This window comes from Mustela lutreola, chromosome 11, assembly GCF_030435805.1.
Source record: "Mustela lutreola isolate mMusLut2 chromosome 11, mMusLut2.pri, whole genome shotgun sequence".
In the NCBI taxonomy this organism is placed as follows: Eukaryota; Metazoa; Chordata; class Mammalia; order Carnivora; family Mustelidae; genus Mustela; species Mustela lutreola.
Window position 1 is genome coordinate 83,658,260 of NC_081300.1, and position 101,074 is coordinate 83,759,333.

Consider the following 101,074-nt stretch of genomic DNA (forward strand, 5'->3'; position numbering starts at 1 on the left):
TAAATAACTGAGCCACACAGGCTCCCCTATTTTTCCATTTTTAAATTACACTGTCTTTTTATTATTGAGTTGTAAGAGTGCTTTAAATTATTTGAAGTAAGTCTCTTATCAGGTACATAATTTGCAAATATTTTTCCCATGCCATGGGTTGTCTTTTCACTTTCTTGACAGCGTCCTTTGAGACAGAAAAGCTTTTAACTTTGATCCAGCCCAATGTACCTAATTTTTTCTGTTGTCACTTGTGTTTTTGATGTCGTGTCTAAGAAACCACTGCCTAATTTAAGGTCATGAAGATCTATTCCTATGGTTTCTTCTAAGAGTTTCATAGTTTTAAATCTTTACACTTAAAAGTATTCTTGTTGACCCTTCAGGCTACTCAAAACACATCTCTCTGTGAATCTGGCTTATGACTGTCGAATAACCAACTGTCAGGCTTGCCTGGAACTCAGGGCTTCCTGAGGACTTGGAACTTTCAGGGCAAAGACTCACGTTCCTCGGCAAACCAGGATGAATTGGACACACTACCAATAGACCTCCAACCTGTCAGCTCTAATAGAAATCATTACCCTTCCTCTCCATAGCTTAAAATAGATAATGAACCCCTACTCACCTGGAGTGAAAGATCAGTTTGCTTTCAGTTTAACAAGCATGTATTGAGTGTACACAATGCAAAGCCCTGGGGTTGCATTTAGTGGGGAATATTAAATTCCAATTTCAGTGTCCATAAATAAAGCTTTATGGTTCTAGGCCCTTGGGGTACATCAGCAAGCCTTTACCTAGCTTCAGTTCTAAGACGGCAGAGATTCTAGCTGGAGGAGGATGGGAAAAACAGATAGGGAGGATTTTGAAGGTGGGGATTTGGTTTTATTAATCTTTGGTCTTATTAATCTTTGGTTTTATTTTTTTTTTTTTTTTTTTTTTTTTTTTAAGATTTTATTTATTTGCCAGAGACAGAGGGAGAGAGAGCGAGCGAGCACAGGCAGACAAAGAGGCAGGCAGAGGCAGAGGGAGAAGCAGGCTCCCTGCCGAGCAAGGAGCCCGATGTGGGACTCGATCCCAGGACGCTGGGATCATGACCTGAGCCGAAGGCAGCTGCTTAACCAACTGAGCCACCCAGGCGTCCCAATCTTTGGTTTTATTAATCTTTGATTCCCCAGTGTGGCTGGGGAATCACAACCCCTCAATAACGCTTGTTTGTGGAATGAGTGAATGAATGAATGAGTGGCCTTTGGCTTTCTCATACTTAACTTATATCTTTTTTTTCTTGATTCATTTCACTAGACAGCTCCATGATGACAATGACATGTCTAACTTGTCTTGCATATGCCTGGTGCCTATTACAGTGCCTGGCACAGTAGGTGCTCAATAAACGGTGTTTTAATGCATGCCCACGTCTTTGAATTTTTCATTCCCTTCATTTGCTATACCAGCCTGGGTTTCAAGAATATTACACCGGTAACAACATTAATGAATCCCCACAAATAAACATTTAGAGAGGCGTTGTCAACCAAAGAGTGCTCATTGGTACCTCGACAGCCATTTCACAGACTGTTGTGCCCTATAGGCACCCAGTAAAACATCGCCAATCACAGAAAGCCTGTAAATTCCTCTAACCAGAAGGGCTCTTCCCCGCCCCCTCTCCCCGGGCCGCTCGCTCTGCCCTCCGCCTCCTCCTCTCCGCCCACTCTCCTGGCGGCGGCGGCTTTGTCTCGTGGGCTGGTCCCTGGCGGCTCCCTCCCCCGAACAGCTGCCGCCGAGGGAGGAAGCGGCGCGGGAGCTATCCAGCACCCCGGTGCTGAAACCCCGACCGCCCGTCATCCACCAACACCATGTAAGGGCCATGAAAAGGGCTCGTCCTGGCTCAGCGCGGACATGGAGGAGGACTTATTCCAGCTAAGGCAGCTGCCGTGAGTATCATGGGGGCGAGGGAGAGGAAGGCAGGCTTTCCTTTAAAAAATGAAAACCTGCAGGGGGGCATCTCTGCATGGTTTCTTGAATGTACAAGGAACTGTTGGAGAGGAAAGAATTAGGCCCCGAGGAGACAAGCCATTTTCCTATTCCAGCAGTCCAGCCTCTGTATCTCTGACTCAGTTCTATTTTTCAGATCCGTCAAAATCTTATGGGGAGCTAGGGGTATTGTGTTTTCCCTTGTAATTGCTCTCAGTCCTAAAGGGATTTTTGAGGTCTGTGTTTTAAGAAAGCATTAGCTGCTGTTTTGAAATGTGGACTGAATTGATGAGTCCATGCAATGACATCGGTTTTTCCCAGCCTTTTCTCCTATGCCGTGAAATTCCCAATTTTTCTGCAAGGTCTTATGGAAGGGAATGGTACTGCTCTTGCAAAGTGGTTTCTAAAAGGCTGGAATGCCTTCCTAGATGGGAGGCTTGGACAAAGTCTTGTTTATGAAGTGTGTGAATGAGAGGGCTGAAACCTCTTGCCTTCTTCTGAATGAAAGGTTTTTGTAAGAGCTAGCTAGAGTGAGACTCTGTCTATGGCTATCCTTGAGAACATCAGGAATACAAAGCTAGAGGATGGGAATTTTTAGGGTATATCAGATTTGCTCTGAGAATCTTGGAGAAATACAACCAAGCAATGGAAAGGACAGGGGCTTTGTGGACGGGTTTACGGATTTCTCCTACAAGCCAGTGGTGATTTGTTAAGCAAATCCCAAGACTATGAGATGGGGCATTAATGCGGATTTTTGTTTTAATTTTCAGACGCACTAGCCATTTGGATGGTAAAAGTAGACACTGTTTGGAGTTGTTGTAAAAGATACATCATTGTTAGTGTGTGTATTTTCTTGACTTAAATTTTTCCCCCCTCTCTAAGCCACGGAGAAATTCTCCCAAGTGACTTTTAGTGTGATTGATACAGCTCTCTGAGGCTCTGAATACTGAAGGGTATTGTAAATGTTTACTTCTCAATTGGTGTAAAAATTAATTTTCATTTTAAAATTTTAATTAAATTTTACTCTCAAGTTTTTATTAATTGATCCACAAATAGCATATCTTATGTAATCAGCATTATTTCACAAATGCCAAAAGATGCTCAGTTATAATATCCAGAGGTCGATGTATGAATACATAAAAATACACATATCTGAGTGTAAATCTCTCGAGGAAAACATACCACTTTCAATGAAAATAATATCATGTTAAAAAAAACCAGCCCATTATCTCAAAATAAAAAAAATAATTCAGAAAATGAAATATGAAATCTCGTACTCAGAAGAAGAATACAATACATATTGGAACTGTAGCTAATGAGATGAATTTTCAAATAATGTCAGAGCATGTGAACTTTGCAGATTTCTCAGAGCCCATGTATATTTAATCTATTCAGCTATAGACATGACACTATTGTGACAAGTCCTTCCTTAATTAAAAAGAAATTAAAAATGATGACAGTTTTATTAACTTAAATTTTAAAAATCATTTAGTTTTTATACTAATGTATATAATATAATGTACTAATATAATCTCTGCATAGAGTAAATAAAGTTAAAAAAGAAGTACAAGAATAAAAACTAGTCTCTCTCTTCCCAAACCACAGGTTAAGTTTCTTGGTTATTCTCATTGATACTTTAACACAAAAATACATGTAATATCTATTAGCGAGGTGAAACTGTGTATTGGCTAAGAGCATTAGCTCTTGAGTAAGACAGACTTGAGTTCAGATCCTGGCTTTGCCACTTTCTGGTTATTGGACTTTGAGCAAGTGATTTAACCTTTCTGAGATTGAGTTTCCCTCGCCATAAAATGGGGCTCACAATCATCCTTGATTCACAGAGTTATTGTAATGACCAAGTGAGAAAATGTATGCTGAATGCCCGGTAGACATAAAGCATTTGACATACATTAACTAATATTATTATTATCTTTAAAAATCATTTAGAAAAATCTTTAAAAATCATTTAGAAAAATAGATATAGACTCCCTATGTTGAAGTCTTCAAAACTGTAATCTGCAATTTGAATGAAGTCAAAATTAGCCCTGAAACGTGTTGACGTCTATTTATAAAAAGGGAATGAAGTAAAAGGAACAGCCACGTGAATCTGAGTGGGTTACAAATCACGACTTAGAAGTTTTTTTAAACCACACCCTCTGTATACTGTGCACAGACTGCACGCAACAGATTTCCTGAGAGCAATATGGTTTTTTAAAAAAATCAGAATGCTTTGGAGAGGGTTGGCAAGAGTGGACTTCGGAACAGCCTCAGTCCTATGGGAAGCGAAGTGTTAATAGATTATAAGCCACTAAGTAGTTTACAGGGTTTGGGGAGGGGAAAAGGAGTTGAAGGTGCCTAAGGAAACAGTCCCTCCTTGCACTTGGAAGCTCCTTCACACAACTCAAGGATGGTTCATTTTAAGCCCCAAACAACCTCTGTCTTTTACCTGTTGTCCTTTCAGGCACAGTACCATGTACAGAAGACTCCAGAGGCTAAGATTTTGTGCCTAATTCTGCCTTTTGTGTGACCTTGTACAAGGCAGACTTCTCTGGGTCTTTCCTTTCTAGGATGATTTTTTTTTAAGATTTTATTTATTTATTTGACAGATGGAGATCACAAGTAGGCAGAGAAGCAGGCAGAGAGAGAGGGAGGCAGGCTCCCTGCTGAGCAGAGAGCCCGATATGGGCTCCATCCCAGGGCCCTGAGATCATGACCTGAGCTGAAGGCAGAGGTTTAACCCACTGAGCCACCCAGGTGCCCCTAGGATGATTTCTTGAAAGCAACTTTTGCAGACGGCATTGGTTAATTGGTTGATTGATTCATTCATTATATTCATTTGGGCACATAGTACAAGGGATTCTGCAACTGAATAATATAGACACGGTCCTTGCCCTCAAGGTAGTCACAGTCTGGAGCTGCAATGTCCAATATGGTCGTCACTAGCTTTATGTGGTTATTTAAATTTATTTTTTTTTAAAGATTTTATTTATTTATTTGACAGTCAGAGATCACAAGTAGGCAGAGATGCAGGCAGAGAGAGAGAGGAGGAAGCAAGCTCCATGCTGAGCAGAGAGCCCAATGCGGGGCTTGATCCCAGGACCCTGAGATCATGACCTGAGCCGAAGGCAGAGGCTTTAACCCACTGAGCCACCCAAGTGCCCCTGGTTATTTAAATTTAAACTTAAATTATATAATTTGGATATGAAATCATTTCTATAGTATAATATACAACATAAAATGTAATTTATTTTTTAAAATATGTGAAATTTTAAAAAATCATCTTTCTCAATTGCACTAACTACATTTCGGGTGCTCAATAGCCACATGTGGTTACTGGCTACCATATTGGACCACGCAGGCCTGAAACATTTCCATAATGGCAGAAAATTCTATTGGACAGCGCTGAACTGGTGCTGGGAGAGGCAGACATCAAACACATATCATTGCCCAATAATTATGAAGATTGTTTTAAGGCTGCAAAGGACAAGTGCAGGGTACGGTGAGACTAGTACTAGGTGGGGAAGGAGGGGAGGATCAGTGAAAGTTTCCTTGAGAAAGTGACATTGCTGTTGAGCCCCCAGAGATGTGTAGGAGTCATCCAAGGAAAGAGATGGGATGAGGAGTATTATGGACAAAGGGAACTGTGTAGATAAAAGCACTGAAGTAGGAAAAAAGTGTTGCGTCTCAAAATCAGGCCAGTGGAGGGAGCATACAAAATGAGGAACTTAAGGGAGGCTGCAGAGGATGACCTAGACCAGGCCATACAAGACCCTGTAGTCTGTGACAATGAGCTGGAACTTTATCCTCTGTTTGCCCAGATTTCTCTCTCCCTCCTTTCTTACAAACTTTGTCTTCAAGATTAAACTTAAGCCCATTGTCTCAGTGAATCTCCCACTGACTTCTCCTGGGCTTAATCAACAGTAGGGATAAAAGTGTGGGCTCCGAGGCAGGCAGACCTGGGTTCAAACATCTGAGTGGCCTTGGGCCAGTTACTTCACCTCCTGAAGGCTGGGTGTTCCTCCTTAAAGTCAAGATGATGGCAGTCTCTGCATGACCGGTCTGTTGTGAAGGTCAAGAGAGTCATCATTGGGGTCTACGGCCATACCACCCTGAACGCGCCCGATCTCGTCTGATCTCGGAAGCTAAGCAGGGTCGGGCCTGGTTAGTACTTGGATGGAAGATAGTCATCATTGGGAAGTTCTTAGCACAGTACCTCCACACTAGCTTAGTTTCCCTTAACCTCCAACATTACCTAGAAGCCATGGCCTCCTTCTCCAAACACTAAGAAAATGTTCCCCAAAGGGGAAGATTTCTTGCCAAGGAGGAGAAAGGGGTTTCAGTATCACTCACTTCACAGACAAAAAAGAAAAGGAAAGGAAAGAAGAGTTATTTCAATAGCTTAGATCTGGATCCTCAAGGTCAACCCACCAGAACCTCTTAAAACTTCAAGCTCAAAGCTGCTCACACCCCATCATTTCCAACACATGCCACCCAGCCTCACCTCTAGGGGATATGTGTTTTAGTGACTTAAGGGGAACAATCAATCTGGAGTCCAAATAAAGAAGCTCCCTGGCAAAGAAGCCATTGCTTGGGTGATTTTAGGTTTCTGGGAGGATCATCCAAGGGTTTGCTGGCCCAGAGAGTAGCTTTACTGCCCCAGTCAAACTCCTCTCTGGCTGTCTAAAAGAATTATGCAGATCTGTATGCAAGTCACTGTGTGATCTTAGGCAATGTATTTGCTTTCCTGAGACATAAGGGGTGCCTGGGCCAACTTTAAGGGCATTTTTAACTTTATGATTCTAAGCTGTCTAGATGGGTGTGCCTGGTACCATCCTGCTTCAGGGAAATTTTCCTGCTGTAATTATTAATTACATCTCTTTTACCTTGTAGTACCCGGTTTCTCGACTTTGACACTCTTCCCATTGTAGACCAGATAATACTTAGCGGTGGGGGCTGTGCTGTGTTTTATGGGATGTCTAGCACCGTCCCTGGATGCTTTACCCACTAGATATCACAGCCGTCCCTCCAAGTTGTGACAATCAAACATGTCTCCTGACATTGCCAATGTTCCCTAGGAGAAAAAAATCACGCCCCATTGGGAACCACAGCTCTAAAGTATTTTAGCAGAGGCAATGAATTATTCAGTCTCTCTATTTCTAGAGCATCCTTGGGTCTCTCTTTCAACCTCATTTCTCTGACCTTAGTCATGTCAGGACCCTAGTATGTGTTCCACCAGCAATTTGTGCACTTCCCTCCATCCTCAGTTTACCTTTGGTAAAAGATTGTCAGATCCATGAGGACAAGAGTTTGGTCTCACACACACAAGGTCCTCATGGCATGCTTACTGAATGAATAAGTTACAAACTTCCCAGAAAGTTGTCACAAAGACCTCTGTCCCCATCCCCCTCCCCACTGAAGCCATGGCATAGAATGATCACGTGTAGAGGCCTCTCTACTCAGGCAGACCTGGATTCAAATCCTGCCTTTTCTGCTAAATTGGAAGGTAATCTTTTCTTCTCCAAGCCTCAGGTTCAAGTGCTTAGTGGAGCTAGCAGCACATGTTAAGGGATTAATAAATGTTAACTATTATTTACTTGTGATTGTTACCTTTTGTCCAGAATATAAACCAGTGGTCCACTACCCAGGGAACAAGATCGATGCTATTCAGGTCGATGGGGGTGGCAGGAAAGTACAAACAAATAAAATCCACAGAAAATTAAAATCCCCTTTAATGATGGCCTTCTAGACATTCAGGAATGGAAGAGACCTTAAATGTCACTGTATCCAAACCCTCACACCTTATCTCCCCAAATTCAGAGCAGGAGGGCATCAAGAGGTGCCTTTCAAACATCTGAGGCCACCATTAATAGCTTATTAAAATTCAGATCCCTGGGCTCTACTCTTCAGAGATGCAGTAGCATTAGATCAGGGCAATGACCCAGGAATTGGCATTTTAATCAGTTCCCTAGGGATATTCTTGGCCTCAGAGAAGCATCAGCTAATTGGTTGAGACCACAGGCTGTGGGACTACCCAGACCAGTGACTGTAGTACCTTATTTACTATCTGGGGAACCCGGGCCAATTGATGTAATATCTGAGCTTCTATTTACTTGTTTATAATTTGGGGATTTTAATAACATGTCTCTCTCAGGGTTGAGGAGATCATATAAGAAAGTAAGTAAATATAGCATGTAGGCATATCAAAGTGCTACATGTTAAATATCTTCATCCCCGGGTCCATCCAGATGGATACCCTCCTGCCCTAAGACCATCTCTCAGGAAGGGGAGCTCGCTGCCTCTGAAAGCTGCCTTTTCCACCTCTGGACTTCTCTGCCCAAGAAGGCTCTCCAGACTGTGTTGAAATCTGCTCCCCTCTTCTCTAAACCCAGAAGCTCAAGCTCTGGTCTCGGGGTCCAAGTTGAATAAGCACCATTCTTCACTTGCCCAGACCTCAAGTACTTGAAGACAGAGGTCCAGCCCCCGAAAAGGCACTTTCCAAATCACACAGATCAGGGAGTGCCCACGTCTTGTCTTGAAGGAAACAAAAAGCAAGTCCTATTTTAAGGGACCTTGGCAATTCCCACTGCTTCGGGTCCACAGCCTCTAATCCCATTTGTCAATAGGCCTCAGATTCCAAAGAAGCCCCTGTGTGACACAGCTGAGCTCCTGGGACAAGACAGAGGGGCGCTGGTCATCAGCATTGCTGATTGTGCTCCCCAGATAAGTGGGCACTTGTCATGCCCTGCAGAAGGGTCTCCCAGGAAAGGTGTCTTCTGCCACTAATGGGGGTCAGTGGGGAGGGAGGACAAATGACAAAAGCTTCAGTTTCCTCCATCCTTCCCTCACTCTAGTCCCTCTACCAAGCCACTGTCCCCTCTCACACAGCTGACCACAGAGCCTCCTCTCTAGCCTCCCTGCTTCCTTTCTTGCCATCCTTCTATGTTAAGCATGCCTTTTATTTCCCGTCCTCTAGTGTTTTGACATCTTGGGGCCTTGCTGACCCTGAAGGGATTGACCCTCCCTGAGTTAACTGTAATGATTGACCTGCCAGTGTCCTTGCACAAAGTAACCAATCCAGAGCCACTCTCCACCTGTTCTCAACACCCCAGGGCCAAGTACCAGACAGCCCCTGTGCCCCAGAACCCACTGACATTCAAACTGGCCAGTTCCTCAGCCTGGTTACCCTGCCTCGCCTCTTTCTTCCTGTGGAAACCAGGATAAGGGTTCTTACCTGCCTTTCCCCTTCCACTTCCTCTGCCTTTTTACCAACTCAGGTTCTTCCCCATAGGGTGCCTGAGGTGTGACAGGCTATTGCATTTGTGATCTAGGAGTATTACAGGGTATAGTTTTCCCCCTGGCAGTCATCTCCTGATCTTTTGGCCTCGCTATACCCAAATAATAATAAAACCTGCATTTTATTTTATTTTTTTAAAGATTTTATTTATTTATTTAACAGAGAGAGACACAGAGAGAGAGGAAGCACATGCAGGTGGAGTAAGAGAGGGAGAAGCAGGCTTCCTGCCGAGCAGGAATCCTGAGGCAGAGCTCGATCCCAGGACTTTGGGATCATGACCCGAGCAGAAGGCAGACACTTAATGACTCATTCAGGTGCGCCGAAAACCTGCATTTTAAAACACTCTCTACAATCTAGTTCCTCCTCTTGTGGACACATGTGTCTGATGAGTGATCTTCTCAAACTCAACCCTGATCATCTTCCGTCCTCTCTCGCCTACTTGAAAACTTTCAGTGGTGTCTCCCTGGTCTCAGGAGAATATGGAAAATCCTCACTGTGGTGTCCAGAGCTCTGCATGATACGGCCTGTCTCTCCGACCTCCACACCTTGGTCCTGCCTCTGAGCCTTTGCACCGGCCATTTTCCCGACTGTCTCCCTACCATCTGTGCACCACCCTCCTTGCCTTGCCATCTTTATCTCAGCCTCTGTAGGAAAGCCTATGCTGACTCCTCCTTCCTCCAATTGTTCTTTATCTTGGCACCCCTTTTTTTCCTTCTCAAAATCAAAGTGTGTTCAAATCTATTATAATTTCTTCATTTACCATCTCCCCAACTAGAGCACTGGCCCCAAGAGGGCAGGGACCACATATATTATTTTTGTTTCCTTTGGTATCTATCCCAGCAGTCAGCACATAGTCAGCACTCACTCGGTAAACATTGAAATACTGAACGATTATGCCATGCTCTGGACACAATCTGTCAATATCAACTCCTTTTGTCTCCATGGCAAACCTGTGAGGTGGGCATTATCATCTCCAACCAATCAGGGATGAAATGAAGACTCAGAGAAGTAAAGTAACCCACCCAGGGTCACACAGCAATGGAGGGGCATGAGAAGGGATCCAAACCCCGATCAGTCCCTGATCTTCTCCTTTGGGGCAGACCACCTCCCTTCATGATAGGACACTGAACACCACCCTGTGAAAATCAGTTAGGAGTAAGCTTCCTTTTCTGTCTGGTAGATTCATCAACTCAGAGGATCAAAGTCCAGAAGCTCAGATGAAAAGAGAAGAAGCTTCCTTATCTAAAATACCCTAACCAAGCCTCAGACCCTAATTTAAGGTACCGGAGAGAATTACATGATGGTACAAATAAGACCTTTAAGTTGACAGCCATCTCCTCGAGCTCTTCCCTTCTTTAAATAGCAAAATTATGTGAAATAAGTGTTCTCTGCTATTTTGGTAAATTACATGCTGTATATACACAACAAATGCCAAGAAATTGTGAGCCAACTTGTTTCAGAGCCCTCATACACTTAACGGATGGCCCTTCGATTTTTATCTTTTGTATCACATTCCCCATCCCCCGTCTTGGGAAACCTTGGCTCTGGTGGTTGATAGATACTTTCAGGAACCCGACCAAATCAAAATGTAGTCTGGCCAATTTCCGAGTATAAGTTAGTGTCAAAGGCCTCTTTGTACCTCTGTCTTCTTCTTCTTCTTCTTCTTCTTTTTTTTTTTTTTTTTTTTTTTTTTTTTTTACAGAGAGAGATCACAAGTAGGCAGAGAGGCAAGCAGAGAGAGAGAGAGGAGGAAGCAGGCCCCCCAGCGAGCAGAGAGCCCAATGCGGGGCCTGATCCCAGATCCCCGGAGTCATGACCTGAGCCAAAGGCAGAGGCTTTAACCCACTGAGCCACCCAGGCACCCCTGCACCTCTGTCTCAAAACAAGTTTTCCTAAATACAGGTGCCCTGGCTTCTAGTGATATACCAGAGTAGGAATATGAACAGATCCTGGTTTACAACTGCAGGGAGGTAAGCTGCCTTCTCAGAGTCACAGAGCACAAAGGTCTGTATACTCCCAGCTCAGGCAGGAAGGTGACTTGAGTTGGGCCAGGTCAAGGGAAGCTCAACGCCCACCGTCTTCCCTTTAACCTTCATAGCAGTCTTGCAATCCCACTGTCATTCTCATTCCATGGATGAAAGCATCCCCACATGCTTAGCAGATGCCACATGATCAACAAGAGCTCTGTAAATAGTTGTTATCATTATTTATACGGATTACTAAAGGAATAGATGCGCAGGTTAAAAATCCCAAACATGGCAGAAAGCAAAAAAAACAAAAAAAATTTCCTTCCCATGCAAAAAGTTCCCATTCCCAATGCAGACCTTCTCCTCCCCAGAAGCAACTAGTCTTTGGTTTCTTAGGAATCCTTCCAGATCACCCAAGACTGTGGAAACATAAGTACTCAGCAGCTGCGCTTCTCAGACTTGAACATGCACACAAATTGTCTAGGGACTGCGTTAAAATGCAGATGCTGTCTCCGAAGGTCTGGGTCAAGGCCCGGGACTCTGAATTTCTAACAGACCTCTGGGGGATGCTGGGGCCCCGATTCTAGACCACACTTAAATCTTAGTAACAAAGGACTTAGATCATGGGACCATATTCTAGCATATTTAATAATAAGCCCCAGGACACCTGAGTGGCTCAGTTGGTTAAGTGTCGACTCTTGATTTCAGCTCAGGTCAAGATCTCAGGGTCATGAGATCAATCCCCACATCAGGCTCTGTACTGAGTGTGAAACCTGCTTAAAATTCTCTTCTTCTCCCTCGGCCCCTCTTCACGTCCCCGCTTGCACTCTCTCTCTCTCTAAAAAATAAAATAATAAGCCCAACAATCTTTTCCTGTTGGCTCTTACAGATCAGATCCTGTGTGTCTGTGTGTGTGCGTGTGTGTGCATGCGTGTGCCTGTGTCTGTGTTTATTGTGGTAAAATATACATAAGAAAAAAATTGCCATTTCGACAATTCTAAGCATAATTGTCAAAATGATAAATTTTCTATAGGTACATTCACACTGTCCACGTTCTTGTGCAACCAGCACCACAATCCATCCCCAAAACTTTTCGTCTTCCCCAGCTGAATCTCTGTCCCCATTAAACACCAACTCTCCCTTTCCCGAGCCCCTGACAACTTGCCCTTCTTCTTTCTATCCCTGTGAATTTGACTATTTTATTCCCCCTCACATAGGTGGACTCCCACAGTATTTGTCTTTTCAGGTCAGAAAAGACCTGCTTTCATTCTGCTTATTTCATTAAGCAGAATATCTTCAAAATTCATCACGTTGTGGCATGTGTGAGATTCTCCTCTTTTTTCAAGGCTGTTTAATATTCCATTGTATGTATACACCGCACTTTACCCATTCATCTATCGATGGACACTTGGGCTGTTGTGATACTGTGACATGGATCAAGAGACAAAATTTTTTTCCCCACATTTTCCTATGTGGATGTGTCATAATCTATATACTCATTCCTCTTCTGATGATTGTTTCTGGTTTGGCTGCAAACAGCACCAGAAGGGACTATAGCAAAATGGCTGGGCATGGGGACTCAGCAGGCAGGTGGCTTTGCCAGCGTCTAGGTTAGACACGTCCTGTGTGACCTTGCGTCACTCTGGGCATGACTGTCCTCATCTGTAAAATGGGGTTAGCAACAGCAAAGGTGATATAAGGTAATCAATGCAGAGCACAAACATGGCACTTGGCACACGGCCAGCTAACAATGCCTATCAGCCATTGTTCAAATGGTAAGTCATTGCCTACTCATGTCTGTCCCTGCAATGAACTGCCAGCTGCACAATTCTGAGTGAGAGCACAGAGGACTTAACATTTTGAAAGCTATCACATAGTACCTTCTCCAGAGTCGCAGTGGTCACTGTTCCGTCACGGGGAAGAGGTGTGGAGCTCCAGACATTCCTTGAGGAGAGGATGTGATGCAAACAGAATTCAGGGAAGATTATCAGGCTGCAGAGTCATTTCCTTCCGTGAGGTTCCCCTCAGAGTCAAGGGTGATCCATCGACCTTCCCTTCATCCCTGAAAGTGAGAGGATAATGCCCATAAATGTCCCTTTCCCTCCATCCTCTGATACTCCTCTGTATTCCCATCTCCCATGAATACTTTGGGGGCTGTTCATGTTTCTGATTGGGGGGTTGGTTCTTGAGGTTAGAGAGTCCCACTTATTTGCAATTCCTTCTAATTGAATACCACCCTTTATTCAGTGGAGAGCGGAGTGGACATGTCACCCTCCCACCCCCAGCTAGCCTTTCATGACATTTGTTATTTGTAGCATTTCTCATTATGTGCAAGATAGCTATGTTACACACACACACACGTGTGTGTGTGTGTGTGTGTGTGTGTGTGCACGCCTTTTTAAATGTCGGCCCCTCTGGGGCACCTGGGTATCTCAGTGGGTTAAGCCTCTGCTCAGGTCATGATCTCAGGGTCCTGGGATTGAGCCCTGCATCGGGCTCTCTGTTCAGCAGGGAGCCTGCTTCCCCCCCCCCCACCGCCTGCCTCTCTGCCTACTTGTGATCTCTCTCTCTCTCTGTCAAATAAATAAATAAATAAATAAATGTCTGACACACACACCACACACCCCCCCCCCCCACTTTCCAGCAGACTATGAGCACCACGGGAAGGAGCCTTAGTCTGCTTGGCTCACCTTAGAAATCCCAGCAGTACCTTGGACTTGCTATGTGAGGCAGGAACTCAATATGTATTTGTTGAATAAATGAAACAGAGGGTTCCAGTAACATCGGTGGCAGTATTAAAGGTGGAGTTGTTTTTGTTTTTTTTTTTTTTGGATGGTGAAATACACCTAACATAAATTTATCATCCTAATCATTTGCAAGCGTGCAATTCTGTTGTATGAAATACGTTCACAGTTGTGAACCAGCACCACCATCCTTCTCCAGGACCGTTTCATCTTCTCACACTGAAGCCCTGGCCCCATTAAACCCTAATCCCCTGTTCCTCCTTCCCCAGGCCCTGGCCACCGCTGTTCTATTTTGTGCCTATGAAATTGACAACTCCAAGCATCTCAAACGTGGAATCATACAGTATTTGTCATTCTGGCGTATTTCACTTAGCATGACGTTTTCAAGGTTCGTCCCTGTTGTAGCTCACATTGGTACTTCCTTCTTGTCTAAGACTACAGAGTGTCCCCTCGTGTGGATGGACCACTTTTTTTATTATCTTTCCATTCAGCTACTGATAAGTGGGACTCTCTAACCTCAAGAACCATTGCTCCCATCTTTGGGGCTATCATGAGTAACACTGCAGTGAACAGGGGTGTACATTCACAAGGGTGTGTGACCATCACCTCTCTCCCTGGTTCCAGAGAATTTTCATCACTCCTAAAGGAAACCCTGCACCATTAGGAAGACACTTTCCACCCCCACCCCCACCCCCCCGCCCCAGGCCCTGGCAACCACAACTCTGCTTTCTGTCTTGTCTCTGTGCATTTGCTTGTTCTGGAAACTTCACCTAAATGGAATCCTACAACATGCAACCTTTTGTGTCTGGCTTCTTTCACTCAATATCAAGGGCCTTCTGTGTTGTAGCAGGTGTCAGCGGCTAGAGGACTCCCATGCAGTGGTGTGCTCCAGACCATTCATACCAGCTCTAAGAGCAGATTGATTGATTGTTAAATGTTTGGAATTTTTGGAGCCCATTATTTAACCATTGGCAGGTTGAAATTGGTCACATATACACTCTGGATATTGTCCTATGTTATACACCTTCATGGTTTGGGGGGTTTTCACTGAGATTCCATTTATAGGCATACCACTGGCTTGGGAACATGCCCATGATCTCCATCAGCAGGCCCCCTAAAGCTGCCTCGGATAAATATATGATCAACATGGGGCAGGACGACAGCAGAATGGTCCGTCTGATGCCCTAAATCAGTCCCCAGATGAACAAAAGTGGCACCACCTGGGAATGTGTCAGAAATGCAAAATCTCAGTTCCTGGCTAGGACCTTCTGAATCAGACCTTCTGGGAGTGGGGCCCAGACACCGGTGCTGTGACCAGCCTTGTGGGGGTTCTAAGGCTGCAACCAGATCAAAACCCCTGCACCAATGTGATGACCTGCAGAGCTGTCAGCCAGGCTGGGATGAAGCTGTGCCTTTTGATTCCTGCTCGAGAACACACCGTTTCCCACTGTCTGGCAAAGTCTCCTACCTCAGCCAGCTCAGTTCAGGCCTCACATTCATTCCCCAGACACAGGTGAATTCTGGGTAGAGAAAGTGATGCCCAGTGATTAGGACCAGGGCTCTAATAGGAAAGCCAACCAGGTTGGTCCTCAGTCCCTTCAAGCTGTGTGACCTTGGATGAGTGCATTAACCTCTCTAAGCACTTGTTTCCTCATCTATAAAATGAGGACAAATAACAATATCTAGTTCATAGGTGACTTGTCTGGGTAACAGGAGAGAACATGAAAGGCTTATAGCATAGCTCTGTGCATATAACAAGTGCTCAATTAAAATTGATGTATGGTTTGAGAGCTATTAACTTGGGACTTTGAGGAAGGGGAATTCAATGTTTGTATGCTGCTTAAGATTTGTCTGCCTAATCACTCTGGAGGGGCTGGTTTGTAGCAGATGTCATTGATGTCTGTCCCAGATCCCCTTTACTGGGCTGGTGCATCTCCCAGGGGCCTCCAGGGTTGGCTGCTAATAGCTCACAGCTGCCATTGGCTTTAGAAAATTGTCCTTAGCCCAGAGGAGCTGCCTTACCTGGGGACAACCTGGGAGGTTAAGCCCTCCACACCTGGGGCAGACATACCAAGGCCTGACCCAGACTGTGGGTTCTGGGCTCCCAGACCTCTGGGTAGGACCTTCTCAGTGGCATAACTCACATTCCAGAGCTCCACATCAGATCAGATTCTCCCAGAAACCATCTCCCTATTTAGCTTGCCCCCGACCTTGTCCCCGCCTGGCCCAGCCACCCTCACTTCCCAAGGGAAGTACATCCTTAACGAATCATTGCACAAGAATCCCCAACCCATTTTTGCCAAAAGGGAAGACTTTATCCTAAAATTCATTTGGAATCTCAAGGGACCCAGAATAGCCAAAGCAGTCTTGAGAAAGAAGAACAAAACTAGAGGCCTCACACTTTGTGACTTCAAACCTGTGATTAGAACTGACTACAGTGGCCACAAGAAAGACAGAGACCAATGGAGAGAATGGAGAGCTCAGAAATAAATGCTCACATATGCTGCCAAGTGATTTTTGACAAGCATGCCAAGACCATTCGATGGGGGTGAAGGACAGTCTTTTCAACAACTGGTGCCGGGAAATCTGGAATATCCACCTGCAAAATAATGAAGTTGGACCCTCACCTTATACCATATACAAAAGTCAACTCAAAATAGAAAGACCTAACCCTATGAAAAGCTCTTAGAAGAAAATACAAGGAAAAAGACTCATGGTATTGGAGTTGTCTGGACTACATCACAATAAAAAACTTGTGTGCATCAAAGGACACAGTCAACAGGGTTGAAAGGTCACCGGCAGAATGGGAGAAAATATTTGTAAGTCAATTCTCAGATAAGGGATTGATATCCAGAATAAACCAACAACAGAAATCCCCAAACATCCTGATTTAAAAATGGATATAAGACTTGAACAGACATTTAGTTCAAAGAAGATATACAAATGACCAGTAAACACATGAAAAGATGCTCAGTTTTAGGGAAATTCAAATCAATACCACAATGAGATCCTTTTCCATACCCATTAGAGTGGATTTTTTAAAATAAACATATATTTTTTATCCCCAGGGGTACAGGTCTGTGAATCACCAGGTTTACACACTTCACAGCACTCACCATAACACATACCCTCCCCAATTTCCATAACCCCACCCCCCTCATTAGAGTGGATTTTATCCAAAAAATGAAACATAGTAATATCGGCAAGGATGTAGAAGCATTGGGACCTTCCTTCACTGGTGATGGAAATGTAAACTGGTGCAGCTGCCTAGGAAAAGAATATGCAGGCTCCTCAAAAAATTAAACACAGAATTATCATATGATCCAGCAATTCCAACTCTGGGTATAGAACCAGAAGAAGTGGAAGCAGGGATTCAATAGATACTCGCACACCCACACTCATAACATTATTCACAACAGCCAAAATGCAGAAGCATCCCAGGTGTCCACCGGTGCATAAATGGTTTAAAAATTATGGCATATCCATACAATGGAATATTATTTAATCTTAAAAAGGGAAGGACATTCTGACGCTTGCTACAACATGAATTAGCCTTGAGGATATTATTCTAAGTGAAAGAAACCAGTCACAAAAGCACCAGTACTGTATGATTCCACTTACACTGAGGAACCTAGAATAGGTAAATTCATAAACAGAAGGTCGAATGGTGATTAGCAGGGCCTGGAGGGAGAGGGGAATGGGGAGTTAGTGCTGGGTGTGTAGGGTTTCAGCTAGGGACAATGCCTTAAATATCTCAAAATAAAATATTTCTTTCTTTTTTTCCCCCATTTTTTCCATTTTTCAAAAATTAACATATACTGTAGTATTTGTTTCAGGGGTACCAGTTTGTGAATCATCTGTCTTACACAATACACAACACTCACCATAGCACATACCCTCCCCAATGTCCATAACCCAGCCACCCCATCCTTCCCACCTCCTTCTCCTCCAGAAACCCTCAGTTTGCTTCCTGAGGTTAAGAGTCTCTTATGGTTGTGGTGCAAAAAACAATGAATACTGTTATGCTGAAAATAAATAAATTAATTTTTTTTAAAAAAAGAGTCTCTTATGGTTTGTCTCCCTCTGTTTTCATCTTGTTTAATTTTTCCCTCCCTTCCCCAATGATCCTCTGTCTTGTTTCTCAAATTCCTCAAATTGGTGAGATCATATGATAATTGTATTTCTCTGATTGACAAAATAAGATATTTTTATGGAATAAAAATTAGAGTATGTAGGGAGTGACAGAAGGTTTTGGAGGAGGAGTATCCTGACTTTGGCTGGGAATATAAGGGTTTGATCTGACAGGCATCAGGTGGAACCCTGGATCCATGTCCCTTGAGCTGCGTGACTGGGGGTGAGTTATGAGACGTCTAGGGCCTCAGTTTTCTTGTCTGAAAAGGGGTGGTCATAATCCCAACCTCAGCAGATCAAGTGCATGGAAAACAGCAGCTAGCACAGAGCTGGAACATGAGCTCGATGCTTCTGGACCGTGTTGCTGATGCTCGAGGGGATGGAGTGTTAGCTCTAGGCTTCAGTGGGACCCCACCACCTACAAACTCCGGGCTCTGTGCTCTGTGCTATGTTCTAGCCCAAGGTGAGCTTGATGGCTCTAGTTTTCCAGACACAGGCTTGTTAGTGAGTGGGGGTACAGGTATTTACAAAATGGCTGTGATTTCTTCTGTTTTTCTCCTCTCCAAGTGCACCAGCAAGCTATGTTTCCCATGCTTCTGCAATTTGGTTTACTCTTTCTATGTCAGAACCCCAGTTATTCTTTGGTGAAATACATGGAAGAATGCAAGTTAATTAATAATAATAATAGTAATAATAATAATACTTCAACAGATAAATGGATAAAGAAGATGTGGTCCATATATATAATGGAATATTACTCAGCCATCAGAAAGGATGAATACCCAACTTTTGCATCAACATGGGTGGGACTGAAGGAGATTATGCTGAGTGAATTAAGTTAAGCAGAGAAAGTCAATTACCATATGGTTTCACTTACTTGTGGAATTAAGGAATAACATGAAGGACATTAGGAGAAGGAAAAGAAAAGTGAAGTGGGTGGACGTCGGACGGGGAGACAAACCATGGGAGGCTTGTTTCTCAGACTCCGAGAAACAAACTGAGGATTTTAGAGGGGATGGGGGGGGATGGGTGATCCTGGTGATGGGTATTAAGGACATGTATTGCATGGAGCACTGGGTGATATACGTAAACAATGAATCTTGGAACACTACATCAAAAACTAATGACGTATTGTATGGTGACTAACATAACACAATTAATTTGGTGAGTGCTGTGAAGTGTGTAAACCTGGTGATTCACAGACCTGTACCCCTGGGGATAAAAATATATGTTTATAAAAAATAAAAATATAAAAAAAATAAATTAATTAATTAATTTTAAAAATAAAAAATAATAGCACTATGTTTTACTTAGACATTTCTCCTCTTTTACTTTGTTTTATTTTATTAACATATAATGCATTATTTGCTTCAGGGATACAGGTCTGTGAATCATCAGTCTTACACAATTCATAGCACTCGCCATAGCACATACCCTCCCCAATGTCCGTCATCCAACCACTCTATCCCTCACCCCCTCCTCCCAGCAACCCTCAGTTTGTTTCCTCAGATTAAAAGTCTCTTATGGTTTGTCTTCCTCCCCAGTCCCATCTTGTTTCATTTTTTTCCCTCCCTTCCCCCAACTATTGCCCACCCTGCCTCTCAAATCCCTCATTATTGGAGATATCATATGATAGTTGGCTTTCTCTGACCAACTTTTTTCGCTTAGTATAATACCCTTTAGTGCCACCCACATCATTGCAAATGGCAAGATTTCAGTTTTTTGATGGCTGCATAGTATTCCATCTTCTTTACCCGTTCATCTGTTGATGGACATCTAGGTTCTTTCCATAGTTTGGCTATTGTGGACATTGCTACTATAAACATTTGGGTCCATGTGTCCCTTCGGATCAGTACATTTGTATCTTTAGGGTAAATATCCAGTAATGTGATTGCTGGGTCATAGGGTAGCTCTATTTTCAACTTTTTGAGGACCCTCCATACTGTTTTTGAGAATGATTGCATCAGCTTGCATTCCCACCAACAGTGCAGGAGGGTTCCCCTTTTTCTGCATCCTCGCCAACATCTGTCATTGCCTGACTTGTTAATTTTGGCCATTCTGACTGGTGTGAGGTGGTATCTCACTGTGGTTTTGGTCTGTATATCCCTGATGCTGAGTGATGTAGAGCACTTTTTCACGTGTCTATTGGCCATTTGGATGTCTTCTTTGCAAAAATGTGTGTTCATGTCTTCTGCCCATTTCTTGATTGGATTATTTGTTCTTTGGATGTTGAGTTTGATAAGTTCTTTACAGATTTTGGATACTATGTCATTTCTGAATATCTTCTCCCATTCTGTTGGTTGTCTTTGGTTTTGTTTGCTTTGCTGTGCAAAAGTTTTTGATCTTGATTAAGTCCCAATAGTTTATTTTTGCCTTTTTTTGCTGTCTTCTGCTCCTCTCTCTCTTTCTTCTTCTGAGATCCCAATTATTCTAATATTGTTTCATCTTATGGTATCACTTATCTTTCAAATTCTCCCCTCATGGTCCAGTAGTTGTTTGTCTGTCTTATTCTCAGCTTCTTTATTTTCCATAATTTGGCCTTCTATATCACTAATTCTTTCTTCTGCCTCATTTATCCTAGCAGTAGGAGCCTCCATTTTATATTGCACCTTATTAATAGGTTTTTAAATTTCAACTTGGTTAGATTTTAGTTCTTTTATTTCTCCAGGAAGGGATTTTATTTCTCCAGAAAAGGATTCTCTAGTATCTTCCATGCTTTTTTTGAGCCCAGCTAGCACCTTGATAATCGTCATTCTGAAATATGGTTCTGACATATTACCAATGTCCGTATTGATTAGGTCCCTAGCCATTGGTACTGCCTCTTGTTCTTTTTTCTTTCTTTTTTTTTTTTTGAGGTGAGTTTTTCCACTGTGTCGTTTTATCCAGCTAAGAATAGATGAATGAGAGAACAAAATACTAAAAAGGTAGCAACGACCCCAGAAAAATATACACTAACCAAATTGGAAGAGCTCTGAAACCAGGGAGAAAAGGAAAGAGAAAGAAGGAAGGAAGGAAGGAAGGAAGGAAAGAAAGAAATATACACATATATACATATGTATATATATTAGACTGGTGAATAGAACATAGCTACACACTTGATTCTGGGTGTATTCTGGTCTGTTAGAAGAAACTGCCTCCCAAAATTTTAAAGAAAGAAAAAATTTTATATATATATATATATATATATATATATATATATATATATTTTATATATATATATATATAAAATAAGGGTAAACATGATGAAGGGATGGAATATGACTGTAAAGATGAAGATTAAAAAAGATTATAAACAAATTGATTAGATAAGTAGTTGGTTGAAAAAAGAAACAAAGAAGAAGAAAGAATGTGATCAGTCTGGAGACTAGAACACAGCCATGCACTAGAGTTAGGGTATATTTTGAAATGTTAGAAGAAACTGTATCCCAAAATTTTAAAGAAAGAAAAACCTACATGTATACAAAAAACAAGGTTAAGTATAATGAAGAGATAGAATATAACTATAACAATGAAAATTTTAAAAGATTTTTTAAAGGTATCAATAAGATAAAATACTTTAAAAAGGTTAAAATAGGAAAGAGGAAAAAATTTTAAAATAGAATAAGAAAAAACATTTTTATTTTTTAAAGATTTTTTTTGTTTATTTGACAGACAGAAATCACAAGTAGGCACAGAGGCAGGCAGAGAGAGTGGGGCGGGGGGGCGGAATGCAAGCTCCTTTCCGAGCAGAGAGCACGATGAGGGGCTCGATCTTAAAACCCTGGGATCATGACCTGAGCTGAAGGCAGAGGTTTTAACCCACTGAGCCCACCCAGGTGCCCCAAGGAAAAAAAAAAATTTTTAAACTTAACTTTGAAAGACTAAATGATCATGGGAGGAAAAGCCATGGATTCTGTATGTTGCTTTCCCCTAACTCTGGAGTTCCGCAGTTCTTCTTGATCCGTGAACTTGGTCTTGGCTGGATGTTCTTGCTGATCTTCTGGGGAAGGGTCTGTTGCAGGAATTCTCAAATGTCTTTGTCCGCTGGCGGAATTGTACCACCCTTGCTAGGGGCCAGGCTAAGCAATGCGCTGAGTTCACTCTCTCGGGAGGTTTTGTTCCCTGAATGTTTTTCATTCCGCTTTGGAGGACGGAAATGAAGATGGCGGCCTCCCAATATCAGGCCTGGAGTAGGGGAGAGCTCAGGGTGCCACTTCTCAGTGCACTCTCAGAGAAAAGCCGTCAATCCTTCCCATCTCCCTGGTTTCTGGCCACACTCCGAGCTCACCTGGCCTGTGACTGAGCTTTTCTATTGCCCACGGTCCCGTTTAGAGTCTCCAAAACCAGCAGATAACTGCCATGCGCTCCCACACCACTCCTCCCAGAGAAGGAAGGTGAGTCTCCTCAGATCTGCCTTTTGCGGGGTCACTGCTCAAAGAGCAGCTGCCCGACTGTGCCTTGGGTCATGGTTTAAGTTAACCCGGATCTGAGAGCTCCTCCTCAGCTCCGTCTCTACAGCCAGCTACCCCGCTCCGATACCTGGGGGCTCTGCCACACTCAGGCAACCCTAGTCTTTCTGTGACCCCACAAATCCTGATACCACATTGTCCCTGCAAGGGCTCCACTCCCCTAACCCCCCTCCCCCCTCCCACCCCCCATCCCCCCTTAGCCTCTGGAGTGACGTTCCTCAGGGGAGAAGACTTCTAGAAGTTCCAGTTTTGTGGTCAGCTGCTCCGCTGCTTGCCGGGAGCTGGCCCCTCCCCCCGCTCTCTATTTTCCCGTGTATTGCCTCACTTCTTCATATGTCCTATCTTCCAGAAAGCAGTTGCTTTTCTGCTCCTAGAATTGCTGCTCTTCTTCTCTTCCAGCTCCTGTTGAGTTTATAGGTGCTCAGAATGGTTCCATAACTGTCTAGCTGAATTCCTGGGACCCAACAATACCCAGGTCACCTACTCCTCAGCCATCTTGCCCCTCCCATCCTCTCACCTTGTTAAAACATTGCCCAAATTTGCCTCCTAGCCATTCATGCCTGTGACCTCCCAGATTTCTTTTGTCAAAGCCTTGATAGGAATGGGCATTACTCATTTGATATCACTCTCTGGAGGTGTTTAGTGGCTCAGTCAGTTAAGTGTCTGCCTTTGGCTCAGGTCATGATCTCAGGGTCCTGGGATCAAGCCCTGCATGGGGCTCCTGGCTCAGTGGGGAGCCTGCTTCTCCCTCTCCTTCTGTGTGTGTGCTCTCTTGCTCTCTCTCTAGCACTTACTCTCTCTCAAGTAAATAAATAAAATGTATTTTTAAAAAATATCACTCACTCCTGTGATGGGAGGAACAGGTCTATCTTGTCTCTGTTTTAGCCCCAAAACCCAGCACGGGGATGGCAGGCAGCAGGGGTTCTGTGTTTGAGAGTGAGGGAGTTGGAAGGAACACAGGTACTTTCACTGTTGAGCCCTAGATGAAGAGATTGCTGCTCAGAGAAACCAAGGTTTGTCCAGAGTAACAGCATAATTTGAAGTAATGTATTGCAAAGTGGAGTCTATGGGTCTCAAACTCAAAAGCCTACAAGGTCAGACAAATGGCTAAGTGCCAAGTAAGAGGAAAAAGGAGCACACATCAGGCTAAGTGTCAAGAGACCCTCAGGGCTAGAGATAATTTGGATAGGAAGAGACTGATCAACCACGGTACATCCTGTCTATAGGGAGGACAGATCTAGCCACATGGCTCCCTTATAGGAATGTGGGCCCCTGATGACAAGATACTCTACTCTTTTTTTTTTTTTAAAGTATACTCTACTCTTTTTTTTTTTTTTTAAAGTAATCTCTCCACACAATGTGGGGCTTGAACTCACAACCTTGAGATCAAGAGTCACATGCTCTACCAACTGAGCCAGCCTGGTGTTCCAGATACTCTACCTTTTAAAGAGACATGAGAAATCTGGCTTTTTACATTAGTTTTCTCAATTTAAAAATATGGGTATCCACTTTAAGTTAAAAAAAAAAATTTTTTTTGTGGGCATACTGTAACCCCTAGGTGACCAAATTTTTACCTTTGTTCCATACAGAGAGATAAATCTAAATTCTGAAAATGTGATTCCTAACAGTATTTACATCTAGAACAATTATGTCCTCTTTCATATTGCCTAAAATGTAAGTAGGGTCCCCCTGGAATTGTGCAGTGCCCAACTTACGCAAACGTATGTGGCAGCCCTGATATGTAACTCTTGAAGCTGTCACACCCCCCACCAGTCCAACTCAATAGAAATGCCAACACCTCTTGCCCCATGTCCACTCTATTCTCTGGACCGTGAGAAAAACCTTTCACCTGTCTTGGGCTCAAGAGCTGTGCAGCAGGGCCATCGAAGGGAAGTTCTAGTTATCATGACCAGATTTTCTCTGTCCTCTAGGGTGGTGAAATTCCGTCGCACAGGCGAGAGTGCAAGGTCAGAGGATGACGCGGCTTCAGGAGAGCACGAGGTCCAGATTGAAGGGGTCCGCGTGGGCCTAGAGGCTGTCGAGCTGGACGATGGGGCAGCTGTGCCCAAGGAGTTTGCCAATCCCACTGACGGTGAGAGCGCTCTGCAATTGGGACATCAGCCTGGACCACTGTCAGGGGCTCTGAGGTGCCAGGGTTACCACCCCAGATCGTGCTCCCAGAAGCATCTAGGGAAGGGACAGGTAGGAGGGGCCAGAGGGCTCAGAGGTGATGCTGGAAGTATGGGCTGACCCTACATGGCTTCCTCCAGCAGATAAGGTTACATCACAATCCCCACCAGTCAGCTTCATTGCATAACACACAGCTGAGGACCACAGCAAAAATGATGGTGATGGTGGTGATGGTGATGATGGTGATAATGTTGATAATGTTGGTGATGGTGATGATGGTGGTAATGGTGATGGTGGTGATGATGATGGTAATGATGGTGGTAGTGGTGGTGCGATGACAGTGATGATGAAGATAATGTTGATGGTGATGGTGCTGATGGTGGTGGTAGTGGTGGTGGTGATGATGGTGATGATGAGGATGGTGGTGATGATGGTGGTGGTGATGGTGATGGTGGTGCTGATGGTGATGATGGTGGTAGTGGTGGTGTGATGACAGTGATGATAATGTTGGTGGTGATGGTGCTGATGGTGGTGCTGGTGGTAGTGGTGGTGGTGATGACAGTGATGATGATGTTAATGTTGATGGTGATGGTGCTGATGGTGGTGGTAGTGGTGGTGGTGATGATGGTGATGATGATGAGGATGGTGGTGATGGTGATGGTGGTGCTGATGGTGATGATGGTGGTGGTGTGATGACAGTGATGATGATAATGTTGGTGGTGATGGTGCTGATGGTGGTGCTGGTGGTAGTGGTGGTGGTGATGACAGTGATGATGATGAGGATGGTGGTGATGGTGATGATGGTGGTGGTGGTGGTGGTGGTGATGATGGTGATGACGATGAAAATGTTGATGCCACTAATGGTGGTGGTGGTGGTGGTGATGATGAGGAAGAGGATGATAGTGAGGATGATGATGGTAGTGGTGATGATGCTGATGATGGCAAGGCTGATGACGACTCTGGTGGTGGTGATGATAGTGTAATGATAATGGTGATGATGACCATGGTGACAGGAACAGCTGACATTGGCTGAGGATTTACTCTGGGCCAGGCACTGTGTGAAGCACTTTACATATAGGACCCATTTAATCTTCACACCAGTTCCAGTTGGAATTAGTACGCTCATCTTCCCCATTTTGCAGAAGAGCAAACTAAAGCACAGAAAGACTCAGCATCTTGTCCAGGGATATATAGATAAAAATGAGTGAAGCTGAGTCTCTATCCAGGCCATCCAACCTCCGAGTGCGTATGCTAACCCATGACCTTGGGTTACTCCGAGTAGAACTAGTCAAACAAGAGACCGGAGGTGGGGCCGTCGGACCTGGTCTGCCCTCACACATGCTGCTGGTTGATGGAAACTTTCCATGCAATTCCAAAAGGTTCCAGATTCCCACCATGAGAAAGAATTAATGTCTTCAACCCAAAGCCTGGTTGGGGTGGGAGGGAGTTCTAAGGAGGCAGTGGCCAGGGAGAGGGCAGACAGTGGGTGGGTGCAGCAGCTTTACTCTCAGGTTTATCTGGACTTAGGTCCTAGAGCCACAGTGTGGCCTCTGGGTGATGCTGGGCAAGTCCATGTCCTCCTCTGCAACCCAGAGCTGGGACTGGTCCTGAAGTAATAGCTGAGACAGGGACTAAATGGGATAGGGTACATCAACGTCTTTGTGCAGTGCCTGGCCCACAGTCAGCAATTAGACACACACCATTAGTTTACGTATTCCCCTTCTTATTACTGATGATTCTCCAGGACTCACTCTGCTTTCTCCTCAGTATTTTTTTGCTGGAGGAAACCAGCCCCTGCTGATATGATAAACACCAGCTCACACTTCGGGAGAAAATGATGATTGATGTGAGAGGCCCATGATTGAAATTCTGCAAAGATGACAGCTCCCAGCAGGGGCTGATGAGAGCCTCAGAAGCAGCTCACAGAAGGGCCATACAGTGTGCCCTTTTAGTATTTTTATTTTGTAATTAAGTTTTTTTGGAAACCCTTATAGATTTCAGAAAGGTTGTAGACATAGCTCCCGCACACCCTCCATGCAGCTTTCCCTGCTGGTACCCCTCACCCGGCCACCACGCGTTTGTCGAAATGGGGGAAAGAACACTGGTACCATGCTGTTGACTAAACCCCAGAATTCATTCAGAATTCACCAGTTTTTTCCAGCAGCGCTGTTGCCGGACACCATCCCGCCTACTAGATTGTGTTCGGTCTTTCCATATTTTCCCAAAACACTTCGTGTATTAATTATATCCTACTTTTTCTGAACACACAAATAACAAATGTTCCTTTGGAAAGCATTGCAACATGAAAGAAAGTTACCCGGTGGGAAAGTGAGTGCCAGCCTCAAAGATGACTCTGTTAACAGTTTGTGGACATTCAATCTTACTTCCCCTGCATGCACATGCACACACATCTCATTTTATCAAGAAGACCGTTTTTTTTTTAATGTTTAGATTCAAGTTTTGTGTGTTTTTTTTAAAGATTTTACCCATTTATTTGGCAGACAGAGATCACAAGTAGGCAGAGAAGCAGGCAGAGAGAGAGAGAGAGGAGGAAGCAGGCTCCTTGATGAGCAGAGAGCCTGATGCGGGGCTCAATCCCAGGACTCTGGGATCATGACCTGAGCCGAAGGCAGAGGCTTTAACCCACTGAGCCACCCAGGTGCCCCTCATGAAGACCGTTCTTAATGACGCCTACCTCTTCCCAGTTACCTTTCGACTTAACGTGGATAGCTTTCCATCTGAGTGCAGGGGCATTTAGCTTTTAAAAAGTCTCTTTCTTTCCCAACTAAGGAAGCAATACACTGTTGAAGAGAGTTGAAATCTCACAGGAGCTCTCCCTTCCTCTCTCCAAAGACAACAAAAATGAAACTGTAAGGTGAAGTTTGGTATACATTCCATGCATCAGCACATACATATATCCATATGCATACATATACACGTAGGCGTGTACATTTCTGAGAAGAGAGTCATACCATACAGGCTGCACAGATTGCTTCGTTTTTAAAAATTAATTAACAATACGTTGGGTACATCTTCCTATATCTGCACATTCCTTTTAACAGGCAGGTCATATTTCGTAATGTGCACATATACATGTGTATATATGATGATGAGACATATAATAATTTATCTAACCAACCCCTGTTGACAGTCTGGGTTTTCCTGTTTTCCCTTTTATAAACAATGTTGCCGTGGACTTTGTAAGCAAGGCATCTCTTCGCATTTGCGGGAATGTTTCTTTAGGATGACATTTCTAGAAATAGCGTGTGCTGCCTTTACTAAGCTTGGCTGTAGACTGCCCCGCCCCAGGCCCCTTCACATGCAGAGAGTTGCGGGATGCCCTCATTCCTTCCTCTGGTCTCCCTCTCTCTTTTCCAGATACTTTCATGGTGGAAGATGCGGTGGAAGCCATTGGGTTTGGAAAATTTCAATGGAAGCTGTCTGTTCTCACCGGCTTGGCTTGGGCAAGTATTCCCAGGAACGGTGACCTCATATTCAGTCCCCGGGAAACCTCATGCTGCTTGAATGACTTCTGGGGGCCACAAGGAAGGACATAGTTCCCTCCACATGGAGGCTTTGCTTGAATCAACAAAAGTTTATGTTGAATGATCCTTGGCGACCATGAAGATCTGCCCTTGGTGGGAGTTTGCGGGTAATTGGCGATTGCCCTCAAGGTGGATTTGAAGCTTCTGGCTAAATTAAGGGGTTCTCAACCATTTGGGACTCAGGGCTGCCATAGGATGATGATGTCATCTTTGGAGCTCCCCCTTGATAAACATGCACCAATAAAAATGTGCCTCCTGCCTCAAGAGGTTCATGATGTCTTGTTAAAATCCCCTAATCTACCTCTAGCAAGGAACACAGCTAGACCTTTAATACAACTGAAACTGACTTTTATGAAAGCTGTAAGATAGTGACCAGATGACCCACTTTTTTTCAACTGGATCTCCAGTTTCCCCACGTCACTGAGCAACCCCCTAATTTTTTTAAATAAATTTTATTTATTTTATATAATTTATTATATAATATAGATAATATAATATTTAAATATATTATATATATTATTTTATATAATAAAATAAATTTTACTTATTTATTAGAGAGAGAGGAGGTGAGAGAGAGCATGAGCGAGGAGAAGGTCAGAGGGGGAAGCAGACTCCCCATGGAGCTGGGAGCCCAATGCGGGACTCGATCCGGGGACTCCAGGATCATGACCTGAGCTGAAAGCAGTCGTCCAACAGACTGAGCCACCCAGGCGTCCTGAGCACCTCCTTAATTTAAAAAGCCACCAGCATTATCCATCACATTCCCACGGCCGTGCGGGTCTACTTTTGGTCTCTCATTTCTGTCTCGTCTCATAAAGATACCATGATATATAATTACTGGGACTTCCTGGTATGTGCTAATATAGTAAAAGGTTGTACTTATTAAATTCACTGACAGTTCTGCCTGAGGTTTATAAACCAAAGATAAACTTGTCTTCCATTGAGTTAAAGAGAAAAGATCATTTTCTCTCTACCTCTACAAAAAGTTTTTCTCAGATTTTAGAAATAGAATGTCTCCCCCACTTCATTTGGGGAATGCCCCTATTGCTTTATTTTTTTTTTAAGATTATTTATTTTATTTATTTATTTGAGAGAGAGAGAGTGTGTGTGTGTGTGTGTGATCATGAACTGGGGGAAGTCTCCTTGCTGAGCAAGGAGCACAACTCAGGGCTCCATCCCAGGACCCTTGGGATCATGACTTGAGCTGAAAGCAGAGGCTTAACTCACTGAGCCACCCAGGCATCCCTGCCCCTATGGTTTGAAAAACAGAAACACACACAGAACATTAACTGCCTATTTGTCCGTTCCCGCATGGTACTCATACTGTTCGAACCTTTCAGTGTTTCGATGTGCAGCAGGGCACTCAGCAGCCAGTAGAAGAGGGGCTTCTGTATGCCCTCTCAGGGGCTGTGGACTTGGTCACAGCCTGCCCCAGCCCTGGGCAGACTCTGGCCTTACGACGTTTGCTTCCTCCCTGCAGATGGCCGATGCCATGGAAATGATGATCCTCAGCATCCTTGCCCCACAGCTGCACTGCGAGTGGAGACTCCCCAGTTGGCAGGTGGCGTTGTTGACCTCGGTAGGCAGCCCTGCAGCTCTCTCCTGGCTTGCGCACACAGTCAGGACCTCCCCCCGGGGCGTTCTGTGGGGGTGTCTCCCTCTTTTTCTGCTGCCAAGGGCTCAGCAGGAAAGAATGAAGCCCTCGTTGGAAATCATGCAATCCCCCCCCCCGTGGGGCCCCACAACCTGGGGTCCCAGACCTTCTGCGCAGTTGCTGGGAAGTTGGAATCCACCTGCTCATAAATCTCATAACCTCACCTGACAGCAAAATGGAGACACCAGCACGAGTGTGATCTGAGGATTGAAACCACTCCATTCCTGACCCATAGTAGATGTTGAATAAATGGTGGGGAGCGCTGCTCCCTGAATGAAGACTCGATGGAAAGTGACGGAGAACCCTCAATATTTGTTAGGGGAGTCCAGTGGCAACCCTCTAAAAGGGTGAGGAATGGCCAGGCTGGAGAAGAGGGTAATAATAATGGTACAAAAGCTAATATTTCTTCAGCTCTTTCTGTGCAAAGGGCTTTACATATATTGCATGCAATCTATGCATAATATGTCTTGTGCTCTTTAATCCTTACAACCCTAGGAAGTAGGTACTATTATTAAATGAGGAAAATGAGGCACAGAGAGGTTAAGTCACTCACGAAGGTCACACAGCCTAGCTACTGGCAGAGTACAGTAATTGTTAGTCAGGAGCTCCTCCCAGGATGCTGTAACTGTTCTAAAATGGGCTTCAGTAACCAGGCCTGCTATTATCAGTAAAACTGTGCAGCCCCATGGGACGAGTTTTATAAACACATACTGCTGCCTTTTGTGGTTTAGTCATCTGGATGTGTGTGTGACCTTGAGCAAGGTGCTTTACGGCACTATTTCATCTCCTGCAAAATGGGTGTGATGACGGCTGTTTCTCTGCAAATGAGCAATGAAAATATACAGTGCCTAGCATGTGGTAGGGTTGTGTGCTTGATACTTCTCTCTGTGTTCCTGATTCTCACTGATACCCCCAAAGCTGTGTTTTTGCAATGTGGAACCTTTCTTGGCTCTGAGAACCATTTTATTTGTAACAAACAAACCATTTACTGAGCACTTACTATGTTCCAGACTCTGCGCTAAGGGTTTGGCATACAAATCTTTTTAGCCTTCTCAACCCTGTGAAAGAGGTGCTCTTATCACTCCCATTTTCGGAGAGGGTGATGACTTGCCCAAACTCACACAGCCCATAAGAGGCAGAGGCAGAATTGAAATCCAGGTCTGTAAGACTCAAGAGTCCCCATTCCCAGCCACTGCCCTGGACTACTTCCTTATGGCATAAAATTTAGACTCATGGGCTGGGTAAAGTTATGAAGTTTCATGGCCAAGCTTCTATGGAAAAGTTAGAGCACGGCAGGAGTTGCTTTACCTCTATAAGGTACATACAGAGGATAAGAGAGACCAACACTATTGTCATAAGAAATACGGTGCACGATTACCGTAATGACTGTGGAATAAAGTAGTGCTCTGCTGTGCCTAGATCTCTCCCTCCAGGGAGGGAAAATGGGACTGCGTGCTGACGGGGAATGCTTAATTCTTCCAGGGTGCAGGGATATCCCTTAGTACATGATTAAGACAAAACTGCACCCAAGACACCAGCCTTCAAACATTTTTGTTCTAGGTTATCTAGAAAAGAATTTTATGAAAACTATGCATGTGCCAGGACTCTCATAGAATTCAAAATTGACATTAACTGTCTTTATTTTATTTTTATAACTTTTTTGACATTACTTCTTCTTATTTTTTTATTTTTTTTAACTTTTATTTATTTAAGTCCTCTCAACACCCAAAGTGGGGCTCAAACTCACAATCCCGAGATCAAGAGTCACACACTCCTCTGACTGACCCACCTGGGTGCCCCAATGTTAAATGTTTTAAATTATACATTGCAGATTCAAAGGTTTCTGGCATATTGACATATTTTAAAAATTGAGTAAACTTTCATGTCACTTTTTAAAATGTACCAAATGGAATTGAAATATTTATCTGATACCCACTGTCCCATTTTAAAATAACATGAATAAGGTCTTCAGAAGTATTTGGAAATTTTGCCTTGTCTTGTTTTCTTCTTGGACTGGCATTTCCATTCCATATCTCTGTGTTTCATCATAGCAATGTTTTACTCTATTCGAAAGCACGCCATTTATCACCTGTCAGAATTTTCCGGGGCAGAATACATAAATTTTAAATTATTGCTTTTAATTTTCTGAGCTCATAAGGCTCTCCAGTGTTGACATTTTTCTCTTGCATTGAGTTATCATGATAGTTTTTAGTAATATGCAATAGATCAAAATGAGAAAGAATTACTTTGATAGATAATGGTTAAACACAAGTGAGTTTTTATCAGGAATCTACCTTGTAATGAGTGGCGTGCAGCATCCAATTACATCCCATATTCTTGGATGAGGACTTTCTATTAAAGTGAGATGGGGCTTAGCATCAATTCCTTCCTATTTTTCATTTTTACTTCATTTCATGTAAAAAATGAGGGGGAACTGAAGGAGTTTTGTAATAGCTCAAAAAAATAGTGCCACTTATTATTTTTTCACCAACTTCCAAGTTATATGCTGAAGAGCACACAGCAACTGCTTATGAAAGATTATTTTTAGGGATCTAATTTGCTGACAGCTTGATTAAGCTCTCTTTCAATTCAGTTAAAAATACTAAAAAGGAATTGGAAGCATGATGACTTGCACAATGATTTGTGACTTGTCATTGGTGTCCCTTTGGAGGTGTCCTAGAAGGTTTAACCTCGAAGCATTGCCCTGAGAGGTGGAGGCACTGAGAAGCAGGAGGGGGTAATTGAGAAAGGAAGAGGGCAGGAAATAGGCATGACCTTTAGCTTGTCCTCAGGAAAGAGTTTATATGGAAGTTGAGGACTTGGAAATTAATTCCTTTAAAATTAGCCATGTCTGGTTGGAGCACCTGCCTCTGCGTCACCCCGGTTTACAGCCAGCTGCCCCACGATATGCCTGTGGTTTGGGGAGACAGCACCAGGCAGTGCCTTCACCTCTTTGAGCCTCAGTTGCCTTATCTGAAAAATGGGGATGATGATAATGGCACTTAGCTCATAGGGCCACCGTGAACATTAGGTAGGATGTGAGTACAAAACATTTAGCGCACTGTCCTGCACTTGGAGAGGACAAGAAGAGGACACAGGGATGAAAGCTCCACTCAGTCTTCCTGGGTTTCAGACCTGGCTCTTCCCCAGCCCCCCTGGGGTACTGAACAGATTTCTTAACCCTTTGAGCCTCAGGCTCCCCATCTATAAAATGGGTATGACAATTCAAACCTCATTGACTCTGATCTATAATTAAGAAGTTAACAGTGAATTGCGGGGCACACCGTGAGTATTTTTTCTCTTAGAAATAACTTACGGTTCTCATCCCAACCTTTCTGTCTTCTGTTTCTCGCACCCTCCAAACTCTGACTTTGATCTTGTCTTAGCAACAGGGCAAGACCTTTCTTCGGTATGGTGAGAAATTGGCAAGAGTCTAGTTCTATGGTTATCCTGCCTGATTCCAGCCCAGGTTTTACTGTTTACACCTGTGTGACCCTGGCCAGGGGACATCCCCTCTGTGAGTCTCCATTTCCTTGTCAGTCCTGGGGGCTTAATGATATCACCCACCCCCACAGGATCTTTGTGAGGCTTATCCAATAACAGGAAGCACACAGAACAGCATTTGCACCTTCATGGGATCCCAGCCAGTGTCAGCTCTGTGGTGTTCCTGGGCTGTGATAGCACAGTTTCACGTCATTGTTCTTTTTTCTGCGATGCTCCGTGTCACTGTCTAACACACCCTGTCTTTCCATCCACAGGTAGTCTTTGTGGGCATGATGTCCAGCTCCACGCTCTGGGGAAACATCTCAGACCAGTACGGCAGGAAAACGGTAAGGTGACCTCACCTAAGTGCATGTCCTCTGGGTTCTCTTCATGCGGCAAAATGGTGCTGCTTAGCATTTGGGAGCCCCGATTAGCTCTGTCAAAATGCAATGAGAAGACATTGCTCTGAGGCTGTGGACTCTTGAAATCACACGTGCCTAGTGGGGCCCAAGCATGTATGTTTCAGAATGCAGAAGATTCTATCGGCCCTTCCTGGTCCCCTTGGCACTCACCATTCCCTTACATGAGACTGGGGGCAGTCAGGAGGGCCCACTGTGGGAACCTGTCTGCCTTCCCCAGCCCTCCTGGGATCACCACCTAAATAAACTGTTTGTACTAGAATTCTTGTGTCAGGGTCTGCTTTGGGGGAAGCCCAGCCTCAGAGACGACATGAAATGGATTTTTAAAGAAGGAAGAAGGAGGAAACTTACAGGTCTGGCATCACATTGAGCTCTTACTGTTTTCTTTGTCACTTCGTGGTCCCCTTTGTATTTTATGCTGCTCTTGCTTTGCTAGGCTGCCCCTGGGTTTTTTGAATGCTTCAGCAGGTGAAGCTACAGTCCTCCAAACTATAAACTTGGGCCTTATGGGAGAAAAGATCTCTGGAGATCTAGGCAAGCTCTACTTGGTTAAGTACCCTGCTCAGGACTAATTGTGCAATACTGGGTGATCACATGCCCTGACTGCTTTATCGTTCTCTTTTCTGGACTCCCCTCCTCTGTCTGCAGTTTCTCTGAGGCAGGATGGTGTAGCTGTTTACATGCTGGGGCTCTGGAATCAGGTGGGTCTGGGTACAGTTGTGACCCTGCCACCTCTGGCTGTGTGACCTCGGACAAGTGAATTGACCTCTCTGAGCGTCAGTTTCCTCTTCTGTATAAAGAAAAAAATAAGAGAGTCTACAGTGGAGGGTTCACTGAGAGCCTAGGTGTGAACAGCTTTGCACAATGTGAGGCACAGCTTAGACACAGGACACATGTGAGCTGGCATTGCGATGATAGCATTTCTGACAAGTTCCTAGGGAATGCTGATGCTGTTGGTCTGGGGCCATACTTTGAGAACTGACTTAGTCTAGTGTAGAGATCTAAACAAACTTGGAATTTTGTTAGGAAGGAAGAAAGGAGGTATGGATGCTGAGGGGTAACAGGTGGGGCCCACTGTAACCAGCATGCCATGGACTGATAATAACACAGTGCCTTGTATGGCAGGCCCTGTACCAAGCATGATACATGCATTAGCTCACCCAAACCACGGTACTGTTGTCAATCTGGTTCTACAGAAGGGGAAACTGAGGCACGGGGTGTGGGCACCTTGCCCAAGTCACACGGTTTTTATGTCACAGAGCCAGGTCTCACTCCTTCTAAGTCTAAACTCTTGCCTTAACCATGATGCTACTGGCTTGAATCCATAGATGCTCAACCAATGTATGTTGGTTCAATGGATGGATGGATGGATGGATGGATAGTTGAACAGTGCAGTCCTGCTGCAGCCCCTCCCACTGTGGCTGGACAGGAAACACATGGGCCAGCAGGCACCTGGGTGCCGTTGTCTTATACAACCACCAAGAAGTACCTGGGGCCAGGATCAGAGGTGACCAGGCTGGGAAACCAGCTACAGCCATTGTAGCACAGGGGCTCTCGGTTGGTTTTAGAGGCTGGGGAGGTCAGTTGGGAAGACCTCTCCAGGCCTCCCAAGGAGACTAGAACCTGGATGACTCTGGTTTTCAGGCCACAGTTCTCTAAACTCTGCCCATACATCTCTTCCTACCCACTTCCTTTTTCTGGAGGGTGTAAGTCATTGCTTCAGCCACTTTCTGGTTGGAAGATAGAGCAGAGCCAAGGCTGGAGGGAGGGAGGGAGGAGAGCAGGAAAGGCAGAAGACAGAAAGGAAGGAAAGAAGGAAAGAAGGGAGGGAGGGAGGGAAAACCCCTCTTAAAATGAAGCAGAGCGATTCTTGGGTGGCTTGAGCATTGAAAACTATAAATATGTGACTGAGGCTGGAACTAACATTAGCCTTCGCAGTTTTAAAATAATCGAAGGAGAAAGCTCTTCTGAAGTCTTCACGTGGTCTCTTCCTGTTCAGACTGGGCACGGGGTGGACGACTTGTCCCTCCGTCTCTGGCTAAAAACAATTTTTATTTACTTATTCTTGAGGCAAACATCCATCTGCACACACAAAATATTCAGGAGTCCGTAACAAGGAACTTTACTGTGCCCCAAATCCTCTTACCCCATTGCCGAATCACGAAGCCATGAAGAATACAGGGGGGATTCAGTGAAAACACCTGCATTTGGAGCCTGGGTCTGCCACTGGGAGAGTAAAGCAAGTCACTCTCCCCTCTTGGGGCCTCAGTTATGTCGGGGGAGATTGGATTAGTAATAGTGATAGTAACAGCTACCATTTATTGAGTTCCCGAAACTAAAGGGCAAATGGGTTTGTCCTCCATTGTGTCAGTTCTAATCATTCCATAGGGGATGCCAGACACATGGATTGGAGGAGTGGGAAGGCTCAGTGGGATGGTGCCGTGATCGATCAGTGATGTCTGCCAGGGGCAGGAGGGCGGCCAGGTAAACCCCATAGGGAAGGTGGCTGTGCCTGTTTTGCTCCCTGAAGTGGCCCTGGGCTCCTGGCAGAGGACCTGCCTTATAGCAGACACTCCATAACTACCTCTCGAGTGGCTGAGCTCAATAGATGAAAATCAGACCTCCTTGTTGCCACTTTCTGCTGCTCTCTCATCCTCTCCAGACCAGCAAGGGACTTTACTGCTGAGTGTTTTCTGTTTGCCAAGAAGCCCCAAAAGGTTGCTAGCTTATGATTCTGGCATCCCTCAGAAGAGTGTGCTCATTCTGCCACTAAGGTCAGTCATGCATGCCTACCCTGTTCCCAGGAGGGAGCCCTATAGAATGTAGATGTCTTCGTTTTATGAGAAGGAGGAGAAAACTATAGCTCAGATTTTAAAAAGATTCCTAGACGGGTTTTCAGTAACGCCATTTACTGAATTTTGTGAGTTCTGAACACATTTTGGCAACTTCTAGAACAGTAGTTCTCACCGGAGGAGGGAGTGGGCAGATTTTTGTCTCCCCATTCCTCCAAGGGAACACTCAGCAATGTCTGGAGATGTTTTTTGGTTGTCACAATGGAGGGGAGGCATGCTCCTGGCATCTAGTGAGTCAGATTCTGCTCGATTTCCAAAAAGTCCACAGGACTGTCCAAACTGTGAAGGGCACCAGGGTTGAGAAACCAGGCTGCAGAGTGAAGGCACAGGTGATGCCAATTTGCACTATAGTGGAGAGTTTATTCTGTAGCATCTGATTGTGTCACCTGGGACCACTCTACCCTGATTTCCTATTTACCTCCCGGTGCTCATCAGGACAAATACTAACATGCCATCCTTGTGAAAGCAGGAGCTCTGGGGTCAGACTGTTAAGGTTCCTCTGCAGACAGGCTGCATGACCCTGAACAAGTTACTCCACCTCCCTGTCCCTCAGTTCCCTCATCTGTTAGTAGGATAATAATATTCTCCCTTCCACAGGGGTATTCTGGAGTCAAGGGGCCTTGGCACAGAAAGCTCTTGGCCCAGAGGAAGTGATTCATAAATGCCCATTATTGTTTCTATCATTGACCAAGCTCATGACAATAATTGGAAATGCCAGTGTTGAAATGCAGGTGTGCACCTGTGGCTGTTGAGAGACGTAACTGAATGTCCCCCCCGAACTCAGCTGAGCAGTTCGACATTCATCCATTCCCAACAGAGGAAGCCTGAGAGGATGCCTCTGGAGTGGTCCTCTAGCTCTCCCGACGGGAGAGAGGAGAAAGCGCCCCCAGACTGCAGGGCCCCCTCCTCCTTGCATGGAGTTCTGGCCCAACCGCAGGGAGGATGGATCAGGTTCTAATTATATGGCTTCTGTAGAACTCCTCCAGAAACAGAGGGTGAGCTGGGCAGCTGGCGAGCTTTAGCAAGTGCCAAGAATCTCCTCCTAGCTCCTTGATCTACCTCCGCCCAGCTGGGAGGCTTCTGGGAGGGTGTCCGCTGCATGACTTTGCAAGGGACTCACCTAAGAGGTTAGAACGCTGTGGGCCACTTTGATTCCTACAGAAGTTTCTGCACCCTGAAGGCTTATGGCAACCTCACAAAGGAAGGGCAGCTGTGGGTGTGTGGCCTTGCTGGGATGAAAATTCTCCATCCCCTCTGTCGAGTGAGGGAAACTTAAGCAAGTTGTTTCACTGCTCTGAGCCTCAGTTTCTCCATGTGTAAAACTGGGTTGACGAGAGCAATAATAGTTCAGGGGGTTGCAGGGAGGGTTATATGAGAAATGGAGGTAACGTGCTTAGAACAGTATTTACTGATGCGTGGTTAGCCCGTGATCAATGGTAACTATTATTGGCTGCGACTCAAAGAAGAAACATTTCAGAATATGATCAGGTCACTAGCTAGTCCAAAGGCTATAGGTCCCTGTTATCTTTTGCGAGGGAAAAGGAGGTGGCTGGCAGGCAACAGCCTTTTCTCTCAATATTTTGAAGATCCCCAGACCTCCTTGTCCCATGACTGTTTTCCTTGCCCTGGGCATTCCTGGAGGACACCAGGCATGAGTCTTCAGCCTTCCAGAACTGAGCGATGCTTATGATGATGACATCATCAGCTCCTTTTCAAGGCTGCATACCTGGTGCCCAAGAGGTGGCAAGACCCTCAGCTTCTTGGAGCAGAAACTTGAAGTCCTTCCAGGCTACAGGTTGTGAACCAGTGAGCCATGAACTGAACATGGTCTACAGATGTGTTTTATTTAACCCATGCTATGCTGTACAGGATTTTGAATCAACTGCCTCTGCTTCAGAAATGTATTTTGCATAAAAATAAACATTTGTGGCTTTTTTTTTTTTTTTAATTCGGCTATCTGGCAACCCAGGGTCCACATTCTGTGATGGCAACTTTTGGCTAGAGCTGAGTAGAGACTGACAAGACAGGCCGAGTTCTCTTGCAGTCACCTGTACCCACCTGTCCTTGCTGCACGACACTGTCATGTATGTTCTCTGTCAGAGGCAACTGGAGCCATCAAAGCCCCAGGAGGAAGGGAGTGGCTCATTCAGAGTACGGCATTCAGGGTTGGAAGTTCTGACTTCCGGTTTGACTCTGCTGATCCTGGACAAATCACTCAACTATTTTGACCCTCACTGTGCTGATTTGTGAAGTAGGAGTGGAAATAGAAGCTTCTTTCCACAGGAGGCTGTGAGGACCCAGTATAATGATGGGGCAGTGATTTATAAAACAGGAATGAAAGGTCCCTGAAGTCAGAGACTATGGCTGTCATCTTCCCTGCTATAGTCCAAGACAAAGTGCAGTGTTTAGCAAACAGCAGGCACTCAATGTATGCATGGCCAAGGGACGAATGAATGAATGATAGCATCTTGACTGCCAGGCTCAATACATGCATATTGAACAAATGGTTGAATGAGTGATGCATATCATTTGTTTAAGCAGGTGTCTGATACATGCGTATTGAATGAATGAGTAATACATGATTTTATTTCCAGTGTCTGACATACAGCAGGGACTTGATATATGTTTACTATTAAGTGAATAATGGAGTGAGCAATTTTTAATGAGTGTACAATGTCTAGAGCCTGGCATACAGGGAATGCTCGTAAATGAATATGGAAGGAAGAAAAGGAGAAAGGAAGAGAAGGTAGGAGGGAGAAGGGACCAACAGTCTGAAAGGTAGGACTGATGTTAGGCAGAATGACAAGTGTGGTTAATGAAAATCTCAAAAGCCCAGGAGACATTTCTGCAGGGTCCCAAGCAGTGCTTGGATGGGGTTTGCTGTAGTACCCATGCCTTTGCAGTAGCCATGATGATACTCACCAATGGTTGCTGAGTCCACATTCCCTGGCCAACTGGAAAGCCCCAGCATCAGCAGACAAATGCCAAGCCAGCTGCAGCCTGCACTGACCCTACAGAACAGGCGACAAGCAGGTCTTTGCTGCCTGGTGTGAGAACCCCAATGGGATACCGCAGCTCCCAGGCAGTCCCTGGAGGGAGGCTTAGCTCTCAGGCACCGGTCTGGAGGCCCTCTTCTCTAGCCTCTCCTCTCCTGCTCTGTTTTCCCTCTCTTCATTTTCTCTACTGCTAATGATGTCTTTTTTTTTTTTTTTAAGATTGTGTTTATTTATTTGAAAGAGAGATGAGTGAGTGAGAGAAGGAGCAGGGGGAGGGGCAGAGAGAGAAGCAGACTCTTCACTGAGCAGAGAGCCTGACCTGGGGCTCCATACTGGGACGCCAGGATCATGATGGGAGCCAAAGGCAGACGCTTAACTGACTGAGCCCCCCAGGTGCCACCCCAATGATATCCGATTTCTGATTCAAGGCTCCTTGGGTTCCAAGGAAGCAAACCCCTCTAAGTTAGCTTAAGCCAAAAGAAGAGAAATAAGTATATGTGTGGGTGGCAAGTTACTAATTTCATAGTTATGTGTTTTAGGGTTGCAGAAATGTTGCTTTATTATTGTTGCAATAGATCCAGAGCTCCCTAGCCTTTAATAATTCCTATCCTACCTGTTTTGTTATATAATTAATATCTATCTTTATACCCATTTCATTAAAAAAAAAACAACAACAGAGCACCTGCGGGGGGCTCAGTTGGTTGAGTGGCCAACTCTTGATTTCAGTTCAGGTCATGATCTCAGAGTCCTGAGATCAAGTCCCACGACTGACAAGTGGAGTCTGCTTGAGATCCTCTCTCTTCCTCTCCCTCTGCCCCTTCCCCCATGCCCTCTCTCTGAAATAAATAAATTGAATCTTTAAAAAAAAGAGAGAGAGAGAGAGAGAGAGAGAGACCTTAAATGCTTGTTTTTGAAAAAGGAAACTTTATAGAGCCTTAAATAGGAAATCAGTAGCAATTGCCCTAATTAGAAAATATTTGCAAAAATAAATACAATGAAAATAAGACAATGTTGCTAATTCTAGTTGGTCACGGTTGCTCCCCTGCCCTGTTTGTTTAAAAGAGAGATCAGTGGGTGTTTAAAAAGGTGTTAAAGACAGACTAGCTCCACATGGATACTTTCTTGGAGATAACTAGAATAATGATTGAAATAAAAAAGAAATCACTTTCTTGCAAGCTAATGCAAGTTATTTAAAATATTCCCTCTCCCACTTAAAAAACACTTTCCAGAAGGCTGGGGACCTCCATATTTCCTCTCTAGTCCCTTTTAATTCATTTTAATTTTTTAAAAAGCTTTCTTAAGTAATCTCTACACCCAGCATGGGGCTTGAACTCATAACCCTGAGATGAAGAGTTGCATGCTCTTCCAACTGAGCCAGCCAGGTGCCCCAGTTCATTTTAATTTTAAAGCTAAAATCAGGGTGCTTCACATTTTCCTTCTGAATTGTCCCCAGGGGGACAGGAGAGTGAACTCAAGGTTGGATCTGGGAGAATTATTGCAGATAGAGATCTGCCCAGACACCATGTTGCTGGTCTAAAATCCATGAAAGTTGGTCTCTACTCCATAATATGTTTGGTGTTGGCTTTGATACAAAATTTACATTTTAAATTGCATTCATCCTTAATTTTTTCTCAGTCTCTAGATGAACACTGCAGGAATATGTGTGTTTTGTCTTACAGCATTGTGTCCCCGGTGGTTCTCAACCCATCAAATGCAATGTTCCTTTTACTTAGATATTGTAATGAAAACTCTTAATAATGCCCCTTAACTATCCAGGAGTAATTTCAAAACTAAACTGAAGTAGCCACTCACATAATCTCCAAAAGAATCCAGGTATAAAAAATAATGATAATAATAATAATAATAAAATAAATCAGGTAGAATGCCCCACGTATGATATGATGGGTGATTTTTTTGAAGGAGTCAATTAATTAAATAAGGGTTATTTTCAATATGCAAATAGGCATGCACAATTGCCTAGATAATCAAAGGAAGTGGTTAATGTTTGTCCCTGATTATAAATAAGCTTGTATTTAACTGAATTTTATTGATTTTTTTTCTTTATATTTGACATTTTGAAATAGGATTAGTTCAGTCTGTTCATAGATAACACATGGAAACCCAGTGACTGTGTACAGATACTCCGTGACTCAAATACCACATGTAGTGTTGAATTTCACAGTATGGATTTCTGGAATAATGATAAAACCACCACAACAGACTTCCTTTGATTTACCTACAAGTTGTACCCCTGCAAAATTAAGTGTATATTCAAACTATGTCCCTCCCCCCAAATCTTATTTCTATATAAAACAGAGTGAAAGTCAAGGTGCAGATAATCCTGGTTTCCACCTGCATGACAGTCAAGTAGAACATTCCATTTGAGATGGTACAGGATGCAAGACAAGTCTTTGTTGAATCTCGTGCTCTGCCAGGCAACTAACATCTCAGGGTCCTAGGTACTAAATGCCGGTCAGTGGGGATGACCAAGATTGTCCCATAATTCTCCCACATCACCAGCCCCAGGGGTTGATACCATCACATAGAGAATCCCTGGTATTCCCTTGGCAGGGTGGACCGCTGTTGAGCATGACCCCATTGATGGCTTTCAACAGGTTTAGGGCCATGTGGTCTGGAGGTGCTGAGAAGACCTGTGACTCGGTATCTTCCTCCTCTGCAGGGGTTGAAGATCAGCGTGCTCTGGACTCTCTACTACGGCATCCTCAGTGCTTTCGCGCCTGTGTACAGCTGGATCCTGGTGCTCCGAGGCCTGGTGGGCTTCGGGATCGGCGGGGTCCCCCAGTCGTAAGTAAACACCCAGCTCTGGCCATCTAGCAAGACAGCCAGTCAGCTATGTTCATGACCTTGGGCCAGATGTGGAGATGGTGCACTAGGACTTCTGGGGTCAAGGAGGTAGCCAGAGAGGAGTACCATTATCAGTATTGTAATGATTGAAGATGCAAAAGCCACACAGTAGGGGCATGTGGCTGGCTCAGTCAGTGGAGCGTGGGACTCTCCATCTCGGTGTTGTAAGTTTGAGCCCCATGTTGGGTGTAGAGATTACTTAAACATAAAATCCTAAGAGGCACCTGGGTGGCTCAGTCTGTTAGGCATCTGACTCTTGGTTTTGGCTAGGGTTGTGATCTCAGGGGCCTAGAATAGAGCCCTGTATTGGACTCCACGTTTGGTATAGATTCTGTTTGGGATTCTTTCTCATTCTGTTCCTCCTGCTCCTGCTCTCTCTCTCCATCCCCCCTCAAATAACTACATAAATCTTTAAACACACACACACACACACACAAAATCTTTTAAAAAATGCATTGTAATAGCTGGAAGGTCATAAATGTGAAATAATCATAAAAATGATAGATTTGCATTGACTAGGCATTTCTCTGGGACACATCGCAGCAGCTCTGGGAGGTACATGTTTATCAAGTGATTGCCATCTCCATTTTATAGTTGAAGCCAAGACGCAGTGGGGTGCGTAGTGGAACTAAGAACCCTAGTCTATCTTCCTACAGCATCCACGCTCTTAACCATCATGAGGGGCACAAGACGCCTTCCCCCCACTTTAATCTAAGCTCAAGGTGGGGTGGGCCAAACCATATGCAAACTGAGTGTTAGTTTGTTGGTGCTGTTCTTAAGGTACTGAGAGAAGTCACTGTTGCAGGAAGAAGTTACCCTGTCCTGGGAGATGGGCAGACATTGTCATGTGGGCTGTATCCAACCTGCTGAGTCATTTTATAAAGTTTTATTGGAATAACCACATCCTTCATTATCATGTGAACTATGCTCATTATCATGTACAGAAACAGAGTTGAATAGTCTCAACAATATTTACTATCCAGCCCCTTGTAGAAAAGGTGCATTGACCCCAACCTAGAGGATGATGATAGCCAACATTTGGTGTTTACTAAGAAGCAGGTACTTTTCTAAGCAGTTTACCAGACTATTTCCTTTAATCCCCCCCCAAAATTTCCTAGGTAAATTCTATTGTTCATCCCATTTCACAGATACAGAAACTGAAGCACAGAAAGGTAAAGTGACTTGGCCCAGGTGACACAGCCAGGAAGAGGCAGAGTCAGAATCTTAACTCAGACCCTCTAACTCCAGAGCCTAGGCTCTAACCATTGCACTGTACTGCCTTTCTATTAAGGACTGGGAAAGAGTCAAAGGCATTGGGAATGATATAGGATATTTCATAGGAAGTGATCTGAATGAAAAGAGGGATCCATAGCTGAGTCCAAGGAAGGCTAAGTGTCCATTCTGGTTAGTTTGTTGGGGTGAGATATGTGAGAACTGAAAGCTGAGGTTGGATAGGTAGACCAGGGCAAGCTTCCTAGAATGTCAGGCCCAAGGGATTGCCCACAGGCACTGAGGAGCCACTGAGAGTTCTTGAGCAAGGGAAGTACTTTAGAAGTAGTCATCCAGCAATGGTGGGTAGGATGGATTGAAGGTAAGGAATAATACTTCCTCTTGCAATAATTTAGAGAAATTTCCCATAAGGACTAGTTTATTCATTTATTCAGCCAATATTTCTTGAGTGCCTACTATGGCACTGGCCTAGTACTTCATGCTGGGGATATAGCAAGCAGTGAGCAAGACCGACATGGTCCTGTTATAGGTGGGGACCTTGCAAAACAGAATGTGGGTTGGAGATGAGTGTGCAAGTGGTTATCGAGATCAGCACTGGCAAGGGAGTGAGTAAAGCTGGAATGGGCAGAGGAAGGTGTTGAGCACAGCTGATTCTGTAGGAGTTCCAGAGCTAGGATGCCTTTTTAGAGTTGTTCCAAAATGAGCCATGGAGGCTGGACTTTTGTACCTTCACATCAACCCCATTGGACATGGGCTGCCCTTAAGGAGCGAGCATGACCTTGGGCAAGGCAGCTGCTTTTGGTCAAGGCCAGGAACTCAATTCTGAGCTCTTAGCAGGTAACATTCCTCGTCATTCCGGAGGGACTGTGTGCTTCAGTCCTCAAGGGTGAGTCCAGGTGGTATATCACAGGACCCTCCACAGTCTACCCTCTGCACCTCTTGGATTCCCTTTCTTCATCCCATCTGGGAACAGTTTCTCCAGGATTCCCCTTGATCTTTTCCCTAAAAAGATTTAGAAGAGGGTGGCTAGTGGAATAAACTAAAGTCCCTGTTATTGCTGCTGGCCTCCAGGCTACCCCTGAGGCCCAGTATCTTCCACCCTTGCTACTCATTCTATGTTCCCATCACCTCTGGCCAGCACTTATGCAGTCAACATGGTTTACCTGGTGGGATGATCCAGACCCCATGCCTGAGTCACTGTGTCCTTCCCAGGCTGTAGCTGCTGCTTGTCCATTTTAACACCAAAATTGGGCAGGGGGTTGCCGAGAGATGTCCATTGCATCACCTGGGTGTCCCATTAGATGACAGCAGCCCCACCGCTTCCTGATTCTCAAGGTCAACTCTTCAGACCGAATGCTGACTCTCTTTCTTGAGAAGAACCCAAAGTTACTAAGTGGGAAACTTTGCCTAAAGTCTAATGGGATTTTTTTTTTTTAGATTTTATTTATTTATTTGACTGACAGAGATCACAAGTAGGCAGAGAGACAGGCAGAGAGAGAGGAGGAAGCAGACTCCCTGCTGAGCAGAGAGCCCGATGTGGGACTCAATCCCAGGAACCTGGGATCATGACTTGAGCTGAAGGCAGAGGCTTTAACCCACTGAGCCACCCAAGCACCCCATCTAATGGAATTCTTGCAAGGGAAGCATGCCCTGAGGGAAGCATGCCCTCTCTGGAAACCAGGACCTCTAAGCCCACAGGTGGTAGAAGTACAAATTCCTCCTTCAACCCTTTGACTTCTGAACGATGTATTCCTTCTACATTGCATAATATGATAGGCATTGATTTAAGGGTGTGTTATGTCCTGCAAGACAGTATCCCATCCTCACACAGCATCATCTCCAAGCTGATGCCTCAGTGCCACCTCCAAGAGTCTGTTCCATTCCCCTGTCTGGCCAGCAGCTGCAAGGTACCATAAGATATGATAGGACCAGTGGATTCCATGGTCCTATACCCACTGCTGCATCTCCTTTGTTATGTATCAGCTCCCTTGGTCCCAAGCACTGAAATGTGGATTCTGTGTCAGTGAGTCAAACATCGAAAAACCCTCAGATAGTGGTGCTGGGTGAAGCCCCAGGGGCAGGAAAGGCAAACCGATACCCAGGATATGTGCCAGTTCCTTCAAGATGAGTCACTGTTCCTTCCACAATGGAAGGATGTTCAGTATAAATAATTCGCCACCACGTGACATGGGATGGCTCCATCCTGGGGGGTCTGCATTGGCCTCTGCTGGTGGAAGATGGGCTTTGGTGCATGAGAATCTGGCCCAATTGCCTCTCGAGGGTTAAGAGTTCACTGGCTGGCTTCTTGAGCCTGTTGAGTGTCATGGGTGGGGAAGACCAGGAAAGGGCATCCAGAAGGGTAAGGCTAACACTGAAGTAATGTGACTTGGTCATGACCACCAGATTCAAATCCTGACTCTGTCACGTAACAGCTGTATGCCCTTAGGCAAGTCCCTAAACCTTTCTGTGCCTCAGTTTCTTCATCTCTAAAATGGAGATAATAGCATACCTACGTCATGGGGTCACTTAGGATATTACATGGCAACACATGTGAAGTGTCCACAACAGTGCCCGGCAGAGTGCTCAGGGAGCGTTAGCACGTGTCGGGTCTGCCAAAGGCCTTGAAACTCAGGTGTCAGTGTGATGGATGTTGGACTCCGTGGGTAATTATGGAAAGAGTAAATGGGAATGGGAGATGTAACCACATGGAGTGAACACAACAAATCCCCAGACTCTTTCTGCCACTTAGAGGCTGGAAGGGCACTGAGTAGCTCTCAGTTCTCCCCAGTCCTTCCTTCCCTATTCATTATCGATCCCTCCAGGGCTCTATGGAGTAGACATCTGACATACACTCCTGGACCTAGGATGGGCTTAAAAACCACTGGAGCTTGAGACAGAAGCCATTAAGCCAAGCCCATAAATCTGGGCTGGCAGGAGCTTGGGGCCAATGTCCTCCACATCTGGACCAACTCCAGGAATTCCTGCGGACACAGCCACTGTCCCATTCATGAGCCACTCATTGACTAGAGAACAGTTTTCCTCTAGGGGCTGGAAGGAAGGCACTCACAGAAGAACCCATTAAATTCCTTTCCCAGGGAAATGACAGCAGAACCAGCCTCCAAAGAGCTACCTGGATTTTCCTCCCACAAGAGGGAAGAGAAAGGAACTACAAATCCAGAATGTCCAGCGATTCTTGTCTGAAATGGGGGGAATGAGAAGAGCTACTTTCCATTTCTTCTTCTCCACATTGTCTGAAAATGTCATCAAAGGTCTAAGAATTAGAATAGATCTATGACAGTGCTGGGAAACAAGAAAATGGCACCATCGGCCAACCAGAAATTTTGAGGAGCCTCTGGAAGATTGTAGGCAGATGGGATTCCAAAGGCAGAGTAACCGGAAGAGAGAACACCCACCTTCTAAACCTGCAAACGGGAGAGATCATCGGGGAGAGAGGACAGGACACCAGGGGAATAAAATTAAGAACACAGAGCAGCTGGGAGGGCCTTTGCCCCTTACTCATCTGTCATGAGGGTCCTCAGCTTACCTGCCTGCTCCCTACCCCCACCTCCCAAACACCGTGCCTCCCCCCTTAGCTGTTCCTTTACTTAACCCTAGCCCAGCCCTTCTTCTTGTTTATATAACTATTGTCCACATGACCATTTAAAAACTCTCCAAACCTCAAAGCACAGGTTTTATCACCCCCATTTTACAGATAAGAAAACTGGGGTTTTGAAGATTATGTAACATGCCCAAGTCTGCACAGCTAACAAAGGACAGAGCTAAGTTTCAAACATCATTTGACCCTACAAATATTTTCTCTTGAATACTCCACTCTATAGCTCTTTTGTCCATGAAGAGAGCAAGTAAAAACAAACAAAATTACAGAAGAAATATTTAGCCACCCAAGAGAGCCATTGGCTTCCCAGAACTTCCACTCCAGCCATTTATGTAAAAATAATCATGGTTTAATTATGCAATGTTCTTAACTAGTTATAAAAATGGCTCCCTTAAGTTCATTATTTGGAAACATTGAGTTGAAGATTTTTTTTTTAGTTGAAGATATTTTTATGTAATTAAATGCAACCAAGAGTTTCCATTCATTTAGGCTTTGCACCACCTCAAAAAACCAAATGAGTAAGACTTTGCTGTGTAATTTTTTAAAGTGAAACAAGCAAGAAGTTCTTATAATGAATTTTTAGTATAAATACAAATTATATTACTTAAAATTGAAAATTGTTAAAATTAAATTAAAAACTGTCTTTATTTCAGTTTTATCCATGTGTAACTGACATCCAGAATTCAAGGTATAGAGCATAATGACTTACCTATCTTGCAAAATGATCAGCTCAATAAGTTTAGTTAATGCACATCATCTTGTCTATAAACTATATTATTAATAAAGAGCCCATCCCTCAGCCCTGATCTGTGCTTTTCTATGTGCTTCCTTCTATCCCTCTTTTTGTAATTTTTTAAAAGATTTTCCTTTAAGTCATCTCTACACCCAATATGGGGCTTGAACTCACAACCCCAAGATCAGGAGTCATGTACTCTACTGACTGAGCCAGTCAGATGCCCCATTCCTCTTTTTCTTCTTTCCTTTATTTCTTCCCCTGAAGTGGGAATATTGGTCCTTGGTGATAACCACTGTAACATTTTTTTTAAAAGATTTTATTTATTTATTTGACAGAGAGAGAGATCACAAGTAGGCAGAGAGGCAGGCAGAGAGAGAGAGAGAAGCAGGCTCCCCGCCGAGCAAAGAGCCCAATGTGGGGCTCGATCCCAGGACACTGAGATCATGACCTGAGCTGAAGGCAGCAGCTTAATCCACTGAGCCACCCAGGCGCCCCACCACTGTAACATTAATAGTGATGATGATCATGTCCATTGAGTGCTTACCAAGTGGCAGGCACTATGCTAAGTGCTCTCTTCCCACTACCTCATCTTGTTCACTGACAACCCTATCATCCCCAGTTTACAGAAGATAAAACTGAGGCTCAACGATCATTAAATGGCTTGCTTAAGGCCAGATGGTTATAAAATGGAGCATGGAATTACCTCTTGCTTTGTAATAAACCATCCTGGCATTTATGGCTTAACAACAATTTATTGAACTCCTGGTTCTGCAGTTGGGTAGTTTGGTTATTCTGGGCTCAGCAGGGCTTGCTTGTGTGTCTCCAGTCAACTGGCAAATTGGATGGGGGCTGGCTGGGCTAGCATGGCCACAGCTGACTCATCTATGCTCCATAAGCCTTTCAAACTCCAGCTGGCTAGCCCAGGCACCTGGTCACCTGGGCAGAGGGTCCAAGTGAGCAAGCAAAAGCCAAGAACATATTGAGACCCAAGCTTGGAACGGGCACGATATCATGTCTGCAACATTCTGTTGAACAAGGACAAGTCGCAAGGCCCAGATTCAAGGGATACGGACATAGACTTTGTATGGAGTGACCTGCAAGGAAGCAAGACACAGGGAGGGAAAATAGTGGGGCATCTGGTGCAAACCACCTACCACGTGGAGAAACCAGATTCAAATCCACACCCATCTAATGCCAAAGCTCTTACATTTGAACAGATGTCATGAAAAGATTCTGAGCTTATGTAGTCAGAAAGTCCTGGTAAATTGGTAATGTCCACTGGGTCCCTGGTACTGATTGGAAGATGATTCTGGGGATGTAAAACTGGAGGTTCTGAGTGGTTTCCATTCCCTTTAATTAAGACAGGAAAGAGGAGCGTGTTTAGGATGCCAAGTAATTACTTTTTCTGTCTATGAAGGAGCATCAAGAGGGAAGAGACTTTAACTCGAGCAAAAAAAATAGAAGTAATTTAATTTTTATCATTATAAGTAATACATTTTTGTTTTAGAAAATATAGAGGGGTGCCTGGGTGGCTCAGTGGGTGAAACCTCTGCCTTCAGCTCAGATCATGATCTGGGTCCTGGGATTGAGCCCCTCATTGGGCTCTCTGCTCAGCAGGGAACCTGCTTCCTCCTCTCTCTGCCTGTCTCTCTGCCTACTTGTGATCTCTCTCTCCGTGTGTCAGATAAATAAATAAAATACTTTTATAAAAAAGAAAGAAAATATAGAAAATGCAGATGAGCATCAAAAAATGATCATTGCCTCTAGTTGCAAAATATACACAAAATACGTGTAAAGAGACATGGTGGCACCAAGGCATTTTGTTTATTGTTCCGGATAGAGTGTACTGAGTATTTCAGCAAAAATGCCCCCTGGCTAAGTGATGAGCTGGAACCCCACCTTAACTGGCACCCTGCCTGTGTGCTAGCCACACTTCAAGACTAAGACTCCAGGTAGCTGCCCACCTGTTCCACCTTGAAACCTCCTCCGAAGATTCTCCTGATTGGCGTCTAGGTAGATCTTGCCGCCCTTGGCACTGCTCTTTCCCCTCCAGACCAAGCAGAAATGCCAAATGGAGATCGCAGGTCACTTTTTTCCAAGCATGTGATCCAGATGGCAAATCTCTAATTGCCAAGTGCTGTAAATGTGATTATCTTCAGAGGGAATTTATTGATGCCAGTATCAACGGCTTCCTGGCATTGCTACTTTCAGTGCTGATTCTTTTATTCTTCAGTGTGATTGTCATAATCACCATACTTTGGATGAAGATCAAACAGCTCGTTTTCATAATGAACTGCTATAAATAATGGCCAAGTGGGGGGCACAACAGCAACAACAAGGAAAGGTTTCTTGTGGCAGAGGTGGCAAAAATAAGAAATTGAAAACAATCTAAGTATTAATCAACCGGGTGGCAGGAGTTTTAAAATAATGCCGCTGGTCTACATATATTAATATGGAAAGATCTCTAAACGGCCTTATTGAAAGCAGATCCTGACACAGAGATGCTAGTGCAAGTAGTTTAATCTGGGAGATCCTGTAGTTCGCATCTCCAGATTGTCCTGGAAATGTCATTTGTTGAGAGCTGCTCCTGGGAAGTTTAAATTCCTTGGCATTCCCTGGTCTGCCGCAGAGGATGGCAGAGTAACCTTTAATAACCAGAGAATGCATTCAGGGGAGAGTTGCAGGTACTGACAATTGGAAACTGGACAGGCATGCATGCAAGTGGCAAGAATTGGAGCATTTGTATGGGTAGAACATGAACAGTGTGCTGCACCTGTTAGGAAGGAGGAAAGGAAGGGAGGGAGGGACTAGGGAGGAAGGAAAAAAAGAGGGAAAGAAGGGAAGGAGGGAGGGAGGGAGGGAGGAAGAGGGAAGGAAGGAGGAAGGAAAGAGCGGAGGGAGGCAGGAGGGAGAGATGAAAGGAAGGAGAGAAAAGGAAAGGGAAGGGAATAAAAAGGAAAGATCTGCTGCTTAAATTTATTTATTTATATAGAGAAAGGCCTGGAAGTTTGCAAAGCAAACTCCTGGTTGGTATGGCTTTGGGGGAGTGGAATGGAAGTAGGGGCAATGGAGAAGAGGAAGAATTATCAGATACTCTGTATACTTGTGTACTGCTTAATTGTTTTGCCGTGCAAATGTATTCACGTACGACTTCTGTAACTAAAAAAGAAAAAAGAAAAGAAGACTGCATGTTATAGCTTCATTATAAAAAGAAATCCTTGCTGTCTAAGGACAGGCATAACTTTGTCCTTAGAATATGCTGCTGCATGTTTTTGCATGGCTAGTAGTTTAATTCGGTGGAGGAAAGGTAAACATGCTTCTCATTTTATTATTATTATTATTATTGACTTTTTAAATACTATAAGCACACCATTTGGAGAATAGCATAACAATGTCAAAGAAGTCCTCCATGGTAATTGCTGTAATCTCTGTAACCACTATTATCTTGATGCCTCTTCTCAGAGCCGAGTTAGTGACATTCCTAATGTTTTTTGTTGAGAGAGCTACTTGTAGGCATATGAACTAGAACAAGTTTTTTTGGGAACAACTATGGTATTATATATATCAAAAGCCTTAAAACTGTGCATGCTCTTTGATATAAATTCTGCTTAACAGGAAACCACATGAAGCAAAAATGTCTTTAGCCTAAAGATGTTTGTTTATTTATAAATAAATATCTATTTATAATATAATAGATAAAAATATCTATTTATAATTGTGAAACTATCCAAATAGGGAAGTGGTTGGTGGTCTACAAAATGTAGACAGATATGGGTTAGAATTTTGGCTCTTCTAATACTAACTTACTAGCTGAAGGTTCCTGGTCAACTAACAATTTATCTGACATAGATCTAGAGATGAAAATGAGAATCAAACACACACACATGCACACACACACAGAGGATTATAAATAAGTATCTATTCCCCTTGATTTGAAATGTTTGAGTGAGGGGAACCTGGGTGGCTCAGTGGGTTAAGTCTCTGCCTTCAGCTCAGGTCATGATCTCAGGGTCCTGAGATCGAGCCCTGCATAGGGCTCTCTGCGCAGTGGGATGCCTGCTTCCCCCTCTCTGCCTGTTTGCCTCTCTGACTACTTGTGATCTCTGTCTGTCAAACAAATAAATCAAATCTTTTTTTAAAAAAGAAATATTTGAGTGAGATAATTCATGTAAAACATCTCAAAGAATGTTTGGCACATAGTAGGTCCTCAATAAAAAGTAGCTATTATTAAGAAAAGTATGGTTCATTCATAGGATAGAATATATGTGTGAAAAAAATATGTGTGTTAGAGGATTTTAAATGGCATGGAAATGCTATTTATAAATCAAAAAGTAGGGTTCAAAATTCTTGAGTATGAGCTCAGCTACAGAGAGAGATTGAGAAAGAGAAAGGGGGAAAGATAAAGACAAAACATCCAGATAGGAAGAGAGAATATATTAAAATACTTATCCCATGAATTAAACTAGGTGATATCGACTTTCTGTTCATGTTTTTCTCTAAATAGAATATATCCAAACTACTAAAGTCCTGGCCTTTTCACTGAGGCTCCTAAGAAGTCTTCCTTCTTTGCACAGAGATATCTTTTATCATAACCCTGAGAAGGACTTCTAATGGAGATAGAATGCTTCCTAAATCTCAGTGGTATTACTAAGACCAACTTTTCAAATGTCAGATGTTATGGAGGGAAAGACATCTTTCTGGTGAGGCAGCTCCAATTGTTCAAAAGAAATGCTAGGAGAAGGTTGTGGGTATGAGCCATTAGTAGCAGCAGCTGGGAGTCAGGCAAACTGAACTAGTAAAATGATCCCAAGAGATCTAGATAGGTCATCAGCAACATCTGCCTCAAAATGGTCAATGGAAATGAACCTCTCTCTATCCCGTCTCCCTTATGAGGAGCCAGGAGAGTAACATGAAGCCATCTAGTTGCTCAGATGCTTCACTTAGGTGGGAGATGTGGGAAAAAAGAAGCCCTCTTCCTAGAAAATGGGAGGCAGCATGGAGAAGAAGTGTAGAGGTTTCCTTCACTTTCTGGCATGGCCAGTGGCTGAGGAAGTGAAAGAGAGGGGAGGGGGCATGAATGTAGTAGATGGAAGAGGCAGCCAGTATAGTTAGGTAGTTAGGGCATCGGTTACATTCAGCAAGCTAATAAATGGATTAGGCAAATAAGAAATATACAGAGAATAATGAGGCCTGGGTGTCTCAATGTTGGAGAAGGGAATTACGATCATGGAAACTGGAGCAGGCTAGAAAGAACCCTAAACTTGGAGTGCCTGGCTGGCTTGGTCAGTGGTGCATGCAACTCTTGATCTCAGGGTTGTATGTTTAAGCCCACATTGAGTATAGAGATTACTTAGAAAGAAAGGGCCCTAACATTCTGGTTGTACTAGAATTGAAAGTATCAGTGTGAACTCAATGTTTTTTTAAATACATATACACAGATAGACAGAGAAACAGACATAGATGTATGGTGTGCATGTGGAGAGAAAGAAAGAAAAGGACAGAACAAGATCAATAGATAGCTAGATCTCTTAGCTGTGTCCTCTGCGAAGGCCTAGAAACAATGGCAGACCAGTAGTAATGAACACACTGAGTGCTCAGATCTTGGTTTCTAAATACCAAATACCGCAAGGAACCAGGACCTCTTAGACAAATGGCTGACTTCATTGTTGGGGCAAGAAAAGTACACCATGAGCCTGGACATACTGGTGTGCCAGAATGTAAAGAACAATGGAGGCATATAGAAAAGAAACAGGGGCTGGATTGAAAGATCTTCCAATGGCCAGACTGGGACAGTCTGAGCATTGAAAGAATAATGGCAGTAGTGGCTTACAAGCCACTGAAGGAAACAGGAATCCATAGCTCCATAATGATTAAATGAATGAATAGGTAGATAGATAGATTGAAAGAGAGACAGACAGAGGTCTGGGATAGGGTCTGGGGATCTAAGCACTCAGCCATTGTACCAGGAAATTCTGAAGTTAAGTGGTCCACAGACCATCCTCAGAAATTCAGAAAGTGGGGTGCCTGGGTGTCTCAGTTGGTTAAGTGTTAGACTCTTGATTTCAGCTCCAGTCGTGATCTCAAAGTTGTAAGATTGAGCCCCATGTCCAGGCTTCATGCTCAGTGTGGAGTCTGCTTGTCTCTCTCCCCCTATGCACTCACATGTTCTCACTCTCTCTCAAATAAATAAATAAATGAAATGTTTAAAAAAAAAAAAAGAAAGAAAGAAAAGAAAAAGAAAAGGAAGTCAGAAAGCTGTGGCAATCTTCTCAGTCCTGACCTTAACTCCTTTCCTATCTCTCTGCTTTCCCAGGGTGACACTGTATGCTGAGTTCCTTCCCATGAAGGCCAGAGCTAAGTGCATTTTGCTGATTGAGGTAAGGAAGGTGGTCTGGGTTCCCCCAAGAGAGCTCAGTCTCTGGGCAAGAGATCCTCAGTCATCCTGAGCCTCAGGATAAGGAAATGGGATTTTGTCGGGTTTGTTAATTTGAACTTTGTTGTTGTTGTTTTGGGTCTGTGGGGTTTATTTGCTATATGGATAAATTCTTCAACTTACCAAAACAATCCAGTCCCTTAAACTGGTGGCAGGCAGGTGGTATGTCATTCTTGGACTGGACATGGCTTTTATCTGAGAGTTGCAGCCAAACAACAGAGACTAGGGGACCAAAACTCCTGCTCCTTGTCGATAGCATCCCCCTCCGCCCCTATGTGTATCTGGACTCACCTGCGTCTTGTGTGAGTGGTCACCTCTGTAGCTGCCTTAAAAGACCCTTGGTCCACCTAGTCCCTCTCAAGCCCTCTTTCTGCCAGGGTCTGATGACCCATTTTCTAATCATGATCTTGGATTCTCTCGGGGCGAGTATGTAACTGCCTCCATGACACCATGCAGTAGCAGTAGTGTTTACTTGTCCTTTCTGGACACCAATGTCCACAGTGATGACTATGATGCCACTCTCTAGTCACCATGACCATACTGACAATATTCATTACATTAACCCAACAGCCCAATTTACCACTCTGATTGCATCTATCCTTGACCAGTAAGGATGGTAGTCAGCTGGTCCACACTGGTATGGATGAACCAACTGTTTAAATATTGAGACTTTATCTGCGCCAGCAGAGCCTGGCCGCTGATTACCCCTCATCACCTGACACACCCTGTCCTCTCAGAGGACCCCCTAGAACTTCCCATGATCTAGCAACTAAAGAGTTAACTCCTGGCACAGTCATGGAGTGTGTGTGTGTGTGTGTGTGTGTGTGTGTTGGGAGCAGGGTGTGTATGACCAGTGTCTGGTATCTGTTCTGGTTGGTCGGTACTGTATCAATTTGTTAGACATCTTAGCCATCATCCCTGGTTGTAGGCAACAGAAATAGACTGATTAATTTAAGCAAAAGGGGATTTAGGAAGGCTCTTACAGGCTCCCAGAACTGATGGGCAAGTTGAAGGACCAGGTTTGCCAATGGTTGTAGGGTCCCAGCAGGAACCAGCATACTCAAATTAGAGTAATCTGAAGAGGGTTTGGTAAAGGGACTACTTCTAAGTAGCCCCAGGGTGGCAGTTCCGGTTGCCAGGCAAAGGCAGGAAGTAGTTAGCAGTCCAGAGAGAGAGTTATATAACAAGGGCTGTTGGACAGGAGCTGTGCCCTTCTGCTGAGTGATGCAGCAAGCCCATGAGCATGCTGCAGAGAAGGAGCCAGAGTCCCACCTCTCTTACCTTCCTCCCCCCCCCTTTCCTGTAGGGCTCCCCACTGGCTGAGCCCAATGGGAAGCCAGAAGACAGAGAACCTATGGAAGCAGTGCACACAAAGAGCAAGGTAGGGAAAGATGGGGAGTGACTGGGAGAGGCACAGAAGATACTCAGCTCTGCAGGGAAGAAGCAATTGTGACAAGGATACTAGGGCCCTAGTGGGCAAGAGAGGTGGATGTCAGTAGATAAAAACCAATGTGTCCATCACCATATTGACCTTACACAAGGTGGTATTGGTCTCCTTAACCGGAGCTACCACACTGTACACTCCAGTGGGTACCACGCCAATATTAGACCGTGTGTATGGCATCCTCGGGAGATGGACAACATAGTGGCCCTGGCCGAACCATATGGACCACAGGAAAAATGGTGGTCATTCCAACTTTGCAGACCCCAAGGACCTCTTACCCAATTGAGAGTATCGTCTATCATGTCGCTGACATTGCTCATGCGTTGACCATGCTGCTCCCATCACTGATCCCATTTTCCTATCCCAGGTCTTCTGGGCCATCGGGACAGTGTTCGAGGTCATCCTGGCTGTGTTTGTGATGCCCAGCCTGGGCTGGCGCTGGCTACTCATCCTCTCGGCTGTCCCGCTGCTCCTCTTTGCAGTCTTGTGTTTTGTAGGTATCCTTTAAGACATCTCAAACTTTGCCCTCTTGGCCTCCTGCTGTTCACTATATTTTGGTGGGGAGAGGGTGGAGGAGGACACCGTCCCATAAGGAGTATTTTTAAGATTTTTTTTTTGGGGGGGTGGGCTTTGACAGCAACACCAATTAATAATAATTATAACAACAGCAGCAATCATAACTACAAGAACCCATCCCATTCCATTCCTCTGGGTCCAGAGACCCCACCCTTAAAGACTCCACACCTAGATGAGAGTATGTGGCTGGGACCCAGTGTTCTGTGCCACCCTAACCTGTCACTCCTGTCCCCACAGTGGCTGCCAGAGAGCGCAAGGTATGATGTGTTGTCCGGGAATCAGGAAAAGGCCATCGCCACCTTAAAGAGGATAGCAACTGAAAATGGAGCCCCCATGCCACTGGGGAAACTGATCATCTCCAGACAGGTCCGTGCCTGGCCCACTGTCTGTAGCGTGTGTGTTCGTGCGCCTGCATGGGAGTGTGTACATGGGTGGAGTGGGGTAAATCCTGAGACACACCAAAAGAGCAGAAGCAGAAAGCAGACCAATTCTCCAAAAGCCAATTTTCCTGAATTTACTTGGGAATATATCTTTTTACCAAAAACATGTTTCAGGGATCCTTCTTTTTGAATATATGTAGTAAATAGGAATATATTTTTCCTAATATACATTAATATATTTATTTCCTCAATATGTCCTCTTTATAAATATATTAATGAGCCTATTTTAAAATATATTCAACAAAAACAAACATTCTCAAATATATTCAATTACCATTTGAAGAGTGTTATCTTTTCATTCAAGAATATACTAAAAAATAGGGGCGCCTGGGTGGCTCAGTGGATTAAAGCCACTGCCTTCGTCTCAGGTCATGATCTCAGGGTCCTGGGATCGAGCCCCGCATCGGGCCCTCTGCTCAGCAGGGAGCCTGCTTCCCCCTCTGTCTCTGCCTGCTTCTCTGCCTACTTGTGATTTCTCTCTCTGTCAAATAAAATAAATAAAATCTTTTAAAAAAAAAAGAAGAATATACTAAAAAATACATTTTTATTCATGAAAGCAATATTCACAGGTAGACTAAACCACCTATAGTCCATAATCTGTTTTTATATGTTTAAATAAGCAAGCATTTCTCAAACTAAGAAAAATATATTTGTTAAATATATCTAAGGAGAATATAATCACAGTCAAAGAATACACTTTAAAAAAAGTATATGCTTTTATTAAAGATTTTATTTATTTATTTGTCAGAGAGAGAGAGAGCAGGGGGAGCAGCAGGCAGAAGGAGAAGCAGGTTCCCCGCTGAGCAGGAAACCCGATGTAGGACTTGATCCCAGAACCCTAGGATTATGACTGGAGTCAAAGGTAGATGCTTAACCAATAAGCCACCCAGGCTCTATGAGGCATCCCCCATAAAGTATACTCTTAAAAAGAATATTGTAGCATAGCTCAGTCTGTTAAGTGTCTGCCTTCAGCTCAACTCAGTGGGGAGCCTACCTCACCCTCTTCCTCCCTCCCATTGTCCCTCCCCCTGTTCAGGCTCTCTCGCTGTCTCTCAAATAAAGAAATAAAATCTTAAAAAAAATTATAGAGCAAAAATTTGATAAATTAGCAAATTATATGAAATTGGCAAGTGGGACATTCAACTAATCAATCTTTCGGCACATTGGCTTCTGGTGAATTGATTTTCAGCACATGAGTGTTTGCCATCTTAACCTAGAGCTGGCTTAGGCAGGGCATGAAATGGTTAGACACAGCTTGGACAGACTGTGTCTGCTCCCCAGGTCCATGGGACTACCTGAGAGTCCTCAGGGCAGGGAGTCTGCTTCCTGGCTCCAGGATTTCAGGCTGGGGTTGGGGGTTGCAGGATGTCTCCCTCCTTGGGGAACCAAGCCTGCAGACGTTGCTGGGTCCTGGCTAGAGGGCCTCACTGGGCTGGGGGACTTGGTGCTATGGGATTGAGTGCTGGGTTCTTGGATCCTGAGCGTGCAGCCCACCAGCAGCCTCCCTCCCAGCCGTGGGTGTTCACCAGTCCCAGGCCATGGTCAGCGCTGCTGGTGGAGACGAGAGCAAACAGCATGTCCTTGTCTTGAAACAGGAAGACCGAGGCAGAATGAGGGACCTTTTCACGCCCCATTTTAGATGGACAACCTTGTTGCTGTGGTTTATATGGTAAGAGCTGCTTCTTGACCTCTTGACACTTTGATCCCCTTCACCCGGGCCCTGTTTTGGGTTCTGTTTTTATGCAATGCACAGAGAACTCTTTGAACTTAGGCAACATTTACAAAATTCGGTGGTTTGAACATCACTTTCCTGATCTCTGCCTTACCCAGGTATAACCTGTACTACTATTTTCTTAGTCTTTTTCTTTAATAGGACTCACTTCCGACTCAGATAAATGTCTTATTTTTTATTAAGTTATTAATTTTATTTCCAATATAGATCACATACAATGTTACGTTAGTTTCAGGTATACAATACAGTGATTCAGCAAGTTTATCCAGTACTCGGTGCTCGTCATGATCAGTGTATCCTTAATCCCCATCACCTGTGTAATCCATCCCCCGACCCAGCTCTCCTCTGGCAACCATCAGTTTGCTCTAATAGTTAACGGCCTGTTTTTTGGTTTGTCCCTTTTTCTTTTCCTTCGTTTTTTTCCTTAAATTCCACATATGAGTGAAATCATACGGTATTTGTCTTTCTCTGACTTCTTTCACTTAGCTCCATCCATGTCATTACAAATGGCAAGATTTCATTCTTTTTATGGAAGAATAATATTCCATTGTATATCTATGTGTGTATATAAATGTGTGTGTGTGTGTATCACATCTTCTTTTCCATTCATCTGTCAATGGACATGGGCTGCTTCCATAATTTGGCTATTATAAATAATGCTGTAATAAACATAGGGGCACATATATCCTTTTGAATTAGTGTTTTTGTACCCTTTGGGTAAATAGCCAGTAATGCACTTACTGGATCATAGGGTAGTTGTATTTTTAAGTTTTTGAGGACCCTACATACTGTTTTCCAGAGCGGCTGTACCACTCTGCATTCCCACCATTAGTGAACAAGGGTTCAGATAAATGTCTATCAAGAGGCAATTTTATATGTCTGCTTTAAAGGGAAAAAACCTTAACTGCAGGCCATATATTTTTAAGAGATATACAATAAAACGTAGCTAGATTTATGATCTGCCGAGGGAGGAGACAAGATGGCAGAGAAGTAGGAGGCGCTGTTTCAACCTGTCCCCTAAAGTGAGCTGATTACCTCCCAAAGAACTCTGATCACCCATGAAATCAGCCTGAGATTAGAATTATAGATTGATGATCTGTCAAGGCACTGAGCTGCTGTATTTAATAGAGAGACGCAGAGAGAACGTAGGTGTCAAGGACACATTCATTAGCAAGTAAGTGAGAGGAAACTGTCAAAATACAGTTGACCTTGAACAGTGCAGAAAGGGGGTTAAAGGCACAGACTCTTGAGTAGTCGAAAATCTTTTGACTCCCCCCAAACTGAACTAATAGCCTCCTATTGACCAGAAGCCTTGCTGGCAATATAAACAGTCAACGAACACATATTTTATATGCTGTATGTATTATATATTATATCTTAAAGTAGGCTAGAGAAAAAGAAAATATTATTAAAATCACCTGGAAGAGAAAATGCACTTGCAGTGGTGTACTGTATTTGTTGGAAAAAATCCCTTTATAAGTGGCCTGTGTGGTTCAAAGCCATGCTGTCCCAGGGTTGACTGTGATTGAAAGGAAACGTAAAATGGGATTTTTGTCACAACTGAGATTTAATAGTGCCATATTGCCTTGGGTACCAGCAGCGGCATGGAGCCTGCCATATTTGGGGAACCATTGATTTGGTCAACACAGGCATCCTTAGAACTTTCAGTCCTGATCCTGGTCCGTCTTCCTTAAATAACAGCCATTGGCGATGTGTGGATGTGGGCAGGATGGAAGGGAGGGATTTGTACTGGGTAATCCCCTGAAAATCCACAACTAGTTAAATCTCAGCTATTCTTTGAACCTTCTTCTACCAAATCGTGTACACAGCATGAACAGTGTGCAGAAGGGGCCTGGCTAACACTCCGCATTCTGGTTTAACCTGTGCTCACTTTTTCCCATGCACCTTTGAGTAGAGGGGCTACATAGCAGGGGATTGTCCTGAAAAGTGGTCAGTTGCAGGGAAGTGGAAGGGAAAGCTTTGATAATATATAGAACTGGGCTTTAGCTCTGTCCCTGCATTCCTACGACCTGAACCAGGCATTTATTAAACACCTGCTGTGTGCCCAACACAAGCGTAGAGTCTGTAGGGTTTTTTAAAAAGGGAGTGGGGATGAGAGTTGAGGGTATCTGTCTTTGCAGGCAAGTGATTCAGTTGGGCCAACACTACCCAAATAATGAAGTGGTTAATTGGAGACTAATTTTTGCACACTATAGACATTGCTAAACTTGCTAGCCCATATTGCAATGCAAGGAAATTAATCACTGCTATCTGGTTATGACAGTTCCCACATAACTGTACTACAGGATAAGGATGTTCTGGTCCAAAAAAAAAAAAAAATGTTCTGGTCCTACACACTTGAGTGTTCTAGTTCCTCGGACAATCAGGAATTAATCAACTGTTTCATTCTGATCTGAAATTTTAGGGAAGTCTGCAGAATCTGCACTTATACAGGCCACACAGCAAGTGTTTAGTAAATGCTTGGTGAGTTGATTCAGCTCTCAGGAGTTCAAGGGAAGAGCTGGAGCCCACTTCTTAATATTATCAAAGCTTTCCCCTCTTCTTCTCTCTTCATGTTGACCAAATTGGCCCAGAAGTCCTGATTGATGTCATTCATGACTGTGTTCTTCCAAATATTGGTACCCCAAAGTTGTTTTCCCTATTGCCAGTTGAATAAACAGCCTTGGGTGTTTTCTGTGATACAATACAGTTCTTAGTCTTTCAAAGGACACAAGATCATGTCCCTTCATCACATTGCTATGCTTTGTACCTGCCACTTTCCTTCTCAAGGGCCCCAAGAAAGCCCCCAAATGTCCACTGTCGCCCATGCCCAAAGACTGGTCCTCACTGCTATAGAAGCAAGTCCCTCCTGAGGGGTTGGGAAGAGGGGACTTGCATGTCTCCCATCATTTCTTGATATCTTCTTGCTTCCTTCCTGGCAGGTTTTCCAATGCATTTTCTTACTACGGATTAGTTCTGCTCACCACTGAGCTCTTTCAGGCAGGAGATGTCTGCAGCAGTGAGTATCAGACCACCCTCCTCCCCTCTACACAGTTAGATACGCATGCCCACCCCAGATTCCACCGCTCCTGAGCTTGGCCATGCACAGATGACCATGACTTTACCCTGCTGACTCCCGGGAGAAATTCTCTGCCAAATCTGAGCATAGAAGACCTGGACTGTGGTCCCCAAGAAACTCTGTGGAAAACCAAATAATCCTGAAGTGACATTGCAGCAGAGTCATATCTTATGTCACCTAAAGGACACAGTGAAGTACAGCACTGTGTTTGATGGCCATGCCCCTATGCAGTTGTTCTCACGTGCATATGAAGTCTGAGAACCAGGTTGGATCTCAACCCTAGCCACACAACAGGATCACCTGGAGCAGTTTTACTTTTTTATTTTTTAAAGATTTTATTTATTTATTTGAGAGCATAAGCATGCATGTGAGGGAGCACATGAGCAAGGGAGGAGGGGGGCAGAGAGAGAGGAAGAAGCAGACTCCCTGCTGAGCAGGGAACCCCATGCGGGGCTGGATCCCAGAAATCCAGAATCATGACCTGAGCTGAAGGCAGATTCTCTTGTACAGCCAGAGTTGGGAACCGCTGGACAAAAGGAACAAAAACAGAAAGCAAAGTCTCTATGCAGATGTCTGGGCTTTCAAACCATTCTATCTCCAAGAACAGGTTCTTAGCATTGAACCTGGGGTGGAAGATAAAGGGATCAAGTTCCTGCTTATGTTCGGGATTTTCCCAGTTATCTTTTTCATAAGCCTCTGTAATCTAAGTTAATAGTTCGGTTTATTGGTATAAAGATTTAATGAGCTAGTGACTCAGCTGCAGATTTGGGGTTTGGTATTGAAAGAGTATAAATTGCATGCCCCTATCAGGGGACCCACTGAAGCAAAGCAGAGGATCCAGGGGAATGTTACAAAGCAGGGATTGGCAAACTTTTTCTATAAAGGGCCGGATAGTTAATATTTTAGGCTTTGGGAGCTATACCCCTCTGCCGTTGGAGCAGGAAAGTAGCCGTGGATAACAGGTTAGTGAATAAACATTGCTGGTGTTCTGACAAAACCTTTTTTGTGAATACAAATCTGGACGGCATATCATTTCCGTGTCATGAAGCAGTATTCCTCTTTGATTTTTTTTTTAAGTTTTTAAAATTTATTTGACAGAAAGACACAGCGAGAGAGGAAACACAAGCAGACAAGCAGGGAGAGCGGGAGGGGGAGAAGCAGGCTATCTGCTGAGCAGGGAGCCCGAAGCGGGGCTCGATCCCAGGACCCTGAGATCTTGACCTGAGCTGAAGGCAGACACTTAATGACTGAGCCACCCCGGCTCTCCTCCTCTTTGATTGTGAAAAATCATTTTAAAATGTAAAACCCACTCTTAGCATGCAAGCCAGGAAGAAACAGGCAGGAGACCAGATGTCAAATCTGCAGGTGATAGTTTACCAACTCGTGTTTAAAGCTCTCTCTTATACCTGAGTGAGAAAATGAATGAGCTCGTAGTTGAAAATCAGAGCCTCGGTTCTAGCACCAGTAGTTATGAGACCTTGGACAAGTCATTCATTTGATATTTTCTATATGCTGATCTAGGTGTTGGGCTATATCAGTGAACACAAAGGACACATGTCCCTACCGTGTAAGCTCATGTTTTGGTGGGGAAACAGAAAAAGAGGGAAAGTAACATAATAAGTAAGTAAATAACATAGTGTGTTGGAAGGTGATAGGTGCATCAAAGAAAAAAATTAAGAAAAGGTAAACTCCTGCCTCTCCTTCAAATATGCAATGAACAGATGTCAAAGATTTTATTTAACTCCTCAATTACTGAATGAACCAGTTAAGAACTGTGAAAAGCCCAAGGATTTATCTCTTTATAAGCTAATGATTTAGCCTTCCATAGCTTCCACAGATGCCTGCAAAAGACACACAACACTCCTGGGTCAGAGACAAAGGACTTTGTTACTCATAATAATAGCAGTGGCTGAAGTATCAGTACTTCCTTACACCAGCAAGGAGCTCCTGTTCCCAGAGGGTGATGTGAAGAGGGGAGACCACAGCTGCAGAAGCTGAATTATGTTATAAGAGAGCATCTCAGACCTTAGGGCACCTCGCTCTCTTCTACTGGATGGTAAAGGTTTAAAGCAGGTCAAGCCTGTTCTTGCCTTGTGGGGAGACACTATGTCATCGAAGGCTATAAGCAAACCTGCCCCTTGCTCCAAAGGTAGACACTTCCTGTCAAAGTTGTTGGTTGAACCAAGATCCTTGAAAAGATAGTTCAGAACAAAGACCTTTAGTGTCTTTGCTTATAAAACATGCAGAAATGTGAGCAACTCATGGAGAATTGTCTCCTAATGGCTGGAAGAGGTTTCAACTAGTTCAAAGGAGAATACAAAAGAATACATGTATGTAGGCAATCAGAAATCCTGAAAAGCCTTTACAATGAGGGCAAAACTGGTTAGAATGCAATTTTCATTTTGATGGACAAGAATCATTTGCATTAATGTCAATATTCTATAATGTGCATAGCTTACAGATAATGAAAGTTGATACAACTTGTAAGGGTGCACCAGACAAAGCATTTTGCCCATTTCAAAGTCTTTCATGCTATTTCTTAACAAATGTATGGGGAAAAAAGATAGTGAAGCAGGATAAGGGAGGTCAGAAATGTGAGGCAGAATAAGGGGCAGTGATTAAGTTGAATTTTTAAATGGAGTGGTCAGAATGGCTTCCATGAAGTGAGATTTAAAGAAAGACATGAAAAAAAAAAAAAAAAGACATGAACAATGTGAGATTAGTCATAGGGATATATAACGAGCAATCCAGGAAGAGGCAGCAGCCAGTGCAAAGGTCCTGAGGCAGGGGTGTTGAAGGAACAGCAAGAAGACCAGTGTAGCTGGTCAAGGGAGAGAGATGGAGAGAGCAGAGCAAAGGAGAGAGATTGAAGGTGGGATAAAGGAATGGCCAGATAATATAGGTGGGGATCATAGAGGCCTCCCTGGAGTTTGTCTGCCACCTAGAGTCTGTCTGCCACAAAAACACCTGGTATGTGCCAGCTTTGGGCTAAGTACATTCATATGCACAGGTTGAGTTCAGGCTCCCAACTACTTTACCCAGTGGTTTTATTAGCTCCAGGTTTATGAAGAAACTGAGACTCAGAGAGATTAAAGCTGAGCTCTGCTGGTTGGGGTTCAGACCTGAATCTGTCTGACTCCAGAGCCTGGGATCTTTCCATGGTATCCCGTGGAAACATACCCAGGGAAGGAGGTGCAGGAGCAGGAGGGTATGATTCAAGGTTCTATACATGGCTCTTCTTTCTCCCATCTCCCACCTCCCAGTCTCCAGCCAGAAGAAGGCAGTGGAAGCAAAATGCAGCCTGGCCTGTGAGTACCTGAGTGAGGAGGATTACATGGACCTGCTGTGGACGACCCTCTCTGAGTTCCCAGGTGAGGAACCTGTGCAAGGTGGGGCCGGGGCAGCCAAGCCTGTGAACGCGGCAGCTGGTCCTGTGGTGGTTCCAGCTGGTGCTGTCTGGAAGCAAATCCCCTTTCCAGGGGAGCTGGAGATTGTTTTTTTTCAACACTTAGCTACAAGTTGACAAGAACTCTGAAGGCTCCTCTTCTTGAAGGCTAGCAAATTAAGCCGTCCATTGTCACATCCATTGGCAGAAGACACAAGACTCCTGGGTCAGAAACAAAGGCTACTATGCATGGCACAGCAAGCAACAGGAATAGTATATTAGTGTCAGCTCCCCTTGCTCCCAAATCTCACAGGGATGATGACAAAGGGTCCAGGTGGATGCTGCACATGCAATGAAGTAGTGGGTACAGCTATTGGGCTCTAACTCTTGTCCTACGACAAGAACTAGCTCACCCAAATGCATGCAAATGCTGATAATGGATGATGGTCGCTCCCTGAGGAATTACCTGAGTATTCCCTTCCAGGTATCTGATTGATCTACTACTCCCTATATTTTTGACCCTGTATTCCAGTTTTCCTTGCCTTCCCAACATATTTCTCAATCCCCTTTTCACTTTGCTTCCCTGAGGCATCCCAGGCTTGGGGAAATCAAATCTTCTGTAGTGGGTTCCCAGAAATCTGCCCAGCTTTTGTCCAGAGAGAGGCATCATCTTTATTATATTGGACAGTAAACAGACCTGCCCTTTGCTCTGGAAGGAGACAGTATCTCTCTCTTCCAAGGTTGTTGACTATCCAAATGAAAGGACAGCCTGGAACAAAGGCTTCCTGGAACAAATTGCTTCTGCATGCAAGAAATACAAGAGACCCATGGAGAATTGTCCCCCATCAGCACTCACACTGGAAGGATCAGTGGGGCATAAAAAAATCCAAAGTTGCACATAGAGTGAAGGTGATCTATGTTTTCCCTTTAAGAAACCGAGTAATTATTACAACAAGGGTAGTATTTAGTATTTATTGAGTGCTTACTCAACAAATGAGTGTATATTTGGTTCTATTCTCTATACAATGAGTGTATGTTTGGTTCTATGCTCAGTGTTTTATAGATATATCTCATTTTGTCCTGTGAAGTACATGATTATCCCCCATTTTACAACTGAAAAAACTAAGGCATAGAAAGGGGTAGCAAAAACTGTTCCTAAACTTTCAGGTGCCAGTCTCTGTATCTTTGTGCCTGAGGGCTAAATCAAGAGGAATGGAAAGCCTCGGAATCTAAAAGCACCCCAGGGAGTTGAGAGTGCCAAGGAGTTAAAACCTGGGAGCTGCCTTTGAATAATAAATGCAGGAGTTAGTGGTGTACAAATACCCCAGCTTCCTCACTCCTTAGGCAGGAGAATGCTAAGACACATTTTCCACACTGGGTCCCAGAACTCCCCAGTGGAATCTGAGAGTAACTGCCCACAGTGGTAACTGTCTTGACAGGCTCTCTTGCCTTCCCTTCCCTATCTTGCTCTCCTACCCTCCCACTGGTGCTTCTTTGGGTTACCTCTCAAGTAAACACTTGTACTTGGACCCTTGTCCACGGTCTGCTTCTGGAAGACTTGTCCACGGTCTGCTTCTGGGAGAGCTCAGCTAAAACACTCAGTGTCCTTCACCTGGCAGAGCTAAGAGTTGGGGTCCCACCCCAGAGCCCAGAGTCTTCATTCCTGTATGATCCTGTCTATCTTTTTCTTAAAACCCTTCCCCTATATGGCTCAGTGGGTAAGACTAGGGACATGGAATTAGACACCACGTTGCCAATAACCATTTCCATGACTTTGGGCACTCACCATGATTTTCCAACAATTTTCATGATGTTGTCTTTCTGCAACTCAGATATTCTTATTTATTACATTTATGATTTGTTGTGTCTGTTCCCTGACACATTCCGAGGCTCCTAGAATAGTTCCTTTTTAATTTATTAAAAAGTTTAATTTAATTTAAAAATTAGTTCCACTTAATTTTTTGACTGAAGAAGTGTGGGAAATTAACAGCATTTATTTTAGGGGGTTGCTTTTGATGATTAAGCAAGATAATAGATGCAAAAGTGTTGAGCCCAGAGTTAATTATTATTAATAAAAACCATCATACTATACTGCCTCTACTGAAGTAGGGAGTCTTATTTTATTGAGCCCCATTTTACCAGTGAAGTAACTAAGGCTCTGAAAAGGCAAGGGACAAACCCAAGACCACAGGAGAAGTCAGAGACAGGTCTGATTCCCATCCCTGGTGTCCCGTGCCTGGATCCAATGAACCCTACATCCCTTCACGCCTATTTCATTATCTGTTGCTATGCAACAAATTATCCCATATTTTAGTGGCTTCAAATAACATATTTATTACTCACAGTTTCTGTGGATCAGGAAGCTGGGCATAGCCTACCTGGGTCCTCTGCTTTGGCGTAACCGACAAGATGACAATGGCGGTGTTGGCCCAACATTCGTAGTCACATCTGGAAGTTCAGCGGGAGCAGGGTCTGTTTCCACGCTCACTCACGTGCTTGCTGGCAAGATTCAATGCCTCCAAGGGCTGTTGGCCTGAGGACCTCAGTTCCTCACTGGCTGTTGGCCAGAGGCCACTTATAGGCCACTGCCTAAGAAGAGTCAGGGGGACAGAGAATGCTAGGAAAACAGAAGCCACATTCTTTTATAACTTCATCTCAGAAGTGACCTCTAGTGTTTTTCTGTATTCTAGTCTTTAGAAGAGACTCCCTAGGTCCAGCCTGCTCTCAGGGGCAGGGAATTCTTTTAGGATTTTATTTATTTATTTTACAGAGAGAGATTACAAGTAGGCAGAGAGGCAGGCAGAGAGAAGGGGGGAAGCAGGCTCCCTGCTAAGCAGAGAGCCTGATTGCAGGGCTTGATCCCAGGACCCTGAGATCATGACCTGAGCCGAAGGCAGAGGCTTCACCAACAGTGAACCAGCCAGGTGCTCAAGGGGCAGGGAATTCTATGGGGTGTGAATACCAGGAGGTGGGGGGTGCTGGGCGCCATATTGGAAGCTGCCTGCTATAGTGTCCCTGCTCTCTCCCAGGTGTCCTTGTGACTCTGTGGATCATCGATCGCCTGGGCCGCAAGAAGACCATGGCCCTGTGCTTTGTCATCTTCTCCCTCTGCAGCCTCCTGCTGTTCATCTGTGTTGGAAGGTGGGTCAAGAGACCGGCTCTCTCCGACCAGCAGGCTCACGTCTCAGGTCATAGTCAGTGGCTCTTTGGGCCTGTAAGCTGTGGGCTGCACTCCTGTCAGTGATCTGAGAGATCACCCCCTGCCCCAGCCCCTCACTGGGACTGAGACTCTTGACCACAAGATCAGACTCAATTTGGGGCCTCTGAAGGGGGTAGGGCTGGGAGGTTTTGCTCCAACACCGTCACATTTAGACTTTTGACATTGTCTCCCAGTGAGATCATGGGTACAACTATTTATGTATGGTTTAAAAGCATTCCTTTGTTTAAGGGAAATACTTCAAGGTCCTGTTGTATAATCCCTTTTCTGGCATTTCTTTATTTTTCCATCTATCAAGGACTTCAAAATATGGAAGGGGCTTGTGTCTCTCTTGACCTCAGAGAGGCCCCAGACCAAAGCTGATGAGGACTGTGCGGAAGGTCTGGAGAGGAAGCTTAGACCCTGACATGTTGGTGTTCTTAGGCATTTTGGGGAACCACGGAACAGGGGGTCGGGGACCAGGATTATCCTAAAAATACTGCATAGAAGTTTACTGTCCCTGGCTCAGCTGGCTCCTGACTCTATCAGGTCCCGTCTAGGTTTTCAATGATTTGTATCACTTCTCTCTGACCTTGCAACCAACCTGGGCACCACAGATGTTTGCAGCTCTTAGCCCGGAACTTCAGAGAACAATAAACTTATAAAGGCAGACTTTCGAGAAGGCACCAGGATTGTGTGTCTGTGTGGATGTGTTGGGTGGGGCTGGGCTGTACCAATTTCTAGGTTATAAATTCTGCCTGGGCAGATAGGACTTTGCTGAAACAAGCTGACAGGGAAAAAAAAAAAAAAAGTGCTCATCTTTTTTATTTCTCTCCCTAGAAACATGCTCACTCTGTTACTCTTCATTGCAAGAGCGTTTATTTCTGGAGGCTTTCAGGCAGCCTATGTTTACACACCTGAGGTAAGAGGGGTGCCTGGGAACAGCTGGGAAGGGGAAGGAGTGAGCTCTGCCTCCAGAAACACCCAGCCTGGGCTCCTCAGAATGGGATTTGTCCAGGAGTCTGTCTGAGTAGTGACTGTGAAGCTCTTCATTCCTGCAGGCTATCTTCCAATTGTTTTGTTTTTTGTTTTTTTCTTTCTTTTTTTTTTTTTTTTGCTTCTTATAAAAGCTGATGTCCAATGTAAAAGTTCCAAATGGTATCGAACTGCATAAAACCAAAAATTAAAGGGCCCCATGGTCCCCCTTCCTAGACACCACCTTTCTGAATAGTTCAGTGTTTTCTAGGCACATACTGATTTATGTTAGTGCAGGTACCGAACTGGGGAAATGAACAACTATTTCTTTTTTTTTTTTTTTTTTTTTTTAAAGATTTTTTATTTTTATTATTTATTTGACAGAGAGAGATCACAAGTAGGCAGAGAGGCAGGCAGAGAAAGAGGAGAAAGCAGGCCCCCGCTGAGCAGAGAGCCCGATGCGGGACTCGATCCCAGGACCCTGAGATCATGACCCGAGCCGAAGGCAGCGGCTCAACCCACCGAGCCACCCAGGCGCCCTGAACAACTATTTCTTAATAAAGAAACTAATTACAATGGTGTGGGACAAGACTTAGGGAAACAAAAAAACAATAAAGCAGTGCCCCAGAGCTTGCAATGGGGGTGGAGGTGGCTGGGGACACAGCTGTCACCCGAGGCCAGTGGGATGAGGAGAGGGGAGTGTTCCAGAGTTCCAGGAGAGAGATGTAGAGAGAAGTTGTGGTCCTTAGTTGAGGGACACATGTGGCCTGAGGCAACCTGAAAGGGAAGGAGCAGGAGAATAAATACCCAGACCTCTCTCTCTTCTACCTCCTTCCCATCTCCCACTGGGGCTCCCATCTTCCCAACCAGAAGCCAGAGGGCCAGGAGCCCTTAACGATCCACATAGGCCAGGCCCAGGGCAGGGAATGAGGTAGGGAATTTGGAGGAGAAGATTGAAGACAGTGCGCACAAGACACGTGGATCTACTTTGTTGTTTCCAACCCTTGCTCTACTATGCTGTGAAGTAAACAGTATATACTATATATGGTATATCCTACATATAATATACTAATGTATACTACATACTATACAGTACACTATATAGTATATACATATATATTATATGCTATCCCTTTACTCCTATACAGTATATAAGTGTATATTATATACTCTTTTATTATGCTATATTTTATATATACTATGTTTATATACTTCACTATATATATGTATATATGTTACACATAGTATATACCCGTGGTATATACTATGGGTATATACTTTATATATATTATATATATATACTTCACTAAACAGTATATATACTTTATATTGTATACTATATTATACTATATGGTACATATATGCATATATATTTTACATTTTACCATACTATATAGTATTGTGTGGGCAAATCATAATTTTATAATAATTCTCATACTAACAGATATTTGGATTTTTTTTACAACTTTTCACTATCACAAACAATACCAAGGTGAACAGCTTTATATAGTCATGTGCATGTGTGTGCTTCCCTTAGAATAAATGTCAAGGTGGAGTTGCTGAGTTTAAAGCCTATAAACATTAAGTGGAATTGAAAGCTCACCCCCTAAAATGTGGCACGAATTTACACTTCACACAGCAGAGCCTGAGAAGTTCTAATTTCCCACAGTCAGGGATTATGGGTTAATTTTTTTATACCTATTATATTTTATTTCACCTTATTTTAGAGAGGAGCAAAAGAAGGAGGAGAATATTGTGTAACAGATGCTGTGCCAGGGGAAGGAGGGTGTCTAGATTATCCCTCATCCCCACAACACTCCAGAGCCCTCACTCTGAGTCATCATCCTGAACCCTGCTCCCTCCACCCCACCTCAGGCCTATCACCAATCCTGCCTCCTCCAAGGAGGCCTCCCAGATCTCCCCCTCCCCTGACTTGCTTTTGCTGGTCAGTGCCTGTGTCCCTCATTTAATCCAACGTCTATCAATCTGTATTATCCATCACGGAATATAATTGCAGCAGTGAAAGAAAATGAGGTAAACGTCTATATACTGCTGTCCATAGGACTTTAAGACATAATGCTGAATGGATAAAGCAAGTTGGACTGTGAGTATGATATGACACCATTTATATTTTGAAAATAATGCTATATTTTGTATACACATATGTTTAATGCATCTGGATGGATACCATCCAAACTTCATAATAGTCGGGACCCCTGAAGAATATAGGAAAACCTGGACAGGTTCTGGGTCAAAGGGAGTTCAGGTGTCTTAATTTCTGATAAGGAGAATTTATTTCTATATTGCTGTATCATTGGGTGAATTAAAATATCATATGGTATGCACTCAAAAGTATTTGTTGAGTGAATAAATAAATGAATGAATGTCAATGTATCTACAGTCATAGAAAAATCTAGAAGGATATACAGGGAAATGTGACAATGGTTACTTCTGAGTGTTGGGATCCTGCATGAGCTTTGCTTTTCCCTGTATATTCATTCTTCCTGAGCTTCCAACACTGAGGACTGTACTTGTTAGAGGTGTGCTAGCTGCTGTAACAAAAGATACCCCAAGTGCAATGTACTGACACAACAGAAGTTTCTCACTAATGAAACAGGCCAATATGGGTGTGCTTTCACTTCCACAGTATGATTCAGGGACCCAAGCTCTTTGCATCTTGCCAATTCCTCATCCAGTAATTGTTAATCAAGGGTGATTTTGCCCCTCCCCCAGGGGACATTTACAATGCCTGTGGGTATTTTGGGTTGTCACAACTCGGGAGAGCAGTGCAGAAGGTGCTACAGGCATCTAGTGGGTAGAGGTCAGGGGTGTGTCAAACATCCTGCAATGTATAGGATAGCCCCCACCATGAAGAAGGACCCATCCCCAAATGTCCCTAGCACTAAGGTTGAGAAATCTTACCACAGGGCCTCGGAGGCCTTGAGTCCTCCTTCAAGCCAGCAGACTGGGAAAGGGAGTGGAGAAGACGTGCCTACTTTTTAGTTCCCTTGGCCTGGAAGATGTGCAGTGACATCTCACTTTGCCCAAGGGAGAGCTAGGCACGGGGGCCCCTCGGTGACAAACTGAGACACCGTGTAAACATTTCTACCTCTGTCTTTATGAAATGCAGCTCACAACCCTTCAGAGTGAATGAACGAAAAGAGGCAGGTGGGGTAGGGTCTGGATTCTGAATGTGCGCCAGTTCCTGGTGGAGCTTTGGGGGAAATTCCCAGGGCAGGGAGGACCCCCTCACTGGGTTCCCATCCACAGCTTGGTCTCTTGCCTTCTTTCTCAGTTGAACTTCCTATCCCCCTTGAGATGAGACTCCCCACCTGGTCTCCCACCCCTTGAAGTGGTTACCAACACCTATGTGGTTCACGCTAACTTCAGGCCTGCCCACGGGGGGCAGTCCCATCACTCCTGAGCTAGAGAGGAGGGAGGATCCTACATTTTCTCAACAGCACATGGATGCCTGTGTTTCAGGTCTATCCCACGGCGACTCGAGCGCTGGGCCTGGGCACCTGCAGCGGCATGGCAAGAGTGGGTGCTCTCATTACTCCTTTCATTGCTCAGGTGGGTGTCACCCTCAAATACCAGGGGGTGAGGCATGACAAAAGCCAAAGCATGGTAAGCAGCTCCTCTACGCTGAGCCTTCTGCAGAGCCCACAGTGGTGTGCACCACCTTCTCTTACCTAACAACCATCCTATGAAAGGAGTCATATCGCTTGCAAATGAGAAAATAGGCTCAAAAAGGTAAAGAGACTAGTCCAAGGTCAAACAGCTAGGAAGCAGAGAAGCTGGGACTTAGATCCGAGACCCCAGAAGACCCTGGGGGTGCCATAGGATTTGGCCAAAAACTAATTGGATTAGAACAAGTAAGATGAAAACAAACTATTGAAAACAACATGATTTGGTGGGAAACATGTCTCAGGCCCTGGTTTCTGAGTTGCATGATCGTGTGTATTTGCAGAATTTTGTAGCCCCTGGTAGGTCTTGGAACATTTCTCTCTACTTCCAGGGATCTTATTTTGAAGTCATTTTGCTTTTTTGATAGCCAATTCATTTTTTTCCCTGTCTTTATCATTTTTTTTTTTACCAAGGTAAAAGTCACAGAATGTAAAATTAACCATGTTAAAGTGAACAATCCAGTGGCATTTAGCACATTTCATAGTCTAGTTTTGAAACATTCCCATCAAATAAAACTCCATGTCCGTGAGGTAGCCACTCCCCGTGTCTCCTCTCCCACAGCTCACCAATGTGAGTTTTTTTTAAAAAATAAGCTCTACACCCAACGTGAGGCTCGAACTCACAACCCTGAGATCCAGAGTCCCGTGCCATACTGACCAAGCCAGATGGGCGCCCCCTGTGCATTCCGTTTGCATGAATTTACCTGTTCTGGATATTTCACATAAACAGAATTCCACCACAAGTTTTAGCCAAGTGTCTCTGTTTTGGGCCACTGTGTGTGGCCATTGTGAGACACTATTACCCGCAGCAGAGGGCCGGCCACATGCCTGTATCGTGCCAAGTCCTCTCAGGTATCCTATCCTCAGGAGGTAGATACTGCTCTACCCATTTGGCAGGTGAGAAAATGGGGTTTGGCTCTGCTGTTAAGCTAGAAAGTAAACAGAGGTACTGCTCTGAGAGAGTGTAGTTGAAGGAATATAGACTCTTGAGCCTGATGGGGTGTGAGCTCAAACCCCAGGCCCATCCTTCATGTCTGTGTGAGTGGAGTATTCTGCTTGGCCCTCTCTGAGGCTCAGTTTTTCTGTCTGAAAAATGGGGACAATTCCCTTGCTCTTAGTCGTGGGGACTGAACTGAATGGGGTAATCCCACAGAGGGCTTATAAGATGGCCTGGCATTATCCATACTTCCTGAATATCCCCTCTCATGGGCCCATGTCTCCCTCCCCCAGGTCATGCTGGAATCTTCCGTGTACCTGACCCTGGCGGTATACAGCAGCTGCTGCCTCCTGGCCGCCCTGGCCTCCTGCTTCTTGCCCATCGAGACCAAAGGCCGCGGACTACAGGAGTCCAGCCACCGGGAGTGGGGCCAGGAGATGGTCGGCCGAGGGACGCATGGCACAGGCGTCACCAGGTCGAACTCTGGCTCTCAGGAGTAGTGACTGATGCAGGGCTGAGTTGGTCTTTGAGGCCATAGAGCGCAGGGAGCTTGTGGAGCCCTGCTGGGGCGCTGACCCTCACAGCCCACGTCAAGAACTCACCCCAAAGGACAACCTGGACCTACAGGGTTTTGTGTCTTGACTCCGTTTGCTCATATTCACTGAGATCCCCCTGGGGCTGGGGAGGCATTTGCTCCGGGGGGTTCTCTGGAGGTGTGGGGGGAGGTTTGTTAATAACCTGTGGACCTGCATGGGGAAAACTGCCACATTAGGAGTGGCCGGTTTCACCGGTCGCCAACCAGATGCCGCCCAGAGTCAGCCAGTCACACCCTTGGTGAACAACCCCACACACATCTCTGTAGATACAGTCCAGGCCCAGGGCCCGGTAGAGACCCACCTCGAGGGACTCAACACCTGCCAACGGGATCTGTTCAGGAGGTTTCTTCTCCATCCCCAGCCCCGGAGTCTTCTTCTTTGAAGAAGGTGACCCGGCTGTGGCCTGAACAGCTTCTTCCTGGGTCTGAGAGATGCTGTCTCCGAAGAGGTCCCTTGGTCTGCCTCCCCAGGGCCTGATTAGCGGAGACTCTGACATATAGACATGTGTTTGAACTTGAGCCACGTGTCCCCTCCTGGTCCCCTCTGGAGTTGCTCTCTCTGGATCCAGCAGATCTACAGGTCTGTGGGGATGGCTGGGCTTCTACCAGATGACCACCTCAGAGAGCTGTCGTCCTCCCCCTCCCCCAGGAATTGGGGACTGAGGCCAGAGGAGGTGAGGATAAAGTCCAAAGCCAAAGCCGGGGCCTCCCGTTTGGAAACAACAAAGGCCAATGCCAGGGGCTTCTTTTCTGACCCCCTCGTTGGTCAGGCTGGTTGGTGACTCTTGGAGAAAGAAAATAGTTAACTCAGGTTTCAGTGCTGTGGATGTTGGGGGTGGGTAACTGGCTACTCGGGCAGAGAAATGGAAAAAATTCTATACCAACCACCCCCTCCCAGCAAGGTCAGGGAACCAGGAATCCTTGCCCGCCCCTTGGTTTCTTGTTTCCCCCTGCTGTCAAGGGCCGGCTTGGTCTTTGCATAGAGGCAGCTCCCGGGGGTCCAGCAATAGTTCTCTGCCATCAGTGGGGAGGACCGGGAGGGCCCACATGTGTGACATGTGTACATTTGCAAAGGAAAAGAGGGCAGTTAGTTGGTTTTGGGGTTGGCCTCGGGAGGAAGGGCTGATGCCATTGTCTCAGCAGACAATATGCACCTCCAGGATCTGGTTTCCATGAGCCCTTTCCCCATCCTGAAGGCAGGGAACCTAGAACAGGAGGGTGGAAGCTGCTGGATCCCATCAAAGGCCAGAGAAGACTGACCTTCTGCGTGGAGACGCCTGCTTGAAGTCAACATTTTGAGGAAGCCAAATGTGTACGTTCATCTCTTATTAAAACATGTTGGTGATGGACATTGTAAAGTTTGAAGTTTGTCTGTGTGTCACGATGTCTTAGTGATGGTTCAAATTGCCAACTTTATCTATTCAAGGTAATCTCAATGCCTTAATATGATACTCTTTCCAATAAGCTGGGCAAGTCACACCATTGGCTGTCAATTTTGTGACCTTGAGCCTGTCGGAGATACTTTCTTCCAATGGCATGGGTGGATAACTCTTCCAGGTTCAGGTCCTGGGTCAATGGCAAACAATCCCACATTCCCAAAATATAGACTATAGTCCCCTCAGCCCAGGCAGCCAGAGAGGAAGCAGCTTAGCAGATCTACCTCTCCCCAACACCCCCATTTCCTTGAGCCATGGTGGCTATGGCTCTAATTCTTTCTGGCCTGTTGAGCTCTTCTGGGTAATAGAAACTTAGCTTGCCTTCCTTCCTTCCTTCTTTCACCTTCTAGCTAGTCAGACAATGCTGGATGAGTATGTCCACTCCCTTCCCCCTCAAATAACCTAGCAGAGCTGGGGGCTGGAGTGGAACAGAAATGCTTGGTGGGAAGGAATGTTTTCCAGGCCCCAGGGTAAAGAGGCTTGCAGTTGAGGACTTTCTCTTCTCAGAAAATGAAAGAAAAGAAAATGAAAGTCTTTGCCCTCTAGATTGCCTACCCTTAGAAAAAAATTAGTATTATTGAATGATACAAGAGCTGCCACCAAAACTGTCCAAGCTCTGAATTACACAAGGTCTTTAGCTGAAGACATTCGTATCTAATTTCGAACTTTTCAAAAGCTTCTGTTTCCATTAATGGAAATGTCGGCAGTTTCTCTCAGTGTTAGGAAAGATTTCAGAAAACATAGAAGATGGTCATGTAGCTAAGACTATGTGGTTTATTTCTTTCCCTTATTGTGAGTATTCTTACAACACAGAAGTGAGAAGTGTTGGCAATGACATTAGAGTACCTTGGGTACAGACTTTGAAATGAATATGGATATTCATTATTTGGGGCAAATGTTAAGTAACAGAGAGCCTTGAAGGGTGAGATCGAGAGTCTCCCTTGGTTGCTACTAGTAAATTAGTTTGGGATAACAGGGAGATGAAAATGACAATAAAAGCAGTCAATAATAATAGTTTACCCATTTGAATATTAATTTCTCATTTAACAACAAGCACTGGGTCAGGCCGTTCTAAGGAAGGTTCAGCAGCTCAAGAAAGTCATCAAGAACCCAGCTTCTTTTTGTTTTTCTTCTCCGCCCTCCTCTGCCTGTTGGCCATTTGACCCTATGCATGAAACCTCATGACTCCAGGATGGCTTCCAGGGTACCAGGTATCCGATTTTTTCAAAGGAGGCAGAAAGGGTAAAGAACAGTCACAAAAAGTTTTCTTTGCTAAAAGATCTGAGTCTAAAAGCATGAGTCTTCCCCCAGAGCTGGAGAAGGAAGGACCTCCTTCCCACAGGATCAAAGGATACCCACAACTTCTTGACAATGAAATTGGGATTCTGTTAGCATGAAGATAGAAGGATGGTGATGGGACATGGTCGAGAGGAGCCTTGCTACAGAGCTCTCATCAAGGCTGCTTTAATTGCAAGGAATCAAAATTGGACTCGTGTTCATTCAAATGAAGAAGTACAGCTTTATTATAAGGCTGGGATCAATAGTGAATTTCCTCCTGGGGACAGCCAGGGAACATAAGTGAGTGGAACAGGTGTAAGGAACAACAGGGAAAGGGAAGAATTGTGGCAGAGTGAGAAGCACAGACCCCCTCCAAAGGGGACATCTATTGCTCACCTCTACCTGATTTTGTTGCATGGTGGGAGCTTCCAATTTCCAAGACTGGAATCTGGTTTTTTATATGAACTTTCCCAATTTTAGTATGTTGGATCAAAAACATTTATGCGATGTGTGAGCCCATCAATTCACCTGCGGGCCAAGTTTCACTGATGGGTTGCCAGTTTGCACCTCTGAGAAGTTAGAAAAATCTCATAAATAAAGTTCAGTCTGGCTTCAAAAATGAAACCAGAGTGAGGGAACCACCAGAGCCCAAGGCAGCCCCCTCTCTGGAGCTGTGGCCTGGTTCCACCCTCCTCTACAGACTGGCTTCCTTCTGCCTCCTTATGGCTGCTGTACATGCTTAATCATGCGTATGGTTTCCCTTCACCCTGACTCAGCTCTGCAAACATATCTGACTCAGTTGTTCAGGGCACCACTTCCAAATTCTCAAGAGAGGCAGCTGATGGGACCAGATGAATGTTGGTTCCAGTCTTGATCCAACGAAGTTGAGTCAGGAATGGGTGGATTCAAGAAGTGGCTTTGGCCGGCCCTTTCTGGAATCCACAACAACATGTATGTCAACTCTTGTGTCTGTTCATTATAACTTCATCATGGATCAGGGCATGTGGTCATGGCATGTGGTCAGTATGCATGGAGCATCTACCACATGTGTATCAGGCATGCTACTCAATCCTGAGGATCCAGAAAAAGAAGAAGACATGGTCCTTATCTTCATGCACTCATGGTGCAGTGGGGAGAACAGGCATAAACTGATCACTGTGATACAGGACAATGTGAGCCCTAACGGAAGTATACAGAGAGTTGTGGGAGGCGTACAGAGCACCAATCCGAAAGCCCTTTCTCACTCTTTAAAGATTCAGTGGTTTCAATCAGACTTTAGTCATTGGTGGTACAATGCCGTATTCTGCTTCCGTGACATTTAAACATATAGATATGTCACATACTCACGATTAATCAAGATACTCAATGATGAACCACTTCAAATCCCCTTCCCCCCACCATGCCAGAGAACAGAACACTTTCTAAATTCATCAGAAAGAAATTCCACTCACAATACTGTCTGAAAGAGTAAAATTCTTAGGGATAAGTTTAACAAAAGGAGGGCAAACCTTTTACAAACTGTGGAACATCACTTAAAGGAATTGAAGATTTGAATAAATGGAGAAATAGTCCATGTTCATGGATCAGAAGACTTACTATTGTTGAGGTGTTCATCAATACACACCCACCAAATTGATCTAGAATTCATATGGAACTACAAAGGATGCAGAAGAGTAAAAAAAAAAAAAATCTCACTTGAGAAAGAGGAATAAACGTAGAAGACTCACACTTCCTAATTGTAAGACTTTTTACAAAGCTACAGTAATCAAGATAGTGTGGTACTAGCGCAAGGATAGACATAGATCAATGGAATAGAATTGAAATTCCAAAAAATACACCCATATAGTTATGGTCAATTGATTCTCGTCAAAAGCGCTGAGGCGATTCCACAAGCAATGATAATATTCCCTAAATTCATCAAGCTGCCAAGAATTCATCAAAAAATATGGTCATAGATCACCTTCAGGAAGAGAGCAGGAATGGCAGCTGAAGGGAAGGTGGAGAAATCAAGCCTTGCTAAACCTCCTCCAACGTCACGTGGGTTGGGGAATGTTCCCCATGCTCCTTCTGCTCTGAATTTCAAGCAGAATGGAGTGGAAACCACATTGCAAAGAGGTTCTTACCATTTACAAAGAAAACAGGAAGGGTGTAGGGTGGACTTCCGGGCCCCTGTATTTTTTTTTGTCAGTTCACTGTCTTCTAAGTTCCATGGGGTTCCTGCTTGACCACCTAGCCTTGACTGGTAGGGGTTTCTCTCCCTTGGGAATTTTAGATTGTCATCTAAAATGTCATCACTTTGGCCCAATACTGAATGCTGTGTTCCACTCCCGGTACTGGGAGATGCCCCCAACCAATCTTGGGCGAGACCCTAGACTTGACCCAATGAGGCTCTGAGGAGGAGGGAGCTAGTTCCTTCTAAAGGAGTCAAGGGAATACTCAGCAGCTTCCTCCATAGCTGGATCTTCACATCCCAGCCCGGGATTCGGTGTTGTGCACTGGTTGGAAGTGGGGCACTTGAATCACCCAACGCCTGGCTCTCGATCTCCTTCCTACTCCTTCCTAGCCATTGGCCAGAACTGCCTCTCTGTACCTTGTTCACCAGTGAAATGGGAATGGGAGCTACTTTGTGGGCAGGTGTGTGTGTGACTGCACATTACACGAGTAATGTGTGCAAGAGTTGAGTACTGATGCCCAGTGAGAAGGCAATATGTTTTAGGTATAATAATAATAATAATTAATAATTTATTCTTATTCTTATGATTAGGATGGGAACTCTAACAGATCTTGGTTCCCTCACTCTCCTTAGCTCAGCATCAGTCAAAATCATGGCAGATGCTTCATGGAGACCCCACCAGGTGGCACAGCGTGGAAAAGAGCAGATAGAGATGGCATGGATGTAGACGGCATGATGTGGGCCAATCAAGACCTCGTCACAGCACATAGGGTGCCACGGGTCCCAAGTGCATGAAGGCTTCCTCCAGGTTCTGGTCTTTCTCAAAAACCCAGACAGATGCAAATTCCACCCCAGAGCCTGATACAGATAATTAGAGATAAAGTAGCTAAGGTGCCCTCTAGGTTCACTTAAGGCTTTCAGAAACATCCGGAAGTCTGTTTATCATCTCAGAGTGTACCAGTCAGAACAGAAGAGATCATTAAATCTGCCCCTAAACAAGGATTATGCTTGGTGAGTTCAGTCCCTTGTGTGATGAAACCTCTGGCGGCCCCTCCTTAGGGGTTACTATGGGACCATTCAGCAGGCCGCTGATGCTGTTGGGAATCCCGGATGTCAAATGGGTATCATGTTGTTAGTTCAATGCCTTCCCTCTTCTGCCTCCCTGCACTCCAGCTCTGCATATGACTTCCTACAATGAGATCTATCAAAGGCTTCCCTCAAGTGCACTCTGTGGCATCAGTGCTCTGGGCAAACAGGGTTCCATAGCTAAATAAGTTTAGGTCCGGATGAAAGAACATCAGTTAGATGTCTTTGTTGCAGGACTTTTCAGATCCTTTTTAATATGTTAATGTAATTTGTCCTCAAGTTACCTAATCTCAACTGTCCTCAATTTTCTGCTGGCCCCTTTGATTTTCTGAGCTTTCCTTTCTTCTGAGGACTTAGAATGTAACAGCCCCCAGCTGTTCTTTATTCTGTGCATCCCGGAGTGGGTAGAGACGCCTGTGATCAGAGTGAGTCCCAAGTAGGGCCCAACTTGCCTCCGTCTCATCTTGTGCTTCTTGCAGAAAGGAACCAGGGTAGAATTGGAGGGTAAGTGACAGCTGGGGAGGGGGGCAACATTGATTGGTTGGCTGAGGGGTATGGGGAGTCCTTGGGGCGGCAGTGTTTTCAGAGGTGCGGTGGTGGCATGCTGAGCAACTTCCTTTCTTCTAGGATCTTCCCAAAGAGCTTGGTGGCCTCCATGGCACAACCCCAGTGGATGGTGAGCCCATAGCCTCCATGACCATAGTTGTGGATGACCTGGGAGAGGCAAGAGAGAAGGTAGCCAGGAGGGCCGTGGAAGACTCAGGAGCTCCCTGAAGAGTTCTGGGGAAAGCCAGAGGGCACCAGAGGGACTTTGAGTTCCCTGGCAGGATGGTGGGGCCCCAAGAACTCCAGTAAGGGGACTATTTGGGGAGCTAGAGATCGATACTCTAGGCTCTCTTTTGCTTAGAAGATGGACCTGCTTTATACACTCAGCATGGGAAAAGTACAGTCATCTAGAACTTGAGGTCAGGGATTCCCTCCCCCAATCAAATTGTTTGAAGTTCTCTAAATCACCTTTCTTGTTTCCATCCTGCTCCGGAATGCCAAACCTCTTGTGTTAATAAATAGACTCTTCTACCCACCTCGGGAGGAAAGAAAAGCCAGGACATCCTACAGGGGGTACTCTGGCTAGCATGCTAATTTGTCCCAGGGACAGAGGCAAGACCCCTGGGGCCTTTTTTAAAGCTAAAACCATCAGCAGGGAGTCTGACTCCATATGTGACCCTTTGCTCTATATGTGTGTACACAGGCATGCAAGCACATACACATCCCATATACACATATCACACACACACACACACACACACACACACACACACACACACACATCACATCCCCGGCATAACGGAAGAAGGAGGACCTACACAAGGAGGATGGCATTCCTGTGGCGACCCCAGCTACCACCAGGTCAGGTCAGTTCCTTAAGCCAGGGCATCCTCTGCCATCTCAATAAGCCCCCTTCTTACCCCAGAAGAAGGAACATGAAAGAAGAACCCCAGAAGGCTGATAGAGCAGCGACAAAATGGACATCTGCAAAATGGCTCTGGAGTCAAGTTCAAACCACCTCCCAGCCATGCCCTTCACCAGTTGTCTGATTTAGCCAAATGATTTCGGGTCTTAGATCCCTATTATCCTCACCTGAAGCGTGGGGAAGCAATCCCTGCCCCAAAGAGCTGGAGGAAAGATTCAGTGAGGTCGTTGGACCACAGGCTTTGACAAACCGAGGTGCACTGTCCTCTCTGTAACCTTGAATAAGTCTCTTATCATCACTGAACCTCAGTTTCTTTACAGAGGAGGGAAGTTTAGCCAGCATTGTCCTGTTCTGCCAATAGGCTATGTGAAGCTGGATGTCAGGGAAGACTGGAAATTCCAGAGCCTATTAGGGGTAGGAAAGGACTTTGCTTTCCTTGTCAGGAGAACATACCTCTGTGTTTAAAGATCCAAAGTGAAGCCGTTCTCTTTCTAGCCGAATTTGGGGGCGTACTGGCCGGAGGCCAGTAAATTCAGCAACAATTTTGGCATCCTGGAAAAAAGATGTTAAGAATTCATCTCTGGGTTTTTGTTTTTTTTTTCTGCTGCCATTTTTGGGTGATAGAGTTAGTTTTGGAGTCTTATTATCATCACCAACAAGAACACCATCACTTTCATTAACCATCATTACCATTACCACCTTTATCAGCCACCAACATCATTATTGTCACTCTTACCACGCCACTACCGGTTCTATCAATGACCCCATCTCCATCAACCACCACTACTAGCCACCACCATGATGTCAACAATCCTGCATGAATGAGCACATTCATCACCATCATCACCACCAGGGTCATTGTCACCAACAGGCAAAGGAAAAACCTGAGATTTCAAAACACACAAACAGCAAACACTGAGATTTCTAGGACAAATGTATCTGCTCCTTGTGCAGACAGACTAAAAGTGTTTTTAGGGATGTCACCTCGAAAGACAGCAACTCTTAGTCAAGGATCAATAGGGGTCACCAGCTCACAGTAGGACTTCCTTGTGCATTATCAAATTCTAGTGAATTTCACAGACCCTTGCTGGAATAAATCTGCCCAGTTATCCCGGGGACAGTGTCTTCCCATCCTCAAGGGGCCTCATGATCAAGCTGCCAAGACCCTGGTCTAGGGTACTGATACCCCTCCCCACCTTACCTTCAGTGTGGGCTCCAGTCTGCAGCAGCCTTCCCAGATGGTTTTGTGGTCCTGGATGTTGTTTACCTCACTCCAGTTCCCCAGCTGGAAGATTCCTCCCAAGGTCACTGCCTGCATCCTAGGTAAAAGTGACGAGGGTCAATGACGAAGGGACATGTAGTCTTTGAGGTGAATGGGGGCCATTGCTATGTTCACCCTTCCAGCCATCTCTACCTAAATCCCCATGACCATCCACATTGTCATCCTTGCTAACACCACCATCAACACCATTGCAATTGCCACTGTCATCAGCACCCACCACCATCTCCACTGTCATCATTAATGTCACTGTCAACCTCATCATCATCTCTTCCGATGCACAGCATGGTGACTATAGTTAACAGTACTGTATTACATACTTGAAAATTGCTAAGAGAGTGAATCTTTTTTTTTTTTAAAGATTTTATTATTTACTTGACAGAGATCACAAGTAAGCAGAGAGGCAGGCAGAGGTCGGGGGGAAATCAGGATCCCCACTGAGCAGAGAACCTGATGCGGGGCTTGATTCCAGGACCCCGGGACCATGACCTGAGCAGAAGGTTAGGCTTTAACCCACTGAGCCACCCAAGTGTCCCAAGAGAGTGAATGTTAAATGTTCTCACTACACACAGGGAAATCATAATTATGTGACATGATAGATGTCTTAGCTAATCTTACTGTGGTAATCATATCGCAATATATACATATATCAAATTGTCACATATGTTGTAAATGTTCACCATTTGTCAATTATATCTTAATGAAACTGGAAAAATGTCATCTATGTCAACAACATCATCTTCACAGTTGCCTTCTTTGCTACCATGAATATGTCATCACCATCAACCCCATTCACCATTTCCACCATCAGTATTCATGTTGCCATTGATAATGTCATCTCTGCCACACCACTAACGTTTTCATGAAGATAGAACAGCCCCACTTAACATTAATGTTCCAGTCAACATGAATTAACATTGCCTTTGTGTTTGTCATCTCCACTATACATCATCATTGATGGCATCTTCTCAGTCAGCACCAGACACTGTCTACACTCCCAATCACTGCCATCATCATTGACATCCTCATCAACACCACGCCACCCCATTAATGTTAGCACTCTACCATCCTTGTCCCAATCCCCTGTGAACTTTCCCAACAATGACAGTACTATCTCCACTATCACCACTATCTCAATGACATTGTCATCCCATCAACACGTCCATCTTCTTCACTAACATCATCACCTCTCCCATTAATACCATCATCACCAATCACCCAGATCCCTATTTCCACCACACTCCTGTTATTTCTGTTCACATCTTCCAATGTCATTGCCCTCACACCCACTACCCTTGTCTCCAGGATCACCACTCCCGTTGTCCAAAAGCATATTCAAGATGGAGTCCAGTTAAGGCTGAGTCCTGCCTTTCCAGAGATTTAATGGTTCATCCTCACTTAGAAAACATTGGAAGAAAAAACCTGCAGGGACTAAGCAAAGGGCCTGGGGTTGGCAGGATGGAGAGGCCATGAAGGTGTCCCTTCTTCTGCCCTAAGATGTCAAATTCTTACCCTGGGATGATGTATGGGGACTGGTAGATGCCTTTCTCTGGGTCATGGGTGAGAATAAAGTGCTTCATCCAAGGGGCATCCACCTATTGATTGAGGGCAGACAAGTCTCATTAGAGGAGTTGGATCACTGGGATTCCCTGCCCTGCTCCCCTGTCTGCCTAGATGTTTTGACAAGTGTGGCAAAACCCATTCCTCAGCACTCCACTGACCCCTGTGCTCCAAGTCTGCACTGACTGCTTGCCCTTGCAGGCCATCCCTGGTCCCTGAGATATCACACATTCTCACTTACATGACCACAGAAAAGCCCAGCACACATGAACAATATGCATACACATCAGCCCACATCAGGAACACACCAACACTCATACAGGCACCCATATACACACATGTCCACAAATGGGAATCCTTCACACATAGGCACACATACACAGTGAAGGTAAATGTGGGATGATGTTTATAAGACACAAGCTCTTAAACCAGGTTGCCAGGGTATCAATCACAATTCCACAACCCACTACCATGAGAATGTATGCATGTTACTTAATTCCTCTGTACTTCAGTTTTCCCATCTGTAAAATAGCAATGGCTATACGATAGATCTCATCTCAAAGGGTTCCAGTAAGGATGAAATTAATAACACAATAAAGTGCTCACACCTGTACCTGGTACTTAATAAACACTCTAAAATTGTTTGCTCTTTTTATTGTAATACAGGAATATGCAACTCCTACATAGATACAAACACATACATGCATGCTTTGCTATATTATGAAAAAAAAAACCCCAAAAGAGAATGTTTGGAGGGGTTATCTTGGTCCTTCTTATTTCTTTAATATGTCAATTGCCCGAAATCTGTGAGGCTCCTCTAACAGATGTCCCCAACACATCCTCTATTTTCACAAAGGAAATGAACAGGCAGCTACAATCTCTCTGTCAAGAAAATCAGTAGGTTCCATCCCTCACCTTCACACTCACCTTAATAATTTGTCCCCGGCCTGGCTTCAGTAGAGGGTCTGGCTGCAATGCCCCAGCACACACCCCGGTACAGTTGACAATCACATCAGCACCATCTCTTGCTACCTGACAGCAATGAACAGAGCAGGTGGCATGGGACGGGGGGAGGGCCCTTGAATCCCCTGCATCCTCCTTCCCTCCACCCTTCACCCTGCAGCTCTGCCCCCTATGGAACAACAGGGAGGGGACTCAATGAGGAATACAAGGAACAGACTCCAGATCTCCACTCCACCCACTTACCTGCTATGTGACCTCAGAAATGTCCTATCACTTCCTCAAGGCTCATCTGCCTTCCCTATTAAGTAGGGCCGGTAATATCTGTTCTTAGGCTGTGTGAGTATCCAGTGTGACCCTGGATGTGAAAGTGTTCAGCAAGGAGGACTGTGGAGTGGGGGAAAGCTTCTTGGGACTTCCCAGAAGAAATCAGATGCAGAGATAGTTCTCTTCCTCCTCCTGACTCCTTTTTATTTCATTATCTTGCCTTCTGCTCTGCTGAGGCATTTTCAGAAAGCATGTGGGAACCCCAGGCTCTGTGCAGGTGTGGGATACTTGACAGTTCAAGGGTATAGCATCATGGGCACCCAACCCCCCAGACCAGTGCCAGGGACTCCCCTCACAGGGCAGTCATGGGACATACACATTGTAAGGCACTGTTGTCATTCAAGAGACAGTAGTTGCTACAATGGACTGTGAGCTTCTTGAGAATAAGGGGCTGTGTCTGAGTTAACAATGTATCCCAAGTGCCCATTAGGACTCAACCTGGAGTAGGTACTCATACATAATGCTAGTAACTATTTACCAACACCTTCACATGCCAAGCACATTCTAGGTGCTAGGATTGAATGAAGACTTGCAACAAAGCTCCTGGTGTTGAGCCAGTGCCTGATGGTGATAGCTGCTACTATCATTGTTATTGATGATGGTGTCACTCTGGAACCAAGTCAGCTAAGAGCCTTGACTTTGCAGAAACATTAACTCTGATTTATGTAGGAGGCAGCCAAGTATCTGGAACTCAAGAGTGGAGTGCAGCTGATACTCGTAAGAGGCAGCTAGCTCTCTGGCACTAAAACCCATGGAGGCTCAGAGGTAGATTAGCCCCTAATGTCCACCACTATCTTACCACCCCTTTGTTCTAGCCACCATCAAAACAGAATGCTTGAGTCCCTGTGTGGTTGAAGAAAGGTCTAGAGACAAGAACAGGCCTCGAGGGGACCCTGGGAGTCTGATCAGGGGGCTCCCAACCCAGCAACAGGAAGCAGAGGCCTCCCCTCTTCACCTTTCTCCCACATCCAGCCCCTTCCAGCCCTTCAACTCACCTCCTCAAAAGACTCTACCTTCCGGTGGAAGAATTTCACTCCCCTCTCAGTTAACCTGGGGGGATCAGACACATCAAAAAGCCCAGTATTCAGTTCTTTGTCCCATCTCTCCAAGAAGATGGCATGGTGGATGTTCCCTCAAAGAACCTGCTATGGATGTTAGTCCCACAGGATGCTCCTTGAGAAAATGGCTGTGTAGTCATATCAGATCAATTCATAAGCACCTTGATAGACTAGTGGTCCATGAAATGTCCCTTGAGAAACCTGAGATGGCCCAAGCCCCTTGTCAAGCAGATGGAGATGGGAGAAGAGCTTTGGTGAAGGTCATACAGTGAGTTAATGATGGGATTGGGACTTAGACCCAGACTTCTTAGTTCAAAACTCTTCTTACTACCACCACATTGCTTTGTACCATCAAAGAGAATGAGATGCAGGGTGGCGGAGGGGCAGAGTTGGACCAATGCTAAAAACCCCTTCGTCAGAAGCAAGGCATGAGGAGGAAGGTGGGCTGAGGACATCCACCCCTCCCTCAAAATGTCCCAGAGGAAAAATAACTGTCATTTTTAGAGATGTAAAGAAACATGAAAAGAACAGGAAATAAATCCTATGAAAGGTGAAGCATAACTCCAGGACTATTTCCTAAAGATAGAAAAAGTGGGGTTTTTAGTTTAGTTAGAGACTGGATAGGAGTCACAGTATCCTAATGTTAGGAAAAATAACTATGATTTAGTGCAATGATTCCCAAACCTGGCTGATAATTAGAATCACTAAGGGAACTTCTTAAAACACAATTTTCTAAGTCCCACCCCAGAGGATCTGATTCAGTAGATATAAAGTGGAGTCCTGAAATCTGCATTTCTAAAACTCTCCTCAGGTCATTTGACAAAAACTGCAATCCACTCTAGATTTTTTAAAAATCGTAATAAAATAGTAAAACATAGGAAATATATAGAATCTTCCTTAATACTAATATAAATATAAATATGTCTCTCAAGCTAGTGTTTACTAATTTAGAACACTGCAGGATTTCTTTTAACATCATGAACAAGACAGAGACAATGACTATCCCCTGTATTAGTTAACATTGTTCTGGAGGTAATGGCCACATCAGTTAGACAAGAAAAAAAAAAAAAGGTATAAAAATAAAAGATAACTTGTGTTTTGCAAATGATGTAAATATGTCTGGAAAACTTAAGAGAATCCATTTAAAACAATTACACAAACACTATGGATTTTGGTGAGGTCAATAATAAATATCACAGGTCAAGAGCTGCCCAGGTGGTTTTGATGCCCCATCAGATATAGAAACCATGGTTTAGTACACAGAGGTGATCATAGCCAATGATAGCTCCCACCAAGACTGAGCTCTCCTTTAACATTTGAGGTTTGTAAATACAAAAACAAAAACAAATCCCATGAACAATTGTCTGTAGACACTCTGGTCCTTGGGAGGTGCTTTCCTTAAACCAAAGTTGAAATTCTTACCTTTCAGTCAGCCATGGTAGATACCTCCTCCCCTCCACAATCAAGCTTGTGTTGAACCAGCCATAGCTAAAGGCAAAACCAGGCAAGAGAGGCGATAAAGAATCAGAATCAGAATGATATTCAGACTTTCAAATAGAGGTAGGAAGAGTCTCACTTTGGGGGACCCCCAAGTGTAGAGCCAGGACCACTGAGTGAAGTTCAAATGAGGACTGGTTTTCAGCGCAAAGAAAAATTTTTTATCAGAAAACCCATCTCTGACATTGGGGTGTGCACATGGAGACTGGATGTGCATTCTTAGAGGGGATTCAGGTATGGGGTGGGGTAAGGGGAGGGCCAAAGAGACATCAGGCTGCAAGAGAAAGAATAGAGGTGTTTGGAGTCACACAGACTGGGTTGGAATCCCATTTTGGTTGCTTGGTTGTGTGACCTTGGGATGTCAGCCTCTCTGTAGATCTGTCTGAATCATGGGACCACAGCCCCTTTGCCCCTGACAACAACCTCACCTATAATCAGGGAACATGTCTAACTCTCTGCCAGTCAGCTTCCGAAATCCCAGAACTGTGTCCTTCCAGGAAGGATCCTGCCAAGAGAAGAGAGAGGGAGGAACAGGAATGAGAGGAAGTGAATTGAAAGTTGTCCAATGTGTACCATGTGTAAGGTGCCTTTCCAAGTACGTTACTTATACCTATCCATTTAATATCCCCAACAATTCATTGAGATATATACTATTTTTATCTACATTTTCACAGATGGGCCAGCTGAGACTTAAAGAGGTTAAGCAACTTGTCTAAAGTCACACCGCTAATAAACAATGGAGCTGAACCAACACAGTCTGGCTTCAGAGTCCATGGCCTTAACCATGATGCTATACGAAGGAAGGGTAAGGTGAGAATAAGGCTGAGGGCAAGTGATAGGGTAAGAGTCAGAAATAGGACAGAAACCACTGACAGTGAGGCTTATACCAAGGGTGAGGGTGGGAGGCAGCAGAGCATAGAATCAGACAACCTGGTGGAGTTTTGCGCCTCCCCACAGACCACCTTGAATTCTCTTAGACTTCCATTTTCTTGTCTGTATCATGGAGTTAATAATCACTCTTGGTCCCATGGAAGAGAACAGATAATATGGGTGATGCCCGTCGCCCAGTGCTAAACATTGACTCAGCCTTAGAGAGCTGGCCTGGGTTTCTGGACGCCCAGCCAAAACCATCTCCTCGAAGCAACTTGAGAACATCCCCCAAGGCTGTGTCCTTCTTAGCGCATTGGGCACCATGGGGTCCCAGACAACCTGGGTTCAAATCCCAGGTCTATCATGTAAGAGATTTGTGACTTGAGGAAGTTACTCCATTTCTCTGAGCTTCTATCTCCTCATTGCACAAAGAGGCTAATGATAGCACTTTTGGTTAATTATGAGAATTAAACAAGTCACTAGTTGTAAAGTAGTTAGCACAGGGCCTGGTACAAAGTAAGGCTCCTGTGTCATGATGAGTGTTTTAGTCTCTCTTGGTGGAAAGTCCTGGCATCTCTAGGGGCCCAGGCAACCTTGTGACTTCAGCATGAAATCACCACCAGTACAGAACGTGTCTGGATTTGCCTCTACCAAAGGCTAGTTCCCCTGGTTCATCAAAAAATTCTTTGGTCTCTGCCAATTTAAGGACAAAATCAGAACCAAAAATAATTTTATTTATTTATTTATTTATTTATTAAAGATTTTATTTATTCATTTGACAGACAGAGATCACAAGTAAGCAGAGAGGCAGGCAGAGAGAGAGGAGGAAGCAGGCTCCCTGCTGAGCAGAAAGCCCGATGCGGGGCTCGATCCCAGGACCCTGGGATCATGACCTGAGCCGAAAGCAGAGACTTTAACCCACTGAGCCAACCAGGTGCCCCAGAACCAAAAATAATTTTAAAACGGAAATAGAATTTAAAGGAAACCTGATTTGAATGTAAGAGATTGTCATCTACAAGGCTCAAAGTACTCCCTAGAGTTGGGCTCCCAGCTCTGGCCTGTGATCAAGGACACCTCACTCACCGGAAATGCTTCACGGAAGAGGTTGTAGCCTGAGATTAGGGCCAGGCCCATGTTTGCAGCGTTGGGAGAATGGATGTGGCTCAGGAGATAGTCGAAGGTCTGCCGGTTCCAATGCCTGGAAGGATCCCGCAGACTCTCGGTCACCTAATACCCCGAGCTGGATGAGAAATCTCTTAGGGTTGGCTTGCACTGGGATTGTGACCAGGCTGGTGGGGATAGGTCAAAATTCAGAAACCCACCACGTTCCCTTCTGCAATATCTCAAATGCTTATGGGTCTTCCGTATCCCCAGACTTTCTAGTAGTTTTCCCCATTGATAGGAAAGAGAAGGTAGGAAGCAAGGGATAATCCAGCACAACCATTTGGAGCCCACTTCAGCCTTGGGATCATGTAGCTGCAAGTTTAAATGATGGCTTCGGCCCGCTTTGAGATCTGTCCCATAATTCAGGCTCACTCCAAGCACTCCCCCCTCCATATAAATGCCAGCAGGAGACCTTAGCTTGCTGCTCCCGAATACTTTCCTCCTCCTCTTCCTGGGCACAGAACCTGGCTACGTCTCCTCGGCTCCCATGCAGCCGGGTGTGGTCACGTGACTGCACTCCGCCCAATGGACCCTAAGACTGCACACGTCATCTTCATGCTGTACTCCTTCCAAAACCAAAGCCTAGTGACATCAGAAGGCAGGTACTGTGGCCACATGAGAAGCCACAGAGGAGGACAGCAGAGCTGTGAGATGCAAGGAACACGGGCCCCTGAATTGCCACCCACTGGTCAGGAACATCAGTTCTAGAATTTATGGGAGAATGTAACTTCTGTTTGAGTCTTTACACACTTGGGGATTCTTTCCTGAAGCAGCCAGCAGTTTGCAGTTTCTAAACAGACAAAATAACCTTTGCTACACCTGGTTATCCACCTACCCAAACATCCACCTGGAGGATCCTCAGATAGTTAAAACTAACATTACCCTATGATCCGGCAATCACACTACTGGGTATTTACTCAAAGAATACAAAAACACTAATTCGAATGGGTACATGCATCCGGTTCATAGCAGCATTATTGGCAATAGCCAAGATACGGAAGCAGCCCAAGCATCCGTCAATTGATGAATGGGTAAAGATGTGGTCTACATATACAATGGACTACTGCTCAGCCATAAAAAAGAATGAAATCTTGCCATGTGCAACGACATGGACAAAGCTAGAGAGGACAATGCTAAGCGAAATAAGGGAAAGACAAATGCCCTATGACCTCACTCCTATGTGGAATTAAAGAAACAAAACAACTGAGCAAAGGGGAAAAGAGAAAAAGAGAGACTCTCAACTGTAGAGAACAAAGTGATGGTTCCCAGAGAGGAGGTGGGGGGGGGTGCAGGGAAATTGGTGATGGGGATGAAGGAAAACACTTGTGGCAAGCACCAGGAATTCAATCCGTGTAGTGCATACCTGAAACTAATGTAACACTGTATGTTACCTAACTGGAGCTAAAATAAACACATTTTAAAATTGTTAAATAAAAATGATTGTCGCGGGTGTCTGGGTGGCTTAGTGGGTTAAGCCTCTGCCTCCAGCTCAGGTCATGATCTCAAGGTCCTGGGATCTAGCCCTGCATCGGGCTCTCTGCTCAGCAGGAAGCCTGCTTCCCCCTCCCCCTTTGCCTGCCTCTCTGCCTACTTGTGATCTCTCTCTCTGTTAAATAAAGAAATAAAAAATCTTAAAAAAAATGATTGTCGCAATGGGCAAATTCAGGGGAGATACATTTCTATGCTGTTAAATACAGCCAAGAGACTGTTAGAAATGGCAATTGGAATGAGTTCAAATAAACCGAAAGATCTTTTTACGAATTCATATATGGAAAAAAATACGTCTCCAAGGGCAAAATTGCCCCCTACTGTACCCAGTATCAAGGACTTTAGTGCATTTTGTCCTTCTTTGTAATGATTGCTGGGATTCGAAGGGCTCTGTCTCCTTTTTTTCTTTTTTTTTTAGATTTTTTTTTTTTTTGAGAGAGAGAAACGAGAGAGAGAGAGAGAGAGAGAACAAGGAGGGGCAGCGGCAGGGGGAGAAGCAGACCCCCCACTGAGCAGAGAGCCCCATGTCCAGCTCGATCCCAGGACCCTGAGATGAAGACAGCCACCTAAATGACTGAGCCACCCATGTGCCCCCAAAGGGCTCTGTTTCCTATTAGCCCCTGGAGAAATCAGATGAAAATAACCTTTAAATAAATAAACTAGGAAAAAATATCCCAATATTCCTGACCCATCCATGCACATGGCATCCACAGCCACTCAGTTTATAGGAGGCATGGAGGAAAGCCTCCATTCATCTAGCACATAGTAGGGCTTACTATTTAGTAGTATTTTCTTCTAAGCCTTGACAAGGCACTTTTTCTTTTTTTTTTTATGTTATTTTTTCAGCGTTACAAGATTCATTGTTTATGCACCACACCGAGTGCTCCATGCAACCCGTGCCCTCCTTAATACCCACCACCAGGCCCTCCAAACCTCCCACCCACCTCCCTTCCAAAACCCTCAGTTTATTTCTCGGAGTCCCCTGTCTTTCTTGGTTCATTACCCCCTCTGAAGTGTCAAATCACTTCTCCTCTCCTTCACCCAATGTCCTCTGTGTTATTACTTATGCTCTGCAAATAAGCAAAACCATATGATAATTGACTCTCTCTGCTTGACTTATTTCACTCAGCAGAATCTCCTCCAGTCCGATCCATGTTGACACAAAAGTTGGGTATTCATCCTTTCTGATGGAGGCATAATACTCCATAGTGTATATAGACCACATCTTCCTTATCCACTTGTCCGTTGAAGGGCATCTTGGTTCTTTCCATAGTTTGGCGACTGTGGCCATTGCTGCTATGCACATGGGGGTACAGATGGCCCTTCTTTCCACTACATCTGTATCTTTGGGGCAAATACCCAGTAGTGCAATGTCAGGGTCATAGGGAGGCTCTATTTTTAATTTCTCAAGGAATGTCCACACTGTTTTCCAAGGTGGCTGCACCAATTGCATTCCCAACAAGGAGCTAGTTCTTGCTAATGGGAACCCTGAGAGGGAGCGTCCCCTCTTCGAATTCAGCCCCTCCACTCCCCCGGGCCGCCTTCTGGGACCCTCACTCACACTTCCTGTGGGTTGCTGGGGTCCGAGAGGTAGGCCTGACAGAGGCCAGCAGCCACGTCGCTGTTGGTGAACGGGGTGAAGCGGTCCGCATAGACCTTCACATCCAGCAAGGGCAGGACCGAATGGTAATGCTTGTGGATGCACAGGGCAGTGGAGAGCCCAACGACACCTGCTCCAATCACCACCACGCGCATCGTGCCAGCCTACAGGGAGGAAAGGTTGCAGTGTGCCATCACCACCATCGCCGCTGTCCCCTGAAAGCTTGGAAAGTGCCAGACACCGCCAAGCGTTTCTACACCTGATCCTCCTACTGACCCTCAGAAACAGAAAAATGGAATCACAGAGAGGCAAAGCACCTTGTCCAAGGTCACACAGTGGGTAAGTGAAGCAGCTGTGATTGGCGAGCCTTGCCCAAAGACCTTGCCCCAAGCCAGGAACGTAACTAGGACTGGAGAGTTTTCTGGCCAGCCACTGACTGGGAGGTAGCAGCGAGCTTCAGCTTCAACGCTGCCTCAACTCTGCCACCTACTGGCCATTGACTTTGGGCAGGATGCTCATGAGCCTTCACCTTCCGGGAAATGGTGGGGAAAAGGACTCATGCCTTGGAGAAGAGATGGGACTTTTAACTAGATGGCCAGTGTGAAAATCTCAACATAGTGTCAAGTGTGAAAGAAGATGTTTACTGACATTTGTGGAGCACCTACTGCGTGCAACCCCAGTGCTGAGTACTTCTCCCCACGTCCTTAGGAGGCTAGGGCTGGTATTAGTGGCCCCATTGTTCAGATGAGGAAAAAGAGGCTCAGAGAGGTGAAGTAAGTTACCTGAGATCACACAGCCAGTAAGTGATGCTGCTGGGATTTCATTTCAATTCAAGAAAACCCAATGTCCACGTAGGGCACACCTACTATGTGCCAAGCTGGGAGCGAGTGGGTGCAGGTCTGACTTATAGAACTCAGGTCTTCCAGCACACCCACTCAGGGAACACCTCGGTGGCTGGGCTGGTTGGGTCCTCAGAAGTTGAAAAGGCCTAGCAGCTTTTGACCTTGAAGCTGCTTGGGCCCTGCACAGCAGGGAAATACGCTGTGGGCTCCTGCTGAGGCAGAACAAGAGGACTTTTTATGCCCGGAAGGGCCAAATTCAACTTTCCCTCCTCTACACTCACAGCCCTCTTCCCACAGACCGAGCCTCCTGGCAACCCGGTGGCCCTGAACGGCAGGACATTCTCAATATGGCCTAGTTTTATAAAAGGGGAAAACGGCTCCAGCCCACAAGAACTGGACTCCGTTGGGGTTTCAGCAGCCAAGTTGGAGATAAAACCAGGAAACGGAAAGGCATTGCTCATTGTCCTTCCCGCTGCGAGGCTTGGTTGCAGGGGCAGACCCTCTCAAGAACCCCTAGGCTCTTCCCATCCCTCCTCCCCACTATTTTGACTTAAGAGATTCAATATCCTCTTCTGTAAACTAAGAATGACCTTGACCTCACAGGGTCACCCTAAAAATGAATCCACTAGCCTGGCGGAAGTTTCTGGTGTGGCCCTTGGCACAGAGTAGGCCCTCAGTATGTAGTGAACTCCTTAGGTCCCACGGCATCTTGAAGATAACAAGGGAAAGAGCACCGAGGGAAGGAGAAGAGGAAGAAGGGAGAATCAAATCCGGCTTCACTTCTGACTCTCTGTGTGGCCTTGACCAAGTTACTTCCCCTCTCTGGGCCTTCGGACTCTCTCTACGAAACTCCGGAGAGTTGACCACTTTTGTGCATTAACAATAAGAAGGCAAGAATAGAGGGCTTTCCTGTAATTTCCAAATACCCTGAATGAATCCCGGAGGCGGTAGTAACAGCCCAGGATGGGGGTCAGACATACAAAGGTTCATAGCCTGGCATCTGTCCACATCAGCTGTGTGTCCCTGGGCAAGTCGCTTAACTCAACTGAGCGAGGATGACCAATTTCCTCCATTTCTCAGGACTGAGGATGTTCCCAGGATGTGAACTCTGAGAGAAAACCAGGGGAGTCCTAGGGCAAACAGGGCTGAGTTGGTCATCCTCACTGAGGACTTTTAAGGGTTAACAAAGCTTCCTGCCCATTGTCTCCCTACCAGAGTATCAGCTCCAGGAGGACAGGGCATTCCTTTTTTAAGGTTTATTTATTTATTTGAGAGAGAGAGAGAGAGTGCACAAGTTTGTGGGGGGTGGGGAGAGTACAGAGGTTGAGAAGCTCAAGCAGACACCCTGCTGAGCCCAGGGCCTGACATGGGGCTCGATCTCACAACCCATGAGGTCATGACCTGAGCTGAAACCAAGAGTCAGACACTTAACCAACTGGACCCTGGGCAGGGTTTTTTAATATACTGCCCTATCTCCAGGGCCCAGAATAATGCCCTGCCTATAGCAAGGACGAATGAATGAATGAATGAATGATTCAAGTTTTTATGAGACTCAAAAGAGAAAATACTGGTTAAGTGCTGGGAAGCTCATAAATTACCACAGTTGATTTTCACCATCCCAGTTCACAGGGCAGAGAGAGGAAGCTAAGTTATTTGAGGTCATAACAAGGGTTGGAGGAAAAGTGGGGTGTGAACCCCACTCTGCCTTTTCCAGGGCCCGAGTTTTTGTTGTTCTTGTTGTTTTTTCCATTCTCATGCCACCAGCAAAGGATGGAGAAAAAGAAGCTGCTTCTAAAGGGGAGGTTGTGAGGGATGAGGAAAGCGTGAAAACCCTCCAGAGGTTTCTAGGCAGGGAGAAAGAGGCCTCGGACAGAAGCAAAGCAGGCACACTGCCTGTCTTTCAATAACCAGGCTGGTCAGGTGTGTCAAAGCCTCTGGTTAGGAGCAGGAGCACGTGCCGAAGAGAAGAGCTTGGGGTCACCCAGAACAACATCTGGAACAAAATGGCCAATACGAACAGGGACAAGTTACAGCGTGGGACTCAGTTTCTCCAGCGGGTAAAGTTCTAAAGATGAGTTAGACATTGTCATGCAGATGGGGAAACTGAGGTCCAGAAAAGCGGAGGGACTCAGCCAATGTTGTATTTGTGATAAAAGGGTTTGTGTGGTCTTGGGATGAAAAAGTTTCTGTAGGTTGAATCAGGAAAAGAACGGGCCATACAGAGACGGCAATAAGCCTGCTAGTATGTTCCAGTCACTGCACTAAGAACTTTATGTGCTTTTATCTGCTTTCATCCTCTGACAGCCCTCGGGGTTATCATTCCCATTTTCCAGATGAAGCAAGTGAGGCTCAGACACCCATGAGCAGCAGAGCCCGTGTCCCTAAACAACACCAAGAGAAGCTGGCAAATCACACTATTTGAAAAAACATCCGAGAGCTAAGCGGGTGAACATAAAGAGACAGTATTTCAGGGTCCTGCATTGAAAGAACCCATACCATACAACGTGCGTGTGAATTCTTAGCGTGTTGCTGATAGGCACAGACTCGAGAAGGAAGAATGTTTCTTAAAGCCAATCATCTTCAGCTGCGTGAATCTAATCTGATACTATTAGAGCAAATTGTGCGTGTGCTTTTTTTTTTTTTTTTTAAGATTTTGTTTATTTATTTGTCAGAGAGCGAGAGAGAGCGAGCACAGGCAGACAGAGTGGCAGGCAGAGTCAGAGGGAGAAGCAGGCTCCCTGTGAGGCAAGGAGCCCGATGTGGGACTCGATCCCAGGATGCTGGGATTATGACCTGAGCCAAAGGCAGCTGCTTAACCAACTGAGCCACCCAGGCGTCCCTGTGCGTGTGCTTTAAAGCACAATATAAACGCGTGACGTTCTTCCACGAAGCAGAAGCCGAGCTGTAGGATCGGACAGATCCAGCCTCCGGTTAAAATCATTCATGCATGTGGATCATGAACTTGGGGACTGGCATGCACACGGCTTGACTGCTAGGTCAGCCATTTCTTGCTATTGCTGGCGTTCCTGTTAGTGTGGCTTTTCCTGTGTCTTATGCCCTTACTTCAACCATGCAGGCTCGGGATGGGGAGGGGGTACGTTCAGGAAGATGCCGAGGTTCTCACATTTTTCTGCGTGTGTGTGTGTGTCATTATAATGTCTCTGTCAGCGTGGGGCGGGAGGGGAATTTTGGGCGTCTGCCCCTCGCCATGCACATGTAGGCTCAGTACAGATGGTCCTCTTGCTTTCTCCTCTCAACGGCTCTGGGAGGTTTTACAGATGTGGGGCTGAGATTCGGGGAGAGGAAGTCACTGCCAAAGTCACACAGCCAGTGTGGGACAGCACTGGGACCTGGACCCTGCTCTGGGCTTTCCACACCGTGCTAGGTAACTATTAGCCAACAGGCGGTAAGGCGGTAAGTGGGCACCTGACGCTTTCTGCTTGCTTTTTAGTCTTGTGTTTGTTTGCTTATAACCTCCCTTGTCCCTCAAAAAGAATTTAGGGCAGCTTGTGCCTTTGATTGCTATTTGTGTGTAGCAAAAAAAAAAAAAAGAGAGAGAGAGAGAGAGAGAGAGAGACTTGTTACAAAAAAATCGGGCAAGGTATTTGACTGAACTAAATCAGGTTGTCCCATACGGCTACTTCTTTTGCCGCTGATATTTTCACAATTTACCTTTAAAAGGAACAGATTCAATAAATGCTTGACAAGCAGGCTACCAGCTCCCTGTCCCCAAATAATAATGACCATTTACTGAGTACTTGCTACATGCCCAGTTCTGTGCTAAGCTCTTTCTGTTGATCACCTCTTGATATTCAGACTAGCCCTGTAAGAGGTGATTATGATCCCCGTCTTCCAGAGGAGAAGGAGATCTGGAGAGGTGTAGGCACCTGCCTAGCCACAGAGCTGTCACCTGCCTTGAGCTCTGACATGGAGCCTTCTCCTTGGCGCTGGGAGGACTTTGAGTCCCGGGGCACCGCCACCCCCACTCACCTGGATTTCCAGACTTCTGAAGAGACAGCTGCTGTAGACGCAGGATCTTATCTCCTGAGGGGAGCCTCCTGATTCTGGGGCGTCCTGTCCTCAGCCCTCTGCCCCCAAATTGGGACTGGAGCTAAGGGTCAAAATCTGGAGTTACGGACAGGGCACAGCAAGGGGCGGGGCTTGGCACTGTGCTGCTCACAGGCTGGGAGACCTCCCCTTGCTCCCCTCCTTCTGGTCCCTGAAAAGTTGCCTGACTTTTCTGGCTGATCCTAAGCCTCTGGGGACAGCCCTCGGTGGGGGGAGTGGGGGGGGGGGCGGGAGGGCTGATGGGGACAAGGAGGTCTGTCTCTCGGGCCAGCTGGAGACGATCTTTTCTTCCCTCTTCCTGCTGCCACCCTGGGGGAAGGGAGGGTTGTTCCCTGGGCCACTGTGAGCCTGGTCTGCCTGGCAGCCCTGTGGGGAGGCCACAGATACAGGACGGGGCCTCCAGCGGCCAGCCGGCCAGCCTAATGCCATTCTTGGATGCTGGATGCCCGAGGCCAAGGAGAGACTCAAGGCAACGCCTGTTTGGGCCATAAGGATGCGTGGCTCTTTGCTGCCGTATCCCAGAGACACGGGCGGCAGAACTCCAGGTCCCTCCTCTGCCAGGGCTAGATGTGGAGTTGTGATTATTGGAGCCAAAGGATTACCAGGCACCTACTGTGTGGATGGGGAGACACGGACTAACCAGCCCCAAGTCAGGCATCCCTTGGGTCAGCTTTGAAGATCCAACCTCCACTTCCCTGTCTTCAGCATCATCGAATAAACAAGTGAGGATAAAATAAGAAAATGCATAGAAAAAACTTAGTGCACAGTATTTTTCAATAATAACTTTAATTTTTAAATTTTAAATTTTTTCTTTATTTGACAGAGATAGAGAAAGAGCAAGCACAAGCAGCGGGAGCAGGGGAGGGAGAAGCAGGCTCCCCACCGAGCAGGGAATCTGATGCGGGGCTCCATACCAGGACCCCAGGACCATGACCTGAGCCAAAGGCAGACACCCAACCAATGGACCTACCCAGGTGTCCCTTTTTTAATAATAATTTTTTAAAAGATGGAATGAACTTTATTTTTTACTCTATATATTTCTATTTCAATTGAATTTTTAAAATAATAGTCATGTATCACTTTCATATCACATGACCTTGTGTCCCTAATTCCTTTTGCCCCTAGTTCATCATGGAAATATTTTAAATTAACAGTTAATTTAAAGTTAACAGAAATTCACCAGATAGCTTCACGTGCCCGCCAACTCTTATACCAGCAACGATGTATATCTTATAAATTTCAGTATGCCAGTTTTATGTATTATTTTTTTTAAAGGGTTTCTTTTTAAGTGATCTCTACACAGGGCTCAAATTCCTAACCCTGAGATCTAGAGTCCTGTTCTCCTCCAACTGAGCCGGCCAGGAACCCCATGATGTGACAGTTTTAAATACTTTGCCTGGATTATCTCATTTTTTAAAAAGTTTATTTATGTATTTATTTCAGAGACAGTGTTCACAAGCAAAAGCATGAGCTGGGGGTCGGGGGCAGAGGAAGAGGGAGACAGAGAGGCAGACTCCTCACTGAGTAGGGATCCTGATACTGGGCTTGATTCCAGGACCCCGGGACCATGACCCAAGCCAAAAGCAGATGCTTAATGGACTGAGCCATCCCAGGTGCTCTGGATTATCTCATTTAATCTCACAATAGCCCTATACACTAGGGGTTATTATGATCAGCCCTCCTTTCAGTTAAAAAACTTGTTCCCCATGTCCACTCATGCTAGACACACAATTATCCCCATACCCAGGAACCCCGAATCTTACACACATCCCCAAGAAAAATTAAAACATGCCTCAACCAAAAAGCTTGTACAAGGACATTCACAGCCCAGAAGTGGAAACAACTCAAATTATCTATCAGCTAGAGAATGAATGAAACCAGTGGTAGAGTTTTCGTACAATTCCCACCATGGAATATTACACAGTGATGAAAAAGTCAAATGTTGCCACATGCAACAGCCGGGAGGAATGCCATAGTTTCTATGTTGAGCAGAAGAAGCCATACAGTGGAGGAAACCCAAACAGCATGCTTCCGTATTTGTGAAACACAAGAAAAAGGCAAAACAAATTAACGGTCATAGAGGATATGGGAAGATCGATTGCCTCTGGGGGAGGCACTGAAGAGAACAGGGCACAAAGACATCTTCTGAGAGGCTGGAAATGTGCTCCTTAATAAGTTGGTGGTTACGGGAATATGAATACATAAAAATTCATACGGTTGCACATTTAAAATTAAGATCAATTAGAAGAGGGGGGCGGGACGCCTCGGTGGCTCAGTGGGTTGGTCTGCTGCCTTTGGCTCCGGTCATAGTCCCAGGGTCCTGGGATCGAGTCCCACATTGGGCTCCTTGCTTGGCAGGGAACCTGCTTCTCTCTCTGCCTC

The 101,074-nt window shown here is 45.0% G+C and overlaps 2 protein-coding genes across 4 annotated transcripts; one reads left to right on the top strand and one right to left on the bottom strand.

Moving 5' to 3' along the window:
• The first annotated feature begins 1,637 nt into the window (after positions 1–1,637).
• Positions 1,638–75,884, top strand: SVOP (SV2 related protein). The gene is made up of 16 exons (XM_059140607.1): positions 1,638–1,907; positions 24,463–24,623; positions 28,040–28,125; positions 29,687–29,785; positions 33,619–33,690; positions 42,291–42,415; positions 54,371–54,434; positions 56,302–56,427; positions 56,748–56,876; positions 58,546–58,619; positions 61,625–61,701; positions 65,025–65,132; positions 68,176–68,287; positions 69,183–69,264; positions 72,801–72,890; positions 74,234–75,884. The coding sequence occupies exons 1-16, from the start codon at positions 1,873–1,875 to the stop codon at positions 74,438–74,440; spliced, it is 1,647 nt and encodes a 548-aa protein (XP_058996590.1). The 5' UTR covers positions 1,638–1,872; the 3' UTR covers positions 74,441–75,884.
• Positions 75,885–77,470: 1,586 nt separating this feature from the next.
• Positions 77,471–98,778, bottom strand: DAO (D-amino acid oxidase). Of its 3 annotated transcripts, none has more exons than XM_059140047.1 (12): positions 98,615–98,778; positions 94,565–94,833; positions 93,744–93,946; positions 90,614–90,728; positions 89,089–89,165; positions 88,586–88,651; positions 87,101–87,155; positions 85,746–85,850; positions 84,771–84,853; positions 83,181–83,298; positions 82,433–82,531; positions 77,471–81,222 (listed from the first exon to the last, which is right to left on the bottom strand). In XM_059140047.1, exons 3-12 carry the CDS (start codon positions 93,935–93,937, stop codon positions 81,091–81,093), a joined length of 1,044 nt encoding a protein of 347 aa, XP_058996030.1. In that variant the 5' UTR covers positions 93,938–93,946; positions 94,565–94,833; positions 98,615–98,778; the 3' UTR covers positions 77,471–81,090. The 3 variants fall into 3 exon arrangements, with proteins under 3 accessions (XP_058996030.1, XP_058996029.1, XP_058996028.1); XM_059140046.1 differs by having other exon boundaries at positions 94,565–94,836; XM_059140045.1 differs by lacking the exon at positions 94,565–94,833 and having other exon boundaries at positions 98,615–98,774.
• Positions 98,779–101,074: the final 2,296 nt, after the last annotated feature.

Excerpts from the sequence above, each read along its gene's own strand:
- SVOP (XM_059140607.1), top strand. The coding sequence starts at position 1,873 with ATGGAGGAGGACTTATTCCAGCTAAGGCAGCTGCC. Across the intron at positions 54,435-56,301 it reads AGTGCATTTTGCTGATTGAG|GTCTTCTGGGCCATCGGGAC; the intron begins GTAAGGAAGGTG and ends TTCCTATCCCAG. Across the intron at positions 56,428-56,747 it reads TCTTTGCAGTCTTGTGTTTT|TGGCTGCCAGAGAGCGCAAG; the intron begins GTAGGTATCCTT and ends CTGTCCCCACAG.
- DAO (XM_059140047.1), bottom strand. The coding sequence starts at position 93,937 with ATGCGCGTGGTGGTGATTGGAGCAGGTGTCGTTGGGCTCTCCACTGCC. Across the intron at positions 89,166-90,613 it reads TCTTCCGTGAAGCATTTCCG|GATCCTTCCTGGAAGGACAC; the intron begins GTGAGTGAGGTG and ends TTCTCTTGGCAG. Across the intron at positions 83,299-84,770 it reads TCCCCATACATCATCCCAGG|GATGCAGGCAGTGACCTTGG; the intron begins GTAAGAATTTGA and ends ACTTTTACCTAG.